The sequence below is a fragment of the Rhynchophorus ferrugineus genome, unplaced genomic scaffold (assembly GCF_030347505.1).
Source record: "Rhynchophorus ferrugineus isolate W39M unplaced genomic scaffold, kcgeb_rfMv2 rfM1, whole genome shotgun sequence".
NCBI classification, from domain to species: Eukaryota; Metazoa; Arthropoda; class Insecta; order Coleoptera; family Curculionidae; genus Rhynchophorus; species Rhynchophorus ferrugineus.
In genome coordinates this window covers 76,596,761-76,717,964 of record NW_027472580.1, presented here as the reverse complement: position 1 = coordinate 76,717,964, position 121,204 = coordinate 76,596,761, and the positions used below count along the sequence as shown (strand labels likewise).

The 121,204-nt window shown below is 31.8% G+C and overlaps 1 long non-coding RNA gene and 1 other non-coding gene across 3 annotated transcripts; both read left to right on the top strand.

Annotated features, from left to right (window-relative positions):
* Positions 1-16,703: 16,703 nt before the first annotated feature.
* Positions 16,704-16,785, top strand: TRNAS-AGA (transfer RNA serine (anticodon AGA)). The gene has a single exon. It is a non-coding gene; the product is annotated as a tRNA-Ser (tRNA).
* Positions 16,786-18,597: 1,812 nt separating this feature from the next.
* LOC143200015 (uncharacterized) lies at positions 18,598-102,240 on the top strand. Of its 2 annotated transcripts, none has more exons than XR_013006600.1 (2): positions 18,598-18,725; positions 102,025-102,240. It is a non-coding gene; the product is annotated as an uncharacterized LOC143200015 (long non-coding RNA). The 2 variants fall into 2 exon arrangements; XR_013006601.1 differs by lacking the exon at positions 18,598-18,725 and adding an exon at positions 33,410-33,551.
* Positions 102,241-121,204: the final 18,964 nt, after the last annotated feature.

Below are 121,204 nucleotides of genomic sequence, written 5' to 3'. Positions count from 1 at the left end.
AAAGTACATCCTTACTCCAGCAGGATTCGAACCCACAACTATCACAACTGACGACTGCCTTGAACCTGTCCGATCACCATGATTTTCGTTTTACTTTTATATAATAACATTCTGTATTATTTTAGTGTCATATTCCATGTGTTTAAATTTTTTGTAGGTGATCTGTATCATTTTTATGTTTTACTTCAATCTGAGCTTCCATCTATATATTAGTTTCATAGAACTTTTGCTTTTTAAGCCATATGGCATTATTCAGAGCAAGTTCTACAGCAACTTAAACGAACTTTGAAGTATTTACAATTCATGTACATAAATGCTAATTGGTAAATATTTTAATTGTAATTTAATTTAATTTTATCCAAATTTTGTTAGTTCATATGAGAATATCTGGGCACCATTCACCATTTTTTTGTTTAAATTTTAATGTTAAATAAACTTATTGTTTAAGGTGGGTTCTGTTTAAGCCAGGTGTTCGGTGTTAAGCAGTCAGCATGTCCAATAACCTACTAAAATATTCCCATAAATAATCCAGCCTTACCAGCTTGGTTGCTGTGTTCATTTTTCTTCATTCGTCGAATTTTAATTATTATATATAAACAATCACAATCCAAAGCTCTAGCTAAATATCTATAGCCCAATGGGAGCCCAAGTCGAGTATTATATATTAGTATTATTACACATCAGGTTAGGCAAAATGCAGTGCAAACTCAAAATGAAACAACTGTACTGTCAATCATAAAAACAATTAGGACCTGGAGGTCAAGCCAACTAGTAATTCAATTATGCCAAAACTAAGTTCTTTAATTAAGTACCCATGCTTATCACTACGTAATCAACGAAGAACTTCACAATGAACTCAAAATCAATTGGATTTACGTAGTTATCCAAGATTTCGCCTTAATGTATGAAATAAGATTATAAAGTCACACCAACGTGGGGAAATACAGCTTTTAGTGTTACTCTTAACTTTAGCTTGAGTAGTTTAATTTATGAAACACAAACTGATGTATTTATAGTGTACTCGCATTGCTTGTGTATTGAAATAGTACAACAGAACAGTAGTAATAAATTAATTTGTGAATTAATATTGTACTAAGTATACCTAACGTAAAATATATGTCTAATAAAAAAAGATGTTATTAGTTATAACATATCATCTGTAACCAGAAACAGTATTAAAAAAATTAGAGCATTTATATTCAGTGTTAGAGTAAATAAGGCCAGTGGAGCAGAACTTTTAATGAAATGTTGCCATATGTTCCATTAATAGTTCATGTAAGTTTTCGGGTATGTAGGAAAATAATTTTGTCGCGTTTCTGATTGCATAACAACCATTTTTCTTCAGTGTAAATCGATAGAGAACTCTTACATCTTCATCATTTATCAAATATCAATGATGCATGGTAGTTGCAGCCATTGAGATGTAATAAAATCATTTAAAACTTAATGGCAGTGTTTTAATATGTAAGTATTCCAAAACTGAGTCTCAGTTGTATTAGATATAATAAAATAAGTAGTGATTAGATATATTATTGAGACTAGAATTCACAGAAAAATTAATTAAACATAACATTATCTTGTTAAGGATATTTTTACATTGCCCAGATATCATTTGTATATTTTCCATACAGTTGCATATTTTGTGATATTTGTGGAAAATGTTATTTATTTCATTTTTTTATCGTCTGTATCTTACTTTTTTACAATTCCAAAATCAAACTAAAGCGTTAAACTTCTCTTTAACCACAAATTTTTTTCAAATTAGTTTGGACCACAACTCGAAATCAAATTCGTTACACCAGTCCGCAAAAATACCATTCAGTACCTCTAGAAAGTTTTTGTCGTTTTTTATCTGTTCACCCTTGGACGGGTTGACTTTCTAATGCCTCTTTTCAAGAAACTTCAGGTAGTTTTCTGTTAACCAATCCATTTTTTAAGAAATATTTTATATTCAAAAGCAAAACAAACAGATTTTAAGAAAATAATTTAAAAATTGGTAAAAATACTTATTAGGATATATGTATAATCAAATGAGACGAATGTAGCGAGACAGCGTAAGTCTAGGAGAGGGTAGATACTAAAAATAGAATATATAGACGCATCTCCTGACTAAATAAGATACGAAAATAAGAAACAACATGTGTGGAAACATCTATAACTATATATGGCATAATGACATATGACGCAGTTCATTAAAATGGTTAAAATAGGAATAACTTACCTTTTAGCAGCCGTTGTAGCCAGGTCCTCATTCACTGTTTCGTTTCTGAAATAGAAAAGAATCACCTAAACTAACTTCTGAATAACATAAAAAATATTATTTAACATGAATTTATGTAAAAACAAAAAGTGATTGAACGTCCACTCTCAATATTTTGTTTTGTATATCGTCAGTGGATTGAAATATACACAAACAGTAGTTGAATAGAAACCCCAACATATTTTTTTGCTTCCTCAAGTTTCATACATCTGTTTTGCCCAAAACATCTTGATCTATATTCAGTCGAACAATACGGATTGGCTATTGAACTGGTGTTTCCGACAAAAGCAGTTTCATACCTCGTGCCCCTTTTTACGAACGATAGATTTACGTCTTTTGCTTTACGATGTTTTCTTTACTTTCTACATCACTTGATTCGTAACGTCAGTCAGCCATTTCTCAGTAGTAGAATAAAATATGTCTGTCGAATAAAATAAACAAAAAAGATAATAGTTTCTACAAATATTGAAACAGTAGTAAACAAATGTTGAAAAGAAGTATTTGGTTGGTAGAAGAGAATGGTTTGTAATTATTAAGTACCATATTTAAACATTAGATATATTAAGTCGGTACAGATTAGTATTGGGAACTATCGACTGTTTAGTAATTGACTACTTTTTACTATCGACTGTTTCGGTCGCTCTTTTGGGTTCGATTGATTTTACTACTTTTTACCAGTGACTATTTCAGTCGACCGTTTTCAGTCGCTATTTTCGGTCCGACTGATTTTGTTACTATTTGCTATCGACTATTTCAGTCGTGTACTTTTAGATACTATTTTTGGTTCTACTAGTTTTTTTCGACTGATTTTTAACGTTGCTGTCTGTCGACATAGCTGCGACCTTAGAAAAGCTAAAAAAAATAAATAAAGCATTTACTTCATTCAAAAAAGCTCTAGTAATTATTGTGCGATCATTTTTAATTATGTCATAAATTAGTTTTCTTTCTATAATTAGGTATATGTTTAATTTTTATTTAGTATTTATGGTTATTGTACCTCTTTAGATTTTAGATTTTCTTTAAGTACTATTGTTTAGTCTATTTATTATAGTATATTATTTGAAAATAGCAATTAACATATTAAAATATGATAAAACATTTGTGGGGTATTATTCCATTCCATAGAAAAATTCTATTCCTTTTAACAGATCCACAGAACATTCGCATATAAAAGTAATTTTACATTAATACCTTTTATATAAAAATAGGCGTTATAGAAGGTGTTTAAGTGATATTACAACATGAGAAGTCTATTCATCTATTGTATTTACCAGTGATTGTTATTTATGATTATTTCTTCTTTCGATTAATGATGTATGCCAGCGCCAGATTAAGACTACTTGATGTCCTAAGCGATGCACAGAGAGAGATACATCATTACGTACCTTAGAATATGTATAAAAGACGAAAGATACGTGGATTAGGTATTACATACAATAAAAAATTAATCATTTTGCTGTTTCTTATTGATGGGCTAATCAGGCATTGGGTCTGTCTGCTTAGCATTTCTCATTAGATGAAGATACTTTGATGATAAAAATTAGGTAGATTGATGAACATCATCCTCAAAAGATTATTTTTTCAATATAGTGTCTTTAATGTCATCATAAAAATAAGAAATTAAGCCTTTTGTAAGTCTTGTTTAGACTTGACTTGCAGTTTCCGATTTACCGGTTGCAATCTGTATTGTGATTGGGAACTCAAAGGGTGAGTGAAGGGTGTTTATTAATTTCTGGACAAAGCAACTCGGGAAAGGCACGAAGACATCTATCAGCTCCTGCAAGTTGTTTTTATGATCATTTCGGTGACATTTTAAATCTTGTTCTGGCTTGCAATACTCAATTAACCGGTTCGAACCGGAATTGTGGTAGGAAACTCAAAGGATGAATTAAGGGCGTTTATTAATTTCTGCGGTAAAGACCTTTCTTAATTACTAAATGTTGCAAAAGCTATTATTGATGAAGGAAGCTGATCAACGGCGCTATTCTCATTCTCGTTGTTTTGGCACCACTATTTCTCGTTGTATTTGGTTGCTTCTGACATTACATCGGGCATTCAAAATCATCCTCTAAATCTTATTTTGGAACACTTACAGTTTAATGTACGCAAGAGAGAGAGAGAGCAGCATACTTCGTAACCCTTCACAGTGGCTTTCTAAAATGGATCTGACAGCAGTCAAAATGAATACCGAATTATGTGGCTTTTAGACATAGAATATGAAAGTTTTCAGCCAGTAAATTTGGATGCATTTAAAGTGTAAAATTTACACACAAGTCCTTTTATAGATTCGTTTACAGATTTCAAAATGTTAATTATTTGATTGGTTCATTTAATTACTCTTGAAGTTTGCGATGTAGATGTTTGATTCCCGATGGAGAGCCTAGAATATTTTATGCAAGTTTTATTTTATATATATAAGAAATAAGAGTAATTATAGTTGGAACCCTATAGACATATTTAAAATAAACTAAAAAATTCAGTTTTTATTTTAAATACCCATTGTGTAATCTTATATATCTTTCTGTCCATAACAGCTTTGCATTAATTATAAATTTCTCTAAAAAAATGCGTTCAAGAAAAACAAATAAACAGTATGTAATTCGAAAGCCTATAAAATATCAGTAACAAATAACACTACAAATAACTAAAGGAGTAATTTATAAAACTAGTAAATGTTCACTCCATACTTGGAGCATTATAAGAGCTTGACTGAAATCGGACCAAAGTTATTCAAAAGCATTGATTTTTTCCTAATTAGGCCGTTCAATGCAAACCGTGACCGCATTTGACAAGAACGACATCGCTCTATATGCTAATATAATACGTTGTAAAAGTGCCAGGATTCGTAATAGAATGAACTTCTCGTTGTAAATAAAAGCGGCGGTATATTAAATAGAGTACGTCCATCATAAAATGGATTTTAACGAGATAGATGCTTTTAACACCGAATTTTACGATACGCAATTATGCGACAATTTATTTATACGGTTCGCTTAATTTGTCTCATAATCAGTGACGTACGTGGTAATATTTTAAATCTATAATTATATTTCCTTATTATGTTCAAGAGGAAAACTTATAATAAACAAAATTGCAATAATTTAAAGATTATTTTCTAATTGCAAAAAAAGGAAAGCATACCCTTATTGAAATAATCTCTGCAGCTGTAATAAAACTGATATTCTCTATCAGTTTATCAGTTTTATGTAGCTTTATTTGTTTAATTGCTAGTACAGCTTTAGAGATTGTTTTTATTTCCACATTTCTTCCATTATATTATTTATGGAAGCTACTGATTTCGACAATTTTGACGGTAACTGTATAAATATGTTTAAAAAAAATAAACGATCCTAAAACCAGTTATAATTATGCTTCTAATTATGCTTGTCAACGAATTGAAGTTGATTAGTAAAATATTATTAACAGGTCAATTGAAAAGTCCCCGCCTACCATAGTAAAACACATTTTTTTGGCAAAATTAGTTTTTTATTACTTTTATATATTAGTGATTATAGTGATATCCAACTTTTCGATACTATTTTTGTAGTTCGATTTGTCCTTTGCTTCAAAATAGGCGTCAGTTTCGTCGATCACCTCCTATTCGACAAAAATTTCTTCCTAGCGAGCATTCTTTTGAGATCTCAGAACAGGAAATAGTCACTGGGGCTAGATCCGGAGAATATGGTTGATAAGGAAGTAATTCGAAGCCCAATCCAGGGATGTTTGGTTCGGTGCATTGGCTTGGTGCAGCAGCACTTCCCTTTTCTACAAATGCGGCCGTTTTTCAGCGATTTAGCCCTTCCTTCCTATTTCAGGGTAGTCAATGAAAATTATTCCATGCGCATCCCAAAATACAGACGCCATAACCTTGCCAGCCGACTGTTGCGTTTTTCCACGCTTTGGAGCGAGTTCATCGTGTGCAGTCCACTTGGATGACTGTCGATCGGACTTCGGAGTGAAATAATGGAGTCATATTTCATCCATTGTCACATATCGACGCAGATATACGGGTTTATTACGCTTGGTCATCTTCAAACACTGCTCCGAATCATCAACTCGTCGTTGTTTTTCGTCAAAAGTGAGCTCGCGCGGCACCCACTTTGCACAGAGCTTTCTCATACCTAAATATTCGTGAATGATATAATGTACACGTTCAGTTGGTATCTTTATAGTGTCTGCTATTTCATTCAGTTTCAATTTACGGTCATTCAAAATCATTTTGTGGATTTTTTTAATGTTTTCGTCTTCGTCAGTAACAACCTCTTTTGGGCGTCCACTGCGTTCACCGTTTTCGGTGCTTATTTCACCACATCTAAACTTAGCATACCAATCCTTGATAGTTGATTTTCCTGGGGCAGTGTCCGTAAACTCGGCATCAAGCCAAGTTTTTTCTTCCACTGTTTTTTTTTCCTTCAAAAAGCAATATTTTATCAATACGCGAAATTCCTTTTCATCAATTTTTTTCACAATAACAGAAGTTGCTTCACTCAAAATGTTATAATTCACAAACTAATGATCCGACAGCTGTCAAATTTATACACGCATGTTTTGAGGCTTAGGGCTAACTAAAAAACGTACGGATTTAATTCCAGTAGCGCCACCTATGTGTCAGGCCGGGAACTTTTCAATTGAACTGTTATAATGTACACAATATAAAAGAGTTATTTTTCGATCAAATTTTTATATATGAACAATTTAACAAGGTTGAAAAAGATATAATTCTAAAAGTTACGTCATCACATTGTGAAACTGTATAACGATTTGTAATTAAGGATATTTCCGAGCTCTATTGTCTAGAAGTTTAAAACGGCCTTGAAAGGATGGGTATCAATGGCAAATCACAATCACGATTATAACCGGTAAACAGAAACCCAAAAGATGATAAGGACAAGAGCAATTAACAATTTCTTTTTCAGCAAGAGAACGCTTAAGAAGAATGAATAGGTAGAAGATTAGGGTAGGAACAAGCGTCATCCGTATAAAACGCGGATTTTACTATTTCAACTTTAGTGGTACCCCGGAGAACGAGCAGGTGGGATGAATCTCCTAGCTGAAAAAGAATCACCAACCTTCATTTGGAAAAAATGTTTACGAGATCACTGGGAATACTACACTTCAGTGTAGAACATTTGTTGAAAATACTGACCCTGTGAAGGTGTAGTCATTCAGAACCTGCCTAGACTGATAGAATGGCAAGTGGCTTGAAAATCAAACTACTCGCCTCGAGAGCATAAATAATTACTCTCTCAACGATTTGTAATGATGAACTCAGAATATTGATTGGACGATAGTTTGAGGGTGTTAAATAAGCAACCGAAGTTCAAGTGAAGGAAAGGAAATGACCACTAAAAAGCAAGTTGGTTTGGTTGAAGAAGGTAAAATATAATTGCATCGCGACAAATTAACATGGTACGATCATCTATAATTGTGGACGAATCGTTCTCTGAATTTTCAAAACTCCAATTACCACTTTAAGGAAACATGACTGTATTACTTTTAAAGGTTTCAAAATTGAATGCGTTTGCTATATATTTGAATAACTAAGAAACATTTTTTGTTTTATTAAATAATTGTCGATACATTCTTGACATAATGTATATTTTATATTTTAGCCCTATCAAAGTAGATTAAAATAGTATTATCAAATGTTCACTGAGCTCATTCACTTATTATGTGGAAGTATTAGCCCCTTAGATTCATTTTTCCTCGTTTACCAAGAAAGATTTCATCAATAACTAAATATCTTTCGATCATATGATGTACCACTTTTTTTCCCATAATTTCCATGACATTTATCAATAATTATTGTATACTTGGATCTCCATCGTTCTACATATTCTAGCTTAGTATTGACACATTGAACAAGACAGATATTGTTTCCCGATAGTTATTAAGTTATTTCCTATTAAAGCAATAAAGAAAACACAAACAGGTTCTTTCCCTTCACTTGAACTACATTTTTACGAAATTCCAATATAAAATACAAATATATGTTACCAAATATTAATTTTAAATTAACAGTATATGACCGAAGTATTTAAGGCTAAACTATGATAAATTTAGTGTGTTGTAAAGAAGGCTCTTTTAACAAAAGTTAAAGCCCACCAAAATTCGATAGAAAAAAACTGGTTGGCTTAAAGATACAGGTGAATCAATTAGAATTCTAAAACAATCTAAGATCCTTAGAAGTCGATAACAATAAATTAATTCAAACATCTGTTTTGTCGAAAATAGACCCAGAGATCGGAATGTCCCCACCAGTACTAATACCAAATTAACCTCATTAAAATGTGTATCCAACATAACGTCTCTTTTCAATTGGATGGGATCGGCTCCACCACGACACGCCACTGAAATGTCGTCGATCCGGCGTGTTTCTACCATTACCGACTCGGATGCAGATTATTAACGTAAAATAAATAATTATTTATGCAGAGCTAATTGGATCTTGATCAATTTATTGATGATGTCAACACTAGCGTGCAATCAGCGGCGTTTTAATGAATCGTTATGATAATAGCAAGTACTGATAATATGGGAAAACCTAGTAGAAAAGTCGTAATTGTAAACACATTATTCTGCTTTGTGGTAACTTTCTAATGAAGCAGTTTATATTTTTTTCTACAAACATTTATTGGGTATAAAATATCGCAATTTGTACTAGTAATTTTACGTTGTTTATATTTTCGTTAGGAAGTAAACAAAATTGTTCAGATTACACAGAGATTCAAATATGGCGAATACTCAACAATACAGTGGTTTAAGTGGCTACAGTCTGGGCTTGGGTTTAACAGGGTAATGTTATCGAGTTCGTTCTCTACCTCTTATAAACCAACGATAACCATCAAAATGATAGAGTGGTTAGGATATCATTTACCTGGTGACGCCCTACTCGCTCAACTGAAAATATCTAGCCAGATATAAAAAACTTTGCAAATTGTTGGGAATAATCTTACCAACAGCATGAAGAAACAGTGCACTAAATTAAAGGGTAGTCTACATAGTTCAAGAAAAAAATTAGTTTTTTCCTATTAGTAAAGCTTAATCCTTTAAGAATATGGAGGATTTTTCCTTAACAAACTAGTTTCTCGAGACGGTTGACATGATCTATTACTGATCCCCTCCCTACATCATCCACGTCCTGATGTCCCAAATTCTACTGAACCGATTTATTTGAAGTTTGGTGTAAGCCTTCTCTATACATCCTTCTATCGGTGTTTCAATATTTTTAATAAAATCGGAAATTATAAAAAAGCGGTAAAAAATGTCTCGTTTATTCAAACAATGCGCCATTTTTGAGACCCCCACTTCTTCTTGTGTTCGTCTTCTTCCACTTGTTCTTTTATGTATTCTTTAAAATTAATGACTCTAGGTTAGGCTATGCCCCTTAAAGGAGGTTAAATTTTGGACTCTTTTGATAAGACATTACTTGCCAGTGACAGTCAATGTATGAACTATAATTTCATTAAAGCAACCGGAAATTACATTTGCGAAAGAAGGAAAGCAGGATATAAAAGTTTTGTGGAAGTATTAAATTCAGCTCTAAGACAAGAATAAAAAACGTAAAAGACATACATCGAGACTCGATCTATGATTGAATGTAATATAGTGTTTATATAGCATTCATAAATAATAATTTATTAATGAATTAAATGTTAAATATCTTCGTGTTAATTTTTATATTTAGATCAGTATATTATCGTAAAAATGTAATTCTTTGGAGAGAATTGTCTTTCAGATAACGATTTGCCGTGATTGAAAAAAACAATATGTATAGGTTTTTCTCTGTCTTTGTTCTTTGTATGTTCTTTGTATTTTATTTTTTATGGGTTGTAGAACGTTATTACGTTGAATGAAATTGTACAGTTTTTGAACAGTACTCCATAGTTGGAAATGAATATACATAAAAATTAATTTACTTTTAACTCCAAATACTGGAGGAATAATAAAAGTTAAGAAAGAAAAGGTAAAATTAACTAGAAGCACTAAATAGTAAGTCTTAGGGTCACTTCATATAGAATGGCCAGAACGTGAATCATGTTATATCATAATACCGCATCACCAATGTGTACGTGGTTCAACATAAATTAAAAACAAAATCATATTTAAAGAACGTTAATTTTGGTAGAATTTTAATATTTCTTGATCTCAAAACACACCTGAAATAAATTCATCTAGTGAAAGAAGGATTACTGCAATGAAGGATGCATACAAATGTGCAAAGCAAAGAATTAAATTGTAGAAAAGAAAGGACATATTTCTGACTTCTATCACTATATAACAAATTCGTTCTTTGTACAGAAGTGGCTATAGTAAAATATATAGAATCTAGAATATGGAATGCTGAATATAAAGAGCTGTAGTGAATTATCGGATTCAACTTCAGACATGCGTCAATTTAATATCATCCACGTTCTGACATATTTGATTAAAAAGTATGAATCGATGGTCTAAAGGACCTATGGTTATAATCCAAATCGTGATCACCAATATAATCGTAATCGCGATCACCAATACCATCAAAAATAATATGAAACTAGAAAGACTAAGAGCATTCTAAATTATATGGCAACATTGAAAGTGTTAATCTCTTTTAGTGTTAGTGTCCAAAGGTTTCACAACTTTTCTATAAAAATAAGTTCACTTAATTAAGTATAAGAATAGCTGTTGCGGAATTTTGCTAAAATTAAAAATTTAGGTAAACGTAAAAGATATATATTTATGAACAAAAACCAGTTATCAAGCAAGATCTTAAATAGCAAGAAGTATTTATGAAACTTATCAATAAAAAAGAAGAAAAAAATTAATTTATACTTAATAAAAAACAAAATCCTTCTAAAGAAGATATTACTACTTTTAGCCTACTCTGATTTTCAAAAATGTATATATTTTATATTAATATATTTATGTTGATATATTAATATGCAAATATATTTATGATTGTGAAGATTTCTAAGAAGAAGATTGGTTCTATAACCGCATTTGATTTTAAGAATTGCTGATATACATGATTCACTACTTTAACAGGATCACAGCACCATATAATGGATAATTCTATTAACGAGCAAAAAATATGTAAAAATAATAAAGCACTCCCGATTTATAGGAATCTACAGATCTACAGAGAACATGGATGTAGTTCCTAATGAGATCAAACAGAGAAGTGAAAGCATAAGAATGATGAACATGAACAATAAACTGATATAATAAAAAACACAAAGAGCTTGTAGCTTTTCCATAAACCGTGTTGTAAAATAATCAATTAATTACTAATTAATTACTAATTAATTACTAATTAATCAAAACAATCATATCAATTAATTTAAGATTAAGAGATTAGATAAAAAGAAGGAAAACTTCAGGATTTTAAAATTTATTAAATTCTACTCTATTCAAAGTCTAACTCAAAAGAAATCGTTTACAAAATTTAACACTTAACACAACTTAACTTTTACAAGTCTTTGTCAAGCCTTAAGCCTCTGGACAAGTGGCCTAAAATAGGGTATAAAAGTAATAACATTAATATTTAATGCTATGCTTGGAATTAATTACTTTCCTAGCATCTGGAAAGTAGCTTAATATGAATGCTACTCAAACCAGAAAAAAGGCCATATAGTTTATTACCGATAATCTCGAAAGCTTTTGAGAAACCATACATAAAGAAGCTAAACTATACAATAGAAAAAAGAAAAATTATTCGAGAACATCGGTTTGGGTTTCGCAATAAGCACGGAACTATAGAACAAGTGCATAGTCTGGTAAACAAAATAAACATGGACCTAAATGCTAAAAGATACTGTTCGGCTGCATTCCTGGACATATCTCAGTCTTGACAAAGTATGGCATACGGGCTAGCAGGTTAAATTAAAAAAACTTCTCCCTTATCCGGACTATCAGTTATTAAAATCGTATCTCACTGATAGACATTTTACTATCAAACAATGAGATGAACATATTAAATTACATTAAATATATCCAGGAATTCGATTGTAAGGTATTGTACTGTATCTTCCATATACAGCCGATCTACTCACCACAGAAATAACTGTTGTGGCAACATACACAGACGACATCGGAATCTTAGCATCTCATGAAGATCCAGTCACAGCATCAGTGAACCTACAAACCCACCTGGAGCAAATACAACTGTCGTTGAAGACATGGCGTATTAAAGCCAATGAAACAAAATCCATCCATATAACTTTTACCTTTCGTAGAAGAACATATCCACCAGTGAATTTTAATCATTATCAACCCCCCCAAGCAGAGGATGTTAAATATGTTGGAAGAAGCACATACTCTCTAAACGGAAAGAACTTATATTAACGGAAGTTATCATTAGATAACAAGGTATTATTGTATGAGTCTATACTTAAGCCTATTTGGTCATATGGAATCCAACTATGGGGTACCGCTAGTAAAACTAGTATATATCCATCATTCAGCCGTTCAAAATAAAGTGTTGCGTGCCATTGTTGATACTCCGAACTATGTTTTCAAACGAAGTGATACGATATTCATCTAGAACCTATTACAAGTGTAATTCAACGTGTTTGTGTGAAGTACTTCGAAAGAGTATCAGTGCATCCCAATGTACAAACAAATCCTAAATAGCTAAACAGCTAAATATGCGACGTGATAGTGAAGTGCCTAGACTAAAACGTTTAACACCATCTGATCTAATAAGAAATACTTATTGCTTATTGGGCAGATTGTGGAACCAGTAAAAGTAATAAGAAAAAAATTCACCGCTATAAATTGAAAGAAAATATAAATTCCACAAGAGAGCTTTATCAAATGTTATATTATACATATATATATATATATATATATATATATATATATATATATATATATATATATATATATATATATATATATATATATACAATATATATACTTTGTAAAGAAAACTTCAGCATCTTTAAATTTATTAAATTCTACTCTATTTAAAGTCAGATTCAAACGAAATTATTTACAAAAAGCAGTCAGCGCCCTCTCTGGACAAGTGGCCCAAACTCGTTGTGCCCTTTCGGCACCGTACGAACCGCAGCGACCGCTTTTTTTTTCAACAACGAAATGAACAGGACTTCGTTAAACCACTCCGGATTATGGCTCCGTCCTTGTCTGTCTTGAGCGTTCGAAGCGAGAGAACGCTTGTCGAGAGCGCACACGGTGGAGTTTATTTAAGGTCCCATTAACAATCAATACGATGGGAGTTTTACGACCAATAAGGAGTCGTTCCAGAACGAAAACGGCTTGTACAACGAGGCACAAACGCTCCTACTTACGATAAGGTTACCGAATAACTTTTGGTTATGTTGTTTATACGCCATAAGGCTGACGTTTCTTTTACCTTTGCTTTCCTTTTGCCTCGGGGGAAATTCAGTTTATTATGAAGCCATATTACGGCGGTAGGAGTAGATTTTTTATGGGATTTTTACGATCTGGATGGTCTTTTGTGTTTAGGCGATGATGGTTACGGGCCGATTTTAGGTAATTTACTGGATTATTTGTTGTGATTGGGAGGGGGGACCAGGGACAGGTGGGTAATCTCATTAGAAGTGTGTAAGGAAGGCATTTTTACATACTCTGTGTCTTGCGACTATGAAAGTGCATAGAAATGTCATCTATTAACTGTTTTCAGAAACATTTGTTAAACATATTTTACTGTGTTAGCTGTTTTGTATTAGTCTTCTACATTCTAGTGATTGTCGTTTATTACTAGTCCCATAACTAGTAGCTAGGGATGATCATACGCTAATACTAGCGTATATAGCTATACAGCTAGCGCATTTTCTCTCAGTTTAGTTTTAAAAGAGAAAAATAAATTAAAATTTCTGGTTCATATGTCCATTAAACAATAAGTTATGTTTATTGCTTAATATTTTATTGTTTGCTGCTAGAAGAACACTTTAAAGAATGATCTCCTGTGCAACTATAACCCAAATATCATTTTATAGTCTATACGAAAATTAAAATGCTTTATACTAACAAATATATCTTTGGTTCCTAAAACTGAAACTGAATATTTTTATGGAATAATAAGCATTTAACAGCCATGCTATGTTATTTGTGTTTATATTGGTTCATTCTTCAGTTTATTCCAATAGAAGAATGATATTGATTTCATTTTAATTTTGCTTTTACATTAAGACTTGTTAATAGTTCTTAATCAATATTATTCAAAAATCAACAGAATGACTTTTCAAGTGTGACCAGCCGCTTGAACAGCAGAAAAGGAAACTTTTTTCGTCATAATCGCCCCTAAAAATAAAAACGATAACTCTAAAAGTACGAGCTCATATGATAACTCCGATTCCATTATCTTCGATAAAATTATGGCCTTTTAAAAAGAGGATCAATTTTTAACATCAACTGGGCGTTATTTATTGTGAAGAAAACTATCATATCCAAAATAGAAACACAAGTATTTTCATAATTACAACGTTCGTTCACATCTTCCAAAACATATAAAAACTCCTTTGGAAACGTTTTAATAGGAACTATTTCAATTACTATACATATATATATATATATATATATATATATATATATATATATATATATATGTATATATATATATATATATATATATATATATATATATATATATATATATATATATATATATATATATATATACTAGAAATACCTAGAACTTCTGATTACTATTTATCTTCACCTAGATACTCTTAAGCAGATTCAGATGCTATTAAGAAGAAATGAAAAATAAGGCTGGGCAATAATAAAATATTCTAAAGTATTTAATTAAATACAATGTACTGCGAATTTGCTTCAAAACCAATAGAATATTATTATTAAGCAATATATAACAAGCAGAGTGAATTGGTTTGGTTAACCAAGCAATATTTGTTCTAGAAGAGAATTTCATTAATTACAAAAATATTTTTTAACAACGAATTACTTATTGAATCGGCTGAATTAGTGTTATACATTTATTCATTAGATACATAGATATAATATTTAAATAAAAACTATGTAAAATAGATATTCAAATAGATTAGTTTCACAAATTTCACGATTGTGATACGAGTAACGGGTAAATATATAGAAGTTGACCGTGGATTGGCTATTATTCTGCTATTACAATAATTCCTTGGTGTAGCTAAGTGGAGTTCGGCCAAGTATCGGAAGTATAACCGGCAAGAAGCATCGAAGTTCACGGTATTTTGTCCCAATTCTAGCATGACATGAATATAGTGTAATGTGAGATAAAAACAAGTTCACTAGAAATTGGTCCTGAATTATTGAGTTTCCGATTAAATGTTTTAAAATTAAATTCAATGACACGAAAACTGCTGTGAACTAACATAGTTTACTGGAATTTGGACAGAAGCTTGCAGTTTAACGTATATGGTCATCAAAGGCGGATTACAATATCTCAGTCGAGTTTCTTTGTTTCTCAGCCGTCGACTCTTGGAATTTGAAGGCCCCAATTAGCTGTCCAGAAGGGACAATGGCCTCGTACATCCCTTTCGTTGTTTATCTGTGAGGGAGGTATTACATCGAGCGACTGATACGGCCCTGGCTACCTAGACTGTGCATTCGAAGGCCAATATTTGAAGTAAAAAAAAATATTGTAATTTTAAATTAGTCTTGGTTCAGACAGGGTGGACTAAATTATAAAAAGAAGATTTTAAAATAAATTTTTTAATCATCCGAAAATAAAAACGCAGAAATTTTTGATGATATTAAAAATATATTAATATTTACTTCTTTGTAACAACTTAGAAAACATAATAGGAACGGTTAAATAAAACAGTCAACGGTTTTAATGACCCCTCGATACGTTTATCAAGCCGGTTATTAATTACAGCACTTGATATATTAACACTATTAATCATAATTATAAATAAACGTATTATTGTTTTGGTTTGCAAAAAACAGAGCGCTATTATTTATGTATCATATTATCCTATTTGTCAACGATCGGTGGCGTATAACAAAAAAGCAATTATGAGGAATTAATCATGAATATAATGTCGGTTTATAATTACCGATAAGCCAGATGTTATTATATTGTTTTTACTTAATTTAATCCATTGAATTAAGCGCATTATTTTATGGGATTTCGGCATTTAAACCTTTATATAATTAATAAATGAAAAGCAATCAGATACATTTTAGAACGAATAAAACATTCTGGTGTCCTCATTAAATATACAGAAATTCCTCTAAGCTTAAATACGTTTGTTTTTAAATTCGAGGAAACCAACGTTTTTATTTTTGGTGGATGCGCCAGGGTTAAAAGATAGAAGAACTTGGTGTGTTAAAATATATTTCTATAACTTTATATTTTTAATTTTTAGTCTGATAGATGTTTCAATTAATTTTATGCTAAATATATAGATAAATGATATTTGTTAATTAATTCGTTTAGGTTTGTTTTATATAGAGACAGAAAAAAACTTCTCCATGAGCAGTCGTGGCCGAGCGGTTAAGGCGTCTGACTAGAAATCAGATTCCCTCTGGGAGCGTAGGTTCGAATCCTACCGACTGCGACCTGTCTTTTTTTATTTACGGACTATTATAAATAGTACTTATATCATTAATAACTAAAAATATTAAATGCATTTTTAATAATGATAATAGTTGAGTAATGAATGAAAATAATATAATTCATTATGAATGATTTGGACAATTATTATTGGAAATATAATAATTAATTTAGAATATTGCCGTCTACCTTAACACCAAAAATGTCCACGAAATTTTTATAATTCATCTTCCATAAGAACATAATTTTACGAAGAATGGAACAATATACAGTGAGTGTTAGTAATTATGAAAATGTAAGGAACAATAGTGATATGAACCTGATTATTTGGCTTATCAAAGCCAGTTCTTAGTCAGGAATAGTTATGAAAGCGTCCGTTTTTTTGGAATACAAGGAGAATTTTGATTAACTTAGCTACGAACTAGGAAAAGAGTAATTTCCTATAGTTAGTATAATTTTTATAACCAGTTGGATGCAAAAATATCTTGAATATGTCTCGGTGGAAAATATAAACTATTATCCACCACGGCAACAAACATAACAATATTTTCGCCAAATATATCGCCAAAAGCGTCAAAAGTCACAGAGAGTGACTTCTGACTCTTTTAAAATCCTAACAAATTCGTGAAAAAATATTTTCATAAACATGTATAGCTGCCGTGGATATATAGTAGGATACAAACTATCCAATTATCCCAGGTTATTAGAAAAACCACTATAGTCCACAGTGTAATGATATGTTTTTCTGAATATTTCTTTAAATTATGCCTATAATAAAAGTAACAAATTATAGATGATGAAGTAAACAATTTTTGAATATGGTATAAGAATCTTTGTGCGAATATATAACTATAACATCATAAGCCATTTTAAGTATTTAATATTTATTAAAATTTTATTAATTTATTTTGTGGAAGGTTTTAGCAAGTTTGTTTTATAATTAATAAATAAAAGGATTTGTAAAATTATTATTCATCATATATAAAAGTCTAGTTTGTTCTGTACTAAATTAATATTACTTAAAATAATAATAGCAAAATGTGATTATCATATCAAAATTTGCATACGATTGAACTAAAATAATTTGTATAAATTAAAATTAAAATTACGGTCGTATATAAAGTGACTAAATAAATATAGATATTTGCATTTACATAGTAGAAAATAAATCAGAGGTAATAACATAACAAATACAGGAAAAACCTTAATCTTTCTTTATTCCGTGCCTTCTTTGGTTTTTGTATACTATGTATTCACCAGATATAGTGCCTTGTGAACATGAAGCAATGCATTCTCGCAAACATATATACGCATGTACGAGAAAATATATGGCTATATCATTGTCGTCGTACTATCTAAATCGGCGGCTTCGAATATGTATTTTAACAGCGTCTTGACACGGTGTTTCATATAAAAATAACCAACAAAAATCAATAGTCGCTTTTATTACTCATCCTTTTGTCCTTACAAACACCGGAATAGGTTTAATGGCCGCCACGACGTTCTTTTGTCAGCACCATAACTTGCCCAGAGTAGGCGTGGCAAACGCAAATACACCACGAAACGTATTCAAAAAGGTCGCACTCATCGACCGCGCAAACACGCACTGAAATCATCATCGCGAGGCACTGGGCATCGACACGCATCTCATCATGATATCCCGGAAAATTGTCGAAAAAAAATCGAGTTCGAAGGAACACGAAAACTTTAAATCCAGCCGGCCGTGGTCGGCGTTGAGCTTGCAGTCGGCCATCTTGCCCCATAAAGGCTCTCTCCGTCTCTCTCCCACCGGCTGGTGATCAGTCAATGGATCTCTCGGCCCGATTCAAAGCCCGAATATTTTCGGAGGCTTTTTAGGTCTTACGTACGTGTTTACCTTAAGTATGTTATTTTTCTTTCTTTTATGTTTATAAAAGGTTCGCCGCGGTGTAGAGATGGATGTTGGTAAGTAAGAGGAAGTTTGGAAATGTAGAACTATTAAAAGATAGAAAAAATGCGGGCTAGTTTTCGTTTATATAAAAGTGAGGTTCGGTAGGCGACAACAGCAATGATGCCACATCTACTGATATGAAGCCAGTGTGTATGGTTAGGTGGTTTTTGCTAAGTATATTGTTTGCATGAACCTTAGAAAATATTCCTAATTAAATTACCATAAAAAAACAATATTAGTTCAAAGAACAAAGAACCAGATAATAAACGTTATCAATAAACAGTTTAATCGTAACTTAACCTCGAACAATATAGAATTAGTGATAGTAATGATACAAAGATTACACGGAAGGTATAATAATGAAAACTGTGTCATTACAATTGGAAGTAATTAGATTTAAAATATTTATTTACGGTGATAATTATTTATACGGCTTTAAGCGACTTCAATGTTCTGAATTGTTATTTTTATATTCATTAATTTGATTATAATTTTATTATTATGACACCTCCTTATAAAATGTTTAAAATTTTATCAAGGAACAATACTATAAAGTATTTCTTAAATATTATGAAATAAATTATAAAGGTGCTTTTGATGGTGTAAAAAGCTAAAATAATAATTGGAGAAACACTAACCCAGATAATAAATGTTAACAATAAACAATAAATAATATAATTGCAATATATTCTCGAATAGCAGATAATTAGAATTAATGAATTAATAGAAGAAAAATATTATAAAATATAGGTCATTAATAATTATATTATTTATAATAATAATTATAAATGATTATAAATTATAAATGGTATTAATGCAATAATCATTATAAAATATTAGCTATATAGCTTTAAGCGACTTTATTATACTTTATATTACATTGATTATGATATTTATTTGTATTTTACTGTCATAATAATTTTAATGATTATATAAATGACGACTTTAATGACATAAATTGTCATATTTATATTCATTACATTGATTATAATTTTATTGTTATAAAACTCTAATCTAAAATTTTAATCAAGGAATAATACTATAAAGTATTTCTTAAATATATTTTAAGAGATTGGTAATAAGGACATTTTGATGGCGTAGAAAACTACAATATTAGTTTAAGATAGAGTGACCCAGATAATAAAGCTTAACAATAAACAGTTCAATTGCAATGATCTCTAACAGTAGATATTTAGAATTAATGAATTAACGATAGAAAAACAAGGAAGGTATAAGAAAGAAAACTATCATTAATAATTCAAAATAATTGAAATATTTACGATACAAATTAATTATATAGCTCAAAGCGACTTTATTGTACTTTATATTACATTTATTATGATATTTATTTTTATATAACTGTTATAATTATTTCCAATTTTGTTGAAGGAATAATACTATAAAATATTCTTTTAGTGTTATAGAAGAAATTGGTAATAATATCATTTTGATAGAGTAGGAAAAAATAAACTACAATATTAGTTGGAGAAATAATGACCCAGATAATAAACCTTGTCAATAAACAAATACAACAATCATAATATGATCTCAAACAATAGAAAATTAGAATTACTTACATTACATTGATTATGATTTTGTTGTTATAAAATTTTGTTATAATAATTTTCAATTTTATTCAAGGAATAATTTTACAGAATATCTTAAATATTTTGAAAAAAATTCGTAATAATTTCATTTTGATGGCATAAGAAAAAAATAAATTTCATTATTAGTTGAAGAAATAGTTTTTTAGTTTGATACGGAAATAGTAAACATTGTCAATAAACAATTTAATCATAATATGATCTCACCAATAGAAAAATTAAATTAATGAATTAATAGAAGCGACACGTAGTGGTAAAAATGCTAAGGAAGGTATAACAAAATTAAGTCATTAATAATTAGAAATAATTGGATTTATTGTAATAATTATTATAAAATATTAATGGTAATAATTAATTATATGCCTTTAAGCGAATTCAATGATCTGAATCATTATTTGTATATTCATTATAGTATTCATTATTATATTGCATTGAATATGATTTTTTTTCAGTGCGTATCATTTTATTTAAGTATATGCACTTGAATAATTAGCTTTTTAAGAAGAATATATTCAAATACTTGACACCAACTATGAAATATATAAAATATATTATTTAAAATATTTATTATTATTATATTTATATATAGTTATTTATTTTGACATTTAGATTTATTTACGTCACAAAATAAATAATAGTAAGTCATTGAGTTAATATGCATGACATGACAAGTTTTTACTTAACTAAGAACATATTATCAACAGGCCATTCTAATTGATTAAAAATAATTTGCTAGAGCAGTAGCCATAACAAAATATATTTAGATGATATTTAAAACACACAGTTATAATTGGGTATACACATTTTGTTGTTCATTAATGAAGACTAAAGTAGATTAATGTAGACTAATTCTCATTTTTGTGTGGATAATTAAAAGTTCGTTAAACGTTAGCACAAACTTAGCAATTTATATATACAAAATTGTTTGCACATAATAATGTTTCATTCTAAACGAATTACTATTAAAGTTAGTAACTATATAATATATAGTTATAGTACTATATATAGTTTATAGTTTATATACATTCCATTTTAAATATTAAACGATTAAAGACATTAATTTAGTATAAAAGATGTAGTAGTGTTTCGCATGTTTTAAGAAATTTATAATTTTAAATATTTAAAGGTTCTGAGCTGATTTAGCTATTTAGTGAATCTTGAATGTCAATATCCAAAAAGGGATTTACAACACAACATAGGATACATGTGAGTTTTTTAAACTTTTCAAGTTTCATTTTTAATTAAATGTTTTACGTAAAAATTGACTATTATATTATATATTATTATGTATTTTGAAAGAGATAACAAAATAATTCTAAAGTGGTGTACTTGCGATGTCTATTGTTTAATTTTTTTATAGGTTATTATAAGGTGAATATTATATAATATAATATTATATGATGATAACAATTAAGATTAAGATAACAGTTAAGAAAATATGCTGTATTATTAATAATCGTACATCTTAATCAAATATTTGACAATCAATGATTTGCCTCTAGTATAACATACCAAAATATATGTTGTACGTAATATTACTAGATAATATAAGTTAGTATAACTTCTAATTTACTAATGAAATATATTAACACAATTTTTTTTAATTAAAGACAATTTATTTGAAATAACTTCTGCTGCTACCTTAAGTTAATTAATACTAAGAAACATGTGTCATAAAAAATTAATCACTTGACACTTGGTATTTATTAGAATGATAATATTAAATTAAAATAAAAGGACCGCATTTATTATTTATCTTGGATATGAAATCTGTTTTTAATGTGACATGTTTAACACTAAGAGTGCCGACTTGGTGGCGCAGTGGTAAAGGCGATGGGACGGTCCAGCTACTGTTGCGATAGCTGCGGGTTCAAATCCTGCTAGGGCATGGTCGTAAATTTATGTTTGTGAGGGTTTAAAATTTGTGAATGTTCTAGACAAGAGTGTAAAATCCGACAAGAAAAATGATCCCAGTCACGCCAGTAACCAGGTTTAGAAAGACCGGATGGCTCCTGGGATGATTTCTAAAGTTGATCATTCGCCAGTCTGTAAGGAGTAAGTCTAGGAGAACCCATCGGCCCTATCTATCTCTATCAGTCTCTGGTTAAATAATGTTTATACATGTCACTGCTGAATTTTTTAATATATGCACCTCACTACACAACACTACATAAGATCAGATGGTTTGATTCTTTTGAGTCTGTGTCCTGTTCTGGCGGTATCCAATAGTTGCAATATTTAAATATTCGTATGAGAATGGAGTCTTTCCTCATGCCCCCTTGCAATTCTCTTGATTTCTTGACTGACTGTGGGTATCTGAAGGTCTCGATGTAGGTAATCAGTCCTATAGTATTTGGGCGCACCCACAATACCTCTCAGGACTTCGTTCTGAAAAATTTGTATTTGATTTATGTTACTCTTTGTAGAACATCCCCATAATTGAACTCCGTATGTCCATATAGGTTTTAGTATTTGCTTATATAATAGGAATTTATTATGTACTGATAACTGTGATTTTCTTCCAACTAGCCAGTACATTTTCCTATATTTCAATTCCAGTTCTTTTCTTTTCTTCTTTATATGTTCCTTCCAGCGAAGTTTTGCATCGAGATTCATTCCAAGATATTTAGCGTTGTTGCTATATAGAATGATAGCGTTACTTAATGTTATTGGTGCTTGTGCGGTATGTTGATAGGTGAACTGCACATGTACAGATTTACTTTCATTAATTCTTATTTTCCAAGTTTGTGTCCAATTATTTATATTGTCACTTGCCTGTTGTAATTTTCGCGAGGCTTCTTTACTATTGTCTCCGACAGCTATAATCGCAGTATCATCGGCAAATGTAGCCATCGTAATATTTTCCATTTGCGGTATATCACAAGTGTAGAGTAGATAAAGCATTGGTCCCAGTACACTTCCTTGTGGACACCTGCTTTAGTTTATTTTATTGTAGAGTAAGCTTCCTCTTGTTTGATTCTGAACATTCTGGTTGTAGTGTATGATTTTAATAGTTCGGTGTTTTGTTTTGGTAGTATTTTCTGTAGTTTCTGAACAAGGCCTTCATGCCAAACTTTATCGCATACTTTTTTACTTTCGTAGGCTTTTTCAATAACATCTGTTATTCTGTGGACCTGGTCAATTGTTGAGTGCTTGCTAATAAACCCAAACTGGTATGTTGGTATTAGGTTTTTTCTCTCTATGATCGGTTTTATTCTTTTCAACAGGAGTTTTTCAAAAACCTTAGATATTACTGGCAGCAGTGATATAGGTCTATAGGCTTTTATTTCGTTTGCTGACTTCCCAGGTTTTGAGATCATTATAATTTCAGCCATCTTCCAAATGTCTGGGACATGTTTTAATCTATAGGCTGTATTGATCAAGTTGATGAGTTTTACAATTCCCTTTCTTGGTAGTTTTTGCAGTAATTCTCCTGTTATTAAATCGTAGCCTGGTAATTTCCTGGGGTTAATTAGTTTTAATAACTTTGGTTAACTCTTTCGGCGTGACTAATTCAATCACCGAATTTTCAGCTCCTATGTCCGGCAAATTATGTTCAATTATAGTTTCGTTTGGTTTGAAAGTTTTTCTAGATATTCAGCAAATGCTTCTGCTTTTTGGTGACAACCAATTCCCACATATTCTTATAGGTGAACTGTGTAGACACGAGCGCTTTAAATATTTTGTGGCTATCCAAAGTGAGTAATCAGGGAAACAATGTTTATAATGTTGAAAATAATTGTAACAGAAATGTGTAACATATATTGCTTTTTGATGCATAAGGTTAATAACTCTAAATCTAAAAAAACATTAGAATTTCCGATAACAGCTTTCAGATAACTCTAACTCCAAATGAAGCCTTATGGCAAACTAATCGAAGCAAACTCAATTCAAATTGCTGCTACTATCCTACTTTATTGTCGAGGAAAAGCAGAATATTTAGCAAATTTAGAATAATTTTCAAGCGGAATATTATTAAAAGCCAGAGGGTGATATTTAACGGTAACTAATTCATTTTTTAAATATTTTTGGTATCATAAACTCGCGCAGATATTATGTATATACAAAATTTGTTTTTTCAGTTATTATTGATTGAAGTAAATACGAATATTGTTATTATAATAATAATTATTAATTACTGATAATTATTGATTACTGATAAACTTAGTTATCTTTTTCATTATTTGAAATTGATTCAGAAAGAGTTAGTTGTGTTACATATTACGTTGACTTAATTTATGCGCGACAAGCTCGTTTACTTCGCGTAATTTATATTCAAAAGTAATCCCTAATTTATTGGGAAGAAATATTTTGTAAACCGTGTAATAATAATGTAGATTAAAGGTGATTGCATAACAAATAGCTAATAAAATGATTAAATTGTGGATTATATTCAATGAGAGTTTATTAAACATCATGCATCACAAATGCATAAACCAGGAACGGTGTTTACGTTTCCAAGTTGTTTGGTAGTTCTTTGCCCGAGTCACAAATCGATTGATAGCGATGACGTACGTGCTGTATTATTTTTAGGTCTTGGAAGGTGTTATTTCCCGAAATTTTTGCGTACAAGGTCGACGAAATATTATATATAATAATAAAAGCGATAAATTTCGCATATTATTGCTGCCTGGATGTCACCAAACGATATGCAAAACGGTAAGACGAAAATAGTCGTCGTAAATACGTCAAAGTCTAGTTTTCGATCGAATAAAATTCGCTTTTAATTGCGCTGAAGATGTGTCCGATGGGATCCGTTTGAAATCCGACCGACAAAACAAAGTTCGTATGTTTTGAGTAGCCAAACGGGCGGACGAGACAGTGTTGTCCGCGGCTAGATGTCGACCGGAGAAGCGTTCGAATTTTTTGTTTTGAAATATGCGTGAGAAACCTAGCATTAGGTCTGTATTGCGCAATAAAAACAGTACAGGTTGGTGTGTTTTCCCTCTGAATATATTAAAATAAAACGTCTAGTACCTTAAAAATGGAATAACATTACGTGTATAAGGAAGTAATCCAGTTTCTTCAAAATAAAATATGTAACAAAGTAATCGCCATGGGAAAAATGCTTTGCCAAATTAAACTAAGGACAGTATCGTTAATTTCAATACAATAAGGTCACTTGAATGCCTGCAGTTGTCATCGAAATACTCGATTCTGATTAATAATATTTAATTTTCCATAAGGGATGATGGGGGGTGGAAGGTTTGGAAAGCCTCACGGAATATCATAAGGGCATAGGGCTCTAGTGAGATATCACCTGTATTTATATTTTTATAAAAGTATTGAAGAAAGTATCGCTAATCCGCGATGTGAGGACCAATACATTCATGTACCAACACTTTTTTAACGTTTAAAAAAATGTAGTATTAAATTGAACTCAGTTTTATTTTAAATTATACGATTAACTTTTAAATTACACAGCAATCTGTTTACTATGTTAGTGTCAATTCGCTAACAGTATGACAAAATCATATTTAAACTAATACTTTAAGTGTTAATGAAAGGTTTTTGATAATTTTTCCTCACAATGAATGCCACTGGTCATAAAAGGCTAAAATAGCATATAAAGCTAGCTCTTAGGCATCTAAACGAATAATTAGAAGGTGGACAGTTTCATCCAATTTGATAAAGATATTTAAAAAAAGGGTTTACAAAAGAAAGAAATTGTTTTCAATAAAGATAACCTTAAGAAGGAATGAAAAAATATAATCTAAACGAATGAATTAAATAACTAAGCGATTCGTTTAATTCGCCGGGTTTGCTAGCCTCTAAGTTCTAAACCATTTCACAGGTCTAGACCTAACCTCAGTCTAACCATTTCAAGAGTTCATGAATGATCATGATGATGAATGATCCATTTTTGAAATTATATAACACAATAATAATTTCTGAACATATCCAAATTGTTTATACGAACTTAAGATTAAACATTATTTTACATGTTACATTACATAATGTCAAAAGAAATTAATTTAACTATTATTTTGTTTGTCTGTATTGTGTGTTTAATATTTCTAAATAAATGAAAAAAGTCTAAAAAACGAAAACATCATTGCGTGTTTTTATAAAACCAAAGTTATAGTTTATCATATATATATATATATATATATATATATATATATATATATATATATATATATATATATATATATATATATATATATATATATATATATATAAGTAAGAGTACAATTTAATTCTGGCGATTTTTTGACTGATTTTTTTTAATTGACTCTAGATAATAAATATATTAAAAATTATTATTTAAAATGCTGTTCTACTATACTGACCCAACTGGTCGTTTGGGTCTCGGTTAAAATGAAAGTATTTTATTAAAGTTCTACAGATGATTATCGGAAGGTAGTATTTAAGTATTTATATGTACATGTAATGGGTTTCTGAAAATAAGCTTTGTCTTATTCGATATGTTATAAGTTACATCATCTATTGTAAATATATACAAAAGCAATGCTGTATGTTTGTCAAAAATAAAGGTATAACAATACCGTATAATTTGTTTATTTATATATTTTAAAATCTAATTATTATATTGGTTTATCAGAGTTTATCTGGACCGGACCTACTGCTTAACATGGGCTCCGAACCACGGTCATTGGTTCTTTTACCTTTTCGAAAATCACGATTATAAACAATCACAAACATAAATTTACAACCATGTCCCAGTACTTGAAGCCGTGACTATTGTCTTATCGCCTTGACCAGTGCGCCAACTATATCGGCTATATAGTGTACTGTCCTGTGTACAGTAGTATACTTTTACTCTATTATATTGATTATAACAATGAAGAGTTCCTCAGCTTCTCATAAGAGCTTGGTAGGCAAGAATATTTTTCACAATTTCTTGATCAGCAATGCTTCTAAATAACAGGTCAACTGAAATGTTCCTGGCCTGACACATAGATGGCGCTACTAGAATCAATGTTGCTACCTCTGACCCTCAAAAGACGCGTGTATAAATTTGACAGTTATTGTGAAAAAAATGGATAAAAAGGAATTTCGCGTATTGATAAAATACTGATTTTTGAAGGGAAAAAATTCAGTTAAAGCAAAAACTTCCAAATCCACAAAATGACTTTGAATGACCGTAAATTGAAATTGAATGAAATAGCAGATACTCTAAAGAATATCAACTGAACGTGTATATCAAATCATTCACGAATATTTGGGTATGAGAAACCTTTGTGCAAAGTGGGTGCCGCGCGAGCTTACTTTTGACCAAAAACAACGACGAGTTGATGATTCGGAGCAGTGTTTGAAGATAATCAAGCGTAATAAACCCGAGTTTTTGCATTGATATATGACAATGGATAAAACATGGCTTCATCACTTCACTCCGAAGTCCAATCGACAGTCATTCAAGTGGCCGTATTTGAATATTTACTTTGATAATTCAAACTATAATGTAGTATGTATTATTTTTGTATATTTATCATGGTTTAAAGGTATCAAGGTGTAGTGGCAGTGGAAGAACTTGTAAAATTGTAAAGTTAAGTAAGCATTATTATATATAGGCTTTTATAAAGAATGCTCCAATGAAACTGTTTGAGCTTCTGTAGTGGTAATGAAATAATAATATAACTTTCAATAAAACTAAGTCAATATGGAGATGGATGGGTAATCTTCAGTTGATATTCATTTAGGATAAGGAAAAACTTAAAATCAGTTTCATTTCAAAATACAAAATTGAATTAGTATTACGGAATAAGTTAATTAATTATTATGCCATTTTGCGCTTAGAATTCATTTTGTATTATGACTAAATCATCAAATATTCCGTTCCCTTGCCTGATAATCCTGCTGCAATTCTGTCACTTTCACTTTCGTGTGGAATTATTCTTTCTGTGTTCTTTTTACTTTTTGGCCACCAGGTTAAAATTAATTTGGGTGGTCGTGACGGGTGGGGTACGGCAAGGGTTTGCACGGAACGCCATAAATACTTCCGTTTCTTCGAAATTAAATATCACGCAAACGAGTTCGACGGCACGACCACTTTATTTATTTATTTAGCTGCGTAGTGGAATTATGTTGACGCTGTACGAAAAGCAGAAAAAATATAATTGCATATATATCAGGTGTGATATTTAATTATAAATAATTTCTTATCAATGACTTTATTAATGTTCATTAATGATTTGGTGAAAGCAATCGATGTGAGGGAGTTTGTCTGTTATAACATCTAAATTGTAACCGTAATTGTAAATGTGTAAACTATTTATTTTAGTAAACTATTTTTTGCAATAAAATGCTTTATCCATTTTAAAATGCACTTATTTTTATTTAGCGTTATTATATTTAAATTACTTTATTTCAGCCAAACAATAAACAGTCTAAAATAGATGCAAAGCATATTTATCTCGCCGAAACAGTTATAAAGTTGTTTCTTCAGTAGATATTGGAACAACTTCAATCATACAACGGCTACAGGATTATTGAAAGAAATACCACGAAAGAGAGAGAGTCAAGGCAGAACAAGTCAGGTCTTCCTTCCATATCTAAATTAGTTGAGAAACTAATGCTGAAACACGTTAAAGTTTTACCAGATGTCCAGTTTAGATTTTGAAATCACCAATCAATGGACAACTAAATACATATAATAATAGCAAATAATGTAAGTTATTGAAAAAGCGCTGAAGAAAAAAAAACAGCCCCACGATATTCTTGGACGTCTTATAGACCGTGTTATGGCATTTGGAACCAGATCCACAAGCTAATAGTTCTTTTGAGTAGTACCTCTCCTTGGTTGCATGTACGGGCATTATCAGTATTCCAAGTTCTTTCGTAGGAGTAGTCTGTTGATAACAGTGCTTGGAACATTTTCCGCCGACAGAATCATTATGTTAAAAGATACATCATTCCCAGAGCTACAGAAAAACTACAAGTGACAATAGCAATAAAAATAAAGATAATAATTTACAAATGAACTAGAGATTGAAAAATACACCTTAATAACTTTAAATCTGCCCTTGTTAAGTCTGTTTTGCGGAGAAAAGATAAAAACCTTAGTAATCTAACGCTAATAAGGCAAGCTTCTACTAATTATCAACGCCTATCGGTCTGTAATGCATCTACGACGCTATCTAATATTTTGTTGTAAGCTTTAAGCTTAAATTAGTATTTTAATTTGGAAAATACATATTGATGTATTTGTCTTGAAGTCTTGTCTCGTCTTGCTTGTGAATTTATTCAAGAAAAAGATCAAATAAATTATAATAGCCGTATCTAGTAAAACATGCAGTAAAAGATCATATCATATATAATGTATTAAAATTTTATTTAATACAGAAACATTTAATATATTATGTGCTGTGTAATATAACATTTACGCAATATTTGTATTATACGCAGTGTTTGTATTCAGATAAACTTTATATAAACATAAATACCATTAGTAATCTGAATTTAAAATATGAAATTATAATATTTCAACAATATAACATTCTCAAGAATTAATATGTTATTATAATATAATGTAAATATATTTACTCTAGTTGAAAACCACGGAATATATGGGGATATCGTAAATATAATACTAAAATTATAAAACATAATTATCTAGATATATTTAAATAATCTTCTCTAAACAAAAGCAGTTTGGTTATGTATGGCGTTGAATTAAAAATTGTTAATAATAAGTCATAAAAATGCTAACAAAAGATAATGATCAAAATGCTCATTCAGAGTTACCCGGATCTTCATTCTAGATTTTTTTAATGAGGTGTCATGCTGGCAATAACAGTATATATTAAAATTCAGGGGCTGATGAGACAGCTATATATTGTCTAATATTTCAAAATCAAAACTTTGTGCTTTAATTTTAATATATTTGCAAGATTTTTTGAATGACTTAAAAATAGAATATGACAAAGAAGTTAACTGTTTACCTTACCTTTTCATTCTTGAAATATATCAAAATAATAATGACGTACTATGAGTTCTCCAATAATATATTGCGTAGGTCCTATCTTAACATACATATTATTAATATTAATATATTAATATACATCTAGTTTCTCGTTAGTTAATTTATTTACACTGTTCTTTAAAATAGATAAAAATAAAACACATATTCGATTAACTCTTATCGTCGCAAAATTAGTTTTTGATAAAGATCTGCTTTTGAATATAGAATAAGTATAGAACATAATGAGTGTAGCATAATTTAATAATAAGTTTTTGTTGTTAACTATTCCAGCTTTGTATTAAATATGCTAAATATTTATTAAACGTTAAGCATTTAATTGTTTGTATTATAGCATGAACAGTGCTGGTGGAGTTTAGTGTTAAATAAGTTTGTTTATTATTTTTGTGGTTTTTGCTACTAAATCTATTATGTATAATTATGGCACGTCTTGTGTTCAGTCACATCACATTAATTTTTCTTACGAAATATCTTAATAGTTCATAAAATTCAATATAGATAGAGTAATTTAATGTGCTATTTATTATAGAAAACAAAAGAAAAGTCGAAAACACGTAAATTAGTATAGTTTTTCTTCCTAGCTGAAAATATAACTTGGATTATTCTGGGCATCATTTAAACTTTTTATTATGCATTTGAGATGGTATAAGTGTAAGATTTCTATTGAGAACGAGATAAAGTAGTCGATGGCATTGTTTCCATTAAAAAGTTGATTCAAATAGGGGTATTAAAATATGAAGTAACAAAAATATTGTTTTGAAATTATACCTATTTAATTTATTAGATGAAATATCGGTTGGAGAGAAAATGTTAATATTGATATTATAATAACATTAAACCATATTAGTTAATATTAATTGATTCATATATTCCTTCTTGTTTATTTGCGGTAACTATACCAGTAAAATATGTCAAAGTCTCAAAATATCTTGGTAGGTACGATGGAAAAACGATGGTAGGTACATTTTATATAGACAAAAGTGGAGACATTGTTTTTGGTGTTTTGGAATATTTATTGTCGATTAAAATAAAAGTGTTGTTTATAAAGAGATACGGTTGCATCAAGACTGATAAATCAGTAGTTGGTACATCAAAATCTGCAAGATCCAGGTATCTCGTTCCTCTTCTGATACTAATTAAAATATATGCAGTAAAAATATGATGATATTAACTTAAATTTCAAAAGCAATTTTCTGCTTCAATTATTAGGTGTTTGCATGTATATTGATCAGCAATATCTATTGGTAATCTATTGGTCAACCGAAATGCGAAGTATCCTTGTCAAAAATGTTAAATAAAGTAACTTATATAACTTATTGCATTTTCGATACCGATTCTTTTTGTTGTTTGGTTTGAAGAAAGTTACTCAAACAGTTTTAAAACGATTTAAAAATGGTGATTTTGATGTCATTGACCTAAGACGATCTAAAGGTCTAAAAAAGTTTGAAGACAATAAATTAAAATTAGATTTATTGGACGAAAGGAGGCTCAAACTCTCGAAGACCCTTTGATAGTTTGGTAGTTGATGAATCATCTTTTTTCAAACATTTACATGGGATAGAAAAGATCCGAAAGCATACCTGACGTATTGTGACCAGCCATCAAAAGTATATAGAGAGATAAGACAACACTGAAGCTGAGTATATAAGTATTACTGTGCATATGACGGGATCAGCAAGGTGTAATGTATTGCGAGTTGCTAAACCTGAACTAAACTGTTGCTACTGATGTATTTCGGCGTCAACTGAACAAAATGAACTAGGCATTGTCCTAAAAAATTATATAAGAAATATGGACCATCAGACGCAAAGTCAACTTTTTTACATGACAGTGTTTGGTTGCAGGGTGCAGGAGTTTCGAGAATATAATTTTGCAGCTGGAATGGGAAAAAGAAGCCTCAACGGATTCAACAGAAATTTCTTCTGATTACTATTTGTACTGATTGATACAGCATGGTTTGCCTGACACACAGTTTCGAAATGCTGAAGTACGAAAAATGATTCGATCGCTGCTAAACCAACAACAATACTTAGACACCGACCATATTACTAAAATGATGGGAAAAAGTGGTAGAGAATGATAAATGAATATATATGATGAATGATGAATTATAATATATTGTACCAATTTTCACATATAACAATAATTTTTGGATAGAATAAATATTGTACTTGAAGAATAACTTTATCTATCTTATCTATCTTAACCAATTATTTATCTGTCACACTGATACTGACCCACTGGCTTGATCGAGGTAAAACTGATTTGAAAGTTTTTCTACGTCTCTTCTTATCCAAGCAGTAGCACTAGCCAATGCTATGAGGATAAGTTGTATTTTGTTGCATATTTATGATTATATTTTGATTATTTCTTTTTGCACCCAGATATGGTAAACTTTCGAATCTTGATGATGGTTTAATGAATTCAACATTAACGAACAGCATACATTCCTTGCTTGAGGTCAGATATTTTCTGATTAGGTATTCCGTATTAACAACATTTTTATCAGTAAGCCTCTCGCATAAGAGAAAAGTAAAACCGCCCACGTTAAACCGTAAAATAGTCTTAAATGTTGACGCGCCCCTAACTTAAGGAACTTTACTGTTTTTAAACGCAATAAAATCGGAAAAAATGGCAACGAACAATGTCCTAAACAAGCGTTTCTGACTCGTATTTTGACGTGGACTCCCGAAATACCGCCGCATATACTTAAGAATCTCGCTAAACCCAAACGGTTTCGACCGAATAAACTGGAAATTCCTCGGAAAAAAAATGTGCAAGCCATCGTAATTAATTGGGCAGATTTGGGTAGATTGCAATTTTGGGACGCAATACCGTTCTCGCCGTCATCTTAAAAACGGTATCCGCGACACGGGCTAATACCGAATGTGCCACTCACACTGGCATACTGGCGAAGGCCATTCGATAAAATTGCCAATTTAACTGCCGCGTTTAATTAAAGCGAGATAATTTTTTTTGGTTTATCTCTACACGGGTCGTGGTCCGCCTCACAAAAAAAAACTGTCGGTTGGGAAACGGGGGGCCGGCTACGGTTTGCACGGAACGTCATAAATACTTCCGCTTCATCGGAATGAAATATCACGCGACATTTTATTTTGGGTGCTGTGCGTAGTGGTGTGATGCCAGTTTTCAGATGTAACGTACCGGCTAGTGACACGCCTTACATTTTCGATGTTCTCACCAGGCATAAACTCCTAATTAAAATCGTTGAAATCCCAACTGTCTCGGAACGATGAAACTTATAATGCATCAAGACTCCTTCTGGAATCTGAGTAGATATTTTTAAACAGTCACACAACTAAAATCTCATGCTAGATATGCTTTAATGCTTCTGTTAAAAACTGTGATTTTATTCATTAAAATTAATGTTAATATTAATTAAAGTGATAGAAACTATATCCTCATTCTAATTTTAAAAATAATTAAACACTTTACAATTTTCTGCTTTATTTTCTTTAGAAAGATATATAGATATTGTCAGATTCTTTTTTATTTAATATTATTTATTAGTCTTATAAAATACAAATATTTATTAATTTTAACTTATTATTTTATACGGTTTTGCGTACTATGTAACTAAAAATATATCGAATCTTTAGTGAATTTATAGATTCACTTCAAAATATGTTTAGTTATTTATAAGCAATCGTAAATCTACGTAACTAAATTATTAAATACTCATTTTTCATGTTCTTGCAAATATTCGTATAAATTTCAAAAAGTATTTTGATTTGGATAATAAAAATTATTAAGAAAATAAAAAAAATTACAATCCCCATTTTTAGTTGACAAAATAATTGCTATTTTAATAATTGTAAAATTAATGTTACTATTTATTGTAATTGTTTTATGTTATTATTTATGTAACTATTTATGTTAATATTAATTCTATAACGTAAAACCAATGCTGGTGAATTTAAAAATTAATTAAAATATGAAAGATATGTTAATGTACCCTGGGTATGCGTTTTCTTTTATCAATACTTGTGATTTACTATATATGTATTTATTAATGTGAATATTCTTATGACGGTGACCGATCAGCCAAATCAAATGCGCGAACTATATTAAATTAAATTAGTAAAAGATCACATGTTTCGTCTATTAAATATTTGAACTATTGTATATATAATTATTTTACTTAAAATAGCTATAAATTTTCTCATATGCGTAACAATGAGACTATGATTTTACTAATTTTACTAATTGTCCTAAGATTGTCCAAACTTGATTGAATCATAGCAAAACAATCACATACACATTTACTATTGACAGCTGCTACACCAGACAGCCTTCCTATGATTGGTACAGGAATGACAACAAACCAAGCTTTTTTATTTCAGGTTTTTTTCCAACTTGGAGGGTTATTCAGATCTGTACTAGAACATTACATTAATTAATTTTTCACAAGATTCTAGATAAAATATCTAAAGCATATTTATCTCCACCAACACCACGTTAGACGAAAAGCAGAACAGACTAGGCTCAAAATCAAAGAACTCTACTGGCTAGTCTGTAAATACTACCAGCTTTATCTAAAATCAAAGAGGTTCTTGTTTCAGTCTATCATAAAGCCTATTTGGATTTATGAGTTTAAAATATGCCGTTGCTCTAAAATATCAAATCAAATTATAATCCAAAGATGCCAAAACAACTGTATTTTTCGATTAATTACCAATGTTTATCGCTACATAACCAATGAAGGACCACACGGTGATCTTTAAGTCAAATGGATTTACGAAGCTATCCAATATTTCGCCTTAAAACGCGAATACGGTTACTAAATCACAGCAGCACAGAGGCAATATCTACTGAACAACACGCAGGATATTAGAAGATTGAAGCGAACCAAACGACAATGAATGTATAGCGTATAAGAGTTTAATCTTAACTTTAGCTAAAGTAGCCTAATTTAATTTTAATTTGGGAAATATATATTGTTGTATTTATCCCACATCTAATCTGTTTGTATATTGTTGTAAGTATTGATGCCACTGAACAATAGTAGTAAATTTATTTTACAAATTACGATAATTGTTTAGTTCAAACCATATCAAGTTTACTAATAACAGTTTAGTATACTAATAACAGTAATACATTAACAACATTAAACTATGAGCGACACGTGGTGAAGAACACTATTAATGAGACTTGAATAGTTAGTGAAAGTACTAATCTGCCATCACAATAATACTTTGCTAACTTATACAACTGAGTGACTGTAAGATAAAGCCAAGAACAAGTTTAAAGGTATATAACGAGAATATAAATAAAGGAAAAAACAACTTCGTGATTAAAAAGATGATGAGAGAAGACTGAAATTATAATAATAAACAGTATAATATGCAAAATCAGACTCGAGATCTATTAGAGAGGTTTAGTTTTTCAGGTAGTGTGATCACCATACAATATAAGCTCGAGATACAAGAAACCTAATTAAAAATTCGAATAGCGGCCCCTGAAGACAAAGGCAAAGAAAAGAAAAAAAGTATGTATAGAAGAAGCAACGGATTGGAATGGTATATGTATGGCGACATATTGATCGGAGGCCATTGAAAGGAGCTATATCTGGTGAAATCAGTGGTTTCAATCAGATTATTACGGAAGATTTTCTGAAGATTTTGGTGTCTTGTAGATTATTCAGATACTAAAGGATTGAATCACATCTCTCAATAAGGTCGTTTAAAGGATCTAGCGTGCGTAAATAAGGGTTGTGTTTGGAAAAAAGAAGATAATTGTCATTTGTGAGTGAGATTAAAAGTTATGATAAGGGTTATAAAAGATAGTATATAAAGGGTTGAACGAATCGCGACGATATCACGAAGTAGCAAAATGTCAAAAATTTTATGAAAATATATGAAACAAGTATGTTTTAACATATAACGATAAAATTCAATTGAATTGATTCTGAGATAATGTTTCCGTGGTTTATCTTATTCCGTATTGTTAGAAGTATGTTCAGTGATCTAACCATAAAACTGCCCTTCCACGTACATAAGTATCGATGAATTATCGTTTCGATAAACAAGAAAAAAAACACATACCAAACAACTACGATATAAATTTGATATTTCGGTCGATAAGTCGGAATCTGGTTCATGGGTCGGCCGTCTGGAAACCCGACTATTTTGACAACACGTTACTGATAAAGGATGCGAGATTGAGAGACAAGCCCGGGCTCGGTCACGATTTTATACCAGGAAATCACGATAAAACCGAAAGCCAAACGAAAACGAGTCATTTGTTGTGAACACGCATCGTCACAAAACATTATTTATAGAGAGGCAAGAGGAACGTACACGTAATAGCTTTCTAAAAATACGAAAAATATATATTAGGCTGGTCGCCATAAATCTGGTCCCGTCAAGATAAACAGATTAAAAATAAATATATAGATAAAAAACACCGATATTTTTTTACATGAGTATGAGCAACTGATTTAATGTAGTTAGTTTTAGTCTTGGAGTTCATAAAAATTACGGTCATCAACAAACACTGGATAACATATAAATATTATTGTAAGATAAGGAACTAAGTTTGCATAAAACATAACAAGATTAGGGTAAATAGGATTATAAAACATAATAATTATTTAATTTCATAGGAGCTCTTTATTTCTTAACAAAATGTCAATTTTAACAGACAAGGAAACAAGTATTTCAATTTTTTAAAATAACATTCACAGCAGCATTGTTTATTCTTAACTAGCGACCCGCCCCGGCTTCGCACGGGTGCAATGCTGATACTAAATTAAATACACTACAGAAAAAATATGAACGTTGTATATAAAAACATAGCGGCCCGCTCCGACTTTGCACGGGCATAAAATATATATGCCTATGTCACTCAATGAAAACATGATTAAAATCGATCCAGTATTTTTGGTTCATTCATTACTGCCCTTGGCCTGCACGCATTAAATTTGGAGTAAAACAATTCCTCTTCCCCTATACTTACTATGAAGATTTCCTGCTATCTTTGGAATATCTAAATTCATACAATTTTGATTACATTACACATTTTTAAACGCAAATTTTAAATTTGTAATATCTCCGAAAATATTTGTTTAATTTACATGCTGTAAGGAACCATATTGATCTATATTAATTGCACACTGTATTTAAGGTACTTAATTCGATAAGGATTAATGCCGTATTGCTTAAAATAGCTTCGTAAATAAGCCATTTTCTCACGTAAAAAGTAAACAATAAAAATGGTTAATGTGGGTTATCCCTAAAAGATAAACATATACCATCGCGGACTTTTTTGTAGACCTTTTTATGGTGTACAATACTGTAGTACATTAATTTGATCTAACTCGTAGGGTTAGGCAGCGTTTTCGCTAATTGCTAAATAAGCCTAAAAAAATAGGTTAATTTACGACATCACGTTAGATACCTCTAAAATTAGTAATGTTGCCTTAGTATATTATGCATGTATTATACATATAAACCTTCCTCTTGAATCACTCTGTCTATTGAAAAAAACCGCATCAAAATCCGTTGCGTAGTTTTAAAGATTTAAGCGCACATAGGGATATAGGGACAGAAAAGGCGACTTTGTTTTATATTATGTAGTGATAATACTAAAGATCTTATGCTTTAGCTATGATAAAATTCAAATAAATAATCATAAACAATTACAGGCATAAATTACATCTATGGACAGGATTTGAATGTTGTCCATTTGGTCATTGTGGTTATACTATTGTAACCTAATTGATACTATATTTTAGAAAACGTTATTTAAGACTTCATGGTGTTAGTTAATCCCGCAAAAATTTTACTGAACATATATCATATTAACGTACCTTCATTAACTCACTAACAACAAGAAAATAACATATGTGTAGTTAATATATGTAATAAGGACCAGACTATCTGGTCATTTGTTTTTCTAAATACCTGACCGGTGAACGAGTGAGACGGGTTGGTCTGTTTTATTCTCAGTGTCGATTTGTATCGCCGTTCAACCACTCGCCTCTTCTTTTCTTGAATAAATCAGTTTCTAAATAAAATAAGGGTTCTTTTTTTGTTTAAAACATTTTCTTAAAATATAACTGGCGAAGTCAGTGGGATCCCTAGGAGATAAAGCTTTTTCTCTTTTGAATTAATTCAATTAACCGGGGTCAATCTAATTGTAAAGTAAAGAAGACAGGTTGACGTTGGATTAGTAATAGTTCCACAATTACTCGAAGCGTTTCTTGGTGTCGTTAATTGGAGTTTGAGCAAGAGTATTGCAGCTGAAGCTGTAAGGTCACTAATAGTAGTTTGAAGGTGCTCAATGACCTCTAGCCATAAACTATTCCAACTAAGCGACATTGAAAAATATCCCTGGTCTGTGGATTATCGGCACGCATCAAAGTTCAAGGTGTAAGGTCACCAAAGGCGGATTGAAGTTGCTGTCTACTGGAATTTCCTTCAGTGGCCGTTTGGGGTGAACGACTACTAAAGGTGGATTGCAGTAGCTCACTTTCTTAGCCGTAGACTATTAGAATCTGGAGTAACTAAAATTTGGTGGATGATTGCGTAGAGGTGTTTCATGGAAATTTGCGGAAGAAGATACAATCGATGCTCAAAAACAATTCTTTTAAAAACTACAAGTTGTCCAAACTGTAAAACGACCACGTATGAGGCCGTTTCTTTAGGGAGGTGTTATGTAATATGGTTCAGACAATCCGGCCATCTGCGTTTCTAACTACCTGATTGCGGTTGGTCTGTTTTTACCCTCAGGGTCGATTTGCATCGCCTGTTGGATCGTCTGTTTTTTTCTTGAATAAATCAGCTTATACGAAAAATAATAGTTTTTTTTTCCAAAAAACAACTTCAAACCCTTTCATAAAACATAACTTATATATAATACTATGTTCGTCTCATATATTTCAATCGATCATCATATATTTCAATTTTACACTAGCAGATTATTGACGATGTCTTTTTCAAAATCATAATCGTCAATTCATATCCTGCGCTGCAGAACTATATATATTGCAAAAATTGGCTGCAGAACTTAGAACAAAATATCACCACTGTTGATTATCGGCTCTAAACGTTCAGAGCTCTAATTTATCAAACTGTGCACTGATTATAACACGACCTCGGAAACAAATATGTAGAATATACCTTCAACATCGCATTTGAAAAGCTTCAAACATGCACGCCGCAATGGTGTCCAAGTCTGGGAACCATTCGCATTAAACTGAAACGCTTTTAAAAATCTCTCAGTGGATTAAAATGCTGTTACGGATGTCAGGTTTAATAGCATTCAAGTCTCGAGACCATACAATCAGAAGACAGAACAATCAGCGTTCGAGAGTCGGATTCTAGTCTTGTAAATTGAAGATTATTTTTTAAAACTTTTTGTAGCTTTCCTATATTGCCGTTACTGAGTACTTGAACTGCTACACTTGCTCTGACTGGATGCCGTTGATATTTACTGATATGTGATATTACTGATTGATATGTGTTTCTTTTATTAATTATCAGGCTATATGACTTTGTAATGTGAACTATATTATGAATATTGCGCGAAATCTCAACATTCAAACTTCTTTGAATATGATATCTCTTTTTACGTTCTCCAATATATCGAATAAAACAACAAACAAAGTATCCAGCGTAACACGCTTTCATTCGCACATGTTTTAACAGTACTAATCACGATTCTATATATATTCAGGTTTAATTTCTATGTAAAGAAGCTATTTGTTGATAAAGCCATGAGGAAGAACATCAACACCTATCTCTATTCAAACCAGAATGCAAAAAGAACCAGAATAATTATAAATTCAAGTGTACAATTTCCAGGATAAGGTGCTACCAAACAACTTTTTCTATTATTGTAATAGCACATATATTAAAATAACATTCTGGCTCTTTGAAAATGCCATACAAACGCGAAAACAGCATGCTCGTTATTTATTGTTTATTTATCACTTATTTACAATCTGATATAAATATTTATGTGCGCATGGTAATCTTCACTTGTACGGATCTCGATCTTAAATATTCATAAACCTACTTAAATACCGTCAAGACTCGCCCATGGTAAATGTTAATTATCGGCTGGGCTCTTTGAGTGTAACGAGGACTTTCCTTATGAAAAGTTGTTTCTTTTTCTTTAGAACGAAACGGGCGATTGACGCCGTAATCGTGTTTAGCCGCTACTGAATAAATGCTTCCGTCGTACCCGTTTCGTTTTAAAATAACATCGTTTATGTTATCTTTTAATTTTGCAATGATATTTGCATCGATTGAGTTATTCTCGACAATTATACGTTGTTTTCTCACCAAGTTGCCAGAAGAGAGAATAAATGATTATCTAATTCCGAATTAAAATCTAATATATTCGGGTGATGGAGTCTTTATAAATCTGTCACATTAGTAAAGTTTAAATGTTAACTCTTCTGGAATTTCACAGTACATACGTTAATGTGTTTGACATTATTAGTCTTGAGTTAAAATTAATCGTGTCAAAGACTTTTAAAGCTATTCAAACAATAAGATTTTTAGTAGAGCTCATCGCTCAATACATAGATTTATTGACACATGCCATATGATAAGATGGCGCCATTATCTTTTAAAAAATTTGTGTTTAAACTATACTTTACAAGTTACAGTGTAACGAACTGCGTTTTCAGTTTCAAAAAGAATTGAATTGAATTTTAATTTGATTAAATATTATTTTTTAATGGGAATATAGACTGTTGTTGACAATCCGTAATTGTTTCGAATAATTAAAATAAATCGACCTGATAGTTTTAGAGAGAAAAAATTAGATTATGTGTTACTGGAGACACTGCATTTGAAAATGTAACATGAATATTTGTCTAAGACAAATGGAGCTTTAAATGAAATTAAAAAATTAGAATGTCACAATAAAAAAAATATGAATACCTTAAACGCTAAAAATATATACTAAATGCTAAACATCATGAATTGATTGGACAGCGGTCAATGAGATTAGTCTCAAGCAATTAAGAACATATCGTTCCATAAAAATGATCGGAAATATTGAAACGTTGGAATGAATGTTTACGTGAAGGTGAATATGTTAATGAGTACAATTTATAAATTAAACAAATGTATATCTTAGACTGGAGAATTATTGAATGATGTGTTATAAACAACTGAGAAAAATATTTTGTTTCTTAACTATGACGCTGTTACCTAATTATAAGGGAAGTAGGTGTTATTTATTTTGATGGTTATTGAGATCACTATTAAAATATGTGCGAATTATGTGTCAATAAAGTAGTAATGTCAGAAAGTTTTTTAATTAATGTTTAACAAAAATATAATAATTACAGTGGCGGTCACCGGGTTGCTGAAAACAACAATGATAAAATGTTAATAATAAAAAAGGTGAGCATTAGTTTCAACGTTGTAAATAAAATAATTTTAATACAGATACAGATCTTATAAGTTTAAATACTGGGGATGAGAAGCTTAAACTGAAAGAAAACATAATAGGAAAGCATTATTGATTGCAATTTATTAGCTTTAGTCTGATAGTTGAATGAAAAATAATCATCAAATATGCAGACACGCGAGAAATAAGATAGGTGCATGACAACGCTTTATGACATATTGAATAAGATTGATAAGTTTACATTTAAGACTCTTTAAGACCGATCAGATTCAATAAATCGCAAACAGTAACTTTATGTTTTGAAAATCTTATTTGAAATTTACGTAGTTTCAAAACAACATTGTATAGATCAGGTAAAAGATTAAAATAGTAGGTTATTTTGAAAAGAACTTTATGTAAGTTACATACCCTCTCAGAATAGCAGAGTTAAGACGATGACAATTGATTTCAATAACACATTCTGTAGGCATTCTATTTGCTGAATAAACAATTGAATATAGAAACCCCCTTCCTAAAACTAAACTATAGAAAAAATCATATATCCTGACAAACCAAATAAATACCGATGTGAATGCCAAAAGATTCTTGGCTACAGGATAAATCCGCATGTTTACTGGCAGCTACTGACATCGTATCTTAAGGATAGACCGTTTACTTTACAACACAATGAAAATCAAACTGAACTAAATCAACAATATTGTGTTTTCTGTATACTGATGATTTACCGACCACAAAAATCACATCTGTAGCAACATATGTAGACGAAACGGCAATCTTAATATTTCATGCATCTCATGCATGAAAGGGACTCCAAATCATACATTGATAAAATACAACCGAAAAAAACAACGGTTTTAAAACAAAGTGTTACCTACTAGAGTCTATAATGCTCAAGTATCACTTGCTGAAGTGATCGTCTATATGTATCATGTATTTAATAATTATGATAAGCAATACTGTTCGCTGGCCAGATTGTTGAGTCACTGAGGGTAGTAAAAATTACGAAATGTTATAAGAAATGCCTGAAAAGCACGGGAATCAATTTGTAATATACGTGGTGCTGACGTTGTGTCATGTCAACATGATATAACTAATATAAATATTCGATGTCACTATTTTGCAACCCTTGTAGGCGTCATCGGCACAAAAGCGGAAAAAATCAAAAACTTGGTGGATGGGAATAAAAAAGAAGAAAGCAAGTGAGTCATATAGCTGCACGGCAAAAGCCGACGTTTGCTGGGATGAGAAACCCTTCTGCGCGTTGCATATTTACCAGACTTGACATAAACCGACTACCATTTACTCTAGTGGATAAACAGTTCAACACCTTAATGGATAAACAGTTCAAAATGCTTGAGGATAGGCTTAAACTCAACTTTATTTCAACTCAGCTCGAAGCCAGCAAAGTTTCTTTAGTGACGACATTCGTATATTACTTGAGAAATTGCAGTAAATTATATAAATTAATAGAAAATATGTACAAGAATAAGTTTGTCTTTTTTCATACGAAATAAATCTGCTCATAAATCTGTAAACATTAAGTCATACACCTAATAAATCATTTAAACAAGCCATAAAATGAGCCGTAAAACCTAATTTGTTGTAATTTGAATGATAACCATCAAACGTAATAAAAACCTACTAAATATATTAAGCACATAGAGCTCCGCATCAAAGAGGGCGGTGGTGTGAAACAACAAGAACCCGACGATTAACTGCGCGTCGTAAAAAACGCATAAAACCGACAAATCGACAACGGCGGTGAAGTTGAAGAGCTGTCATTAAAACTGACAGCCTCACGTCAAACGGGGGGGCACGCGTCGTGCTGTCCGACTCCGACCGGTGGCCAACTTCACGTCGTCGACGGTAGGTCAGGGTCGGAACGGTCGACACCCATGGTAACAAAACGCCCGTCTCTCTAAACAGAAGTAAACGTAAACAAGCTATAACTCTGATTTTTATGGCCAGTAAAATGATCGTAAAAATCAACGAGATAAACGTTCGTAAGCGTTCGAGTTTGCGATGACGTCCGTATGGCACGTCTCTCGTCTGTTGCTCGGGATGTGCCTGGAAAATTAATCCGGTTAGGTGCCGAGGTAATTCGGTCAAGGTCGTCGATTAAGTGACCGCAATTAACGTGGACGTGATTCGACGGTGCCGGTGACGACGCCCATTAAACACCTACGAATTAAACAGTTTTTCAATTTTCGATTTGTATCATCTGCTATAGTGCAAGAATTAAGCACTTACAAGTATTCTAATCATATGTTCACTTTAAAAGATATTTGTTGATACAAATTAGTACAATACATATTAATTAAAATAACTTCCATCATATTCTACAACTTTTCTCATTTTTCTGGTAACAAGGCAATATACCATGTCAAAAAAAACGATGGTGTAATCATCGAACCCTTAACGCATTTCTTCAGTATTTCGTAACTGTGTGCCAGCAATGCTGCATGGATTTGAACAAATGGTAATTAGAAAGTGAGTACTTTAAGTAAGACAAAATTTTCCATTCGCTTCTGCAGTTTATCCTCTACATTCACAACTGTTCCACCGTATGGTCGAAGACCAGTTCAGAGCGGAAAATGTCCTAATTCCATGGAGACAAAAAGCCGGTCCCAATTTCAGCGGCAGATTTACATGGTCCGTACAAATTAATGAGGAAATTAATAAAGGATACGGAGTCGCCTCCGTTCTTTACATTCTCATCTGCAGAGCCAGTAAATTATCATCATCAATCAAAGTTTTGCTTTACAGATTATTGATTATATCCATATTATTATACGGATCAAGCAGCTGGTTCGGATTCATCGGTCCAGAACAAATGCGGAAACTTCATACTCATTAGCTGATAATTCAGGCTACAAAACCCATGTGGTTTAGCGTTGTTATGCAAGATGATGTGGATTTGTGTCTATTACTCGCCATTGCCGGTCTTTTTTTGCAATAATATGTCGGCTAATTCGTTCAAATGACGTGGGTGGACATTTGCAGCAATAGTTTCATTTGGTTTTAGTAGTGCATAATACACTAGACATTGTTTATATGTTGCTACAGCAAGGATTTATGGCCATATCTTTTTAGTTTTAATGTCGAGGGTTTTGTGGACTAACCCACGGGTTTTTGCGCTTGACGCTGTCGCGGTAGCTCCAGTCATAATAAGACAGACAAAACGCTTCTTTTTTGCCTGACAAGCAATGAAATAGCTATGTTCATACTATTCGAAATGGCATTTTCAGTAATGTTGTGTGATAGCTACATCATCATTTCGATAAGATTTAAGAAGTTCTAAGCTATCCGAAGGTTCTTTGAGAGCACGAGTTGTTAGGTTTTCATTTAATAAGTTTTTCAATTAATTGTTATTGAATCCCATTCCCCTTAAGCCCTTCTAATCCTTCAGGCCGTTTTTTTTTGTCATGTCATAAAAATCATCACGATTAAATCATTAAAACCAAAAGCTATAATTGGGTTATGATGGAGAATACCACTGTAAGCTTCTAAAAGTATTTGACGGGCTTAGGCAGCAGATCACTTCAAATCAAACAAGTTCAGTTGTTTAACAATTATTTAAATAGACACTTTTCCCTTTAAATAAGCAATTTCTCCAATAAATATCGCTGATCAAAACGCATCACCTGTATACTTTTTTTTGTGTTTCATTTTCAATAAAAAATGGTTTATCTAAGGTCCGAAATGAACAAATTATTGTTAATAATATTATAGATTGCTAGTTTGTAAAAAAACAAAAACGAAATAATTTCTAATCTATATATGCAGGACACGCATGGATTTATATTTTACAATATTCGTAAGAAATTAACTTCTACCTTGACAGGAAAGATGCCTCGATTTGAGTGAAGCAGAGCTCAGATAAAGCAACGTCAAGAGAATAGAGCAATTTAAATATTTCCAATTAATTATTGATCGGCTTTCAGATTAGTATTATCTTCTTTACAAATAATTCTATTGCTTCTATCGAATTATTACGGCTGCTTTCTCTTCAATGTACGATTCAAGTGAATATATTGTAGTCAATAGCGAGGCTCAACTATGGTTTTATTTAGTTCTGGCTGGATCAATGTAGATTACATACTTCTAATGTCACCAGACATACATACTGGATTTGTTACTGTTTCTGAGTGAGATGGTTCTTCAAGCTTAACAGCGGAAACCGTACAGTTGAAATTACTGCAGCAGAGCGATTACTAAAATGGATTTGGCGAAATTTAAAGGTTCTGTAGCTTAGATTCTTAGTTCTGTTGTTGAATGCTTTCAAAATGTTTACAGCGCAACTGGATCGTCATAGATTTTTACATAAACTAAGAATTGATTGGATGGAATTTTTTGACGTATGTTGCAACTGGGCACTGTAACAGTAGAATTTTATATTTTCTACTGTCACACCGTATCAGAAATTAAAAATTTGTGCCACAATGTGTCATAATGTCATCTATCCATTTTAAAGAAAATTCTTTATGAAACTGTAACGTCCATTACATGAAAAGTGGTTTCCTCTATTGATGATTATTCAAAAAAATGTGCGAAGAAATTAGTAATCTACACTCTTCTTCTGCAACACAATCCGATGACTTTAAAGAGATATAGTTCTAGTCAGGCTGTGTGAACAAAGCGTGTAGTTTTTTTCAAATTGTCTTATGTGATGATGAGCACTGACTTTGCCTTGTCAGAATTTCTGTGAATAATAACAAAATTACTATAGTTTTGCAATTAATTACCATTGATATCAACAATCATATTTATGGCAACAGACATTATTAGCTTTAAAAAATATACTTCTGGGTGCCTCTGCAGAACAGAGCAATATTCAATATTTTGCATCTTTTTACAAAAAAACGCGTTACAATATTGATCACACATAAAATGATAAAACACATATTTGACTTGGTGTTAGAAGGAGTGAAGGTGAAATATGGAAGGGAACAACAAAAAACTGTCTTAGCTACATCGCCTTTGGTCAAATAATATTAATTAATTCACCTTATGTAACTTTTTATTTAATTCTATTTTCATTTTATAGTTTCACTGATGTAATAAAATGACGCCTTTTTGTGCTAATCAATTCCTTATATAACTTCAATTCCTCGTTGAATCAAATCTTGTTGGATGACACAGACATTAAGATTTTAATGTTGACGAGGCTAAATAATATATTTAAATATATTCGAATATGCTCATTAATGAAACAATTTGGTTTCATTTCATGTTAAAACAAAATACTAAAACTTTACCGTAATAATGTGTTTTAAAATAATTTATAGGTATTAAAAGCACATACATTTTAATATTGATGATGCAATAAAATGACAGATTCATAGAAAAATAAACAGATTGTTAGAATTAATAAACAATGCGCACAGTTAAGAATATATATGGTAGTGCTTTGTGATTATCTCCGTAATTCTAAACATTTTAATTTATATTATAGTTTTACTTGAACTGATTTAGACCTGATAGGACTGATCTCTACTATTTGTTCCAATTATACGTTCTGTCTCCTTGATTCTTTATTGGTGCCAAAAATACAGAGTATTGTTAGTAAAATATACAAAATATTAATTCTTTCATATCTCCGAGATAGAAATTAGGGATTTGACAATAAGTATGTAGAGTAATGTAATGCATGTATTTACAATTAACAAGTCAATTGAAAAGTCCCCGGCCTGACACATAGATGGCGCTACTAGAATTAAATGCATATATTTTTTAGTTAGCCCTAGCCCTCTAAAGATACATGCATAAATTTGAGAGCTCTCGGATCATTACTTTGTGAATTATAGCATTTCAAGTCAAGCAACTTTTTTTGGGAAAGGGAAAAAATACAGCTGAAGCAAAAACTTGGCTTGATGCCGAGTTTCCGGATACTCTCCCAAGAAAATCAACCATCCAGGATTGGTATGCTAAGTTTAGACGTGGTGAAGTGAGCACCGAAGACGGTGAACGCAGTGGACGCCCAAAAGAGGTTGTTACCGACGAAAAAATTTTAAAACATCCACAAAATTATTTTGAATGACCATAAATTGAAATTGAATAATCATATCATTCACGACTATTTCGGTATGAGAAAGCTCTGTGCAAAGTGGGTGCCGTGCGAGCTCACTTTTGACCAAAAACAACAACGAGTTGGGATGATTCGGAGCAGTGTTTGAAGGTGAGCAAGCGTAATAAACCCGAGTTTTTGAGTCGGTGTGTGACAATGGATAAAACATGGCTTCATCATTTCACTTCGAAGTCCAATCGAGAGTCATCCGAGTTGACTGCACACGATGAGCCCGCTCTAAAGCGTGGGAAAACGCAACAGTCGGCTGGCAAGGTTACGGCGTCTGTATTTTAGGATGCGCATGGAATAATTTTCATTGACTATCTTGAAAAAGGAAGGACCATCAACTGTGACTATTACATAGCGTTATTGGACCGTTTGACGGACGAAATCGCCGAAAAAACGGCCGCAGTTGAAGAAAAAGAAAGTGCTGCTTCACTAAGACAATTCACCGCGTCACAAGCCAGTGAAAACGATGGCAAAAATCTATGAATTAGGCTTCGAATTGCTTCCTCATCCGCCGTATTTTCCAAATCTGGTCCCCAGTGACTATTTTCTGTTCTCAGATCCCAAAATAATGCCCGCTGGGAAGAAATTTTCGTCGAATTAAGAGGTGATCGCCGCAATTGAGGACTGTTTTGAAGCAAAGGATAAATCGTACTACAAAAATGGTATCGAAAAGTTGGAGAGTCGCTATAATCAGTGTATCACCGTTGAAGGGAATTATGTTGAATAAAAAAAATTAATTTTGCCAAAAAAAAGTGATTTAAAATGGTAAGCTTTTCAATTGACCTGCTATTGACGATTCAATGTTTGCTGATCCTTTTGGTCTATTTTCATATAAACTAGCTAGGGTAAATCTTATAATTTAAATATACTAGCCCTATGGTGTCGAAGTGATTCTATGCCATTAAAAACTACTGGTTTTCTACATTATTGCTATAAAAGTCTCAAAAACTCATTTAAATATATTTAAGTTCTTTCAAGTGCTTGGGGACGAAGAACGAACAGATAAAGCTACTTAAAGCTTAAAGAGTGAGATTTCCGGGGCAGAATCTGTGATCACGGGTTATTTATATAAAATATGAGTGCAAGTAAACTGATATTCGAAATTAAATTACGTTTTATTTCTGAAAATAATAGATGATTGTCTATTGTCTATTTGATATGTCTATTTTATGGCTTTTAATTTTAATGTTATATATGTTCACGGTTGTTGTATAATCTGTTACATCTATTATTATTGCGTTAATAAAGTTGTTTCTGTAATAAGTCAAATATTTTAAAAAAACACCACTCATAATCTTCCCTTCTTTTAAAATTTGCTTTTTTATAATCCGTGTAAAATATACATGGAATTTTATGGGTAAATATTTTTTCCAACATATTCTTCACCAAGTTTGGTCGTCAATACTGGCGATTGGCCTCGGCTACCTGGACTAGGACATTGCATAACTTTTATTCTTATATCGCTCTCTTATCATCTTACTCAGCATCATTTTTTGGGCTTTTGTATGCGATCTTCATAGATCTCTGAGAGAGGTTGTACTTTTCATTCAGTACACATATAAAAATCATTATTTATTCTGTAATTAAGCTTATGATATGATCTTGTGTAAAAATAAACAATTAGCATATTTAGAAGGCTTCAAGTCTGAAGAAGTCGGATTATAGAAAATATCAGTTGTTAATATATTCATTGAGTAAAATGTTAGCAAATTAGCATCCTCTTTGTGAAGTGGTTAAGCAATAATTGTTATTACCAGATATAGAGCGTGAATGTTATTAGTGTGTTGAAGCTTCAGCCGGTGAGTGCAAAACAATACCAAAACAAAACCTTCATCATAGTCATCTTCATCTTCAGTCATAGTAATTTATGCTAGGAATTACTGCTGCCCTGCATTTATCTTTAGATTATTGTTAAATATTGAGCAAGCTAGGTTAATAGAGAAAAGTTATTTTTGAAGACAAGCAAAGACTTGATCAATATTATGGGGACATTGCAATTCCAATAGTTAAGAAGTGGTTTAGTAAGAAGAGCTCCGTTGTGGTTGCCAATACAAGTGACGCCGTTGATAAAACCCATGGATTGAGGCTAAGAAATCAGAAAATGAAAGTACGTACATGGCTGGAGCTGTAGACACCTCAACTAAGCAGGTGGATCACATTTTATATGAATATTTGTATATGAAAGAGATATTCACACATGTCCAAAAGCGCAACCAGTGTCTCACAACAGCGCGACCTCTTCAAAGGCAGTGCTTGGCGATATTCAGTTGCAATCTGAACGAGTTTAAGCGCCGTTTAGAAACACGGATACATCACAAAATACCAGACACCAAAGAACAATCAAAATGGTGGGTTTGTCCTGGCGAACGTGTACCAAAGAAGACCTGTGACCGTCGGTTGATCACAGTTTTTTTTTTTTGAAAGAACGCGTGTTGTTCATATCGATTATCTCGAACACCTATACTATTCAAAGTTTTTGAGCAGATTTGGTATTTATGTTAATTTAACTGGTACTCCAAACAGTATGTTCTCCAGATTTAACCCCCTGCAACTATATCCAATTTACAAAACTGAAGGAATAGCTGGACCCCCTTGTCCATGATAAGAGATGAGAGAGATTACTGGAACTGTTTTGTATATTTACAAGGCGGAATGTTTTCCAGAGCCAATATATTCTTATAACTTCAATTTCCAGTTCTTTCTTGGAAGGTCGCGAGAAAACCTCAAAATAATTTGGAAGAAATAAAAAAATGGAAAAACGTTGGAATGAATATAGTGAATTAAATGGAAAATTAACGTCAGACAGAGCCGTTTTTCTGAATTTTGCAAAAATTATTTTAATACGTTGATTGTCGGCTTGGTGGGACAGTAGGCGACAGGACGGTCCTCCTTTTGTTGCGAGAGTCGCGGCTTCGAATCCTGCTGGGGCATGGATAAACTTTATGTTTGTGATTATAATCGTAAATAGCCTTTATAGGCAACAGTGGAAAATCCGAGAACGAATAACCATCCCAGTCACACCTGTAAACGGGCTGGGTAAGACCGGATGCCTTCTGGGAGAATGTCTAAGTTGGTCACTGGTCAGTCGGTATGCTTAATGCTGAGGACCGTGGTTCGGAGCCCACGTTAAACAGTGGGTCCTATCCAGATAAACCCTCGTTGGTAAAAGGGAGACTTTAAAATATACCAAATAAAAAAAAATATGTTTATTGAAAAGCCTTGATAATATTTTTTTTAAAGGAATTCAAGTTGTGTTTTAATATATTTCAGGATTGAATCACACTATTCCCGGCATCCTAAGTTGTCCGACCCGTTTTCACATGACTGAGATACTGGCAAATTGAAATTATACGAACATAAAAAAAGTTACTACTCCACGTACATACGTAATCATATCAACGCGATATCTAAATGAGTTTTTGATCACCCACATATGTCCCATAAAAGAACAATAAAAAGCCAATAAAAATGTTCGCGATGCTTTCATCGAACTTAACCTCCTGCTCCGTTCACGCCTTTAACGCGCAATCAAATTAATAAAATCGAAATCGAACGCTGCATAATAGTACGGCAAACGGCCGACAAATAATCGAAAGTATCGATAAAAATGACACTGATTGAACCATAAGATCTTCAGCCGACTTTATTCGGCTCGAGACGCGGCGGCCCGAGCCCCGTCATCGACGATCGCCGGACCGTTAAACCGAATTAAAATATAAACAGGTCGTAAGTTTGGACCGTACTGCTCTTGGATCGATCGTAAAGTCAATTGAGCTAAGTGCTCCTAACGGGTCTTCTGGTTCTTGTTTTTTCTTTTCGGTCTTTCGAGAGGGGTCTGGGATTCGGTCTCGAGGCGTGCGATTTTTCGTGATTAAAATGGCCAATATATTTTGTGCTGTTAACTCGATGTTATTATCTTTGATGGGCTATTCTAATTTAAGCGGTGATATCGACGGTATTTTAAAAGAAGTGGAAAATATATATATTCCACTGTGCTATATATACAGCGTCTTTATAAAATATAAATATAATAATATAAAATATAAATAAAAAAACAACGAAAACAGAACAGATATATATAATAAGTAAGAAACGTATAATTTCAAATACCGTATATACAGACAAACAGTATACTTTCTTATGTCATAATATCTAATTAATTGTTATACAGGGGAGATATAAAATAATATGAACACTATACAATACAGTACATCTTCTTGCATACCAGGTGTACCGCTAAGTCATTGCCGGATTTTTTTCAGAAAAAAAATGTTTAAGTATATTGAAGAATTTGTTTATTCAAAGCATTGGTCTTGTATTCTATACATCTTGTTCATCTTTCAGGCAATTTATGGATGCCCTCCCAAAAACTGTCCTTTGAGTAAAACCATTCATCGAGCCATTTTCTAACTTCTTCAATATTGTGGAGGATCTGTTATGCAAGCGAGTGTCCCATTGATGCGAAAAGTTGATAGTTGAATGGTACAAGGAGAGTACGGCGAATATGATAAGATGTCCCATATATTCAACGTTTCCTTAATCCATTTTGCTTTATGAGACGCTGCGTTATCGTGCTGTAAAATCACATTACTGTGTCTTCGGTCCCATTCTGGACGTTTTTCAAATGTATGGTTCAATTTGATCATTTGTTGTCACTATTACCTGCAACATCAGATTTCAAAATTTCGTAATACACCGCGCCACTGTGGTTCCACCAAATACAGAGCGACTTGCGACCAAAACGATTTGGCATTGGAATCCTACGGCCAGCGTCACCAGGGGATAAATAATGTTTGTCACTCGTACTATTCGATGCAGAAATGACTTCCGATCATATCTTTGAAGCAGAATTGCACATACGATTATTAGATTTTTCATTTGACTTGTCATTCAATTTATGTGGCACCCATCTTCCCATCTTTTGGATTTTCCCCCTTGCTTGTAATCGGTCTCTAATTGGTTCTTGGGGCACATTTAACGCTTCTGCTAATTGTTTTTGAGTTTGGGTTGGGTCTTCATCCAATAATTCAGGCAGTTTCAGATCATGATTTCAGATCAATCATTTCCGGTCTACCACAAGTTTCTTTGTCTTGTACGTCGAAATCACCACTTTTGGACTTTCAAAACTACGCCTCACGTGTTTTTAAGGTTAGGTTTAAGGTTTACCATGCTCATCGTAAGTTTCTACTAACAATCGATTACTTTCAGCGGCTTTTTTGTCTTGGTTAAATAAGGGAAGTAAGGCGTGCCGCAAATGCAGGTCTGAAGCACGAAACGACATTTTCAACCTATGATGGTGTCACTTTCGCAAAATATAACGTAGCTTTTTATAATATAGTTTTGAAGCTTGATGTCAGTAGAATGAAAAGAAATATTTATCAAATCATAACACTGCATACTTAAACCTAGCGACATCTGTTAGCAAAACTGGCAATGATTTTCCGGCGCGTTTGGTATTGAGAAAATTTCTCTCGTGTAAATAACACGATGTATATTTATTATGCACGATGTATTATGCGCTTTGTTCTGGCAGGCTTCAAATAAGCGGTCGGTGATATGTGTTATCTCTGAATGATTATTTAACGTCTTACGAGCTATAGTGTCTAAAATAGCACAAAAAAAGCACAAAACATGGTAAATCATCTATAGGAATAGTGGGCAAAACTCAAAGCTGACTGATAGAGACCGACGAATATTAAGAAGGATTGTGGGCAAGCAACATGAAACTAGGTGTAATATAAAACTTAACGTTTCCCCTATTTAGTCTTGTTATTATATTTCAAAAGTTCATTGTAAGTTATATTTCAAATTGGCTATAAGTTAACTATTTAAGAACATTGATAGAAATAATAGTCTTTATTCAAACCGATGATATTATTAAATTGTGTTTTTTAATAGGTTTTACTGAACTACTTTACCTCCCTAAACATTGCAGGGGTCACTGAATTTCGAATTTTTAGAGCCGCCCCTGTACAATAACGTGTGGGCTTTCTTGTACTACTGACAAATTATTTGTTTATTTTCAGTCAATGTAATTAACTGTAAAACATATTCGTTCTAATGCTTGTAATAAATGGAACAATTACAAATAAATTAATAAGCAAGGAAGTAATATAAGTTGCAATCAGAATAATAGAAAAAAATATAATAAAATGAAAACTTTTTAATTAAAATTGTTACTACAGACTCGGTAAACAAACATCTATGGTCGAACAAATTTAAGATTGTGTTAATAAGAATAATATCCCAATTATTAATTGATTTTGGAGAACACCAACATGATTGTACGCCTTGATATGAAATAGTAATATTGAAGGCACATTAGTAATCAGGCAATTCAGCGATTATTGTCTTGATTGAGTATAACTCTTTTTGGAACTTGAAATAATTAATTTTATGTTGCCAGGTTCATTTTTTAAAAATTCGTTTTTGATCGAAATATGAAATTTCTATCACAAAAATGCAAAATACTGTCACCCAAATATTAAATATTTTCAAATATAATAATAATCACACATCAATCTGTAAAGTATATAGAGAATAGGAAATAGAATACTATAACATTTTAAGTATCATAACAAAATAAGAATATAATTATATCATACAACTAAATCAATTTGACGTTAATAGTGGAGAAATATATCTTAACTACAATAGTCATTGGAAAATATGAAAAGCCGCGGTATCTTCATGATAACCAATATACTGGAAAGAACATTTTTGGAAATCATTTTTAACGTTAAAAAAATTAAATTAAGAATGGGACATTTCAGAGTTTAAGATCTCGGAAACAAAATTCCAGGGAGCAATGAAGCTAAGAATCCATAATTCGAATAGTGATATTAGACTAGTTGTACAAAGCCTTGGACATTTTTTTGTTAAAAATCTTAACATTAATTTAATTTGAAATTATAGGAAATACTACTATTATATTTTGTTACAAAAAAATTATAGTTTATTTAGTATTAAAGTAATCTGACTAAACATTAATAGAAACTATAATGAGTTATTATTTGACAGAAGGCGCTAGAAAGTTCATGTTGAAATCCGCGAACTTTACGTTTTGGTGCAAAGTAAGTATCGAAATTACTATTTCGAATATCAAAACGAAATCAGTACACCATACGAATGCCTTCTAAAAATAATCGACCCATTCGAGGTCCAATAACGATAAGGAGAAACAGATCCGAAGACGCTGCTACATGGTTGCCAGGTTGGGCACAGCAGGAGTAACAAAGAACTAGCTTATTATTTTCAAAAATTCACTTAATAACATTTTTTTGTTGCTGTGCCACCTTTCATTTTGTTGTTTTTGACGAATTTAACATAATATTAAAATAATGGTACTATAAATATATTAATAGATGTATAAAAAGACAATTTACGAAGAAAATAAAACAAAAAGTAATGTTATTATTCAATTAATAATTTTAAAATAAGAGTTATAATTAAAAAAAATGTAAATGGTATATAATATTTAAATAGTAATATTATACAGCTAACAGAAGCTAAAGTTTTCATTTATTAGTTATAGCATAAGAAGGATATTTTAAATGTTTTCTTTTAATTCTGTAATATAATTTTTTTAATTACATACAAAGGTAGAAAAAACAAATTAGTTGAATGAAAGATATATATAATATAATTTAATTTCATAATGGTATAAAAATGATATGATACAATTTGAACTATCATATCAAAAGTTGAATAGAATTCGAATTAAAAATTTCAAGATGTTCTGAGACATGAAAAAAATCAAGGAAGCCATGAAGAGTGGCCATAGTTCGGATCGAGGTAGATTTGGCAACGGTGCTCCGCCCAGAAGCGGCTTAAAAACGACGGAGGGAACGAAACGTTTTCTGAAACATCCGCATGCAGTAGGGTACGTCGTCGTCTGAGACTCTGGGGCCCTGGCGAGCGAGAGAGATAGGAAACGGGTGCGAGCGAGACGGGGCGAGAGAACGAACATCTGACGCCATTTCGCTCGCACGGACGGGGATCCATATTATGTGACCGTTCAAAGAAACGGAATCGGCGCTTTTATAAACTGTTTGAATGCGACGATCATCTCCCGAAGATGTTTCCGATTTTTCTTGGAGATTTTTACTATTTTTATTTTATTTAAACCAGAATAAATATATTTTATAAAATTCTTTTGTTCCTACCAACTTGTACAGCGTTTCTGTGCGCTTGTATTTGTTACTCTTAACTTTAGCTTTTTAACTAGGTAGTCTAATTTAATTTTAATTTGGGTATAAATATTGATGTGTTTATACTATATTTGCCTTGCTTGTTAATTGATGCTAGTACAACAAAACAATAATAATAAACTAATTTGTCCATTAGGATTCTATTAATCACATGAAGAGGGAAAACTTAAAGTTAATAAATTTCGAAGGAATTTCCGAAAATTATATATACTTTAATCTACACTAACTAAAGTAACTGCAATAAAAATGCAGTAAAATAGAGAGAACGCGTAAAACATATATTATTAATAAAAGTATTTAGCTGGTGCAGACATTTTCTTAGATACCTTAAACATTGTTGGAAGTTATAATTATGATATTACAAAGACTCATTCGATGCTAACTGAGAACTCGATTAAGAAACATTTCAAAGTATTCGGAATCCTCATTTATGTGCCGTAGGAGTTACTAAAAGAAACTAAGAGGACCCGAATAAATACTTCAAAAATAGAAACGAAAGCTTTATGGAAACATATATTGACTGGCGTTGAAACTTGAATATATTACGATAACCCTAAGTGTTAAATATATTGGGGCGAGTACACCAGCGAAGAACATCAATACTTCCTTTTAGTTTCTCCTTTAGTGAGACAAACTCCTTGTAGTTGATTATTAAATACTCAAACGGAACAAAACTATCAACCTGCGGCTGATCTCAATTAATGCGTTTAAGGTCGGGGAAATCCTAATGCTATTACAAATACCGAAATTGTGTTATAAATACCGATGAATTCTAATAAGAATATTCTTTGCAATTTTTTAAATAAAGCTCTGGTTATAAATAAAATGTGCAGAAATATATCCACTACCTTAGGGTTAATCATTTTATTTTCAACAAAGCATGTTAATTATGTGTGGAAATTATTGTGGTGGGATGACCGTAGGTTTAATTTGTATAAAATAGAAGGAACAACACGTTAACGTAATGTTGTTTTAAATGCACAAGCTTAATTTTAAGACATGGTAATAACAATTTAATGAATTGAGAGCCTTGGTGATGGAATGGTAAAAATTAAATCTTATTATAAACCGTTTTAGAAACGTTCATATTCTAGGGGATACAATGATAATTTACACTACCAGCAAATTGCTTTCGGTGAGGAATAATAATCCCAAACATACATCTAAATAATAAAATAATACTTTATACAAGAGAAAATTTCAATATAGGCTTGTCCGGCACCTATTAACAGGTTTAAATATATTTGACAATCGAAAAGAATCAATTGGAACACCCAAGAATATTTACAAGTAAGCATGTAAGAGTGCCATTTGCCAAAATACTCATTTGGGAAGAAGTTATAAAAATAAATATTTTAAAATCAAATATTAGGCCATTAAATTATATTTAAATTTTCAGCTTTAGATTTTATATGTCTGGACGTAGTTTCCATATAGAATAACATTATTTTTTATAAAATATTTAATATTTATTATACAATTATTTTAGATATTTGTACTAGTTTTGAATCTAAATACAACTTATAATGCAAAATTATATTATTTGTTTATGATCTCCCTTTATAATTTTTACTATATCATATTCAATTTTAATAAAATCTAAAATTTTGTTACTAGTTTGTAAATTACATTAAAATATTTCTAATTATTCTTTATAATATTGGAAATTATATAACTGCATAAAACCAAAACCAAAATCAAGTAGTAATTAAACGCAGCCAAAAAAATGTTTTACTATTAATTACCGATACGTATCGCTACGTAATCAACGAAGAGCTGCGCGATGACCTCGAAATCAAATGGATATAAAAAAGTGATCCAAGGTATCACATTAAAAAACAAAATAAGTTTGCTAAATCACAGCAACGTAGAAGCAATACAGCTACTGGACAAGTTTGATGCGAACCAAACCACACGAACTTGTATAGTGTATGTTCTTAAACAGGTAGTCTAGTTTTATTCTAATTTAGGTAATACATACTGATGTATTAATCCGGTACTCGCCTTGCCTGCCTATTAATGCAAGTACATGAAGACAATAGTACTTTATTAATTCGTAAATTAGGATTGTACTCAGCATATCTAGCGTAAGATGTAATTAATAAGAAGTAAAAAATATATATAACTATAACTCAGTAAATAATATATCTCCCTGTATAAAACGGTACTATATTGGTATTTTGTCTTTTAGATTTTTTATCCTTGTAAACATCAACAGAGTTCTAACTCTTGTGTAAGATAAATATCCAGTATCTTGAGTGATTTAGAGCATATAAATTACAAGATCCTACATACTTAAACGTAAACGCCATGTGAGACTGTTTAATATATTACCGATAGGTATAAACTGTTGAATAATTTATGAATCAATTTTCAATATTTAGGTATAATTTGAAATTTAACGACATAATCACAAATTATGAGGAACTGTGAAATTTGATAACATTATCAATTTAATTAATTAGCGAAGTAGCGAAATTATCAAAAATTATGACATATCTGTTATATCTACTGTATACATCTCATGTTCCAATTAAATCACTGCAATTCCTGTACAAATTGTTTAAAATAATCACAAGGGAAACTAACACTTCACAAATACACTTAAAACTACTTCCAACAACCACTCTAGCAACAACTTAGAACACAGACTGACAAGAACCAATATACTTCTTTTCGATATGGTTCGTTGTGACCATGAAAAAATTAGAACCAAAAAAAGAATAACAGGCCAAAACATTAAACACACAACCCTTAAATTGCAGCCCTTCTTTTGTCAAGTAACACGCTGACCTAGAACTGACAAAAAGAACCTTGGCTGACTTTTTTACAGCATTGGAGATCGGTAAAGTAATTACTTGGTCAGGTATAAAGAAATATATCCATATAGATATAAATATATGTATATTATTTTTATTACCTCAAATAGTTTTAATTTAAATAATTAATATCCAGTTATTTTCTAGCTGTTAAATAATAATGAATATAATTATATAAATATATAATTAACGAAAAAAGCTTAAAAATAATAGTTTCGGTTTAATTGTTTTATTTGATTTTTAAAAACAAATTATGTGGATTAAGATTGATTTTGAAATTATATCTGCTACTATGATAAAAAAAATAATAAGATGCTTGAATGCATTTATATGAAGTTATTTGACAGTTTGTTGTGTTATCGCTTTCGCGTCATACTTACACTTGAGTCTAATTCTGGTGCATCGTGGCATGCGCACAAGAATTTGAATTTGCGACATTACCAGTTATTGCAAATTATACGTATATTTCAAGAATATATCAATAGAATAAATTCTTGAATTCAGAAACTAACCTGATATTTCATTTTGCTATAAAGATTTAATATGAAGAATTTTTATAAACATATTTCATTTTATAATAAATTGGAAATGAAAAAGAGAAAATAAAACAACATCAACAAATATAATTTGTCTCGTCTTATCCCTTTATCTTTATAATTACCGAATAATATATATACGTATTGTCACATTCTAGATGGTTCCAGCCATGCTTTGTTCCGTCCTGCTTTCCGTTTATGCTTTGTTCATGTGAAATTCAATCGGCATGCTTGATGAATATTATATAATTCTTTAGGCATGTATAAACTTAGTCATTCTAAATTGACACTGCTTAAACTATTTCAGATTTCATCCAACATAGCATCCAATAGAATTTTAGCAACTAATTTGCAGTAGTTAGATTGTTAGTAGTTAGATTTTAATAGAAATATCTTACCACTGTCACTTTTATGCCCTAAATATGTATTAATATTTTCTATTTCACATTCCCATTTCTAGCAATTTTTACCAGTTGACTTATAATCCAAATCTTATTCTAGATTAGATATTCTAACTTATTTTAAAGTCTACCTTAACTTATTCTAATGACTATTCTAACTTTTTCTAGAATTTATTAAATTTCACTCCATGTGTCTATGTACCAGTTCGTATGGTAGTTTGCGTTCGTTGCACTTCACTGTCATCGCACACATTTAACTGTTTGGCGAGTGCATTAGGATGCACTAATAGTCTTTCAGAGTACTTCGCACTAGCACTTCGAATCATACTCGTTATGGGTTCTATGTGGATATCGCGTTGAATCAGTTTGTTGGACAATTGTAATATGGGACATCGACGATGACTCGCAACACTTTATCTCTGGAATCTCTGGAGTATATCTATGTTAGATTTGCTAGTAGTACCCCACAGTCCAATACCATAGGTCCAGATGGGCTTAAGTATTGACTTATACAGCAAAACCTTGTTATCTAATGATAATTTAGATTTACGCCCTTACGTTATCAGCCAATACATTTGGTTTAGCTTAAGCCAAGTTGTTTGCGTTTTGTCACTATATGTTTTTCCAAGTCAGACGTCGATCAAAATATATTCCCAGATATTTAATTTGAATTGTCTGAATTCTAATTATACTCAAAAGGTATGATTTTCATGAGGTTTGCTCACATAGTGGACATTTCACCTATATCTACAATATAATGAATTTGGTGCAAAACTGAACCCGACTTGCAAAACAAAAATGAAAATTGAGTAACTATGAGCCTGGATGACTTATTCTTTATTGCCTATTATTTATAATCAAAATGTTGATACTGTTACAAAACAAATCTGTTGCCAATGCCAAGATCAAACCAAAAATAGTTCGTTGGATTCTACCTCTCGATTGCTTGTAAGTGGCAACGTCGCAAAATCAGATGGAAACTACCGAAGTTTACCTAATACCGGTTACGATTCTCTAAAATTAGCCACTATTCATATTTGTCAGATAATGGAAGAACTATTATTTGGAAGGATTACTTCAAAGTATCTTTTGAAAAAAAAATATTTTTTTTTTCAATTTAATGTTTTACTCATAATAATACAGATCCTGTAGAAAGATAATGTTTTTAAATATGAAAAATTTTCAAGTATGCCTCGTACTTCCCTCTATCTTCACAACGTTTATCTATCAACGATACGCGCTTCCTTTCGTTCATTGGGAAAATACTAAATATTTCGAACGCCCATCGAATACCTGATCGTCAAGGTCGTAAACTAATCGATGGCTTTTATTTAAAAGCTCCAGCTGATTGATTTAGTTTCAAGACTCGTGTACGTATATTAAATTACATTACAGTGCCAGACGATGGGTCCGATATATATGTTCAACGGAATAAAAGTTTATTATTAATTAATAGTAGGGAGTTAGCTTAAGTGTTATTACTATTTATTTATTTATCTGTATTAGCAGTCGTTTAGATAGAGTAAAATAACTTATTAAAATATGTGATAATTATAATACATTATGGTTTAGAGTTTAGCTTTATTTATTTGTTGTTTTGTAATGTTAATTAAGAAAATTATCTACTGATTTGGGATTACAGATGATTAACTATAATTTATGGTTTTCCTTAATATAAATAAAATAATACGAAATAAAGGAATTTATTAATCAAATATTTTAAATTTTTGTATTAGTTGTTATAGCCGTTAATTTTTATTAATTATCTATTGATATCTTTTTTGTTATTTATATTTAACTATATAATTATAAAGAACATATTGATGTTAAAAAGAAAATACTACTGCAATTAAAAAATAATAAGACGTTAAAATATATATTTAACAAAAAAATTGAATCGACTTCAAACAATAAATAAGGAACTCACTAAAAAAATAAAAAAATAATCAAAGTTAGATTTGTTACACATTAGAAATAATTATATATTAGAAACCTTATTTAACCTACTACACGTATTTTACATTCTACTATATACGCACAGTTTAGCTTAATTATATATTTACAATATTATTTTTTATGGCTCAGTCGGTACTAGTTAAAATAATATTGTAAAGAGATGAATGGGTTTAGGTAGGTATTAGGAACATAGGACCTCCTTTTTTGCAGTTAGTTTATAGGGAACGCTTCAGGCCCCGGGGTCTGCTACCTATTTGAAAGGATTTTTGATTAATTTATTTGATTATTGACCTGGATTTGACATATGTTCTAACCAAACTAGAACAACAATAGAAAGTTGTTGCCTCTGCCTAGAATTGAACCCACGACTTCCCATATGATATGGTTAGTGTCATAACATCAGCAATAATATTATACCCAAATATTTGATTATACAGTCGAACATAAAACCTTCTCCTTTTTTCAAGTCGGTTAAAAACAGCAGTCATTATATTATTTTATTAGTGAGTTGTAAAATAACTTAGAAGGTGTTTCCAGGAAATATATTATAAAATTCTTATCTTATGGGCAGTAACGACAAGAGTGGCAAATTTTTAAAAAGGAATTGATTTTTTTTGCAACAATGCCCGTCTTTATAAAAACATGCCGATAATGATGTTATTTCGAAAAAAGGAGACAATTTAGTACCCTTTCCCTGAGTTCGATTAATCTTTGAGGTAAAAATGACAAGAAAATGAGATAGTAGTTCTCTGCTGTCTCACTGAAGCTACGAGAACATCATTCAAGACGAGCAGTTTGGATTTCGAATCTCAAATACTCTTCAATCAAGCTGCGAGTTAACAGGCAAAAAATCACATAAAAATTTCATTGGGCAGTCTTTTCAGACTTCGCTAGTGCCTTTGATAATGTATGGCGACATGGTTTAACATTTGGTGTCTTGATGATCTTGTGAACCTGACACACACACATATTCATACCTATTATTACTATTATTCCAAGTCAAATTCGGGGATTCTTTTTTGACTGGGAGTCTTGTCCAATTTGGAGTAAAATTCGCGTTTTGCGTAGATGATGTTGCTTTCTCCCTACGCTACTTCAAGAGAAGCTAAATAAAAAAGTAAAGTGGTTCAAATTTTGGTTATTGCAAATTGATCCACAAAAAGCCTAATCGATTATATTTTACCCTAAACGTTCCTTATTGAAACCAATTTGCATATATGAAAATATTCCCATTCTGTAGTTATAAAAAGTTACGTTCAATGGACTTCATTTCGACAGCTATCTAAGCTGGTTAGATTAAATTCAATATGCCATTTCGAATATGCCTGTCTAGATAAAGTAAACTACCAGTTTCATTTAAAATCCTTGTATAAATTTTTTACCATTTTTCAATAAGATTGACAAGCATAGTCTCATTTCCTCGAACCGACTAAATATAGAAATACCGCAAGTGTCACAAAATAAGATGTTGAAGATGACTCCGAATGCTTCATGACATCAGACACAACCAACCAAATATATCCAGATATAAAGAGTGCCATTAGTCCCTGGATTCACAAGGACACTGACTAAAAAGTTCATTAAAAAATCTAATTCTGGCATCAATAATAAGTTAATTTTGTTCATCTCGGTTCTGCTACTGTAATGCCGTATTGTATGAATTGCAACAGTATACAGATTTGTAATTAAGAAGATTACGAAGAAGAACATTTCAAGCTGACCATTAATATAATTAGAAATATCTCATATAATATTCATAGACAGACTCAAGATAGATATTTGTATAGAAAAAAATTTCATATATTGGAACTTAAAATAGAACGATATGTTCAGGCTTAATAATAATTAGTATAAACCAAGTGGCAAAAAAACGTTATTGGTTGTGAAATTATCTTCTTGCTGAAAAACGATCAATATACCGCAAGAGCAAAAAGAGTCATTGGTCCGGAAGAAATATTGCTTTGCTGAAGATATATCGTTCCCCAATATGCCGATATGTCGAAATAACAAATATCGATAAAAATTATCGATTCCACAATTCTGATCAGTTTAGATTTTTCTGGACAAACTTATCATTCGAGAGTTAGGGGGTATAATGGGTATCATTCGAAGCTACATATTTAATATTGCTGTTATAAATTAGTTTTAAAGTGCGTTTTTTTTATTTGAAGCTTCATTGTGAGATATCGGTACAATGCATTTTATTCATTATTACTTTTTCCCAACATCAGGCTTCAAAGGCAGAATTTTGTGTTTCCGAGTTTGGGTTTGCCGGTTTTACAACATGTGGTAGAGAATTGTCATGCTGAAGAATCACATTATTGTGTCTTTGCTTCTAGGTCGGCCGTTTATCGCGCAGTATTGAGCTGAAACTTTAATGAATTGTGGTTGATAGTGATCCTCAGTGATAATTTCATGAAGTAATGGCTTCAAATGCTCGTCTTCAATTTTTTTTTGGTATCCAGAACACTCTTTATCTTCGGTGTCAAAATCACCATCTTCAAAGCCACTAAAGGTCCAAAAGCCACTTTTGAAATGTCGAAACCAGTTTTCACATCTTAAAAATTGATGGAGCATGATTGGTACAAGCTTCACACAATATCCGATGAACTTTAGCCGCTTTTCTTCTTCAAATTGAAGAAAAAAAAACAAAATTTCCACAAATGCGATTAACTCGGTACCAATTCAGACAATGAAAAAAATTTACACATCGATGCAGTGACACACACGGAAAAGTATTTACAAAGGTACCCGATGTGATTATTGCACCGTAACACCATCTATTGTAAATTCTCTAAAATTAATCCGTTAGCCGAGGGTTATTTAATAAAAAGGCGCATTACGTGCACTTTCGTCATTAGTTTATTAATAAAAATAAGTGATAATATTAAAAGAAATATATCGGTATAGTTATTAACACATAATAATGATTCTTGGCGCAATATCCGGTAGTTCTTTCATTAAAACCGAAACCGAAACTAAGCTTCGCCGCGTAGATCATGCGAAACAATAACCGACAGTGTATTGTTTTAATTAACTCGGGCCCGGCCCGACAACAAGAAACAAAAAAGCGGAAAACGGCCCAAAAGGGAGAAGAGAAGAATTAAGCCTATACGGCCGTGGTGTGGCGTATGAGTTGCGATTGTGCCCGGGCCGCCGGGGGGCGTTAGTGGGATTTATGGGGCCGTACCGTTTCGACCCGAACAAGCAACTGAACAAATATTAACGGGCTTAGGCGAGAATCTTCAAAATAATGTTTATTTATATGTATGTCTATGTGTACTTTTACTGCATGATATCATCATTATTTATACAAATTCTTAGAATTCTCTTTGTTTCTGTATTTCTAGGTTGAGAGTGATTTATTCTATTTTGACTTTAGTTGTCTTGTTCGGATACCAGAACTAGTTACTAGTGAGGTTTCCAATTGTTTAACGGACGCTATTTGTTTATTTTATATTTAGTTAAAAGTTTCGTCTCAGCAAAAAATGGAACTGACTCGTGAGCATTTTCGTACGATGATTTTTTACGATTTTCGACGTGGATTATCACAACAAGAGCGCATCAATCAATTAATTTGACTTTTGGCGATGAAGCTCCATCAAAAACCACCGTGTATCGCTGGTTTAATGAATTCAATCGTGGTCGTAGTTCGCTGTCCGGCGAGTTTCGTGAAGATCGTCTAAAATCGATGCTGTGCGCGAAATCATTAAGCACGATAGTCATGTCACCTATTGTGAGATTGAGGCATCCCTAACCATTAGTTCCACCAGCATATATGCGATTTTACATGAACACTTAGCTGTGCGAAAGTTATGTTTGCGTTGGTTCCCGCACAATTTGACAATCGTTCAACAAAAGCCTCGTGTCGATTGTTGCAAAGAAATTTTTAATAAATTCAATCGCGATGCTTCGAAAGACGTTTATAAAATCGTGACAGGTGAAGAATCATGAATATATTCGTATGAGGCCGAAAGTAAGCAGCAGTCGACTGTATGGGTGTTCCAAGATGAACCAAATTCAACAAAAGTTGTTCGCACACGAAACACTTCAAAGAATATGGTGGCCTGTTTCTTCGGGAAAACTGATCGTATTGCAACAGTGCCCCTAGAGGATCGTAGAACAATATATTCTGATTGGAACACAACCATTTATTTGCCGCTGAAGTAAGACTTCCGTGAAATAAGAAAAAAAAACAAGAGACATCGGATTGTTTTTTATCATGACAATGACTCTCACACATCAGCTCAAACAAGAGACTATTTGAGCACTCAAAACATCGAATTGATGGGTCATCCGCTGTACAGCCCTGATTTGGCACCCAATGACTTCTTTTTATCCCCATCCGTGAAGAATAAACTGCGTGGTCAACGATTTTCATCGTCTGAAGAAGCTATTGAAGCGTTCAAAAATCTTGTTTTGAAGATACCTCATTCGGAATGGAATAAATGCTTTGAAAATTGGTTTAAGCGTATACGAAAGTGTATCGTGGCGAGTACTTTGAAAAACAATAAAAATAAATTCGCAGCTTAACTATTTGATTTCTTGCTATTCCCTAAATATAAATAGTGACCGTCGTAAGTGGCCATTTGTTGTTCTAATAATATCGTAACCTTTCATACAATGTTTGGTTTAAGTACTGTTTATGAATCTATCATGTTCTTGATATCTATTCATGTCAATTTTATTTTGCGGCAGGAACCTCAAGAATTACTTGAGGGATGTTAAATTACTCAAGCAGAATCAGTGAAACACCTGAATGTTTGAAAACACCTTGTTAGACAAAAATCTGAGGAAATTAGACTGAATATTAAATAAAATCTAGTCGGTTGGAACTCTCCAAAATTGAGGATTGTAGGAACCAATACATGGAATTCATCAACAATATGTTAATTCATACCGTTCCCGAGTTATTTTGTCTAAAAATTAAAAAACGCCCTTGACCTGTCCCGTGGGATAACACATACAACAGGATTTAACAAAAATGTCCAGGAAATCAGAATATTAAAGTAAACCAAAACCCACAAATTTGTGTAAAATAAGTAATGTATGTGTTACTACAGATTTTAGCTAAGTTAGTCTAATTTAATTTTGATTTGGGAAATATATTTATTCCGCACTTATCTTTTAACTAAACGCACTTCTTTAACTAAACTATTTATATAAAACAGGGTCGGAAGAAATGTTGTACATCTGTTATATTATATAGAAATAAAATAAATTAGGTCATTACCATTTTCTACTAATAAATATCGTTCAAAATATGCACATTATTTAATCAAATGACATTTACTGGTAGAACAAGATAAATAGCATAATGATGAAACCTATAATTTTCTGAAGGTATTAAAAGACCATAAAGTACCATTTAAATTGATATCAAGGCAAAATAAGCTGTATCGACGTTGCGGATCGTTCGATCGATTCAAATTGCCGCGGAAACCTTAAATTACTCAGTTAATATATAGGTACGTGAGTTAGTGGTAGCATCGTATTCATGAAGTACCTGGATACCGTCGGTAATGGTTAATTTTGCTTTGTTGTTACAAGCCTGTTGTGAGTGTAATTACTTTCCAATTTTTGTAACAAATTTCACTAGTCAGTTCACTATAAGTATGAAATGTTATGACTTGCTACGTATGTCATTTAATTTAACTGACATGAACGAAAACGTGCATTCATAACTTATGAATTGTGGTTTCGACAAGTCAAATGTACTGATTTCAACATTCAAGGCAAATAACGCCCTGGTAGGCTGAGAAGGTTTGCAGATGCCGTATAGCAGAAGCTATTTTATGAAGATTTAACACACAAAATAAAAAAAAAACAATTGGCAAAAACGATTACAAGTGAAGGCAAAGATCCAAAATATGGGAAGTTGTGTGCCACTTGAATTGAAAGGCAAGCAATTAGAAGATGGTCAGTGAATTAATGTTTCAAATGTTTGAAAGGAAATCATTTCTGAAAGTTGGCCTATCGACTGCGACAGCTTTGGTCGCAATATAATGCTTTGTATCTAGTGGTACTAGGTTGGTGTCATATATTATGAACTGTTGAAACCTTGAGACAGTTCCAAATGTTCATGTTCAAAAAATTCCCAAAAGCAGTTAAAGAAGTATTGAAATTACTGGTATGGGAAGTTCTATCACACCCACAGTACTATCCGCACATGTATCCATTTTCTACCATGTCTGTCAGGAAACCGACTACTACATTTCCGTTTCGATGGGGCGGTTCGTGTTTACTCAGCAGCACTTCACTGATTTTGAAGAAGTTAAAAAAGTGGTGCCAAAATATATATAATAAAATGGCCAATACTTAAATAATAAATAAGTAAATTATATTAATAAATAATAAATAAGCACTATCCATTGTAAATAATGTGTTGTCTTTGTCTGTGTTTGTTGTGAAAATCGGAAATGAATTATCGACATATTAGATATACGCGTGACATCAGTATCACATAACAAAAATCCAAAATTAAATTATAATAATTTATCATATCTACAATAGTGACAATAACAAAATAAGCAGTATTATTGGGTAAAATAATTTTTAAGTTTACTCTTTAAAAACCATGATCTGTGTCATCTTGTTGATCTCCTTTAAACCTTTCCAATATAAAGGAAAGTATGTTTTTTTTTTTGTTGACTTCTCTGTAAAAGAGCTGCAAGGTCAATTTAGTTTTTTTTTCTGTCATTCCGACGGTCGAAATCTGAGCCATCGTAAACCATCGGCAACAATAGAAATGGGTTAAAATTCAGCACGCTACCAATTAAAAAAGAATCGTTTTCAGAAGAATTATTTATGGTGTGGTTTTTATATGGTAGGCAGTATAATTTTTTTCGAACTCCAACTGCAACGGTTTATTGAGTGATCTGAGGTTCCCGAGAAAAAAAAATGGTACACAGATGTTGAAGAAGTTAATCGGATGGAATAATGGGTTGTAACTCTTTTTTTAACCTATATTTCGTTTTTTATGGTGTGGTAATAAATCACATTACAGAGCAGTTAAAATGAGATGACATTTCATGGAATATGACTTATTTCTTTGCATTTGCCTAGTTTTGCTAATAATATCTTGCAATTATAAATAATTGAATTGCAATAAGATGTCAAATAATATCTTTTATGAGAAGACATAAAACATATTTAAATTACTTTGAGTATTTATTAAAACTACAGGTCATATATTTGTTGATGCATTTTGAAGAAAATTGCCCAATTCTACTGAATTAAGTTTAAAATGTTCCACTCTACCAAATTAACGTAATTATTATGAAATCTATATGGTACTACTAATCAACATAATTAGTAGTCACTTATTAAATATCCCTTATTTTCGAAAAAAAAGGACCTGTCCACGACTTATGACCGACCACAAAGGTTGTTTATTTCTTAGAATAGACAGTTTTAGTGAATGCTTTTATATTGTATATGGCCTAATGTTTTAAATAATATAATAATATAAATGGGTTCACAATTTTAGAACTATTAAATTAGAGTTCATCGTATTTTGTGACGTTTATATAATAGTTACAACAATTCATAATAGCTTAAAATGGCAAAAAGGATACACTTATTCTCTTGAACGGCGAGGTGCTATCTGTACTTTGAGCTAGGAAGCATGCTCTCTGATTCATAACATGTTGTAGAAATACTCATGTGCCCGGAAGGAGTACATTATAAGGAAACGAGGTACTGGAGGAAATCAAGATTGGAAGAGATCTGGATGCTTCAAATCTACATAGGCAGATTTGGATAAGTAGACATAAAAATAAGTTTCTTGTATTGTTATCGAATCGAAATCTACGTCCGACTGCACCTCAAATAGCCTCAAATAGCCTAATCACCTCAAAATATCTACTTTAGTAGCACGAGTAGTTGCAATGAGAAAAGATAATTTCAGCAACGACTATAAAAAAGAATCCATTACTGTCTGCTAACTTGAGCGGATGTTATGATCTGAAAAGCTGAACGATCAGAGTACTTATAAGCCCCTAATACATTTATCAATAGAAAGCATACTTTTAGAGCAATTGTTACCAAATATGTTAATATGCAGACAACAAAAGCTACACGTATCCACATTTTAACAATGAATATCTATACTTTAACTGCAGAAAAAGCTGTGGTTAACACAATATGTTAAAAACAGAATCGTTACAATCACTATTCGGGCGAGAAATAATTTAGAACATTTTTATACTGTGTATGTCTACTTCTATTAGTATTGAAAACCGAGGAGTATGTTTATCGACCCATCTGCATCCATGATGTTGGCATCATGTAATGAGCAGCTGATCACTGAGAAATATGATATGCGACATGGCCGTTGTATTTGATTTTGTTATCTATTCAATTTTACTATATGTTGGAAGTCGTTTATAAATTTAACTGTATTATTAATTAACATTGTTGTTACAACACAAAATATTAAATGTTATTGACCGACCAATCATTACCAAATCTTTTATGGTATTTTAAGGTATAGTTTGTGAAATTCAGAAGAGTGAGTTATTAAGATCTTTTATGCTCTCTATAAATAACTTATATAGAGTGAGTATTAGTACTTATTTAAAATAAATAGAAAAAATATACTTGTATTTAATTTTCTCTGGGTAAAATTTTTTCAAATTATTATATTATATGGGACTTATATTTTATGTCAGCGCTCAAGGTGTCCTGTCTCTAAACGTATTTATAAGACACTTTTGATCCAAGTTATTGATTAGTTCACTAATTAATTCATTTATTTAGCGATTGTGATTAGCGAGAGATAGCGAAAAATTCGAATAGGTTTCCTGTTTACCAACTTCTATATGCTTGTAAATTCAAGTCATTGCAGCAGCAAAATTCATAAGCAAAGTATAAAATTCAAATGAACCCATGTTAAGTGGTAATCCAGTCAAAAAAACCTGGCTAGTAAAAAGGAGATACAGTAATAACACACAGTGCTTAAAGCAATTAATTTTATTCATTTGCCTTTTCTATGTAAGATTTTATAGTTAAAGCATTTTATTGTAAATTATATCTAAAAAACAGACTTATAAAACAAATGAGCTCTGGTTCCCACACTCAAACAACCAAGTTAAATTACTAGCTTTAGTTAAGTCATCTAGCGTTCTACGTAATAATTCTTAAAGAAGACATCTCTAAAATCTGGTATTAAATTTCACAAAACCTTTTCCCCCCTCTAACGCTCGTTCTAACATAGATCTAAAAAAACACGACCAGTAATGGGACCTTGTTAGTCAGAAAAATACCTGACTATCAAACGCAATAAATTTAATTCCCTAGAAGAATGGTGGAGAAGAAAACGGTTTTCTAACCATGACGCTACATGCGGTTAAGGAGAAGTTTGACCGCTTCCAAAGGCGGCGATATAAATTGATTATTCAAAAATCTTGGAATTTTGGTTTCGAGACAAGAGGATCAGACCAATACAATAAATACATAAGTAATTTCCGGTGTTGTGACTTTTATTTAAAAGTCCACGGTCTAAAATATTTCATAATAGTTTCATTAAGAAGAAGAATCAATAAATTCTATCCTCAGCATTTCGTTCTTATATTTTTTCATTCAATATTTTCCCTATCTTGTTTAATGTTGTAATTTGAAGCCCGTTAAAAGTTGTAGTTGTTGACTGTGGTTTATATTTTAATAAGTTTTGTTGTTCTGTCATATTTTATACAATATGGCATTTGAAAACATGAAATAATGTTACTAAATCACCTCAACGTGGAAGCAATACAATTAAAGGTAAATACATTTACTTGTAAATTAAGATTAGGATATAATAAAAAAAATTGTGTCAGAATTCCCAAACACAATCACAAAGTTCATAAAAGCAATTTCAGCCATCAATAATACGTTAATTCCATCCATTTCCTCTGCTACCGTAATGCATACTTTGCGTATACCGATATATAATTAAGAGGTTTATTAAGGTTTTCGTGCTTTTCTCGAGTGATCTAATCCTTGAAATTTATAAATGCCCTTGATCCTATCCTTTACTGTGACTGATAGGATAGATGACTATTTTTAAAGAACTGTTTTTCTACGTATTTATTTTACTCGGAATAAAACTTATTTCTGTAAAAAAATCGATTTGAAAGAAAAATTGACGTTTGGAATAGAGCCATTTTAAATGGGCTCTAAAAGCTTCAAAAGTGTTGGTCGCACTGGATAGTTTGTATGGGTACAGGTGTTACTTATACATTATTTTAATAATATTGTGTTAATAATTAGACATTCTATCGTGTATAGATGGTGTCAGGGGTCCTAATGTTATTGTACAACGCTAAACACCTCAAATAAGTCGTGCATTTTCATTTTAAGGCCGAAAAATCTTGCAAGGAGGGAATAAACCACTGTAATTTGAATATCGGTAATTTATTCACAGCAATAAGCTCAATCTAACGTAAGCATTTTATATTTTAAGTACGTTTAATAATGTTTAAAGTGTAGTTTAAAGTGATATCGAGGTAAATAATACTGTTGATAACATTTGAGGTTAGGCATCATTTGTTTTGTGTATCTGAGTTCTTATTAATATATATCCTCCAAACACAAACAAAAATATTAAATAAAAACAAGCCTTCAACAAGTATCAATCAAATACCATTATGGTTAGATTACCAAAATCCATCATTAAAAACATGGTGTCTTGTATATCAAATAGTTCGGCAGGCTATACTTGACCAGGTTAAGGGTAAGTGATACATATTTGATTGCACAATGTGATTTATGAATGAACAACAATGTATGAACCAAATGTTGTCACTGAAGTCCAGTAAAGTAAAAGATACTAAGCAGGAGATTCAGTTTGAGAATTTGATAACTTGATAAGTTAATGTATGTTTAAACACAGGTTTTGTAAATCACTTGAAATATTGTAGGTGCATGTGCTATAAGATAGTAGGGCTATTATCAAAATGAACAAACATTACAAAGTCATTTTTGATACATTACAGAGCTGCGAAAGGTTTAAGAAAATCAAATATACATCATTATATAATCTAAACCTTTATTGTTAACATCAACTATGTAAAGTTTATGTAGGCCTGTCAAATACATTTGCATCTGTATCTTCAAATTATGATAATAAAATTTTTCAGTAGGTTTGCTATCGATACTGATTTCTATTATCGGAACTTATTTTACTTTTCTTAGCAAATATAGGGCACTATATTTCAACAACATTATTCTCATAGTTCCCAAGTGGCGATATACGTTATACTGACAGTATTTTAACTTAATATTTTTCAATGTTCTATCATATTTCATGGTTAGTGTGTCTGAAATAGTCACTCACTTTTCCATAAAAGTTCTAGTATTCTTTTTAAAATTATTATTTCAGTTACGGTAACACAGTACAGTCAATATTGACGAATCGATTATGGACAAAATTAGTTAATTTGTCTGGATAAATCCCAGTCTAATTTTTTCATTTATCTCCTCTCACCGTTGGTTGCACAAAACCAAATTTTTAATTGTGTTAATATAAGATAAATAATCTGAAATGTTGGATTGCGCAAATAATGGTTAAGAAATGATAAGTAACGTCAATGATTCATAGGGATTCATTTCGCTCCTGACAGGTGTTTGGCTTAACGTACTTTTAATGTTGAAATAAATGTATTTTTAATAAACTCTCTATAGTATGTTATTATTATTAATCAATATTTTTGTGATTCTTTAATACCGTATTCTAGACAATTCTGGGGAGTATGGCAAGACGGGTTACGGAGGTAGATTGCTGATAATGTATGCTGCTATACTACCATTTAAGTTATCCCATGTTATATCGCTACATATAGTCGCTATTACCGGAACAAACAGTTTAAAAAACAAACACCCACCTGTTGTGCGAGAACAAATACTCGTTCCCAACAATTACCAGAACATTTGAGTCCACTTAACTTCTTCAAATAGACATACCCTGACAGGCGGTCGTTGAAAGTACATTCGTACAGTAATAAGAGCGAGCAAACATCAACGAATATCAAATCCAACAACCCCCGGGCGTTCGAAGGCATCGAAAATCTGCCGACAACGGTTCGAAATGGCCCTTTTAAATACGCCAGAACAAACAGCGAAACGTCCATTAGCATATCGCGGTTCGCAAGTCGAAAATTTGCTTGGCGACACTGTTTTTTTTTCTCTTGGTCGTCTCCACGTTTTGGTTTCGTTAGTTTGAAGTATTTTGTCACGTACGGAATACGAGAATAAAAGCATAGTCGCGTACAACTGCTAATGCCCTCGCAAACAGGCCATGAATGTTAATAAGGACACCATTGAGAAAAAGGGAAAAGGTCATTCGGTTAAATTACATTCGCAATAAGAGACAATAATAGCGTGACATTCTGACAATAATTTAGATGTACAGCTTCAAACTACTACTTGCAAAAAAAGCAGTTTGGATTCTACACATTACAGTTTATTACAGTATGAAGTTTTCCATATTCCTTGATTTCATTTTAACAAATGAATGTTCTTCAAAAATGACAAAAAAACATATATACTTTTTAGCTTTTCTGTAGTGTCCTGGCTTGAAGCTCATTCGATGTTTTGATATAATAACGTGGTTTTATGGATTTTCTTTTAAGATGTAGGATCCCTTTCATAAACCGTACTGTAATTGGTGTAGAGATAAACAAAATATTGTTGAGGATGACATTCGTGCTAAATTTTGCTGTTTAATTTAGTGCTAATGAATAAAAAATCAGCCCAGCTCTACTTTTAAATGTAGCTCAAGCCTTCGATAGGGTTTGGTATCAGAGATGTCTTCACAAGCTTCAGAAAATGTCACCGACACAATACGAGAGGAACTGGAAGCTTATCCAACAAACAAATAAATTTAAAGCATTTATCCCATAAGGTACATATTACCAGACTTATATTACCAAGTAATAGTTTTTAAATCGAGACTGTTCTCACAATATTGTGGTTAGTCCAATGGTTCGAAACAGGACAGGATTTGATCACTAAATATAATTTAAACACAATTGCACGAAAATAATCTTGGAGAAAAATGTTTTCATTCAAATTAAGCACTGAAGAATACATGAATCTGGGTACATTGCACCCACTATAAATAATATGTTTACAAGCGCATTGTTATTGAATAAGAATATTTTTCACTAATGGAAAATAAATATGTCAAATGATGTTTGATCTAATTATATCTCGCAATGTAAAGTAACTTGTTTGTATTCGTAACTTAATAACTAATGTGTTTATTGCCCCTTTCTTAAATAAGTCTCGAAGTTTAAACCATAGGCGAATGTGTTATTAATATACATCTATTATTAGTTACAATAAAGAAGCTGCAATGTACAGCGAAAAACGGAAAATTCTAAATATATTTAATTAAAAATTATTAATCATAACATTTCTTAAATTTAGATTTAGTTGCAAAATATATTAATCAAATCATTGTTGTGCTTGGGATATAAATCCTCATTACAATATTAGATAATATGAAAATAATTGTATGATAAATCAGGAAGGACTACTACTACTTTATATACCAGAATCAGACTATACGATACAATAATACATTAAGCTGTGAAGCTTGTAAGTGAAGTAAACCGCAATTCTAATGACAAGAGCTTCATGGGTACAGTTTTCTTTGATCGCACCAGAGCCTTTCTTTTCCTTGGAGTAGCTCTCAAGTATCGTCTCATTATTTGGAGATAACTTAGAAGAAATAAATTCAAGTGATCCTAAATAAGATGTTGATGCCAAATGCCGAATGGTATATCAGAAGTAATTAAATACATCGAAAAATACGGATGACACTAGTCTATGAATCCACTAGCATTCATTCAATCAAATAAAGAAGTAATAACCTATTGTAAAATTTGCAGAATTATACCAAAAAGAAAGACTTTGTTTCCTAGTAAAATCCCGATTTTAACTGGTATATTATACACTGCAAGACCGAACAACAAGTTTGACTCATCTGTAACTTTTATAATGCGCTGAAGAACATGCCCACCAGTATATAATAATTTCCAACTGATCCAACTAAACATCTTGGCGTGCAACTCAATTGACGTCTAAATAAGATGAATCATATATTTGTTATATCACGAACACCAATTCGACTTAAATTAAACCAAATGATTTTTTTAAAATATATTTTACAATCTCCTTTTTACCAAGGAGGGTTTATCTGGGCTAGGACTACTGTTTAACGTGGCCTCCGAACCACGGTCCTCGGCATTAAATCTACCGACTGGCTAATGATCAACTTAGATCTACCTAACTACAACTATGTCTTGCCCAGCCCAGCCTGGGATGGTTATTCCTTGTCAGATTTTCTAATGCTACCTTTAACATTGACTGTTGTTGACATTTACAATTACAATTACAAACATAAAGTACATCTATGTCCCAGTAGGATTCGAATCTGAGACTATCGCAACAGTAGGAGGATCGTCCTGTCGTCTTGACCATTACGCCAACCAAGCCGGCAAACTGAATGAATTGACTTGTCGGAAGTACATTGAAATTATTTTTAGAAAACTTGCTGAAATATTGCCGGACAATTGCAAGGCGCATTTGGTCCAGCTACGGGGAACTTCTTACAAATCTAATATAGCCATTGTATAAAAATTCCGAAATAAAATGTTGCATGATATAGTCGATGCACAACTATTCGACATTTGAAGACATTTGCAATCAAATCTGAGTGATAACAGTGAAATGCGTGAACTAAAACGTTTATAATCATCAGATATTATTAATGGGCATATTTTATCTTAATAATATATTAATTATTAATAATTAATTAGTGTGCCTTACACTGCGGATCTTCCAACTAGTGAGAACATAATGACTGGGACCTACACTGACGACACAGCTGTCCTCTAAGTGCATTCTGATTAAAAAATTGCTTCATTCAATGGCATCTGAATAAAATCGAGAAGCGGTTTAACCAATAGGCAATAAAGGCAAACTAAACCATGTCCACTAATGTTGCACTCTGAGAAGAAGAACCTGTACGTCGGTAAAACTATTTAACGAAATATTCCCACAAGATAAACTTGTACAATATTGGGGCCTTTATTTCGATCGCAGGTTAACTTGGCAGAAGCATATCTGAATGAAACGTAAACAACTGGAGTGAAGGCTTCGTAGTATGAATTGTTTACTAGATCGTTATCTCCATTAAAGCAGAGAGAACACAATGATGATACACTCTGGGTAATATGGTATACAAATTCATCACCAAGTCGATCTGGACATACGTCATTTAATTATGGGGCACAGCAAGAAATAGAAATATTGGAAAGATTTCAGAGCAAGGCATGAGCAACAGATATATGTACCTTATTGTTGCTGTGCAAACAGTAAAACAGGAAATAATACATTATAGTGGACAACACAGTGTATTATTTTTCTGAAACATATTGCCATGGGGCAGACATAACACAGAACACGTATTATTCTGTCAACAGCTGGCAAAAAAATGAACAAAGATGTCCTGTCAGTTGAACTAAAAGCTCACAAAATTCACAAATTTCCGTTGCTTTTTGAGCAGTCCTTGTAAATACGTTTCTTCAGTTTTTACGTTACAATAAAAACATTTCCTATAAATTTAAAATGTAGAAAAGTTAAATTCTCTGGAAATGTAGAATTTTTAATCTTCTACAATCTTGAGCAGTGATGAAAAACGAATAAATCACAGCGAGGTAATCCATGAAAAGAACCGCGAGAGGTAAAGACCGAAATATACATATATAAAAAGGGGAGTATCTAAATTGCCATTCGGGTCCGTATCGCAAATGAAGCCATTTTGAAGGTTGCTTTATGGAGTGGCCAAATTTGGTGTCGTTGTTTGTAAAGTATCCCGTGGGTCGACGCATCGACGACAATGGCTCGTATCTCAAGGAAATGGCGCAGATAAATCCTGTCCGGGGGACCGGGTGGACCTGGGGCGTCGGGCCGGACAAGAACCCGCTCCGGTGGAATGCGATCGGTACCAGGGCTCGGCATTATCGCGACAATAAAACCAACGAAAGGAAATCGCACAGAAAGAAACCGCAAAACTGTTCGGTTTTTATTCGCTGATGCTTTTCAGACGATAGCCGAGAACAACTTTTAACCTTGATTGATTCACATGTTTGTGATCAAAATGAATTAGATTTATATCAAATACATAAACTATTTGAACGTTTTTAAAGCCATGATATATCAAAATCTTCTTCCCCTCTTACCTGTAGATTTCAATTTTCATTTGATAATTAAGTTATTTTAATCTAAATTATCAATAAATCCTAAAAAATCCGAATTTTAACTGTAGAATAATAGTTTTAGAACTAGATTGTAAATTGTTGTTTTCTTAATGCTCTATTATTTAATAAGCTAATGTTAGTCTACATTATGGATTAGCATTTTTGAGGTATTATATTATAATGTTTCAATATTTACGATAGTCTGTTTTTACAATGACTAACCTAATCTTGATTAACCAAATTAAAAAAAAATTACTCTCTCGACTGTATTTGTTATGTTGATGATGTCTGAAGTATCATAATGATGAAGAGTTGATATAGTAGCATTTACAGAGGATATACAAAATAATATGAATATCATGCAATATATAACATTTTGTTCCATGCTAGCAACACTGTTTCCGTATAAATAATGTTACACTTATTTATTGCTAAGTGTACAAACTATTTCTTGTAGGCGATATTTCAGTATAGGATCAGTGTACGCTTTGTTTTACGATAGCTTAAATAAGCGTTCGGTGTTTTTTCAGTTTCATGAGCGACTATATCCACAGTAATGACAGCATATAAAAAACAGGGTAAAACATCATCGACGAGTGGACGAAAGGACAGGAATAGTTGGCGAAACCCAAAGATAACAGACAGAGACCGACGAATATTTAAATTGAGACCAGATAGGATAAAACTATCGCGGCAAGAGTGACAGCAGACACTAGGGGGAGTTTTAGAGCAGAGATCCATCTAAAACAACAATGAAGCAATTGTTTGGCGAATGTTTTGGTACAAGAAAGGTACAACATTCCGTGAAATTCAGTCGTTTTAAAAGCAATTGGTTGCTCAATACTTTATTAACAAAGAGATCTTTTGTATAAGTCAGGTGATTATTTAATTTTTGTCCGTCTCCCGTATATGCTTGTGAGGTTACAGCGTTTTAGTCTATTTATAGGTAAACTCATCACTCATAAAAGCATACTGAAAATATTCTATCAATGTTCTAATCTGGATGACTAAAATATTAATAATTTTATTATACTACTATTAAGTGAATTGTAGAGAATCCTAATTTTCATCAATGGCCATCCTAATTTGAATATTTCTAAATCTGCGTAAATAGAAGTATTAACTGTATGTTAATATACCGTTTTCAAAAATAGTTATTAATAGTTTTAATAGCACATTATAAATAGTTTTTTACTACGTTTAGATTAGATCTACTTACCGATTTGTTATTCATAAATTGTCTTATAATATAATTACACAATTAAATTCAAAAATTCATAAGTATTTTGTGAAAAAAAGATGGGATCAATACCTGGAGAATTAAAAATTGAATTTTCAGTATACTATACTATCAATGTCTATACCATTCAATACCGTATTTTCAACTTCAAAATAAGTTGAGGTCATCATCTTGAAAAAGCTTTCTTTAAATTCGTTTATTTTATTTGGCACTTTAAGTTTAAATTTTACGATTTAAACAATGTTTTGTTTATAAACAGCAAATTTCACAGTGGACAAAATTCATTCACAAAATGACATTGACTATAGTAAAGGCATAATGGCAATGCTTTCTCTTTCCATATCTGGAACATCTTCGTGTGTCGAACAATTTTATTTTATTACTTTATTATAAGCTTTTTACAAATCTATATGTGTCTTCCTGTCACCTTCGACCATCTTTCAAAAAATACGTGTAATTACCATGATGCAACATAAATAATAATGTGTATACCAATTAATTTCAACAAACTGATTATACAATTAAACACAATTTTTAATTAACGCATAATTTAAATACATGCCGAGTACTACTCAAGGTGTAATATATTTTATTGTCTTTGCTTCAACAAATGCCAAATTACTCTTTAAAAGTTAATATTTCGTCTTTTTCTTTCAAAAATTTTTTTTATTAATTACATCTTACATTAGATATGCTTAGTACAATCTTAATTTACAAATTAAGATGTTACTACTGTTCTTAGCAAGCCGAGTAAGGGATTAATTCATCGGTATGTATTCCCAAATTAAAATAAAACTCATCTACTTAAAATAAAACTAAAATTACACTTATACACTAAACAAGTTCGTGTGATTTGGTTCGCTTCCATCTTCTGACTTCCTGCGCGTTGACCAGTTGGCAGCTTTCATATTTTAGGGCAAAATCTTGGGTCACCTCGTGTATCCATTTGATTTTGAGGTCATCATGCAGCTCTTCGTAGGTTACGTAGCGATAAGCATTGGTAATATATCGTTTAATTTTGTTTTACTAGTTGGTTTGATGCTGTTGTGCAACCCCATATTTTATGGTTGAGGCTTTATGATTGACTGATAAACAAACCTCTTTGATTGTAGGTCAAGCTGAGAGTATCTTCTGACTAACCAGTACAGTTGCTTGCAGTAATCTGCCCTGCTTTTTCTCTAATATGATGTTTCCAATTTAACCTACCATCGAGATATATTCCGAGGTTATTTTAGAATACATGGCTCATATTTTCTGTTGACAACTTAAAGCTGAGCTATTTTGTCATTCACTGTCGATTCGCAAATATATTTTACTATTCTTTTAAATTAATAATATAAATAAATAAATATGATTTAAAATGGTATGTGTTATAGAACAAGAAAAATTATCACACAGTGTAATTAATTTTCAGTAGCTGTAAAAACATATTGTATATTAGTTAGGAATGACTAGTAAAAATGTAGCAGTAGAGTAATTATAATAATAATAGACCAAATTTAATTATGACATTGAAAAATATAATTTCTCGAGATTAAAATCCGAGACTCCGAAAAATAGTAGAACTAAATTAGAAGTTGTCACGACAGCTAGGGCAATTTCAGTTTCGTTATCGTTATCTATAACAATCGAGACCGGATTGGGCCCGAGTAAGCCGTACGTCAACCATTTAACTTGCAATCTAATACCTGCTAAAGACCAGTTAACCCAGCCATTGACACTGTTTGCCGTTAAATATTTACCCCCGAAAAGGCCGTCGCGACGGGACGGCTCGCGCCCACCAATTAACGATCGCCCATCGGATTTAATTAGACCCGTACGTCAATTGGAACCCAATTCGCTAATACGAATTTACGCCGATAGAGGCCGCTACCGTTTAACGGCCGAAATGGCGTTGCGTCGCCATTAAGCGTATTTTAATTCGATGCTAATACGCGATAAATGAATGTTTATCGGCCGGGACTTGTTACGAAAACGTCGGACGATATGGCGCGGATTTGGTTTACGGCCGATAAATTCCGTTTTAATGGGCTGCGGGTAGAGTGGAGGCGAGGGGGACGAGCGCGAGCGCGGGACGAGGGGATTCAGCGAACGTGAGACTTAACAGGTTCGGTGAGTTTGGTCGCAGCTCCAAAGAGAAACTGTCAGTTGGGAAATCGAATGGTGTTGTGTTAACAGGTCAATTGAAAAAGTCCTCGGCCTACACATTTTTTTTTGGCAAAATTAGTTTTTTTTTATTCAACATTATTCCCTTCAAGGGTGATTATAGCGACCCTCCAACTTGTCGATACCATTTTTGTAGTACGATTTCTCCTTTGCTTCAAAATAGGCCGCTGTTTCGTCAATCACCTCTTCATTCGACGAAAATTTCTTCCCAGCGAGTATTCTTTTGAGATTTGAGAACAGGAAATAGTCGCTGGGTGGCAGATCTGGAGAATACGGTGGTTGATGAAGCAATTCTAAACCCAATTCATGGATTTTTGCCATCTTTTTCACCGACTTGGGAAACGGTGAATTGTCTTGGTGAAGCAGAAATTTGTTTTTCTTCAAATGCAGCAGTTTTTCGTCGATTTAGTCCTTCAAACGGTCCAATAACGCCATGTAATAGTCGCTGTTGATGGTCCTTCCTTTTTAAAGGTAGCCAATGAAAATTATTCCATCCGCGCATCCCAAAATACAGGCGCCATAACCCTGTCAGCTTACTGTTGCGTTTTCCCACGCTTTGGAGCGGGTTCATCGTGTGCAGTCCACTCGGATGACTGTCGATTGGACTTCGGAGTGAAATGATGGAGCCGTGTTTCATCCATTGTCACATATCGACGCAAAAACTCAAGTTTATTACGCTTGATCATCTTCAAACACTCCTCCGAATCATCAACTCATCGTTGTTTTTGGTCAAAAGTGAACTAGCGCGGCACCCACTTTGCACAGAGCTTTCTCATACCCAAATATTCGAGAATGATATGATGTACACGTTCAGTTGATATCTTTAGAGTGTTTGCTATTTCATTCAATTTAAATTTACGGTCATTTAAAATTATTTTGTGGACTTTTTAAATGCTAACATCGCTAACAACCTCTTTTTGACGTCCACTGCCTTCATCGCCTTCGGTGCTCATTTCACCACGTCTAAACTTAGCATACCAATCTTTGATGGTTGATTTTGCTGGGGCAGTGTCCGGAAACTCAGCATCATGCCAAGTTTTTGCTTCAACTATTTTATTCCCTTCAAAAAGCAATATTTTATTATCAACACGCGAAATTCCTTTTTATCAATATTTTTCACAGTAACAAAAGTTGCTTCACTCAAAATGCTATATTTCACAAACTAATGATCCGACAGCTGTCAAATTTATACACGCATCTTTTGAGGGTTATGGCTAACTAAAAAGCATAATGATTTAATACTAGTAGCGCTATCTATGTGTCAGGACTTTTCAATTGACCTGTTAGTTTTATTTTTGGCTTTATTAGCGAAGAAATAAATAAAATAAGAAACAAAATAAGGAATGAAATCGAGACTATTAACAATTTTTTTAGTCTTGTTAGGCGGACTTGCAGTGTTAGACCAGTTAGAAAGGGGGCTGGCAGAAAACCCAAACATTGCGTTAATGGCGTATTTTAATTCATGGACTCGATGACACGGGACTACTATGAAGACCTTTCTTAATTACAAATCACTGAACTACTGTAAAATGTGCAACGTGTCTGGAATGCTGCGAATTAACGTGTTGTTGATGCTAGTGATATATTTTATGAACTTTTCGGTGATTGAGTTTGTAAATTCAGAGACTAATGTCATTCCCGTTTCTTGATGTATTTGGTTGTTTCTGACATATCATGGGTCATTCAGAATAATCCTCAACATATTATATTGGAACATTTTCAGCTTTTTGATCTTTTCTAAAACGAGATGAATCGAGAACATGCTTATGAACTATATACATAAATATAGTCCAAGAATACTGCCAGCATGATAGTCTTATTGATGTTAACTGCATTGCCCCTTATAAATGATACTTCTACTATACTCGCTTCATCGTAATTACAATGCGTAATGCTTGATGGTGAATTTGACTATAAAATCATCTTGCAGTATTTCGGAAAAATGTGTTATGTGTTCTGAAAAATGTTACGGAATGTTTTAAGGTGGCATAAATAATTATGCTTAAAAAAAGTTTGAAAGAGTCTATTTTATCAATCTATGCGTAAGCAAATTTCAACTTGTGGAATGTAAATATGGAGTTGTACTAAAACAAAACCTTAAAACCTTAAAACATGATATAAGGTAGCTAAATCACAGCAACGTGGAAGCAATACAGCTCTGGACAAGGAACGCACGAAAGAGAAGCAGAAAATATGCAGGAAATCAGAAGATTGAAATGAACTATACAACCATACGAACTTGTATAGTGTATAAGAGTATTCTTAACTCCGGCTTAAGTAGTTTAGTTTCATTTTAATTTGGGAAATACATACTGATGTATTATATTGCCTTGCTTGTCTATTAATGCAAGTACAACAGAACAGTGGTAATAAATTAATATGTAAATTAAGATTGTAATAAAAATCCGCTTCGATAGATTTAAGCAAACGAAACCATGCTCTAAATTGTTAACGAAAGCAACTTATACAAGCTTACATTCTCATGTAAAATTATAAGATTTGTTTAGTTGTCTACAACTACTTTTAAGAACATCAATTAATCACAGTTGATTTGCCACCTAGCCCCTACAGTACTAATTATTGTTTTTCTTTAACAATACTGTTGTTCTTTTTTTTTCATTTTCTGCAATGTTACAATCACTGATTGTAATAGCAAGATATTTAAACACATTGGTTAGTACTCCCTATGTATTATAAGGCTCTGTGATGTCATCATAGTATGTATCGTAGTATCATCTAATTGTCGAGCCAGATATGTGTTATTTAATTTATATAGATTTTACGTTCTTACTAAATGTTAACCAGAATTATTTCGTAGTTTATTAAATTAAATAGTTCACTTATTCATGGTTATATAACTTGTAAATATAAAACCAAAGAAAGAAATAATAAAGATGTCAGTTGTTTATACATGTCTACCTGTCAAGAATAAAAAACTCAAAAGTGATTAAAAGTAACAAGGCAGCCAGTTATTTATACATGCCAACAATAAAATACTCAAAGGTGATTAGCAAATACCAATAAATTTTCGCTAATTATTTTCAGAGTCCGACGATACTGAAAAATAAACAAGGAAATGCAAAAATAAAAATGTTTTCTGTGGAGTGTTGAACATGGTAAAAAAAATCAGCGCGTAAGCGTCATTTCCATTGGCAACGCTGTGTCGACGGGGTGCGAAATCGAAAACAAGCTCGTATAAATTTGGTTATTTTCGGAAAGTTCATCCAACCCCGGCGCCGTAAGAGCTTTTTTGTGTTGTTGCGCGGAATGAGGAAATGTAGTAGTTTGATAAAATGGTTCGAAAATAGACTAAAGTTTATGCTTTGTTTTTGTTTGTTGCTTGGAATCAGAGTGTTGATGCAAGCAATGAAATATTATATCCGTACTTATCTTGTGTTTGAATTTAATATTATTGATTATTAAAATATTGATAGTTGAATATAGATGATTAGTAACTGAAATGAATTTTCATTTAGGCATTTTTTTAAACAACATTTCAAAATATGATGGTCCCTTTGTTCACGTAAAAACTTCGACAACTTTTATTTGTTCTTTTTATAACTTTCAATTAAAAGTCGAATTAGTTATTCTGGAGTTGAGAGTAACAATATCAAAAATAACGTGAGCTTATGATTTATGAGTTAAAATGTTCGCTCTCGCTGAATCATGATCTCGAAATGTCTCGATCTGACAATTATTTAGTAGTTGCCGTATATACGTAGTGTTTCATGGTTTATTGGTTGGATGACCTGAAAGTACTAGAAAAGTTAAATGCGACCAAGAATGGTAGAATATGTGTGAAGTATTATTCAATTTAGTCGTAATTAAAATTTTCTTAAATCTTCAAGAAATTTAAATTTATACAGAACATCACTCCAAAAAGCACAAGGTGCCAGCAATATAACTATTCGACTGCTACAGAATCTTTGTCATAAACAGCTTACTGAATTAAGAAACATTGCAGTCCATCTTCAGATTGCAAAAATGTTTGTTTAAAAACACGCTTATATCGCTCTTATTTATTGCTTCTTCATCCACCAGAACTCGGTATTCTCCAGATCTGACCCTAGTCACTATTTCCTGTTCTCAGGTCTCAAAAGAATGCTCGCTGGGAAAAAATTTTCGTCGAATGAAGAGGTGACCGCCGAAACTGAAGTCTATTTTGAAGCAAAGGATAAATCGTACTACATAAATAGTATCGAAAAGTCGGAGGGTCGTTATAATTAGTGTATCACCCTTAAAGGGAATTATGTTGAATGAAAAAAAATACTAATTTTGCCAAAAAAATTTATTTTACTATGGTAGGCCGGAGACTTTTCAATTGACCTTTTATAGTATTTTACACAAATAATGCTGTAGGAAACTTTTTAAATATAACTAAAATCTAAAATTAATTTTGGATGAACGTTTTTCATTTTAGTCTGGAAATTCATTTAACGGTAACCACTTTGTAAAAAGTGACCGAATGTATGTCTATATCGATACGAGTAATTATCAGCTCTTACTTTTCTGAAGATGAATTTTGGGTGATATTAATTATTTTTAAGAAATAAATTCCAGAAATTTTAAGAAATATAATATAATAATAATAATTCAAATGATGTACTCTAGGAGTTTTAGTAACAGTCCTATAATTAATAAATATATTTTTAGTTGACGGTTTAGTTTTTTTAATGGCCTTGTATAAACACCTTGTTTATAGAAAATTACCTTGCTTTCTCCCAATAATTTTTATTACATCACTTTAAAAATATATTTTACCAACAGTGCTATAATTATTGACAACAATACTGAAGAAAATTGATGAAATCATCCAGCGATATAGTAATATAAAACATAAGAAGCTCGATCTAAAAAACCAACCGGCTATATACCAGCTACCAAACAAAGTAGTACTACTAAACGGAAAAATATTTTAATCATTTACAAAATTCCATAGATACATTGACCTAAGAAAGAAACGACCGGATTTCATTGAATAAGGCTGCAAGAAAACTTGTCTAAATGACCAGTTCAATGTAAAATTCATATAGTCAATAGTGAGTGGAAATTGAAACATATAAAATAAGCATTAGTAGTACAAGAAATATATTTATAACAAAATGTTCATCAATAAAAAATATATATGCCGCTTAAAGATTATATAGTCTATTCAAAGTTTTTTTAGTAATGCGTCGTGGATATTTGTGACGTCGAAACATTACAATGTTGCCGCATCAACTCTGCAACTGTTTTAATTCAGCTTGGCTTTGACATACAAAAAATTCGAATCTAAATGAAATAATTGAACAAAGATGTTATCAAATATAATTTATTTTAACATTATACTATATCTAAAAATTATAGTTAATTATACAGCCATAATAATTTATAGGTAAGAGTTAAAAATCTCTTATCACTACTGCTTTCAAGAATTTTGCATACGTCTGATAGCTGGTCGCCATCCAGTTGTCAGGTGTACGTTAAATTATTCAAAATATTAGTTATAATTATTACAGATTATAAACCGGCAAACTTTATTTTAGCCCTTTATTTAAGTAGCTCTGTAAAAATTTTAAGTAGCTCTGTAATATATCATTGACTATGTGTGAAAATGCCGAAAATAACAGATATTCAAGATCACAAATTGATTGCGGCTTTAATAGGTTATTTCGAAAAGGAATAAAATAACGGAGAGGTAGTTATTGATGATATTAAATAATATAAGTCCCTACAATTTTATTGAAAATGTTTTAGCGGGTTGCTGCTGTGCTAAATATTACTGTGGGTACTGTGAATAACTTCACTTACAAAATGAAGAATAATACTTTAGATTCACCCAAGAAAACCCGTATACATACAAAGTGGGTGACGAATCTTGACCATCTTGATATTGGCTCTATTCGAGACCTAATATACGAAAGGTATAAAAACAGTAAGTACACAAACTATTTCATCGATATAACATAATTTAATAAAATTATTTTAGAGAAAATTGTCTCTCTGGAAAGTATACATAAAAGAATTAGGGATATGCAGCTTCTTGAGGGATATAAGACATCCTTTCATACATTCTTACAGGGCATGGGGTTTAAATAGTGTAACGATAACCCTCGTAGAGGTTTAATGGAACTTCCAGACAATACCTTAAAAATAATTCTATTAAAGGCATAAAATAATATAAAAAACTTGAATATTTCAAAATGGTTCATTGTGGCACTCTTGACAAGACAATAACAAAAAAAGTATAAAGAGAATAAAAATTGATGGAAAAGGGTAAACGTTACAATAGCATTCAATTGGGTTTTGTTGGTCATTATATTTATTAATAGTTAATTGCAGATATATTGCTGATTGAAGAATATTCCATCACAAACTGTTTGGATATGTGGAAGGAAGAGAATAGACTCATCAAATCAATAGATCAACCATAAGACCTTCGGTTTGGATGAACTCGATAAGACATACGAAGGAAGTAATTGATAAATGGTGGAATCGTGAACATGTTTTAGACAGATTAGAAATTAACACTTTAGTGATTGAATCGGACAGTGAGTCGTAAAGTGAAAGTGACTGAAGGAATGTTTCAGGATATGTGATAATGCTGTGCAATGATGGAAATTCCTGATAGAGAGTGATGAGAGTGGAAACAACTAAAGGTATGCCCATAATTAATTGGATATAACTGCAGAAAATGATATTAGGGCGTGAAAGATTTGTGTGCAGATATATGATTGTAATTGTTCAAAACTAAACATAAGCATTGGGTTGGAACGTATGAGGAGAGAATGAAAACTAATTGTTTTGTAGATATGGTAAATGCATTAGACAGAATTCAGTGATTAAATTTATCAAGAATGGTATAGCAGGTAGTAGCAGAAGAAATAAAGATACAGTGATACCAAGATGACTTGCCAAGTAAACACACAATCGAAGGAAACAAGAACTAAATGTAAAAAGTAAATTAATAGGTTAAATTAATTAGGAGGATTGGGCCTCCAGGGGGATAACACTAGATTAAATTTTGTTGTATGCCAAAGCAAAACTAAACTAAAACTCAGATATCCACGACGTGTTACTAAAAATACTTTGAATAGACTATATATAGGTTTTACTTAGATTGAATAATTTTTTTGAGAATAATTTAATATATTTTATATATTTTCGATAAGATTGAGAGATAACAAAGATTCATGTACAGGATTTAAAGTAAATATCACAATATCAGCGAATTCACAATTCTTACAGATTGATAGGCATCTTTGTATTGAATATTAGATATTATTTTAGCATTACTTGTACAGAGTTATATAACTGATTTGAATAATTTTGTGTTAGCCTTATATAACAGACTTTTCATCTTAGCTTCCCTACCAACATAGACCAGAGATATTAAAGTTAGAAGAACAATATTCATTACTAGAAGCTGTGAGTACAATGGGTTGTGCGATTATAAAAATGATTAAAATGATTAGCATCGCTCATCACCATGGATGACACTTATGGTGATGGTGGTGATGTCGACATGATCTTGAGACATTCGTGTTCTAAAATCTGCTCTAAAAACTGTTAACTTAAGTATATAAATACACTGTATAAGTTTTCCAAAAATCAGCTCTAAACCCGGCATTAGAATTAAAACACAAATTGTTTCAATACCCAAAATATTCATCAGATTTAGCTTCCTTTAGTTTTAGGCTCTTCTTATACTCGTACTTGAATAATTTTTTTCTTGGTGAACAATAGCTGCAGTAGAGACATATTTCTTCCAAAGACGTATGTCTTCCAAACAATACAATAACGAGTTCTAATCACAGGGAAATAGAAAACAAGTTTTGATAAAAACCTTCGGCGTCGCTTCCGCTGAGTTTGAATTGCTCTTTCCTATTGTGAGACTCCAAGCGAAAGCACCCGAATCAATAAGCCCAGCGTTAAATTTCCTGCTTCAGGTCTTTTCACTTTTCCTTTTTCCATAACTTTTAAATTTTGAAAATGCTCACCGTGTTTGTTCTTCTGGTAGTACACAGTATATATTTGAGGGGTTGTGGATTCAATATTCTCAGGTTACTTCCCACATCTTCCAACGTTAATGTTGAAAATATCAAAGTGAATTATGAACTACGAGCCCAAATGTTAAATTGGAATATGTTTTCTTCTACTTTTGAGATATAAAAAATGAGTATTATTTTAAGCTTAAAAAGCAATATTATTTTCTTGCTAGACACATTTAATTCTGAAGAACTGACCCTGCCTACAAGCTGAGCCTGATTCTACACATTAAACAGTTGAATGCCATTCAAGGTTAACTGTAATTAATATTCATCGAAATATTTCCTATTTGTTCAAGCCATTTGGTGAATAAAATTATTTGAGAAAGCCGTTAGTAAGCTATATATATGTAAATAACTAACGTTTTTCACGGTGTTAATACTATATTAATACAATAGATTCGTTAATATGAATATATTAATATTTAGATTAAATTGTTTGTAATTTTGAATACAAAAACTCTTCATCATTTTACTCGGAGCTGAAATTAATTCACTGCGTAGCATTCCAAGTTCTTCTTTTGGTAAACATTTCAGTAGAATGGCGTAAACAATTTGAAAAGAGTATGCGTATTTAACAGCTGCCATCATTTTCAATACAAGGTAATTTGCAAACCCACTACCGGAAAGTCTTGCAAGTTGGCTCTACCACTAAATTAAACTCAAACGCCTTCTGCTTTGCGGCTTGCTTTTTCAACAAGGCTTGCTATTTCAGACAAATAAGGACAATTTTACTGTACGTTTTAGATCTTTGTATCAGATTTTTACCAGTTTTCAGAGGGGAAATGGATGTGCTACAGCATTCCCAAACATAAAAATATATGCATACATACAACGAGCAATAATGCATTGAGAGTTAGTAGTTTCATATGTGCATCTAATGAAATTAGAAGATTTGCCTACGAACTAACTCAATTTGACTAAAATTAAATGAAATCATATTGTTCAAACATTTGTATATATACATATATATATATATATATATATATATATATATATATATAATATTAATAAAAAAAAATTAAAATTAATTTCAACACATACCTTTATTATAAAGCGAATGGTTTAAAATAACAAAGAGTTTTATTTTAATTAGGAATTATTATAACGGAAAGAATTGGTTACTTCTTGAAGGGCGATACAGAACGACAGTGAGGGTTTATGTTTACCCATATTTCCATAACATCATGTTAGACAAAAAGCAAAACACATTAGAACTAAAATAAAACACTATACTGGTTAGTCGGAAAATACTCTCAACTTGATCTAACCTATGGGATGCAAATATGGGGTTGCAAATATTCAAACCAACTAGTCATCCAACGCTGTCTAAACAAGGTTCTTCGATTGTTCTTCGAATGCTTATCTCTACGTAAGAACGAAGAACTACACGAGGACCTGGAAATCAAATGAATTTCCGATCCAAGGTTTCGCCTTGAAACACGAAAGAAGATTACTAAAGCATATTAACGTGGAAGCAATACAACTGCTGGACAGCGCGCAGGATGTCAGGAGGATGAAGCGAACTAAACCATACAAATTTATATAAAGTGTATACCTTTAGTGTAAAGTATAGCTATAAGTTATTATAATTTTATAATTGAGGAATACATATTGATGTATTTTCTGGCACTCGTGTTGCTTGTGAATTAATCCAAGTACAAATGAAGTGAATGAAAATGTAGTAATAAATTAATTTATAATTAAGAGTACTAAGCGTATCTAATAAAGATGTTATAAAAAAATATATTTCCATGATATATGGAATGCTTTTCCAAGTTTTGATGTCTCGAAATTTTAACATTAAAGACAGTTAAACTAAGACTAAGAAACCGAATTACTGCAATCAGCCTTTGCTGGCCGTACACCCTGAACTGCAAGCTTTTGTCCATATTCCAGTAGATAATATTAATAAACAGTAGCTTCAGTCTGCCTTTAGTGGACTTACACCCTGATCTCCAAAACATGGAGAGAATCCAGTCATCTTGAACCCAATTTTTCAGAACCTTCAGCTTTAGCTTCTGTTTTTGTCCCAACTCCACTTAGCTACACGAAGGAATGCTTTAGTTTTACTGGCGTTTTTTCAGCGACTTTATTTTACTTTAAAAAGCTATTTTATTTAATGGAAATAAATGACGACATATTGAACAGAGATACGACACTGAGTGTTTAAATATTTCTAGCATAAATCGAACCCTTATATCTAGACGTTTCACTAATCAGTCTTAACCATTCAGTCTTAACATAAATAAACGGCCTTATTCCTTCGAATACACAGTCTTCGTAGCCAAGGACGTATCAGCCGTCCGATATACCATATCTACATATCTATAAATTTAATACCCTTACATTTTAACTGGTATTATTTTTCAATTAATTGAAATTATTTATTATGAAAATTGTCTCATACAGATTGAAACATATTGTACTGGCAAAATCTTAAATTATGTGTAATAAAATAATTGATTAAAATCATATGTGAGATTTTTTTTTGCAATATTTTGACTCGCCGATATTTAAATTTAATAATTTCAGATTTTACACACATCTTTTTTTAAAATTTACTTTTCTTTATAACCTCGTTCATTATTTTCTTAAACATCAGGCACAGTAATGGGATTTCAGTCTATTTCCATTTGTTTTTCCCCATTAATCCCATTCTTTACTAACTCTAACCGTAATGGTTTGTTTTATTCTTCGTTCATGATGATTCTGGCTACAAAATGTATTTATACAATTAGTGCTGAATATTTTTTTATAAACATTTAATAAGTATCCTGCGAATGAAAATATTGTGGTGGATACCATTTGAAGCATGCTATTTCATTAAAATGAACATTGGTACCTGACAAGGGAAAAACAATAAACCGTACAAAGTTTTCCTTTTACTCATTTGTCCTCTGCGGTGTACATAAATGAAATTCCCCTTTTTCAACGGCATTCCAGCGAACTTTCGCCGCACCCGGACGCCGGTTTCCTGGTTTCGAACCATCCCCGTACTTTATGCAGATTAAAACATTCCACTAGGTGGGTTTAAGTGCGGGCCAGTGTTAAATATCTGCAGCGTATCCAGGTCGTTAATTCCGTCGGCCTGGACGGGGCACTTTACACACGCACCGGACAAGACAAGAAACCGAATCTTTTATGCGACCAACACACACGACTTATAGCGTACACGGGCTCATATTTAAGATAATTTTTCACAGGCCGACACACAACAGGGCCGCAGGAATCGACCGACACGGTATTGGTGGTTTGCTCGACACGTTCGTATAGGTTGGGCTTGAAATTAGGTTGGATTACATTCAAATAATAATTTAACCAAGAATCTTTCATATTTTATATTTATCGAGTATATCTCTAGTATAGCTCAATAAATAAAATAAGTATTCTGATAATATTAAAATTAGTTAAGTTAATAATACCTATACTGAAGATGTAAATATAAAATACCACATTTTAGGACAAACTACATATTTAGAGTATACATTGTCCGCTGATTCTTATCAACTGTTCTCATTTCTTTTTTTCTATAAATATATAATATTAATACTAATAATTTAATTACAGTAGTTTGGAGATTCTTCGAATGAAAGGCAAACGAATTTCTCCTAAATTTATGTGGCGGAATCAATCTTTGTAACGGTCAAATAAGACAGTAACAAGTCAATTGAAAAGTCCCTGGCCTGACACATAGATGGCGCTACTAGAATTAAATCCATATGTTTTTAGTTAGCACTAACCCTCGAAAGATGCGTGTATAACCTTGACAACTTTCGTATCATTAGTTTGTGAATTATAGTATATTGAGTGAAACAACTTCTGTTATTGTGAAAAAATGGATAAAAAGGAATTTAGCGTGTTGATAAAATATTGATTTTTGAAGAGAAAAAATACCGTTGAAGTTTATACAAAAATCTTGGTTTGATGCCGAGTTTCCGGACACTGCCCTAGGAAAATCAACCATCAAGGATTGGTATGCTAAGTTTAGACGTGGTGAAATGAGCACCGAAGACGGTGAACGCCGTGGACGCCAAAAAGGGTTCAACACCAAAGAAAACATAAAAAAAATCAACAAAATAATTTTGAATGACCGTAAATTGAAATTAAGTGAAATAGCAGACACCCTAAATATATGAACTGAGCGTGTACATCATATCATTCACGAATATTTAGGTATGAGAAAGCTCTGTGCAAAGTGGGTGCCGCGCGAGCTCACTTTTGACTAAAAACAACGACGAGTTGATGACTCGGAGCAGTGTTTGAAGATGATCAAATGTAATAAACCCGAGTTTTTGCGTCGATATCTGAAAATGGATGAAACATGGCTCCATCATTTCACTCCGAAGTCGAATCGATAGTCATGCGAGTGGACTGCATACGATGGACCCGTTCCAAAGCGTGGGAAAACAGTCGGCTGGCAAGGTTATGGCGTCTGTATTTTGGGATGCGCATGAACATTCATTGACTACCTTGAAAAAGGAAGGACCATCAACAGCGACTATTATATAGCATTATTGGACCGTTTGAAGGACGAAATCCTCGAAAAACTGCTGTATTTGAAGAAAAAGAAAGTGTTGCTTCCCCAAGACAATGCACCGTGTCATAAGTCAGCGAAAACTATGGTAAAAATCCATGAATTGGGCTTCGAATTGCTTGCCCATCCACTGTATTCTCCAGATGTGGACCTCAGCGACTATTTCCTGTTCTCAGATCTCAAAAGAAAGCTCGCTGGGAAGAAATTTTCGTCGAATGAAGAGATGATCGCCGAAACTGGGGCTTATTTGGTCAAATCGTAGTACAAAAATGGAATCGAAAAGATGGAGGGTCGCTATAATCAGTGTATCACCCTTGAAGGGAATTATGTCGAATAAAAAAAAAACTAATTTTGACAAAAATTATATTTTACTATGGTAGGCCGAGGACTTTTCAAGTGACCTGTTAATTATTAAACTTATTTATTTAATTATTCATTGTTGTATTCTTAGACTTGTTTACCTGATCTCATTTACATATATTGTTTTGCTATTGTCTTTAATGTTTTGCTTTTAATGAAAGAAACACTAATTTTATAATTACTTTATATCATACCTTTTTTATTCTTATATGTCAATTATCACTCGTCTTAAGTCAGCCTTAGCTTAGTGCTTTTATAAGTAACTCATGTGAAAGTTTTGAATTAAAAAAATTAAAATAAGTATCTGGGGAAAACGACGCTCAGAACTCGATATTATCGTAAAAAAGAGTATATGATACCGATACAAAATTACTTACGATGTTATATTTTACATCATACAATTTTATCAGAAACTACCCGTGACATCTTCTGTTTTCGACCGGCGGACTTTTATTTGTATTTTTAATGCTATACAATTTTTTAACGATTCTTACAGTTGCTATAGGCTAACAATTTCAATGATTCAAGGTCCGCTTTATTTAATGTGTTATCGCTAAAATGCTTAGTTACCTGTTTACAATCGAATTGCTGGTACCGTAAAATTAACAGTGTCGGTTCCTTTTTTATGGAACGTCCTTAAAAAAACGAACCACCGTTCGAACTCTTCTCCGACCTTGTAATTTAAAGAGTTTCAAGGAAGGGCCGACCAGAACCCTACCATTACGCTGGCTTTTTTACCTTTTCGTTTTATTGACTGGAACATTTCCGTGATTTTTTTAACAACAGTGCCAACGTCGACCATCCTTTCGAGGTCCAGGGTCAATTTTGACATTGTAAAAAAACCGTTACAAGATCGTAAATATCGCGCTAAAAGTTTTTTTTCTGGCCTCGGGATGACTCTTATTATTATTAGTTCGGGCCGTTTTTTAACGAAAATTTCGATTTTTAAAGGTCACTTGTATTGTATTAAAAAAGTGGTACCTGTTTATATTATATTCGTACACGTTAACATGGCTGATTATTTTATAATGGACGTTCGACGCTTTTGAGCGACCGTCGTTCAATTTTCTGGTAAATCTCTGACAGTTATTTACGTTTACGATGATAACAGATTATGTTGTTTCGTATAATTCGATCAGAATCTTTATACCAGGAAGTCGTACCTGAGAAAGGTATTTTTACAGAGTGAAATAATAAGCTGTTCTTAAGATATGTTTTGAACTTTTATACAACTTTGAATTCGAATACGGATATATTTTTAAATATTTATTACTTTATATATGATATATGTAATATATACATTAACCAGCCAGCGATAAGTTTGTCTCTGTTCGTCTGTCTTTGTTAGGTCTACAATTTTTGTGCAATATGCCCTACAAATAAGTAAATTCCAATAAAACGAAATACGCCCAAATTAAGAAACCAGAATTGTTATATCGGTGACATATTATATATAATATAGGAAAATGTACTGGCTAATTGGAAGAAAATCTCAATTATCTACATAATAAATTGTTATTTCATAAACTGAAACCTATATGGATATACGGAGTTCAATTATGGGGTGTTCTGCAAAGAGTAGCTTAAATAAAATAAAATTTTTTCGGAACAAAGTCCTGAGAGGTATTGTGGGCGCACCCAAATACAATAGGACTGATTACCTATATCGAGACCTTCAGATACCATTCTCGAGAAAAAAGACTATATTCTCATGAGAATATTGAAGTATTGCAGCTTTTGGATACTACCAGAGCAGGATACAGACTTAAAAGAATCAAACCATTTGATCTTGTGTAGTGTTGTGTAGTGAGGTGCATATAATAAAAAATACAGTAGTGACTTGTATACACATTATTTCACCAGAGACTGAGATGGGGCGGATGGGTCCCCCTGGTTATATACTTAGAGTTAAGTTATCATAAAGAGAAATTGTAGATTATACGGAAACGGCTAGTAACAACGTAATAATTAAATAATAAAAAAATTATATATAAACAAATATTTTAGGCTATATTTTCACTGGACCTGAACAACCGGCTGCGCGCTGACAGCTCCAATTCTAATACGGTAGATAACTCACCGTTTCTGTTGTTCGTAAATCGACTACGAACGTGTAATTTTACGCGGTGATGTAAATATGGCAGCGCTGTACGATATTAACGTGGAAAGTGAGTGTGTTAACATATTAAATGATTAAATGATGATTTATTTAGTTTTAAGCAGTGTTGTTTAAAGAGCATGGTAGTTTTGATTTAACGATCTTTAAATCTGGTCAAATAGATACATTTTACATTATTTGTAGGGACAACAAATTAAACGAGTCCGTTTAATCGGAAGGTATATTCAACTGTGAAAGAAAAACACGACATATGCCAATATTTCATCGAACATAGATTAACAAAATTCTAGTAGGTAAAGAAATTATACTTTTATAAAATATTCCTGTTTTTTTATTTACTTATGTTTCAAATAATGAAAATACGCAGATAAAGCGAAAGTAACTACATAATTTGCCTAAATGGAATACATAGGACTTTTAACATGTACACATGGACACATGATCCTCTGATGTTGCAGTTCGGAACATAATCTTACTCTTGAGACTTTTGTTGTAGTAGTCATTTAAACTTATTAGATATTTTGTTCATTATTAAGACTTAGTGGATATTAAATTCAATTAAATGCCATTTAAACAAGGTTGTGAGTGTCTGTTCTTGAGATTGCATGTATTTTAGCATAGAGACAATTGTTACTGTAATTAATGTTATCTATCAAATATATCTATGGTAATGTATTTTCAAAACAAGTTTTAGTAATAATTATAACCTTTGCCCCTATGTATAGTTGTTATTAGATGAATTGTTTTATACAAAATGCTTGGATTTAATCATGATGAAGATAAAGGTAGAATGCCTGAAAAGTTGCTTGAAGCTATTGAAATAACGGGTAGAATAAATTATTTCAAATTGAGACCAGAGTGTCACAGTGGTTGAAGCAAATAGGCCGTAGTAATTATTTTATTCCAACAAATATATCAATTAAAGATATTAAAATTCCTATAATTGATATGCTTGAAGTTTTAGAATCGCGCGTTTTTTATATAAAGATGCTATTCATATGGATAAATGAATGGCGTGAATTATAAATTTGGCCAATTAAACTCTACATCACTATATCTGAATACACTATATGTAGATAATCAAATTATTATATATGTTATACTAAATATTAAATATTATATTAAATTAAAGTATTGTAAAAATAATAAAGTAAAACGTTTATAATAGTTGCAATTTAAAACTAAACTTGGCAAATTCAAAATAAAAACATATTATTCTTCGGAACTACAGCTTATATAGCTTTTATAAAAACAGCTCTATAATGACAATGAAAAAAATATTAATAATAATTAAACTTTCACAACTACACAAAAACAATAATATTAGTACTGTCATTTAATTTTAAGACATTTTCGTTATTACATTATTATATAGCTAAATTCAAATACCACAAGGATTTTGGCATTATCTATAATATTACTGAAATCTAAACATCTTTTTTCGCATTATGTATAGATATGAAATAACATAATAAATAACAGTGATAACAAGGAAGATCACAAGGTTGCCCAAACAGGTATTCGGAAAGGTCGTCCAAAAAAAATGCATTAAAATCGTTTTGCTATGTGATGTGAGTGTGTGAATGTATACGCAGGAAAGCCTAAATGAGAAGTCCTACCCCATATGTTATATTCATCAGACATTTTTGTTAGTTTGGTTGGTAGCTTGTGCAATTTACCGCTTGGACTCAGGATTATATATATATATATATATATATATATATATATATATATATATATATATATATATATATATATATATATATATATATATATATATATATAGTTAGCCCTCACCCTCAAAAGATGCGCGTATAAATTTGACAGTTGTCGGATCATTAGTTTGTGAATTATAGCATTTTGAGTCAAGCAACTTTTATTATTGTGAAAAAATGGATACAAAGGAATTTTGCGTGTTGATATAATATTGCTTTTTGAAGGGAAAAATGCAGTTGAAACAAAAACTTGGCTTGATGCCGAGTTCCGGACACTGCCTCATGTTGATTTTCCAACCACCAAGAATTGGTATGCTAAGATTAGATGTGGTGAAATGAGCACCGAAGATGAATGCAGTGGACGCCCAAAAGAGATTGTTACCGAGGAAAAGATTAAAAAAATCAACAAAATGATTTTGAATGACCGTAAATTGAAATTGAATGAAATAGCAAACACTCTAAATATATCAACTGAAGGTGTACATCATATCATTCACAAATATTTGGGTATGAGAAAGCACTATGCAAAGTGGGTGCCGCGCGAGCTCACTTTTGACCAAAAACAACGACGAGTTGATGATTTGGGGCAGTGTTTGAAGATGATCAAGCGTAATAAACCCGAGTTTTTGCGTCGATATGTGACAATGGATGAAACATGGCACCATCATTTCAGTCCGAAGTCCAATCGACAGTCATCCCAGTAGACTGCACACGATGAACCCACTCCAAAGCGTAGGAAAACGCAACAGTCATCTGGCAAGGTTATGTCGTCTGTATTTTGGGATGATGAGCATGGAATAATTTTCATTAACTACTTTGAAAAAGGAAGGACCATCAACAGCGACTATTACATAGCATTATTGGATCGTTTGAAGGACGAAATCGCCGAAAAAAGAGCGCATTTGTAGAAAATGCTGCTTCATCAAGACAATGCACCGTGTCACAAGTCAGTGAAAACGATGGCAAAAATCCATGAATTGGACTTCGAATTGCTTCCTCATGCACCGTATTCTCCAGATATGGCCCCCAGTGAGTCTTTCCTGTTCTCAGATCTCAAAAGAATGCTCGCTGGGAAGAAATTTTCGTCGAATGAAGAGGAGATCGCCGAGACTGAGGCCTACTTTGAAGCAAAGTGTAAATCTACTACAAAAATGGTATTGAAAAGTTGGAGGGTCGCTATAATGAGTGTATCACCATTGAAGGGAATTATGTTGAATAAAAAAACTAATTTTGCCAAAAAGATGTGTATTACTAAGGTAGGCCGGGGACTTTTCAATTGACCTGTTACGTTACATGTACGTTGTTAAATTAGATAAACTCTAGATTAAAAATTGAAGTTATTGTTTGCAACTGTACTAGACACGACAAATGCAAATTCAAACTTGAACAATACAAATCACAGTCACCCGACTGTTTTGCGTATGAATGGTAGTCGTGACCCGAAAGAGTATACTATCGATTAAATATTAACTTTTGAATAGGTTTCTTATATCTATAAAAATATTGTTTCAACATACCTATACAAGTCCGAGCAATGTAACGGCCTAACCTGTAACAAACAATTATCCATAATAATTATTGATTCAGTACATCAATTACATCAAGTAGATTCGCAAAATAATATAAATTAACGAAGCGTGATAAAATTCCTTGGAAATATTACGTAGTTAGTAGAATATATCGATACATACAGAGGTCGACTGCGAACATCTTGTAAAACAGCTGTGTTTTTTTTTGTTAAAAGTGTGTCCTGGAGATTGTAAGGAGTTATCTTTCAAAATGTTTCAGTGGTTTATGAGGTATTCATTAGTATGATAATAAACAGTATAGGATATGAATTTTAAACAAGACATGTGTAGTTTTTTATGTTCCTGTTTATGAGGGATATTTTAAACCAAAAATTTAGTGAAAATATAGACTGCCGTGTTATTGTTTCCAAAAAGTAGCTTATTTTAGTTATACCATATATTTATCGTTATCTAAGAAATAAAAATATCATGGACTACTAAAAATGTATTAATTTTTGTTCAATTATTTGTTTACTTATTCAAGAATCCTTCATATTGGACTATTTAAGATCTATTTACTATTATTACTATTTATTACTAAAATCTTTTATATGGTATAAAAATAAAAGTGATGTCCCTTGTGAGAGTGGTAAAAAGCTTTAATTAAACCTCTAATAAATCAAAGAGATGATAAATGATTTTCACAAAATTTATTATCTTATCATCGTATTGATTAAAACACTAGTTTCTCATACTTTTATTCATTAAAATACATAGTTATATAAAATTTAAAAATGGAATTTTATATTCGATTTTTGTTGAACTTCTACATAATTTCTGGCTAAATGTTTCTAAGATGAAGACAGGTTGAATACTAATTCAATAAATGTTCTATGTCAAATTCTATTTGTTATCTTTGCGATTTTTTGGAAACAATTAGTAATAGAAGCATTTTTAAAATTTAAAGATACAATATCTGTCTTGCCGTGTCTATGATGTCTTACTAATTCTAACATGAGAGTTTAAAAACCAAGCTGGTATATGGATTTACAGTGGAAAATTGAATAGACTAGATGTGAATAATAAAATTGTCATTTACTATTTATTTTTGAATGTGAGTGATGTCCAGAAAACCTTCAAAAAATCTCCCAAAAAATTATTTGACCTTATTGGAAAATGTACTACTTTTCGTCCGTCATGACAATGCTAGGCCATTGACATATTTAGTCATTGGGCAAGAATCGAGCGCGATTGGCTAAGAAGTTTGACATATTCATTATATAAGCCGAACCTTGCTCTGTCCGATTAACAGATCAAAGCCAGCAGGTATGTATAACCTACTATATCCACAACTTTGCGGAAATATGAAACTCTCCATTCCACAGAAAGTATATCTTAGAGACAACTTGCACAAATCCAAAAAAGTTAAATGTTTCAAGATTATGCTCAGTGTAACGATTTCTCTTGACACACTGTAAAATTATAATCCGCTGATTAGAACCCTATCTTCTCATATTTCATGATAGTCAGATAATATTTACTCAGGGTCTATGACGTCCGCAAAGATCAAAACCATGAGACTAATACAACATCAGAAAAAGACCATTTGGTATTAGCTGGACAATATGTTTCAAACAAAACAAAAATGTCCGACTATCATTTGGTCCGGTATATGTCGAACTCTGTAGTATAAAGATAGTTTTCCAAAAGGCCTGTCAAAATCACTAATCATGGCAGGTTTATTAATGGTTAATACTTCAACTACTTAATCCTTTAAAATCAAAACATTCACACAATTCAAACAAAATGAAAAAAGTACTTAAATTTTTCTAATTTATTATTCACTAGTATTATGGGATTTAACATTTGAAGTTTGAAGTTTTACTGCATTATAAATAGTATAATATGTTAAAATTTTGTATGGGAAAACTTGTAAGAAGACTGAAGTGAAAGATAGAAATATAATACCAATTAGATTTTTTTATAACAAGTGACAATTATGTATCAAACCCAGAACTTTTCACCTGATGTATGACATAAAAAATATAACAAGATTAACTAACAGTAAACGCGTTTAAACTCGATTTATTACCTATTAAATTTAACAATGTCACAGCCATAATGCAGTGACAAACCTTACGACTGACCATTAATTTCACCATTATCATGTTTCAAAATCACACCGCTCGATAGCTTAGTAAATCGACCTCCAGGGAAAAAAAATACCGCATTTCAATCACCATCCATCGGCGATGGTAAATCACCATCCACGGACGACGCTAAATCACCATCGTCTAACAAATATCACGACTTATCGTCCTGATTTATTCGTGCATTTCCTCATAAATAGTCGCGGCTTTATATCGCGTACAAACATAGCCTAGTTACCACTAGAATTTATTGCTAATTTAGCTGATTACGTATCGTCGAAATTTTTACTAGAGCTGTTTTATTTTAGCCACGCAAATCCGAGAGGAAGCTGATCGACAGGCGCAACAACAACATGTGAAATAAGCCATGGATGCGTTTCGGAATTTTATGGTTAAAACTGAACCGGCACTGATATCTTTATGGAGTGAGAGCTAATAATATTTAGGTTATGGGCTATTTGGAAGCAAAACTCTACCTGGCGGACAGGTTTGTGTTATAATCTAATAAACACTTTTAAAATAAACGAGAACTTTTATTTTAACATGATCACCAATTTAATTGAAGGAACAGAGTAAACAGGTAATAAAATGAAGAAGATGAGATGTAAATTGATGTTATGCTATATTAAAAAAAATTTTTTAAAGTTTTTTATGTAACATTAAATGATATATTAGAAGTTGACGGAATTTATTTAATATTTTCTCCTGGTCTCATGTTAGTGTTTTTTAATATACTCAACCACAATATGACCATTTTGTATAATGACTGTTAGTAATTAGAAAAATATAATGTCCTTGGTCTAGAAAATATAAAGGTCTTAAAAAATAAAAATATAAATATGTGGGCTCGAGTTTAATATGAAGTCCAGCCACCGATCATTTAATAGTCTGTGTCTTTTAGTTATATGTGTCAATCTATAATTAAAAAACATAGACTATTAAATGTGCGTCGGTTGGACTTCACACTACACTCGATCACCTGACCGGGTTTCAGAAGGATCTCTTTGAAGCCTTCAACTCGGGCAACACGCGACTGCTGTCCTTGTTCCTTGATTTGGAAAGGGCATTTGACACGATGAACACAAATAGCATCCAAAGACAACTATTGGACTGGCAAATAGGGGGGAAATTGAATAGATTTATTGCCTCCTTTGTGGCTGACAGATGTTTTCGAGTCAGGGTGAATGGTGTAATTTCAGCGTCTTACCACCAGACGAATTGAGTACTCAGGGCTCCTCTATCAATCCGTTATTGTTTATCGTGGCTATGAACTCAGTAAACGAGGTTGTCCCTACTCACATTAACGATCGAATTTATGCGGATGATATAATTATGTCACAGACATTGAGATCATATGTATAGTCAGCATCTCCTACTGAACTTCCTCAGTGAAATACCTATATTGGCCCAGCAAAACGGTCTGAAGTTCTCAGTCGAGAAGTCTGTAGGTGTCCACTTTTTCAGATTGGTTTGGTATTTGTCCATATGCTATACTGGCTCTCACACATAAATTACATTAAGAGCAAATGTTTATCAGACTTAAGACTCTCTCCAATCACTACTGGGGAGCACATCGAACATCGCTAAGCAATATATACAGCCAGCAGCTATATTATTGCAGCCCCCTCACATGTGAAGAAACTCGACCCAGTACAAAACACCACCTTGAGAATTATACGAGGGTCACTATTTATATTTCGGGAATAGGAAAAAAAAAGTTAAGCTGCGAATATAGTTTTATTGTTTTTCAAAGTACTCGCCACGATGATCGATAAAATTTTGCTTACGCTTAAACCAATTTTAAAAGCATTTATTCCATTACGAATGAGGTATCTTCATAAAATTATTTTTGAACGCTTCAATAGCTTCTTTGGGCGATGAAAATCGTTGACCACACGGTTTATTCTTCACGGATTGAAACAAAAAGAAGTCATTGGGTGCCAAATCAGGGCTGTACGGCGGATGACCAATCAATTCGATGTTTTGAGTGCTCAAATAGTCTCTTGTTTGAGCCGATGTGTGAGAGCAAAATGTCTCTAGTTTGTTTTCCTTATTTTACCGATGAATTCTGGCAAACAAATGGTTGTGTACCAATCAGAATTTACTGTTCGATCCTCTAGAGGCACTGTTGCAATATTACCAATTTTACCGAATATATATATATATATATATATATTAGAGCTGGACACAACATTACAAAAGAAGGGAGTAAGGATTACATACCTCTGGGTCCCCTTAATACCCGAAAATGAAAAAGCCGACCTTGACCGAGTTAGAAAGAAGATCAATCTAAGTATGCTGTTTTGCAAGGATCACGCTAAAACATACATGAAAGCTCTCTATAAACAATTGGATCAACTAAACTGGGACCTCTTTACGAATAACAATAAGTTATGGGCGATCAAGAGACTCTTTCAACAGCTTCCCAACACAACAATATTAGTAGATTCAAATTGAGTATCCTTGCTTGACTGCGGATAGGACACTGCAGACTTACCCACGAACATTTGTTGAAAAGACGAGGCCCACCTATGTGTCCAGTGTCAGACTCAGCTGAACGCCAAGCGCATCCTTCTAGACTGTCGGAAGCATGGAATTCTAAGGCTGCAAGCCGGGATGCCTAGGTCATTGAAGCAATTGGTCCAACCCGAGCAACTAGACATGCTGATTAATTTTTTGACAGCCGGCGACCTGCTAGGACACTTTACACTCTAATTTATTTACTATTATAAATGTGTTGTCTTTAATTTATCTTACATTTTATAAATACTCTATATTGCTAATTTTCTATTATGTGTTACGTATTTACTGTATGATGTATTATATTTAAACTGAATACCACATTGTAACCGACCCTAAATAGCCCAAGAGGTTGATGGGCTGAGAAACAAATAAATAAAAGAGAATACTTGATTTTGGAATGAATTATAATAACTAAGTTAGGTATTATGAAATGAATTTTAGTTCAACCCTAGTTATAAAAAGGTAATTTCAAATATCCCGATTCTTTATTTAAATAATATAGCAAGCGTATTGGATTATTTTTTAATTTCATGAAGTTTTGTGGTTTATTTTTGGTACTTGCTACTAACCAAATGCCAAATCGATGTTCTAAGACATATTATTTACACATATATGATAGTTCAGTGTTATATGAAGCTTATTTTTTTATCTCAAAGGTCTGGTTCCTCTTTTCCTTCATTTTCGCATCTGAATAGTTATACCATGCTAATTTGCCTCCTTTATTTTTTTCATTTAATTTTGATCAGTTCCGGTTTCATCTCAAATATTAAATGTGCATATTAGGTGCTTGAGTATATTTTGATCAGCGATACCTATTGCTGCAAATGCGAGATATCAATTTAGACAATCATAAAATGATCTAACCTAATTGTTAAAATTATATTCCGTTCGCACTATTTGACATTACTCGGCTTAAAATACTAATTAATAAAGAATGGTCTGGAGGACAAAATAAGTTGGAAGACAATGAATTGCAATACTTGTTGAGCGAAACATAGTTCAAGGCTTCAATAATCTTTCTGGAAACTCAACAGGTGAATCAATTATTTCCAGTTGTTTACATGCATTTGGAATGATCTAAAAGGAGAGAATAATAACTGACACATTAACAGAATGAAAATGTCATTTATAACAATTTCAATGTTATGATTTCATTGATTACTAGGTAAAAAAGAAAACTTTTTTGAACTGGAACGAGAAACTGGAATGCAATGGGTTTACATATATAATAACTGTGAACTCTGCGGTATCCATAACACCTTTATTTAAGCGAGACTGTGTGCAGTAAATCGAATCACTAAGGTCATAATTTAGACCACACAATGATCAGAAAGGATCCTGTCGGTTTTGACTTGTCAACACATTCAAAACCAATATATAGGTAGGTATATATTTATGCATATATAGATATTTAGCCATAATATAGTAAGATTTCAGCTAAAGAAACAATCATAATTAATTTACAATACGCCATCTATTATGCTAACTTTCACGTGTTGAGTTACAAGTAGTCAATAGCCAGTTTAACACCAGTATAATAATAATGTAGGAAATTACTTAAATGTAGTTAAGTAAAACATAGGCATAAAACAAGATGTTATCATCAATGACCGAACAAAATTATATTGCAATAGACTTAATTTTACATTTACAGCTTCATAGATCAAGCTAAATATGGTAAAATCAATAAGTGTTGATATGAGTTATTAATTTAATTATTAGTAGTAGTTTAAATGGATATATCCACGGAAGTCCCACGTAAACTTCTATGTTCAAATTTAATAGTGATTCAATAAACTTATATTTTATGTTTGTAGTTTATGTTGTTCCGTGAATATGATATTGTAAAATGCAATAAATATTATAATAGAAATTCTAAAATATCTGTAATTTGCGTTTATGTGCTCAATAACATTCCAGTGTTTATGACTATTAAAATTCATGCATATAATTTTAGTTTCTACAGTAAAATTAAATATAATTTAAATACAACGACTAGGATTAAATTAATAATATATCTAATAGTTTAATAATAAATTCAAGCTTTTGAAATTTTTTAATACATATCACAGCCAGTTGAAATTTTTAATTATTTATCTAACCATAATGATGTTGCTAGAGATGATATTTTTTAACTGTATATCAGAATAGGAAATAAATTACCTTTTATAATGGCGCGCGCTTGATTGTAATAATTAAATCTAAACGCACCACTATTCTACTGGTTTTAATGCACATCTTAAGGATATTACTATAGTTACACTATCCCAGAAATCACAGCACTATAGTGGTGGTTTAATTTAACTTTATATTGAACATATATCAGTCTACATTTTTGAGTATACAGATTAAAATACAATAAAACCTACCATAATTTGCCAGAACTGTTAATTTTCTGCATTAATTGCAAGCAAGATACAGCTGAAGAATGTTAAATAATTATTAAAGTTTATGAAGATAACGCTCCAACCGACCGTTAGTTCGACGTTTAGAAAACCTTAATTTGAAGGATAAAACAGTTCACAAAAAGAGTAAATAACTGTCTTATGAATATAAATACAAGATAGAAGACAATGAAATGCGATTTTTTCTAACAAACACTTGATACAAAGGCAAAAAAGAACAAACTTCAACATTAAAACCAAAGTGGATTATTTATGTCTCGAAGGTCATCTTATATTGTGATTTAAAGAGTATTTATAAGTAAGTTGTATATTAAAAGAAAATTGTTGCACGTAGCATTTCCATTACAGGCTATTTTATATTATATTACGAGATAAAATTACAAGTTACTGTTACAATATAACGCTCGGTGTTATATTTCGAAAATTGTGAAATATTATCTGGGCCTAAGTGAAATGAACACATCCTCAGTGTTCACAGAACATTGCTCCTCTTGCTTAGTAGTTGTTCCACGGGATGTAGCATGATTTGGTAGATTATCGGTTCACACTTGGCAGATATTGAAATATAATTCCTATCTTTGATCGCCCAAAAGGTTAAGACATTTTTTCGACATAGAATTCGAAAATTGCTTAATCTATGGAAAGCTCACAATCTTCAAAACCCACAGGTAAACTGACCGATAGGAACGAAACGAACAAGACTTGACAAGAAAAAATACGTTTACATAAATTTTACTTGTCATATAAATCATTCATTATAATTATTTTTAATGCATAATCGTTGCAGCATTTCACTTCTATATAGAGACCTACGACAACACACAATCCTTACAACATAATATTACGATCAGTCTATTGGATATATCGATATTTTTTGTTCGACAGTTTTTTCAAAAACTGATAGTTTTTTTGAATTAAAGACCTATTTTCTCTTCAGAGTAATAAAACTAGAAAATATCGTCAAACTTCTTGATGAATTAATGATTTCTTTGGTTATTAAGCACCAGTATAATTTATCTTAAAAATATCTATATTCTACCTGAATCTATAAAAAATATACAAAGGCGACAGGACGGTCCACCTACTGTTGCGATAGTCGCGGGTTCGAATCCTACTGGGGCATGGTCGTACATTTATGCTTGTGTTTGTTTAATATTTGTGATTCTCCTAGACAAGAGTATAAATCCGACAAGGAAAATTACCCCATTCACGCCAGTAACCAGGCTGGATAAGACCGGATAACTTCTGAGATGAATTCTAAGTTGGTCACTAGCCAGTCGGTAGGCTTAACGCCATGGGCTGCGGAGCTCACAACAGTTGGTAATAAGGATACTTTAAAATATTAAAAAAAAAAACTATCAATATCGATATTTTTCTGATAAAACTATTTTTTATTTTGTGCCTTTTTTGTCGGTTGTATTACTGAAATGTACTTGTTTTTTGTTTGTATTTTTTTTGTATCATTTTTTGGTTATCGGAAAAGTTAATCTATAATGTCGTAAGTCGTTTTTGGATACAGTACTAGTATTAAACAATATTTTCCAAAGAAATCGTTTCTTCTTAATTTCGACATATACCTTGTATAAACATCGAAACTATTTTAAAAATTTGATTGACCAATGATTCTTTCTAGAAAAAGTGTAGAAGTGGAAATCCACAATATCCATAAATACAAAATAGATATTTCCATGTCAATTTTACTTTTCAGCAAAAAAAACGGAAACCTAATTATATCACTTGGGGTTCCCAATTCTTCAAGCACAATATGCGAAGTAGTTCAGCATCCATCATGTGGGCAGGCCAAAAATTTCAACTATTATGCTAAACAAAAAGCTCTACAGCTCAGGATCAATATCAAACTGTACTAGTTATTTGACATATATCTCCGAATTAATCTAAGATTCAAACGTTTCATTAGCTTTTCTTTTATTTTAGTTAATAATTACAAAGTTTGGGGTTTTGCTAACTGGTTATCCAACTCCAAGTTAGTTTAATTTAATATCATTTTGAGAAATATATACTGATTTATTTATTCCGCATTCGTCTTGCTTGTGGACTGTAATAAAATATTAATTTACAAGTTAAGATTGTATCTAATTAAAAAAAAATGTCTAATGTAAAGCATATTAGTGTACCGACATTTTGGAAAATGTATCAACAACAGGTCAATAATCAAAAGTCTCCGGCCTGACACATAGATGTCGCTAGTAGAATTAAATCAATATGTTTATTAGCTGGCGTGTATAAATTTGACAGCTGTCGGATCATTAATTTGTGGATTATAGCATTTTGAGTCAAGCAACTTTTGTTATTGTGAAAAAAAATGGATTAAAAGGAATTTCGCGTGTTGATGAAATATTGCTTTTTGAAGGCAAAAAATACAGTTGACGCAAAAACTTGGCTTGATGCCCCAGGAAAATTAACCATCAAAGATTGGTATGTTAAGTTTAGACGTGGTGAAAGGAGCACCGAAGACAGTGAACGTAGTGGACACCCAAAAGAGATTGGGCTTCGAATTGCTTCCTCATCCACCGTACTCTCAAGATCTGGCCCCCAGCGACTATTTCCCGCTTTCAGATCTCAAAAGAATGCTCGCTGGGAAAAATGAAGAGGTGATCGTCGAAACTGATGCCTATTTTGAAGCAAAGGACAAATCGTACTACAAAATGGCATCGAAAAGTTGGAGGGTCGCTATAATCAGTTATCGAACCCTTGAAGGGAATTATGTTGAATAAAACAAAATAATTTTTCCAAACAAATGTGTTTTAATTTGGTAGGCCGGGGACTTTTCAATTAACCTTTTATTTGAATGTTTTGATCAATAGGTGTGTATTGATCTTAAATATATAAAATCAACTCCAAAAAAAATATTATGACCGCTATTGTAGTTTTATAGGTTTTGTAGGTGGTTAATATTTATTTTGAATAAAAAAAACGTACCTGCTACATAATTTCGACTAGTAGGAATACGCATATTACACTCCCGGTTTTTGTGTGTATACATGCATATTCGATCGTAAAACTCGCAATATACGCAACTTTTCGGTCCGTCCCAGCACTTAATTCATCGACTACCCGCAGTGGTTTTGCTGCAGCGTCGGGCATTCGCAATGGCGGAAATTCTCATGGAAGTATTTTCCGCCGATTTATATCCCGCCACGGTGTCGTCGCAATAAATGAAAAACGAGCGAGCTCAAAGAACCAAGAAGCTCGTTTTTCATTTAAAGTTCCCAGCATGGTTAACAAAAGCAATAGGAACGGTTATAGTTTACAGTTAATTCTAATACACAGAGATATATCAGTTTATATAAAATTAATAAATCGGCATCTATCTTTTTTTTATATATTAGCGAACATTTTACCACCCTTTTTGAAGAAAACGAAGCAGACGCAAAAGTGCTGAAAAAATTTATAGACCTAAAATATTTATGCAAAATATGGCAACTGGCATAAAAAAGTGCCTAATTATTTTTATTATTGTTTTAATATACAAATGTGTAACTATATGACACTTTAATCGTTGTACTTTTTATCAATTATTTACTTCATAGATCTGATTCACTTTGAAAAGTCAATAGTTTATTTAATGATTATAATCATTTAGTAGTTATACATTTCCTTTAATATGACTTTCTAAACAGTATATTTTAACAGACAAACTTATATTACTTCTATTAATTCTATTAGTAATATGCGTAGCACACATTTCTGACGTTATATTGAAATTATTGTCAAAATAACTTCAGTAAGATAATATTTTTAAAATAGTCTCTTTATTATGAGAGAAACCTGATTAATTTAAATTATTAAATACTCACTATAACAGCACTAAGCTTCTAACAGGTATTTTCACTGAACACGTTTATTATACAAATAAAACTATTTTATTGTCTATCTATCATAAAATTTAACGCACTATTGAAACCAGCCAACTTGGTAAAAAAGGCGTTTCTATGGTAACCGATAGGTGGTCGAGTGGACGGTGTGCGAATCTACCGGTGTTGCCAAATCGATAATTGATCTAATTTATTGAAGATTACTGTTTTTAATTATATTTAACGGGCCAGAGTAATTAACCGATACGAATAAATTCAGTCCAAATTCAACGTCATAAAATAATATAGCACTGAATGGAATTAAAGAGTAAATATGCAACTGAAGTTAGTTTTGGCTGGATATTTAAATTAGAACTGACCTGGCAACAGGTGGATCTATTCGGTATCGATATGGAAATGAGTGCACCGTGAACGCCGCGCCTGTCAGACTTCCGAATTACAATTTAGAGTTCGTTTTTTATACGGGGGTCGATCGGAAACGAGACAAATCGATGGTTTAAACGGTCGGCCTGTCCGTATACACATGCTAGGTACAAAGATTCGAATGTCTGGATTGTATATTACCCCGTGCCGGTCGGTGCGGAGAAAATACGTATTGTGGGTAAAAGCTGCAACCAATAAATATCCATTATAATGTCGTAAATATAGCGCTTATGACATGTACAAGGAACGCGATTTGATTCGCCATACAAACCGCACGGGTAATTAATATCCCTGAGTTATGTACTCGGTTGGCGGTCGAATAGGCACGCCTTCTTTGATTCTCCGCTGAATCTCGGGAAATAGCAAACTTGATTTTTAATTGTTGGGATTTATATATTTATAAAATATAGAGTACACCTTTTTTAGTTTCCTTGTTGTTAGTTAATCTTTGACATCTTGACTGTTATAGAATATACAATGTGTTGGGGATAATTGTTTGTATTTTACTATCTTAATCTAATTAAAAGAAAACGCTACTGAAAACCATATTTATATGATATGTGTATTTAGTAGTTTTGTATTTTTTTGTAAATTTAGTGTGAAAGAAATATTAGGAGCTTGCATGTAGATTGATCATTTTTTTTCACTTTTGTATTTGTGTTTATTGAGGATAATTGGCAAAATATAGATTAATCAATATATTTTTCGCCATTTTCTGTTCAAATGTTTTTTATTTTTCTGTCAATGTACCCATACCGTGTTTACGAAAGATGTTTGTTTAACAGCAATACAATCATCGATCCATTTTCACACTTCAAACACGTATTTCGAAACCGAGTTCCAGTTCATGCTGCATCGATCTGAACAGGTGGTAATCAAAAGGCGCTATGTCTGGTGAGTTCGCTGGGTCTGGCGGAATTTCCTCTTTTTATAATAATCGGAATATTCCACGGAAAACTCTTCTTTTTAACCATTATATGGCATTATGGAATAATATATATTCTATATATATATATATATATATGTATATATATATATATATATATATATATATATATATATATATATATATATATGTATATATATGTATATATATATATATATATGTATATATATATTCTATATATATATATATATATATATATATATATATTCTATATATATATATGTATATATATATATATATATATATATATATATATATATATATATATATATATATATATTCTATATATATATATATATATATATATATTCTATATATATATATATATATATATATATATATATATATATATATATATATATATATGTATATATATATATATATTTATATTCGCCGATTTGTCCAACAATTATGGGCCGATTTTTATTTTTATTAGAAAGAGTGCCCATCCCATGTTCAGATGGGGGGAAGGAAGGCACGTACAATATTTCCACAATGATCAGATATTTGGGTATACTTTTTTTTCTAGTTTGGTTGAAACATTTGTTAAATCACCTAGACTAGGTATCGGGCTCCAGTGCCTTAAACATTCCTTATTTTCAATAATTGATTCTTTATTATTATTTTTCTTCATATAGGCTATACTTTTACATGGGCTATTTATTGTAAAACTTAAATAAAAAACTAATTAATTTATTGAGTAAATATCTCACCCTAAAAAGGGAAAAATAATATATTTTTATTATCAAAAATAAGTAATGATCTCACTAAAATGTAATAAATAAATAAATCACCTTAAACTGATTTTTATTTAGTTGTTACATTGATTACTGCGTACATATTTTATATTAAAACGTGTTTTCTTTGTGTTAAAAGTCTAAATTTGATTATTTTTAGCATTTTAGTGAGTTTCTTATTTATTTTTTGAAGTCGGATCAATTTTTTATAGTAAAAAGTAATTTATAGGATTCGGCAGTAGATTTGTTCAAATCAAACTCAATGAGTAGCTTCTGTAGGCCCTGAATTATTAAATTTTATACGGAGAAATGTCAAAACCTTAACCTATACTATAAGTGTTATTATTTTAAGCTGTTTAACTGTTATTTGCGTATTTTTTAAGTCCTTTTGTGTATTTTTTTTGGGATTGATTTGGGACTGTGGTAGGAAACCCAAAAAATTTGTCAAAGACGTTTAAAATGACGTCGAAATGGACGTCGAAATGTTAGACGTTAGGAGACGTTAGGAATTAAACCTGGACACGAGGACTCGGTAATTGTATGAAGATCTTCTTTAATCACAAATAGGTATACTACTGTACAATGTGCAACATACTACGGTAGCAATGTTGGAATGTAATGAATTAACGTAATATTGATACTGGAAGTTACTTATATGAAATTTTCAGCGATTGACTGACTGTTATTTTATGAAAAGGAATTTCAAAACATTTCATTTCAACCCAATTTACAGTTAGATTAGGTTGCTTAGCTCTTGTTTACATTGATATTTTGCATTATCACCAATAAATATCGTTGATCAAAATGCAGGCAAGCACCTAGCACAATATATTTTATCCATAGTTTATGGCGACCTACAACTTTTCTTGATCTTTCAGGTATGCGCGTTATGAGCAAAAATATTTCTAGTCTTTTGTAACTGAGGTGATTCGAGAATCAGTCTAATTCTTAGATATTTCGTACAAAAGTGAAATGCACCTCGGCGGAAATATGACTCGCCGACTGGAGCAAATGATCGAAAGGGCCAATGTTTGGCGAATATGATGTACTAAATATTTAATGATTAATCTGAAAATTATTTAAAAGAAAATAAAATAAAATTCTCCGGAAGTGACATTCAAAACTGCAAAGGTAAGAAATATGTGATGCTGATACTAAGTTGTTAATACTGTTAAATAAACTAACTGAGCCCAAAAATACAAAAATAATAATATAATTTTGTGACTATACAAAAAATTAAATTACCAATAAAATAAATCTAAATTAATATAACTGTTTGGGTTCAAAGTTAAAATAATATTGCAAATAGATAAATAGGTTTAGGTAGATATTAATCTAAATTGGATATATACAGTAGAATATAAAATACGTGTAGTAGATGGGTTACATAAGGTTTTTAATTATTTTAAATATATACATACTTTATTTTAAAAAAATTGTGTTAAAAAGTTTGATTATTTTTTAATTTTTAGTGAGTCCCTTATTTATTTTTTGAAGTAGGTTAATTTTTTTTGTTAAAAATATATTTCATGTTAATTATTATACTGATGTTAATATATAGATTAGTTTATTACTCCCTTATACTTATGCATCAGAACAAAAATAAGACGAGTATAGGATAAATACATCAGTATATATTTTCCAAATTAAAAAATAGCGAATGTTAAGAATGACACTTTGATATAAATTCGGCTGGTTTGGTTAGCTTCAATCTTGCGCGTTGTCCAGTAGCTGTATTGCTTCCACGTTGATTTGATTTACTAATCAACCGATTACCAAATTAGGCATGGCTTTTTGCAATTACTTAGCTAAGGGTATAACGCATGACCTCGCAACTAAGATGGTGCGCGTCTTGATCATTCACCAATCAGAAGGCTTCATAAACAACTAATATTATTAATTAAAAAGTGAATTGATATACAGTGATAAATACAGCATTTATTATTTAACTGGACAAATATAATTTAGTTAATTTTTTGTTAGATTATTTAATGAAAAATATATCATGTTTTAGTAATGCGAGTTTGTTGGATATATTTTTGAATATTTAATATACAGTCATGCACGTTCAGTTTATTTTTAGTCGATAGTTGATTGTATTAAGTGATACATACTCGGGCTGTTAGCGTCTACTATTTTTAGCACGCAGAAATTGATTTTTATTTGTTAAGATCTATGTATACACGACATAGGTTACCTGGGTTAATTTTATTTCATTGACCATGGTTAATATTGTTAGAATACTCTATATGGAAATTCTTTATAGCTACTAGTATAGAAAATTTGTTATGTTTTTATTATATTTAATGCTGCCAAGAAATTATTTGTTGGATACGCCTAGCTGGAAAAAGCAGATTAGTTTAATGACTTAAGCTATTTAAAATTTGTTGATACTATTTATGGTGTGTCAAAATGTTTCCACTTTTGAATACTTCCCTGGAAATAAATATTTATAATTGTTTATAGGTAAGAGTATAGAATTTGAAATAGATATGAAATGATTGTGTATGGTTATACAATGATAGTCATGTTAAATTGTTACACCCACAATGATGCTTTAGCATGTTAATAAAATATGTTTGTAAAATAATCTCTAGGCTGGTCATTTTACAGTTATAAGATACAATCATTACTCAAATAATAAGAAACAATGAAGAAGTTCCAGGTTGAAAGGTCACGTTAAACAATAGAACAACAGTAAAGTTATTTATAAATTCAAAAGACTGATGATTAAAATCTGTTTAAAATACATAGTTGTAAAGAAACTTGTAAAATAAAAACTTTAGCAAACCATATTTTATTTGCTTTAACTTTATTTTAACGGAAAGAATTGGTAACTTGTTGAATCCACGGTATAAACAACATTGCCGATCTAATCCTATATTAGTATAAACTAAACTCCTATTACTAAACATTTCACTCATCATATCTCACAGCCGGACTAAACACACTGTTTTCGAACAACCAGGGCCGTACACCTGAAGGACAACCAGGAATATATGTTGTCCCGTTTGGACAGCTTACGGTTGTTATACAATTATTTGTGAGTATTAACTGCACGTCGTCCGTCGGTATCTGAATTTCGTTGTTTTTACCCAAATTACCATGATATAGACAGTATGTAAATTTCAATAGTCCATGGTTCAGTAACTAAGAAACTGCAATCTGACATTCGTGGCTAACAACCCTGAATTGAAAGCTTCTGTCCAAATTCCAGTTGTAAGTTAAGATTGTATTGATAATTCCTGAATTGCCACTGAGTTGAACAATATCTTCAGTCAGATGCTGTTACAAGTAGTGAGATTCAGTGAACGAAAACAAATCAAGACGTGAATGACTATAAAGGGTGGTTGACAAAAACTAGGAACAACTCTTAGCGAAGCTAGAATAGGTCGATCGTTGTTAACAAGAATGTCCGACGGCAGCAACAGCAGCAACACGTAGGCTTAACATTAGGAATCACTAATCGTTCATTAAGCTCGAATGTAGAAGCACCACGAGATTTCTATCGGGTTTGTAACGCATCACATCAAAAAAACCAACACATTTTTCGGCATTCAATTAAGGGGGGAGGGCCGTACGAAAATTACTGGTTCGATATTTCTCGTTCCTTGTCAGAAGCCTGAAATACTGGTTTACGTCCTCGGAGATGCCGAACGAAGCTGGCCGGCACCGCGGAAGGTTCGTCGTCCCCAATAAACAGCTCAGACCGTCGCGTTTCAATAAAATCCGTTGCGTCGCGATTTCTCATTAGAGTTTTCGTATTTTTTCCCCTTCGATCGTTCGACGCGGCTGATTTACCACCGACATAACTAACTGAAACGACCATTTTTTCCTCGGCGTTCACTTTATTATTTTCCCGAGTACTGTTTGTGTAGCCTTCCCCGCGGAAATGAAATAATTCTTTGTATCGAGCATGCTTCGGAGTGATTTAGACACATCGTGTATATCTTGGGAGAATGAGGAGAGTCCAATAACTGATGCGATTGATTTAAATATTGAGAGATTCTAATTCTAACGAGCTGAAAAGGTTTTTTATTTCTCTTGCGGTTTTCAGATCCTAGAAGGCATGGGGTGTCATTATCTCTAATCACTTTCTTAACTATTTCCGCTGGTTTTTTAATCATCCAGTTTTTCTCTAATTATCTAGACATAAAATAAAAGGCACAGTCGGAATACTATTTTTGATCTTAATATTTACTTTTCGTTTAATTAGGTATTAAATGAATGAAATTATTTCCAAAAAATTTAAATTTTCAACTTTTCTCCGACTGTTATAGAACAATGCTTCCTTTAAGTCAATGTTTATTTAGTCTAATATTATTTAGTTATTTATTAAAGACCCATCGTTTCCAAGACAATTCAATTTACAATTTTATATTTCCAATTTTGCAGAATAGAAATAGTATTCGAAAGAAATATAAGTGAGCAAATGCACCGAATACAAGATATAAAATACAAAATATAAAACATAAAAGGTAAAAAGTAATAATTATAAAGCGACAACCACATGCGAGAACGGTTTTATCATTTCTTCTAAGTTGAGTAGAATAATCTTTGCAATCGGTCATGCAATACTCAATCATTACATGCCCAACAGTCGGATGTGCCCCTTCAAGAGAAATATATGGTATAAACTACAGCGGTCCTCAACAATCGGCCAAATCCACATAATAACAGCGGTTTTGACCAGGGTTACACCTTTAGCGTGTAACTAGGTTTTGCCCTTTAGGGTTAAGCTACAAAATGAGCAATTTTGTAGTGCGGGATTACTATCGACTGCTGAAACCATATTTTTTGGAAAGAAAATTTAGAGTCTCACAAAAAAGAACATTTTCAACACTTATTTCGGCAGGAGTTCCCCAGGGTAGTGTCTTCGAAAAATTTCTATATCTGCTCTACTACTGATGTAACAAGAACAAAAGAAACATTATCTCTGTCTTAAAGATATCTCTCTGTCTAAGACAGACAGGTACAAGTAGCAGTTAATAAGATCCAAAAAGAGACTAGAGACTCTAAAATACAGATTAATAGTTCCAAATCTGTTACATCGGAATATATATCAAAGGTAGGTTAAAGTGGAAACATCATGTTAGGTCAAAAGCACAACAGATTAAACTCAAAGTCAAACAATTGTACTGTTTAGTCGGAAAATACTCTCAACTTGACCTAAAATCAAAATCAAAGAGATTGGTTTATCAGTCAATCATAAAGCCACTTTGGACCTATGGGGTTTAAATATGGAGTTACACAAAAATATTAAACTAACTAGTAATCCAACACAGCTAAACCAAAGTTCTACGATTAACTACCAATGGTTACCTATACGTAACCAACAAAGAGCAGCACAATGACCTTAAGATCAAATGGATATACGAAGTGATCCAAGATGTCGCCGTTAAAAGTGAAAAAATGTTGCTAAATCACAGAAACTTGGAGGCAATATAGGTACTGGACAACACGTCGGAAATTAGAAGATTGAAGCGAACTAAACCACATGAAATTATAAAGTGTATAAGTGCATTCTTAACTTCAGCTTAAGTAGTTTAGTTTTATTTTAATTTAGGAAATACATACTGATGTATTCATCTCGTACTCGGCTTGCTTGTCTATTAATGCAAATATAACAGAATGGAAGTAATAAATTAATTTGTAATTGAATATTGTACTAAGCATATCTAATGAAGGATGTAATTAGTAAAAAGCTACAATAGCCGATTACCGGGGACTTAAAATATAGGCAGAAAAACAATTTTTGTAAAAAATATCTTTAAAAGTTTTTATTTGGCGATACTTTCACACAAACGTTTCTAGAAATATGTTCCTTAAATTTTTAATATGTTATTTGAATATTCACTGACATTTTTTTGAATTTCAAAAAATTGAAAATTCACTGAAAGATTTTCTTAAAAAAGGCTATCATTTAATTATAAAACTAATTAGAGCTATGCTATAAAACCATATATTTGTGTTTGTTATTTTGTGATATTACAGACATAATTCAAACATTTCAAACATGTATTGAAAACATGGCGTATCAGAACAAATGAGATAAAATCTACCCATGTGACATTCACCCTTTGTAGAAGAACTTGTCCCTCAATAAAAATAAATAATTATAAGCCTCCCGCAAGCAGACAAGTTTAACTATCTGGAGAAGCATTTTGATCGACGTTTAACATAGAAAAAACATATAGTGACAAAACGCAAGCAACTTGGACTTGAACTAAATCAAATATATTGGCTGATTAGGGCGTCAATCTAAATTATTCTTAGAAAACAAGGTTTTGCTGTGTAAGTCAATACTTAGGCCCATTTGATATTGAACTGTGGGGTACAACTATCAAATCTAACAGAGATGTCTTCCAGAGGTTCCAGAATAAAGTGTTGCGAGTCATCGTTGATGCCCCATTTTACGTCTCCAACAAAATAATTCAGCGTGATATCCCCTTGGAACCCATAACGAAAGTAATTCGAAGTGTTAGTGCGAAGTGTTCTGAAATACTGTTAGTGCGTAGGCTCAAATGTAAACTACCATACGAACTGATTAACAGACATATAGAGTGAAATACAATAATCTCTAGAATAAGTTAAAATAGTCTTTAGAATATGTTAGGATAGGCTTGAGAATAAGTTAGAATAGTATCTAAAATAACCTTTAGATTATAAGTTGTACAGCAGATCACTTACCGAAGTGATCTTCTGCATGTCAGTAGAGTTATATTGTATAACGGAAGTCATATTATAATACTTATTGCCCACGGGCAGACTGCTGAAGTTCTAAGAGATTAATAAAAAAATATATTTTCCTTTTCACCAATTATAGTTTATTTGGATTGAAGCTATTATTAGCTTCAATATTATGTTATTATGTTGTAATATAATGTTGGATATACGGTCCTCGACATTAAGTTGACTAGTGATTGATCTGGTTTTACTACCCTTGATGATTGACATAATCGGGATGGTTGTACTGTGTGGATTTTATATCTATCGTCTATATATTGCTACATTTATAACTTGAATAAACATAGTGCGATATTCGATCCTACGACTCATTTATTCATTTTCGGTGCATAATCAGATCAATATGCTATAACGTATAGCTGGATTCATTTCTTTTTCACAAACAAATATCGTCAAGCAAATTCAATAAAATATTTTGTTAATTTTGATAATAAATATTTGAATATATGGCATATCGCATAAATTATTGCTTTTTTCAAATAAGCTTATTGTGTCCAGAACACATTTTTAACAGCTATAATGGACTCTCAGATACCAAAATATTAATGAGAATATGATGGATCAGTAAAATATATTTTATTAAAAATATTTTTGGTTTTTGTAGTACACAACAAAAAAACATTATCCACAAAGATGTACCAATAAACCCAACTATAGTTTATTTCAGAACATAAAATAATAAGTGATATAAGATCGACTAGATGTTAAGAATTTTGCAATTCTTATCATTTGATTGCTCACAAGTTTAATCTCAATATAGTAATTAAGCAGACAGGAGAGAATGCAAAGACAGTATCTACCTTTGGAAGAAAATATCCATCATTTATTAAATAAGAAATTGAATAGTCTAAGAGTGTTAATGTGCAAAATTATTTTACAATTCTTCTCAGAATCTTACAATTTTCTCGAGAAATATCAATTGATTTACTGAAAATTACCCGAAAACAATTACGTGCATAACAAATTCCTACCACGTAAATGTTTACAATAACAAAAACCCGAAAATATGAAATATTAATAATTCTGTTTCTAAAACGAACACGTTTCTTTTCCGAAATGCATAAACTCACTCGAATTTACAGCCCTATTAATTCTACCTCAACCCACTCGAAATTTCTTACAAATTTATTGCTGGATTATACGATAAAAAACCGGAACCAACCTCGTTCCAGACCTTTGAGAAAACTTGTTAATAATGTTATTTCTGTCTCTGTACTTTATGTTGACGGTGGTTTATGGTAAGGTCTCAATATTGTCGTAGATATATTAAGAGTGTTGTCATAACTAATTAAATGATTGTTAAGGTAAATTATCAGGTTTAAAAAAAGTGATTTTGGTTTTGTGACAGTAGATTTTTGTGTATTGAGGTATAGGACGCTACATTTTGAATATTTAAATTTGGCACATGGTTTTTGCAATTCGAAAATTTTATTGATGTACATATAGGGAATTCCAAGGGTATTCGTTGAGGTTTTTATTATTAAGAAAAAAAATACATATATTTGTGTTAGCCAGCGATACCTCATTATTATTTCAATACTTTTAATCCGTATTGTCCAAAAGTTCGTTCTTCTTCATGTCATTGTCTTTATTTTAGAAAATTATATAGTTGATCATATTCCACTGGATTTCCAAGTTGTTATCTTTACATATTTTCTACTGAAATATTGAAATAATTTCCTTTTGAATATCGAAAGTAATCCTTGATCTGTGACAGAAATGATTTATTTGAAATTAAATAGAGAAATTAGAAGTTCCCATAACATATAATAATAAACTTAGGTAGTGATGTCTGTAAAATAATGTTATAAGAAGTTTAAATAGACACCTATATGAGGTAAGACCGAATAAGCTATTTCCATACATAGGTC